The 144,179-nt window shown below is 36.9% G+C and overlaps 1 protein-coding gene and 1 long non-coding RNA gene across 7 annotated transcripts; both read left to right on the top strand.

Moving 5' to 3' along the window:
* The first annotated feature begins 16,056 nt into the window (after positions 1-16,056).
* LOC137464925 (uncharacterized) lies at positions 16,057-45,330 on the top strand. Of its 2 annotated transcripts, none has more exons than XR_010994485.1 (4): positions 16,057-16,289; positions 16,466-16,570; positions 23,825-23,899; positions 45,250-45,330. It is a non-coding gene; the product is annotated as an uncharacterized lncRNA (long non-coding RNA). The 2 variants fall into 2 exon arrangements; XR_010994484.1 differs by lacking the exon at positions 45,250-45,330 and adding an exon at positions 32,789-34,188.
* Positions 45,331-61,718: 16,388 nt separating this feature from the next.
* On the top strand, positions 61,719-130,496 carry KCNN2 (potassium calcium-activated channel subfamily N member 2). 5 transcript variants are annotated; one of them, XM_068175961.1, is made up of 10 exons: positions 61,719-62,377; positions 62,618-63,780; positions 63,963-64,058; positions 83,118-83,536; positions 97,997-98,035; positions 107,959-108,100; positions 120,928-121,038; positions 123,541-123,668; positions 128,260-128,329; positions 128,551-128,946. In XM_068175961.1, exons 1-10 carry the CDS (start codon positions 62,197-62,199, stop codon positions 128,569-128,571), a joined length of 2,370 nt encoding a protein of 789 aa, XP_068032062.1. In that variant the 5' UTR covers positions 61,719-62,196; the 3' UTR covers positions 128,572-128,946. The 5 variants fall into 5 exon arrangements, with proteins under 5 accessions (XP_068032062.1, XP_068032059.1, XP_068032060.1 ...); XM_068175958.1 differs by lacking the exon at positions 128,551-128,946 and adding an exon at positions 130,167-130,496 and having other exon boundaries at positions 61,725-62,377; XM_068175959.1 differs by lacking the exons at positions 97,997-98,035; positions 128,551-128,946 and adding an exon at positions 130,167-130,496 and having other exon boundaries at positions 61,729-62,377.
* The last annotated feature ends 13,683 nt before the right edge of the window (positions 130,497-144,179 follow it).

Raw genomic sequence — 144,179 nt, 5'->3', positions numbered from 1 at the left:
CTCTTTCACTTTTTGTACAGAGATGAAAATATAGTAAAGGGCAAGTTGAATTCTAAATCTTTTTAATTTTCCAAAAGCTTTCCAGAATCAATGAAATGCTAGTCTTACAATTCTTTAGTAATTTTACAATTTTGTGAAGACATTAGGAATTACTTGATAACAGGAAATGCTTACTGGACAGACACACAGGAATATGTATCATGACATATCTAATTCAAAAGATACAGGAGTCAAGGAAGAATTCATAGTGGTGGTAGAGTTAAGCTCACAGACATCTTTTATACACTAGGAAATATATGCAGTGGATTGCATAGATTTTTTTTTTTACTTTTCTTATAAAAACAACTGTATCTCTTCCCTTAACAGCAACCTTTATTCTGTACTGAAATTAAAATATTTCAGAAAACATCGTCAGGAGTTCATACACAGCAAAATGTCATCAATATAGCTCATGAGAAGTTCCAAAATTTCCTCTCTTAAGCTTGAACTTACAGTTTTGAGACTGTAAATTCTGAGAGAGTGCATTCATAGTCTGAGGCTTGTAGGGGTGACAGGCATTAAAACTGAAATTACTGTTTTTTAGGATTGTGAGAATGTTTCATTATGAAATATAATGTAGTACCTAACTGTCTGCCAGTGCAGTATTAAAAAAAATCAGTTGTTACAGAAATTTGCATCTCCATCTTTTGTTATTTCTCTTTACAGGTTAAAATTTAAAATTTACTAGTTTTAAGTGAAACAGAAAGAGAGGGAGAGAAGAAAAGGCTTTTGATAGCCTGAAACAAGGCAAATTAAAACAGGGAGCATAAACAACCTCTTTGAAATGTTTGTTTGATGTTTTACTAATTACATTTTAAGATCTTCTGATCAGAGTTCTTCAATAACCACTGAATTCATTATTATTTTAATAGCACAGGAGAAATATAGATTCTATAGCTTGGGTTCAGGGTGTTCAGGGATCTTTGTGTAGAAAAAATATTATTGATGTCAAGAACATAATATTTGGTCCATCATTTCTATTTTAGATTTGAGGTATGTTTTATTTCAGGAATGAAAGTAGTAAGCTCCAAAGTTCAGACTGAGCATATTGTGATGAACTACCAAATCTTTTCTGTTCTATTTTTGTTCTAAGCAGGCCAGTATATTCCTATTTATTTCTATTTTAGTTGTTGCCAGTTAATTTAAATACTTCTTTTTTTGGATAATGAGCCATTTGGTTGGCTTGCTTGTAAAGCAGGAATGGAAAATTGCATTTTACTTTTATCAGCCAGTTCAGTTCTTTGTCCTTGATTTTCAGCAATAGCTGTGAATCAGTCATGCAGCCTCTTCTAACCTTGTAAGGTTATTGATATGCTGCAGCTGCAAAACTCCCTGAGGCAAATGTACGGAGATGGAGCTCAAAAGACCAAAGGAGGAAAGAGAGAAGAGAGGTGGGAAATGAATGCTGGTTAAAGTGAAAGTCTACATGAAAAAGTAATTCTCCAGCAGCCGGACAAAATATACCTAAGATTCTGAATACTACTTGTGGGTGAAATATTTGGAATAATACATTAGAAACATAAATAAGGTTTTGGGGTGACATGCGTTGTTTAGTTGCATGCATACTTAATGCTTCATGCCTTGAAGTGAATCAGCCAGCTGCAAAGCCCAGGACAGTCTGTTCCAGAGCTGCCTGAGAGCACCCAGTGGCCACAAAACCCCCTCAGGTGTGCAGTTCCTCTTCTGCAGATTTATAAATACTCTCCTGGGCCTTTCACAGGAGACTTATTTTGACATTTTGGTAGTTCTCAAGGATCTGTGAGAAGAGCATGTTACGAGGCTGTTTGGGGGCTGTAGGTTGTGCTGCCAGTGGTGATGGTGTACCAGGTGCTGTGGATCAACCACTTCCACTTGCCTGCATGGCAGGACATGAGCCAGGTGGTGGAGGAGCACTCTGCCTATCCCTTGCAATGAGGGAATATGCTATTGGGAGCCCTGTTCAGGCACAAAGGGGGCAGTGCTGCCCAGCACTACTGTTCTGCTTTGTGGCCTAAGGCCTGTTTATATCCTGCTCTTTTATTTCAGGCATATGAGGGATTTTTAAAATATAATCCTATTAATGTATTATGCAAAATCTATGCATTTGTATGTTTCAGTGCTTGCAATATTGGATGCTTGGCTTGTAAACATGCTGAAAGGTGGATGAATAAATATGATCCATTACACAGATAATATAGTTTAATACAACTCTGAAAGGAATATCACAGTCAAATGGTCTCTAAAAAACGATACCATCACTTACTGCTCTTTTGACTACAATATGGTGTTGCTGCTCACTGAAGTTCCACTCTACTGATCACTGTCTTCTAAGATTAGGAAACCATCAAAATCAATTAACAGTGGAATTTATTAATATCAACTGAACAAGGAAAAATCAATGGCAATAGAAAACAAATACAAATGCTAATCTACAAAATTCTGCGATGTCAAATATATGTCAGTAAAAATTAATATAGGGAGTGTATGCTTTTTTGACACCAAGTAAAGAAAAGTGAATAAGGTCTTTCTTATTATTTCATATTATAAATTATGTATTTTCTTATTATAAAATAATCATAACAGTGACAAGAAAATTGCTTAAAAAATGGATGCTGGTCACTAATTGTCCACTTCATATATACCTCAGGATCTTAAATAAGACATATGAGCTTTTTGATTAATCTAAGTGCATATTTTTAAATCTTCTTGAACTGTCATTACAACAATTATATGATAATTCAAGAAGATTTAAAATATGCACTTAAATTAATCAAAAACACATATGTTATGATTCTTTATTAAAATTTGTATTTTGATTCAGATTCTTTTACCTCTATTCAGTTGCATATATGCAATACATATCATGATTATCCTAGACAAATGACTGAGAATTATTCTTTAAGTTGTATTTACAGAGTGGCCCAAGGCTTGTAAGGCAGAACTTTTGAGCTTCTGTATTTTGAGTTTGGTCACTGTCAAACTTACTAGAAAATTACTTGTGGGATGAGATCTGAGTTCTGCTGAGAGACAGTGAAAACTAAATGTGAATTCTCTTGTTCTGTATTATGCAGATACCAAGACAAGGCTAAAAATATTAAGAAAATACACAAAAGAAAAATACAGTCTGTGTTATAAAAATAAGCCAAGTAATGTTTAAATTATGCTTAACTATCCAGGGACTAATTAAATCCAGAAAACTGGTTGATGGAGTATATCAAATGACAATGATATTCAGGATATTAAATTGTAGCTATGTAATTCTTCAGTTTTAGTAGGACTCACATATAGTAGTTTTGTCTGATCAATCATTTTTCTCCTCTGACAAATCCAATAGAAATATTAACTCCACAGCTTCCTCCAGCTCATCAGAGTTCTAGTTCTACTACTCCATAAGTCTAAGGCATTACAATAAAAGGATGTGTTTCAGTCCTCTTGTAATAGGTCCTACTTTGTCACTTCAAGCACAAGGTTTTTTTTATAATTTTTAACACTTTGAATAGCTCTTGTATTTTTTGTGCTTTTTCTCTTAAACACTAGCAACATGAAGACTTCCTAGAGGAGAAAAACAAAGAAAAGGAATATTAATTTGAATTGATCACAAGATTATTTCTTCTAAGACTATTTAAGTTGTTGCAGACCAAACTTATCTATAATTTCAATAGAAAGTTTGTTTTTTGGGTTTTTGGGGCTTGGGGTTTTTTTGCTTAGATTTTTTTCAGTTCAGAGAAACATTAAAGAAATCTCTATGGCTATAACATGCCCATAGAGAAGACCACAATAAAAAGTATGCAATTGAAAACTCTCATGAGATTAATGCTTATCAGTGGTCTTCAACTTGATGATCACTAAAATGTTTTCCATGGAGTTGCTTCATATAGCAAACTCAAGTCTGTGAAAAATCAATCATCTTTATTCTCATAACTTTCTTCTACCCTCCAAAAGTAGTCCTGGTGGCTTCTTCTCCCTGACTGTCATGCCAGACATAAGTGTATCAGCAGCTTCTCCCGGCTGCTGGAGGTTCAACACCTAGTGAAGGATCCATTTCACACAACAATTGTGCAGCTGTGAGAAACACTGCCCAGGCACCTCACCTTTTCTTCTCTCAGGATCTACTTCTGAGCACAGGCCTTGCCCTTAGTCTCTGCCTGAATTGCGTCACAGGGATGCTGTGTCTAGTCTCACAGAATTCACAGAATTCACAGAATGTCTGGGTTGGAAGAGACCTTCAAGATCATCGAGTCCATTCCATGCCCTAGCACCTCAACTAGATCGTGGCATCAAGTGCCATATCCAGTCTTTTTTTAAACACATCCAGGGACGGTGATTCCACCACTTCCCCAGGAAGTCCATTCCAGTACTTTATCACCCTTACTGTAAAAAACTGTTTCCTAATATCCAACCTATATTTCCCTTGAAGCAGCTTGAGACTGTGTACTCTTGTTCTGTCAGTTGCTGCCTGGTGAAGGAGATCAACCCCCACCTGACTATAACCACCCTTCAGGAAGTTGTAGAGAGCGATAAGATCACCTCTGAGTCTCCTTTTCTCCAGGCTGAACAACCCCAGCTCCCTCAGTCGTTCCTCACAGGGCTTGTGTTCCAAGCCCTTCACCAGCCTCGTTGCTCTCCTTTGGACAGGCTCAAGCATCTCAACGTCCTTCTTAAACTGAGGGGCCAGAACTGGACACAGCACTCAAGGTGCGGCCTCACCAGCGCAGAGTACAGGGGAAGAATGACCTCCCTGCTCCTGCTGGCCACACTATTCCTGATACTGGCCAGGATGCCATTGGTCTTCTTGGCCACCTGGGCACACTGCTGGCTCATATTCAGCCGACTATCTACCAGTACCCCCAGGTCCCTTTCCTCCTGGGCACTGTCCAGACACACCATCCCCAGCCTGTAGCACTGCAGGGGGTTATTGTGGCCAAAATGCAGGACTTGGCACTTGGACTTATTAAACTTCATCCCATTGGACTCTGCCCATTCATCCAACCGATCCAGGTCTCTCTGCAGAGCCCTTCTTCCTTCCGGTAAATCGACACAAGCTCCCAGCTTAGTGTCATCTACAAATTTACTAATGAAAGACTCAATTCCCTCATCCGTGTCATCAATAAAAATATTGAACAGAACTGGTCCCAGCACAGACCCCTGAGGGACACCACTGGTGACTGGCCACCAGCTCATACTGCCTTGACTCTGGCTGACTTGGCTACCTGCATTTATCCTGGACCTGCTTCATGGCCAGGGTGGATGTGGCAGACACAAGTCCCTCAGTCACCCCTGTCATTATCCCAGCCCCACACTGGTCCTCAGTGGCCTGTTGCCTCTGCCACCCCTGGGATGTCAGCACCGGTTTGCTTTCCCTGGCAGAACAGCCTGCCCTTACTGATTCCTGGCACATGTGTAGAAAATTGCTAACAAGAGTAATTTAGTCTAAAGCAGTCAACATTGTCTAGGAGAAGCAGAAGTGCTTTCCAGTGCATTCTGCCCAAGCACGTAATCAGGAAAAGAAAAGGCAGAATTGTGAGATAATTTTTTTTTTTTTTTCTGGTTGTGCTCTGTTGGCACCTGGCAAGTAAAGCCAGAGTTAAATTTCTTTTCTGATATTTTTCATCAAATCAGAATTGTTTTAGGTTTTTTGCATCGCAAAGATAATTTGGTCACCTGGCAATTTTATGAAAAAAGTGAACATTTTTTTCTGTAAATATTATGATTTTCCTCAGTTGAAGTTTCTAGAGGATAAAAACATGAACTACGTCAACAGAAATGTCATCCTTCATTTGAATTTAATCTTTGACATTTCCCATGAAAGAGGCTGTTCTAGGATATTAACATATGTTGGCAGAGGCCTGAAGTAATTAATATGTACAAGGGAAGCTGCTAACAAAACAAAAATGGGATTAGCTTATAAATATTATACTCAAAAACGTCTTTGATACAACTGTTGTTGACAACATCTGCTTTTAGATAGGAAAACAGCATACACACCATTGAAGGAAAGAGTGGGACTAGGTATGTCCTGACTTCCTAATTCAGATGATCTTTAAATATAAGGACATTTGAATTCTACCTATGCTAAATTTTGTGTTTGCTGATCAAAACTAATGCCTACAAGTATCCAGTGTGAGGGCATAGGAAATGTATGGTTTTTTACATATACATAAATCTTCACTTAACCACAACACATTTTGATGCTTTGTGTATCCTCCTGAACTTCAAAATGGGGGATAAGAATCATGTGAACAAAATAAAGTATGCCTTACAAGCATGTAGTCCACTAAACTTGGAGTTCTTTCCTTGATTCTCAGTGGCTCTGGATTTTAATGCTAATTTGAATCTGGTTTAGATCTGAGAAACAAATTAAGAAAGTGAAGCAAAGTACTGAAATGAGCACTGACAATGTGTTGTAAAGAGCTACATGCGACAGCTGAGGATGTCATAGCTGAAGTGTTGAAATTTTCTGTAGTCCATGTATCTTCAGCAGAGCAATAAGGAAAGATTATGTGCTAAAAACAAGTGATCCTCTTCCCCCTTCCACATAGTGTCCTTTCAGTTGGATCTATTTTGATTCTGTAGATTCTTTGAATCTACTTTGATTCTGTACATACTTCTTATGTATGACTGTTATCTTCTTCAGCAGAACTGTGTAAGATAAAATGAGATTTACCCTGTGATTGTGATCCACAACACCCCTGCATGAGATGGCTGCTGTTGGAGTGATCAGGAAACAAACCTAGAAGGTCTTTTCTCATGTTCTCTGAATAAAATAAGTTATGAAGATAGATACTAAAGCAATCTGTGAGTAAAACTGAGGTCAGCTGCAATTTATTGGGACTGTCATGATAATCATGATAACAATTGTTTGGTTGGCTGATTGTATAATTGTTTTTGAGAAAAAGTATTTTTTTTACATTTTTCAAATGCTCTGAAAACAGATTGTATATTGACCTTCAAAAAGTTACAGAATAATTAAAAAAAAGCTATTTAAAATCTTAATAAGTGTTTGCATTATCAGAGCTAATTTGAAATTCAGTTCTAAGCCCTTTATCCATTTTGAAATTTTTAATTATTATGCTTTCTTTAAGTTGATAAGGCTCCTATACTTCTCTGGTTTAGGATTGTTTGGTACTTGGAAAATTTCTGCAATGTACATCTCCTTTCTAATGGGAATAGAAATATAACTGACACATTCATGAATGGATTAAAGTTTCACTGATCAGCTTAACTAGTCCAGTGAGAATCAAGTAAACAGCAGGCAGAGGCTGAGTAGGAAAACTCTTAGGTACCCTAATCTATTCTGAAGTGACTGCGACTGCTGGGGAGACTATTAGAAATACTTAGAAGGTCACAATCTATGTTAGGTATAGTTGAAAGGAGGAAATATGAGTAGTGTTGACCTCCCTAAAGAGAAATCTGGATATTTATACATACAGAACTCCTCACTGCTTAGCACAAAAAATACACGTTGAATCCTGAACTCCAACACACAATTTCATTAACTGGCATCCCTGCCCATGGCACGGGGGATTGGCATTAGATGATCTTTAAGGTTCCCTAAGACCCAAATCATTGTATGATTCTGTTTTATTATGTCTGTAATCATTTTGCTTGCAACTGAACTTTATTAACTAAACTGAATGTTGGTATTCACCTGAAGGAAACAGGTTTTCAGATTGCACTGATCATTTATTAGGGTTATCTTGAGATACTGAAGATCTATTTATTAATATTCTGTTTAGTTTTATTTCTTTCCACTGAAATCACACTCAGATTAGAAACAGAGTTGCATCAAGTGACTTAGACTCTTTGCAAGATCCATAATAACTTTAAATGGTGGAGGAGTGTAAGCATGGGGTTATAGTCTTGAATGTCCTTCTCCTAGTGAAATAACTGCTCAGGGGCACAAGAATAATATCTGCTGTAGAGAAAGGAGATAAACACATTTTTATGCTTCACTGATGGTAGAAATACCTTCTACTTTTACAGCTCTACATCCCTTTTGAAAAATTCTTTCCTTCACCTTTTTTTTTTTTTAGTAGGAACTTCACCTTTACTTTGCTTTCCAGTGCTGGATCAGCTAATATAAGATTATGCAGAGTAATTAAAACAATGACAAATTCAGGATGTATCACTGCAGATTTTTTTTTATTTTTTAAAAGCAAAACAATTTTCAAATTTTTTTTTGGGGCAGGGGGGGTCAGAGATATTTGGAAGTATAAACAAGTACCTTCAGTGAAGCAATGTAACTAAAGCCATATGGAAATATTTCTCCAGCTGAAAAGATATATCAATGTAATGCCTTAGACCCTCATTGAAAATCCATCATCTGTATTTTTTGTACTCCTACTGAAAAGAAAATAGCCATTAATTTTTTGTTCATTTTCTTGGCTTCAAGACCAAAGGCTTCTTTCAGGTGATAAACTTTGACTGATATTCAGAAGCGCTTTTCTTGCACTGCTGTCTATCTTGAACACAGTCATCAGCTCAAGAGATGCAGGAATTTCAGTATGATGTCACAGCAGGTACTAGCTACTTGCCTTTTCAGTTAAAAGTTATGCCTGACCTCCTAAAGTTTTTTTTTTTTTTCCCTGAAAAACAATTTACCCATAATGCTGTTTCTTCAAGAAAGCAATTTGGTATCTACAGTGCAGTTACCAGAGGTTTCATCTTGCATCAGTTATCAATTCTCTGTTGGGAAAACAAAATACATCAGGATATGATACCTGGTGACATGCAGCTTGAAGGTGGGGAGGGGAAGGTGATGGAGTGATGCTGATAGCAAGGTCTGTTTTGCTTTCCTTGATTAACCTCTGGGCAGCAGAATTGCAAGTAACACAAAAAGTGTTTGTTAAATGAATGTGAAAAAAATCCTGCCTGATTGGCATCTTTCTTGGCACAGTGCTTCAAGGCAGCAGTGCTTCAGCAGGGAGAATGGCTGGGCTTTAAAACAGCTGAGCTTTCTAGCCTGTTCTCTCCACCCATCCAGTACTGGTGGGATTGAGCTGGGAGTCTGTGTAGGAGTTAGAACATTTCAGGCTCCTACACTGTCCCCCCTCCTGACAGTTTTCTGACACTGTCTTTCTTGTACTTTTTGTGTCCTTCAAATAAAGCTCAGAGGGAAGGGACTGGCTACAAATGTGTTCTCTTTGCTTTTGCTGCCCTCTTTACTGCAGTGAAAAGGGATTACATCTGTGGAAATCTACAGCAAGTATCATTCACTTTAGGGGATAAAAAAACCTTTCTGATGGAAAAAAAAAGGGAGTGCTAGATAGATAGTGGGCTTGGCCAGAATCTGTATTTTGAGAACCTATAAGAGCATATGAACAAGAACATATAGGTAGACAGTAACAGCCTTGGACCTAAGGAAATCACTCTGTCCTGGCCCATGCTTTTTTTGACAAGGGCCAGCAGGAAGCAGCAGACAAGGAGATAGGGACTGCAGCTTCTTTTCGCAACGTATGAATGATAGTCAGTATTCATTTTAATCATGGACAATGAAACCATATGTTCACACTCTACCTCTGCAGTTAAACACATACATAGAAATTCATAATTTTCCATGTATTTTGAACTTCATAAAATGTTCATAAAATATTGTTTGAATTGGAAGGAACCTTAAAGATCAATTCGTCCCAACCCTCTTGCCATGGGCAAACACCTACTAGAGACCAACATTGTGGCCAATGCAGATAAGGCACATATCAGAGGTGCTGAAGATTTCCCATCCTGACCCACCTTGCAAATTAAGTATATACTGACAGAGAGAAACACCTTCAAAAAGGAATATCAAGGGTTACCTAACTAGCAAAAGTCTAGTGGGGAAAGTATTCCTCCTCCAGGACAGTGTGGGTGACAGAGCAATCAGATGAATCAATGTGAAGGAACATCTGGGGTAAGTGACAATGCTGTTTTTGAATTTTTGTTTCTGTTGGTTTTTATCTGAGAAAAAAACACTGCCATGTCAGAAAAAAAAAAAAAAAATGCAGATACTGAACAGTTTTAAGTATTCTATGACCAGAAAGAAGAATTATCATTCATCTGCTGCCACAATATATAGCCCATATATAGTTTTTTTTCATTTTTGTCTCTGCTTTCATGTTGCCTTATTGTCCTTTGTGGGTGTTTTTTGGGTTTTTTTTCTTCATTGTTTTTTTTAATTGCCAGCTTTAGCACATTTCAACTTTGCAGACAAGCAGTGGACAAAAACACAACCTAGGGCTTTGCTACATTGCTATATCTTTCCAAGTACTTGTTTTAAACAGAGTTGACCAGCTGTTGCTATTTTTTTTTTTCTGGGAAGATGCCACAATACCAAATCCAATTAAAAACAAAAAGGAAGTAATAGAAAAAAATATTTGAGAATGGTGATGTTCATAAAAAAATACAGAGTAGCATGCAACAAACAACAGGACACAAATAAGATTACTCTTACAGTGGAATGCAATTGCCATTCTGGACTAGATGAATAATTTATCCAGTCTAGTCTTTTTTATTATAGTAGCTACTATTAGTGTTTCAGGGAAAATTGCCAGAGATTACTCAATAGGTAATTACTGGAGTAATTATTTTCCTCAAAAAGTTGGAGTTCAAATCTGCCTCTTTTTTTTTTTTTTTTTTTTTTTGTACATTAACCCTATGGATGTTTCATTAGCTACATTACATTGTAAAGCCTGTCTGAGTCTTACCAAGTCTAGGGGGTTTTGGTTTTGTTTTTTTCTTGTTTTGTTTGTGTTTCTCTTGTGGCTTCTTGTCCCAAATGTCTTTCAAGTTGTAAGAAATAAATTATTTTTGTCTGGTTTGTGGTATACATGACTTTGTCCCAGTCATTGACTGCCTTTACATGCATTCTTGCTCCTTTCTTTACTTAAATGGTCCAAATTCATTCCAAATATTCTCACTATGACTGTCTCTCAATAAGTCTTTGTCTGCAGTTAGATGAAGGTAGTTGTGCCTCCTTTGACCTGTGGCTTAGCTGTGCTTTTGTCTCACTGTATCTCCTGGCAGAGGTATTTAGTAGATTTGGACAGTTACATTAGATTGCTTCTTATCTGATTTTAGAGGATTATATTTTCAGAATTTCACTTTTTTTTTTTTTTTAGGTGAATGAGAGGCTTTCTCCTTGACTTAATTTCTTTTTATCACTGAACAGAGGTGTTTTCATTTGTCAATAAACCTTCATGGTTTAGACTCATATGTAAATTTAGAATACAGCAATACATTGAGAACTTGTTATCTTCATCTAAAATAAATTTATTTATGCATTGTCGTAATCTGCTTTCCTAGATTTATTACAAGGCCAGGTTTTGAGCTAGGCTGCTGCTTACTTACTGTTTCCAGGAGCTTCCTTACCAACTCCCCTGATATGTAACACACTGACAGCTGTGGTGTATTCCATGTCCTTGGCTGGATGCTGCAGCTGGTAAAGCCAGAGGCAAACAGAGCAACAGCCACCCCACGGAGTGCCAGAGAGGAAAGGTTGCATGGGGATCCACATGCAAGTCAGAGCAGGCAAGCAGCAGAGCAGCACAGGATCAGAGGTGAAGGTCCTTCCCTAGCACTTATGCAGAAGGCATGAGATTTGTCCACTGTAACTTGCTGAGCAGAAGGTTGAAGAACATGGTTCATCAGTCTGGTCTCTTCTGTTTACTGTCCTGTATGTTTGTGTAGTTAAACATAAATTATGATGAGCTTATTTCCTCTTTTTATGAGTTTAATATACTTTCTAATGTTTATTGGCTATGATAACTCAGATGTACAAAAAATTCCATTTTATAATCATATAAATATATTATCTATTAACAGTAAAATACCTACCATCAACAAAAATTGCAATCCTCCAGCATTTTTTGCTGCTCATTAATGGCAAAAGAAGACCTCTACCTGTGGAAGATCTATTATTTTGTCATTGATTAGGTAACTAAGATTAGTTACCTAATCAGTTTAATGAAAACTGTGACATGGCATTTGTATTTTAGGAGAGATGAACTAGAAAAGTATTGTCTGATCAAACTAACACTGATCCTTGGAAAGATGTGATAATAAAGATAATGTAATTTTTTAAAACCTGGGGTGTAAATCTTGTGATAAATAAATTCAGTCAATTATAAAAGTTAACAAGAGAATGAAACCAGCAGGAATATTTTTAAGATCTGATTGTCAGTTTATTATTAATTTCTTCTTTGTCAAAGCAGCTTGCTTACTGAGGAAGAAGGTGAAGCAAGGTTTGACTTGTGTCGACTTCATAGCAAGACTTAGAGTACACCCTTTACAGTTACTTAAAACATAATGAGTTAGAAATCAGTAATTCTCTCAGTGATGTCTTGAGGTGCTTTTGGTGATCAATCCCAGACATTGAGTAAACAAGATATTGCCAATAGTGATTTCAGTCAATGATCAGAAAATGTTTAACAGACTGTCAAGCATTCAAAAAGATAACATGATGACAGCCTTAAAAAGACAAACACTCTTTTTTGGTACTTTACAGGTGGGGTTATAAAGAATTAGGGGAAATAACGGTGGTCTTTTTTGAGGGGCTAACCTCAAAATGGGGCTGCTGGAGAATGTGCTCCTTTTTGAAGAAAGAACAGTGCAGACAGATACAAGGAGAGCTGCAAGGAGAATGTATTTGGACAATTCTGCCCCAAGCACAAGATGTGTCTTATGAGGGAGCAGTGATGATTTCTTAAGTTCTCCACAGAGAAGGGTGGGAAGAGATCAGCACATTCTGCAAGGAATCAATTATATTTTATAGCAGGAGACACTTTATAATTTTAGGTGCTTTTGACTTTCTATACAGGGGCAGGTTAGACAAACTGCCCTCTGAAAGTGTCTGATAGTGTGGATTTTGCATGGAAAACCAAGTTGTTCTTGAAGCTGTCTTTCTCTGCTGATTTCTCAGTCTCTTTATTAAATTCCCTTTAGTACAGTAGTTATTCCTATGAGCTTACCACTTTTTTCAATTTATTTTCAGTTCTTCTACTTCTATTCATTACTCATCATATAAAAAGAATAAGCAGAATGATATTAATAATTATTTCAAAATTAAGCTTTTTTGCATTGAAAAAATGTGAACTGACATGCATTTACAGGAAATGTGGCATATTATTTGGCAACATAATTTCAAGGAAGCATTGTATGTATTGCATTCTCTTTAAAATAATTTGGGATTCTTCTGTAGGTGCTTGCTCACCATAATTCTTATGTGGATGTCCTGGTTTCAGCTGGGATAGAGTTAATTTTCTTATTAGTAAGTGGCATAGCACAGTGTTTGGGATGTAGTATGAGAATAACATTGCTAACACAGTCATATTTCAGTGGTTGCTGAGCAGTGCTTACACTAAAGCAGGGACTTTCCAGTTCCTCCTGCTTTGCCAGCAGGGAGCCTAGATGTGCCCAAGAATCTGTGAAAGAAACACAGCTGTGACACCTGACCCCAACTGGCCAAAGGGATATTCCGCACCATATGACAAAATGCTGAATAGTTTTACTTTTTTTCCCCCCCAGTTCTCCCCCGTGAGCAAACATTTGTATCATGCTTATCACCCTTCCATGTTAAACCACAGCTCTGACTAACATTTTTATATCATATTACCTTCAGTCCTATCAGAACTAGGGGTCCTGGATTAAGGTCGGAACCCAGAATGTCCCTTGGGCACTCTTGGATGTTCTGGGCCCAGGTCAGAAACATTTGAGACCCTGGAATGCAGCCACAGACCCCTGTGGCTTTGAACCTGATCCGTGGAACAATTTACCAACTTTGCAGGAAGAATAAGAAATCACAAAAGTTTAGATATTATAGTAGAAGTAGTCACAAAGTGAAAGGAAGAATTTTTGAGTGCTGTACAGGGGGGTTTTAGGCCTTGTACAGCGGGGTCTGAGCTTTGTACATGGGGGTCAGAAGTTCTAAGATGGAGGGACTTGGGTGTGCCCTGTCCTCCTTCTTTCTTCTTCCTAACCTCCATGTTCTTGGTGATGTTGGCACTCACAGATTGGTTTAGAGTAGAAAGTCACTATTCAATATAGGTGATGGGCACTGGGGAAAAACCATAAACATTTAACACGTAATGTATGATATAAAAGAGGGCACCAGCGCCCTGGGTGTTGGAGTGTGCCTTTGCCTGACTGCTGAACGGACCGCAGCAGCTCAGAGAGAAAATCTTTTAGATAACACACAATAAACTACCTTGAGACCAGACAACTGAAGACTACTGAGTCTTTCTTTGAAAGCATGGGTTGGAGGAGAGACTTTTCCACCTTTCCTGGCCACCCCAATCAGGGAGTGAGCCCGGACAAGTTGTTCTTTGTTAATATTTGTACCCAAAGAACTCTGTGTTCCAGATGTCTTTTCCAAAGCATTTTTTCAAAGTAATACATAATACTTTACACTATACTTTAAGATACAGACCACATTATTCATTCCTAATTTGCATGTGCAGATTCCATGACCACCTGTGATGTTCATCTCCAAATTATGTTCATCATAGCATTGGTAGGCCACCATCCCACTTGATAACAAAGATGTGTGCTGAGACATGAAACTGTGTGTTCTGAATATCCAGTACTCTTTCAAACAACAGTAACCAGGCAATTAAGAAAAAAGCAAAGCTACATGAAAAGTCAGAAGGGACCAATCTTATAACATGAGTAATTTTTTCTCATGCTGGAAAAACTGTATCCAAAGTGATGAAAAAGATTTGTTTTTTCTGAAAAATTACAGAAAATTGTTTGGAGTCACGGAGAAATGTATTAGTGAATTACTTTGGGAAGTAAAACCTATGATCATTAAAAGTAGGAAAAAAAGCCTGTGTGACTTAATGAGATAGAGTCTCTAAGCACTGTTATGTTAACAGTTTTTTTCCATCATAAAGTTGTCTGCTGTCTCCTTTGAATGCTAATGGTGCTCCACCTTGCTCAATACTGACAGGATTTGACTTCATGCCAAGCACGTTTAAGCGAAGAGAGAAATCACAAAACTCAGTGAAATCCAGAATAACATGAACAAAAGGTTTACTTGTTGAGATAGTCAAGAACTAACCAACTTTTTTGAGACAAAAAAGGTCATTTATTTCACTTGTCACTCTTGATTACTTTTTTGCTAAAGCTGATTAAGTGTTTCTGCTTGATTAGCTCAATTTGGGATGAATGGCAGACTGGCCTCTTGACTTCAAACCAGCACTTAGCTTTAAATAACTGCTCACTGCCAGGCTCTGCATAGCTCGCACTCCCTGCCCACAAAATGGATTTTCATTTATTAAGAAGCTCCACTAAAATCATTGAGGACACTTGACATTAGAAGGGTGATAAAGAAGGACAAAAACTGCCTCTTACTATATAGTGTTGATATTTAGTCAACTACTATGCCTTTCTGATTGACCTTTCTTCAATGAAAGGGACAGAAATGTAGATTTACCAAAAGGCAAGTTAAAGTTTTATTCCAAGGAAAAAGGAAAAGTTTTGAAGTTAAATGATCTGTTCTTTTGTAAACCTGAAATAATTAAAAAACATTTTATGCTTTTGACATGTAAAATACAAAAGCAATATGCAAATACAGAAAAAGGGAGCATAAAAATTTATTCCTGAAGAGCTGTTTTGTAACTGGGTTAAAAGATAAATAGACATCATCTCTTGGGGACATAAAGACAACTAGCTGTACATTATTTTTCTATCCAGGTGCACAGAAGAAAGAAAGGGAATCAAAAGGAAAATGGCACTTCAGGCTGTCTGTCATGCAAATGTTTCTATAGCCAGTGTCCTCTTCAATAAGCTGTTTTCCTGTCAGATACCCATCCTGTAAGCACCATAGTTTCTCTCTGTCTTTTTTTTTTCCAGTTCCTCTTAGTAGCAAGAGTTGACTGACCCTAAAAGTGGTTGGTTTATGCCTTGGAAGACTGTATTAATATTTCCTCTTATGCTCTCAGCCTTGTGCACAAATGATTATTTTCTTCTTCATCTGCTGCTTTACTGACTTTAGATCTGTGCAAGTGGAAGGAGCAGGATAGTGACTCAACTAGAAGTGGAGAGGGAGTGAGTGAGTGAGAGGGAGTGAGTGAAATAAACTCACAGGTCTTGTGCCTCTCACACTCCCTCCCACTCTTGCAGTGACACAAGCACAGGGAAGAAGACCGTGAGTGGTACAGAAGGTCACAATGTGCCGTCAGTCACCACCATCCCAGGAGCAAGAAGGACCCTTTTGAGGGCAGCCTTGCTGATCCCAACAGCTGAAAGAGAAGGTACTAAAAAAGGACTTTGTGACCTGATAAAGCATCATACAACAGGTAAGCTGAGAAATTACTTTGTGCTTAGGGAAACAGTTCACCAGTTTGATGCATTCAACAGCTGGAATAATTTTTTTGAGGCAAAAGCTTCAAACAAGAGACACCAGATTATATAGTACTATTTAATCTCTTTCTTTACCCCCTTTTTAATATTGATCAATTGATCTTTCTTTAAGCTTTTCTAAATCCTCAGATAGCTGATGTTCATTTCATTTGAGCATGCTTTCATTGAGGACACAAGACTTTCCTTTTCCAAATATATGTTTCTACTCCACATTGAGGTGAGCAGGGCTAGCTGGATTGTGGGGTGCTTTTCAATGCAAATAAAACCACTGCTCTATAGCTTTACTGGGTCAGCAGCATCTCTCAAACCTAGATATTGCTTAACTTTCAAATAATAACCAGAGGGCATTTATATTATAGCTGTATTTGGGGATAGAGTCACATCCGAATTCACAGTACAATTTGATAGAAAATGAGTGACTGACTGAAAACCTTGTCCTTTATTTTATGTTCCCCTATTCAATTTATATTTTACTCAAAAGAACAAAGACAAAAATTTTGAAAGCTTTCTCCCCCTCCCTGTCTCTTTTTCACCTGTGAAGAGCAAGGTGAAAACTCACCTTGTAGGAACATCTAATGAAATAGAAAGGGGCAACATCTTTCTTTTTTTTTCTTTTTTTTTTTTTTTTTGGTTTGAGGTGTTCAGGAAATTGATATTGTTTGGTTTAAATTTAAAATCAGATGATATTATCATAACTGGATTACTTACATGGTTCAGTATTAATGGCTCTCCTTACACTTTTACTGTAAAAACTTCATCATTATTTAATTTAGACCTTTTTCAACACATTATCATATACTCCAACATTATTCTTTTATCTAGGTCTTGGCAATGCAATCTCTTTTGTAAACTCAGCTCAGGCTCATCATGGCCATATTTCTTTTGATTTTGTTGCCACTTTTCTATGGCCTCTTCTAATTCATAGCTCTTATATAGAAGTACAAAATCAAAGAATTTCTATAGCCTGAGGATTCTAACAAGATCAAAGCTTTAAGATTACATTTGTTGTTAATCTTAAAATATTTAAATTGTGAGAGAGATTACATGTCCTGATTGCATATCCCAGTATACACCCACAGAATACTCTAATATCTTTTAAGTTTCTGTTGATGTTTCCTCACAGTGTGAAGGAGACCACAGCATACCATTGTTGGTAATAAACTTGCACTGAAGGTGCCTGTTATAGAAACACCTCTCTAAAAAGTTAAGTGGCTGGTTTTATTTGGGGAAAAGAAAATGTGCAAAATTTCTATTTTTTTCTCAAATGTTAGCTCCATTGCAACTCTTTTTTTTTTTTTTTTTTTTATAAACAGCCTGGAAAATTTTGAAATACAGCCAAAGTTGATCACTTTTGCTTTTTGTCATAAATGTGTGGTTTCAGTAGAAAACTGTATTTTTTTTAATATTATTTTCTGCCATGGGATAAGTTGGTACCACCTGTGCACCTTGAAAAGATGTTCAAGCATTTGTGCCTTAATAGTAGGGCACAACATGTGCTAAAACAAACACATCCTGAAATTATGTGGCATTCATAATCAGTGCCTGACAGCTTGCTTAGCGGAGTAACTGGTTTTGTCTCGGCTTGCACAGAAATGTGAAAAAAATTTGCACAATTGATGTGGTCGTTGACCATTTGCATCTGAGTGCCACAGTAGATTCATGCTTGTTTTGTCCTTGTGTGTCACTTTTACAGATCAAAAAAGCCAAAAAATTAACTTAGACTGGAAGACCTGTCCATGCCATTGTGATACTTACAAGCTCCTTTGGAAGCCCTGTGTGTATCCATATATACAGATGGTGATAGGGTATTTTGTGGAGGTTGTTGACAATGTATTGAATCAGAACAGACACAATTAGCATGGCTAACTGCTAGAGAGGAGGAAAAAAAAAAAGTTGTGTTTTCTGCTAGTATGACTGCAACATTTTGAATATAAATTGGAATAGATCTAAAATCCAGTATAAATATGAGGGTTTTTCCCACAGAAATACTTACTGTGGGTATATTGGTGAAATTCCATTACAGTAACTCTAAATTTATCTATATATCTCTATATAAATTTGTATGTAAATATACAAATATATTTTGTGGTTAGTTTTCTCTTCTGATTCAGACTGAATATGTTGTTCAAATTTCTGTCATAAAAATTGAAAATTTCTGTATCTTAAGTCAGAGAATGGCAGTGGTTTAGAAGGCATGTAAAAATTGTAATAGAAAAGAAAAATATTTTCCCCAACTCTGTTGTGTAAGGTTTGCCTTCTACAACAGCTGGGTGTCTAAAGCAAACTGCAGACAGCAAATCCAAAGTGTAAAAATAATGTAATATGATACTGACATGCCTTGCCACTCTGCAGATGCTATGTGCATGAAATGTTACTGGTGTGGCTAGCGCCAAAGTACTTACTGAAATAACTGCAAGGTCTCTTAAGCCCCAGCGGTACTGTGCCAATGCAATGCTTCCTTTGAAGACAGGGATAAGTCACAGCCTCAGTGCTCTCCTTGGCTACTCCATATTGCTATTTCCTGTGGAATTCTGTTATGAGCTGGGCTGTTCTCCTGCAGCTATGAGGGAGGTTGGAGACCTGGCTGACAGTAACATAAACTGGGCTGGGAAACCAGAGAGACAGTTTTTGTTCTTGGCTTTGCTTGTGTGAATTGTTGTGTGACCTTCAGTGAGTCACCGTGATGGGTTAACCTCGGAGTGCAGCCACGCTGCTCTCTCACCGCGGCAGGAGGAGAACAGAGAGTGGGAAAGCTCAAGAGCCAAGTACTGTCTCGATCCAAACATTTTCATCTTGCAGTAAATTAATTTAATTCATTGTCAGTTAAAATTAGGGTAGGATGGCGGGATACAAAGACAAAAATTAAAACAATAGCTTTCCCCAACCCTTTCACCAGGCTCAGCTTCACTCCTCTACCTCTTTTCCCCAGTGCAGGGGGATGGGGAATTAGGGTTGTACTCTGTCTGTAACAGAGCCCCTGCTTCCTTCTGACATCATTCCCCTGCTCCATGGGGAGCATGGGTTCTTCACATAGAATTCAGTCTTTCATGAACATAGCATAGGCTCGTCTCCGTGGGTTGAAGAGTGTACACCTGCTCTGACATGGGACACATCCTCCTGCCCCTTCATCTCCAAGATCAGTGTATATGATCCTGTTTGACAAATCTTCTTTTCCTTTTTCTCTCCCCCTCCCCTTTCTGGTGTTTTTTACTCTTTTTAAAATACTGTAAATGCAGACATTGGACACCTGCACCTGATACAGTCTTTTTCTTCTTTTGCTTTGCTTCACTCTTCCTCACCCATTTATGATTCTGTTATTTTCTAAAAGGTTTGGCAAGTACAGACAGCTCTACACCAGTGTTGTTTTATTTCATGACTATTACAATTGAAATCGAAGGGCTTTTTTTTTTTTTTTTTTTTTTTTTTTTTTTTTTTTTTTTAATTGAGAGACACTGGTACTTCTGTCTTTCTGAAATAGAAATCTTCTTATTTTGGACAGCATTTGATGAAATTTATAAGCTTTCCTTCAATTAGAAATATGCCACAGCTAGAGATTCATAAAAACAGATGTGCTGCACAATGTAATTTGTCAGACACATACTTGCAGTTACAGGTTGCCTTTACTGGAGCAAATTATAATGGTATTTAAGTTCCTTTTCCCCCCAATTTTAGTAACTACTTAGGTGCTTCTCATTATAAAATGGCATCGAAATGGGGTTCAGATCCAGCACCATGGTCTGTTGCATTCCTGCTGAGTAGCCTGCAACAAACTGAGGTCTTGGTAAGTGTCTTTGGGCTTTGGAAATGCAGGAAGATGTCCGTGTGTGATCATAGTCCTGTTCACTCTCTTGCATCCCTGTGTTGTGACCGGGGAGCAGTACTGACCTGTGGGCATCAGCTCATCTTACCTCCAAAGGAGAGAAGTGAACATGGAGCAGACTGAAGCTTGCCTCAAGCTGCAGAACTAGTTTAGTGTAGAAAATATTCACATGTGTAACACTATGGCAATTGTGCAACACTCCTGGGTCATTCTTTAGAAGCACTGGAGGTGTCTGCAACTGAGGTACTTAATGCAGGCATCTAGTGTATCAAACTCCTAATCCAGATATAACCTGTTTTTAAACCTTGCAACCTCTAAGAAGTCTTAGGCACAATGGAATCTTATTTCTGTTTGAATTTGAGTCATGGATAGGATAACCTTTTATCTTGATAGAGACCCTTAAAACTAAAATAATCTGAGACAACAGGAGTATACAAATACTATGAATTTACTCTAAAGTGCTAAAATTCATCCAACACTTATTACAACAACAACTTGAATGTTTCTCCCAGTGGGGAGATAAGAACTTTTTGCAGCAGAAAATGAGTGAGGTGGAAACTAATGAACTTCCTCCTATTGCAGTTCTTGGCAGCTCTTTGCAGTCTTGAAAATGTCCTAACTGGCGCCATACATGATACGCTGGCTCACTGCTGGATATGAATGACCATTGTGTGCCATGGCTGATGTAAATTAAAATTATGGTGGAGTAAAGAGTAAACAACTGCCACTTAAGTATACTTTATATTATATATACAGTATTATATACACTGGAGTAGCATTTCATTTTCACCAGAGATATTCTTGCTGCGGCTGGCTGCAGAAAAATGCAATAGTCTGATCTCTGCTCTAACAATGTAATTTAATTACTGTAAAAACAGGCACTCTTGAGAGGAACTCCAGGCCTCTAGGCATCAAACTTCAGATCCTTCTAAACTCTGTGTCAAAACTTTCACTAATATAAGAAATCCCAAGTGCCCTTGTTGGAACCTATTGAATGTACTACAAATCTCTCTTTGGAGGAATTATTCCCTGTGCTTCTTGTTCAGTGAGTGATCATCATGTTCTGTTTATTTCTTGTTTCCCACCTTTCACATCTGGCAGTTGAATTTCAAACCCCTTATATGTCCTTCTTTTCCTCTGTCTTAGTCAGCTAATAACTTTCCAGACCTCCTTTTTACAAAAAGTTCTGCTTCTACTGTAAACATAATTTCCTCTAACTTTTTATTTAGCTCAGCCTTGACAAAGCTCTCCTATAGGCTCAGTGTGTTATTTTAGCTAGTGTGTTGGCTGAATTTTTGCGTCCGTTCTGGCACAAAAGTTGAAAAATTGCATTTAAAGTTGAGGTGCAGGTGAGGTGCAGTTGGAAGGGAAACAGTCTGAAATAGAGCAAAATACAATGTAGGAGGAAGTAACAAACTTGACTGAGGAACTTGGCAGATCTTTTGACTTTAGGTTTTGGCATGTATAGAGGGCACCGCTGTCACAGTTAAAAAGCCTCAGGTCTTATAAAGTATTTGTATTATTTTATACTGCCATCTTTGAGAGAAACCTAGATAAAAATATGTATTGTCACACTGATGGGCATTGCATGAAGCAATCATTAGTGCAGTTGACAAGTGCTTTTCAGAAAGCAGTATCTACAGCAATTTTCTCATTTCTCTCTGCCTCTCCATAGGGAGTATTTTTAATATCAGTTTTATACACTCATCAGATCAACAGGCTATTGGTTTCACTAAGTCCTCTGCAACAGTTTCCATAACTCCAGCACCCTGTGCCTAGTACTTGACGCAACTGAGCTTATTTCATAAAAGTCTCTTTAGTAGAAAAGTAGGAAGGAAAAAAATTCTCGCTCTGTCCTTAAGCTTGAAAAGTTTTCTTTGAGAGAATGCCATTGGAGATCTAAGTAGTAGCTGAATGGTTAAATTAAAGGTAAGTCTGAAATTATTTTTGTAGTCTTCTTAATAATGATGAATCTGAATATAACTAGGAAGCTTCATCTTTTCATAAAACTGTGTTCTTCAAATACCTGATGTCAAAAATGAAATAAAAGTGTTTATATATACACTTTTTTGTTATTGTGGGTATGGAGGAATTTTCTCTGATAGAGAAAGGATTGCCTCTATGGCAACTCTAAACAGTGTGAGCCTCTTGTAATAGAATCTGTGGGCATTTTGAACCCAAAGTCACTTGGTATTTTTCTGGATTTCTAGTGAGAGATTAAATAAAATCTCCACTGATTTTTGGTTTGCATCTTATCTCCCAGTTTATTTCCAGATGCAAATGATGAATACAGTCCCAGTCTGTAAGCTGGCTTCAATTAAATGGATGGTGTCATTAGCAGAAGTTAGTGTTGGATTTGCTAAAGTCTGAAGAGACATCTTTTCTCCCTTCTCAGACATTTCTCATTTTGTATCCATTTGCAATGAGTGTGCATGTTTGCCAGTAAGAAAGTTTCTGTTAAAGTGCCTGGTGTCTAAATATGAAGTCTGATAGGCATTTCTACAAATGAGTTTTTACTTCTCATCACATTCATATAGTGCTAACAAGTTTTTAATTTACTTTTTTTAAAGAATATTTCCCTTCTTGAAAAAAAGAAAAAAGAAATGTCTTTGAGGCATTTAAAATAAAAGAAACTTGTACTTCAGGATGAATCCAAGTACAAATCAAATGTCTTTGAGGCATTTAAAATAAAAGAAACTTGTACTTCAGGATGAATCCAAGTACAAATCACTTTCATGACCAGAGTTTACAGAACAAAGATTACAGGAATGTACAAGATGATCTCAAACATATTTTATTCAGGAGCCTCTGTCCTGCTTTGTCAAACCTTTTCCCAGTGATGATAAGTTTGCAGCGTTCTGTTTTTTGGACTTAAGGATGGTCCACCTGCCCCACTTGTCCTGCCTGACATGACCCGGAACTATTTCCTACGGAGAGCTAGCCAAGTTGAATGCCTGACATTGCTAAAAAAAAGACCTGCGATAAAGGATTGGTGGTAAGTAATCAGAGAGCATTTTAGATGAACTAAAAAGGAATCAACTGCAGGGAAGTAAAGTATGTGGAAAGCTGTCTACTTGAGGATGACAGTGAGGTTTCTGATGTCATAAGTTTGTTTTGTGACTTTGGACAGGACAGCGTTGGGCCTGGCCATACCCCAGGGAAATGATACTCCTATCTCCAGAGTAGGACACTATGAATTCTGCAATAGGAGTGAAGAAGCATGACCCTCTCACTCATCTCTGCATTTCAAAAAAGGAAATAGTGCAGCCTTTCCCTTTTGTGAAACATTTTTCAGCCCTTTGAATAGAATGGGAAATTGTGAATTTCAAACAGCTACATCTATCTTTGTAAGCCCTCACTATCAGCAGATAAACACATTTCTGGCTGTGTGCACAGCAGTGTTGCTTGCCACATTAAATAGAAGAGTTTTTATGTAAAAATTAGTATCTTATTATACTAAGGTTAATAACGATGTAATCTTCTGTATATATATGCTAAAATAACATGATTTTGGTTACTAATCTTCCACAAAAACTAGACATGCTTTTAACATAAGCATATATTTATGTATTGACAGGTGTTGCAAAGAGCTATGTGAGAAACAGTGGAGACCTATAAGTTTGCTTAGACTGTCTTTTCCTTCCTTTCCAGGCCTCAAAGGAGTCTTTGATGAGAAGGAACTGTGATGATTCTCACCTACTGAGGCAGTGATAACAAAGGATCCAGGTGGGAACAAATCCTTTTCCTTCATGATATTCACAGTGCATCCCTCATAATCCACAGTGCCTCTCTCTCAGGCAAGCTTAGGAGAAAATAAGAGTTAAAGAGTTTTACTGGAACATATAGTCCAATTTGCTGCATTCACAGACAGTTATTTCTGTAATCCCTTTAAAAACATGATCAAGCTCCACATTTAAACTGGCTAGAAATTGTGATAAGAGCAACTTCTGGGATGCTTTCTGTTTCTGACTCCTTTTTGAGTTACATATCTTTTTCATATTTACAATCTAATTATATTCACAGTCAATTTGTTCTGCTTTTCTTCTCTCTCCCCTTGCCTTGTGGTTTAGGCAAAACAATGCTCTTGAGTTGTTCACTGACAATTTCCTGTAATCTTTCCATCTTTCACTGTTATTGCTAACTATGTAACTGCGAGGAGAACTATTCCTTCTGTAAGGAAGCTCTGTTAATGAATTGGGTTTTAAAAGTTCTGAGTACTTCCCAGAGGAGTAGAAAAACTGCTTAGGTTAAGGGAAACATTCCCAGTGCTGCATTTATGCTATTAGAGCTGCAGTGGTTTGTGGTCATGCTACACCTCAGCTCAATCTGTGCTCCTAAGCAGTGTGACTTAGAAGCTAACAAGGTTGTGCAATGGTACTGGTGTTGGCACGCTGACATTTTTTGGAGGCAGTGGCGAAGTTGTCTCAAGGCAGTGCTAGTCTCATCCTCTGACCTGAATGTCTGCTAGTGGCTGGAAGGCACTAGGTCATTCTGTGGAAAATATTTAACTTCCCAGTGTCATCCAGAAGGAATATAGCTGTTCTGGTCTGAGCCTGCTCCTTGGCTTGAATCAGTGTATGTGAAGGCAATTGGTAAATTCTTTTCAGAAACACACTCCCCATTTGACCTACAATGCTAGTATATCCGTTCTCATTCCTCCTCACTGTGGAACACTGATAAGGATGTTCCTAAGACTGGAACTCCTGTGCTGCAGTTTTGAGGTGATGGCACTCTATTTCTGCAAGAGAAACACCCAGGCGTGCAAGGTTCAAATACAATAAATCTAGGGACATATTAGTATTTCTTTCAGCATAAAATGGAACTGTGAAACTGTGCCTGCTGGTTTCTCCCTCAGCTTTGATTTTGTATTTGATATTTTTAATGGGACTATTGATAAAATTAGTTCTCTGTAGATTTTTCCTTATTCATTTTTATTTTTTTTTTTTTTTGGTGGGGGGAGGGCATTCCCCTCAGGCTGTGTTATGACCTACTGAGTTTATAATTAGAGGCAAACTGAAATAGCACCACCAGAGAGTGCAGCAATGATCTCATTAAAAAGTCAACTTTTGCTAATAGAGAAAAACTGATGTTGAAAATGCCTTTAGGTGGAAATTCTTAACAAGCTGGCTTCACTATAATGATCACTTACATACCTATTAAGGTTGCATTTCTTTTTGAGAATTCATCAGTTTATTGTAGAAATGCTGAATAAAGATGCCATTTCTTTTCTAATGTGTCATTTAGAAGTCAGCTAAGATGCCATTATCTGCCATGGAAGCAGCAAAATAAAGGGCTTATAAGTTCTGAACTATTTTTGATACCACAATTACTACTGCTGCAGTTTAACCACCAAGATGCCATAATTTGCTGCTGAAACAGAAAAATGAAGGGCTTGTAAACCTGAACTTTTCTTCATACCACAACTACTATTGCTGCAGATTAACTCTGTAATACCTACTTTAGGTTGGTTATTGGGCATCCTGTTATAAATAAATGAAAAAAAATCACTTAAAATGGGGAAAAATAATCACCTGGGAAGTGAGAAGGTTTAATGTAGACTTACTGCATTTAGAGTATTTACAAAAAAGGAGAAAAGGTTTTTTTTTTTGGCATCATGTTGGGCTGTCGATTTCAAGGCACCTGAAAACCTTTCCGTGAGGATGACAAGCTGTAATATCCAGCCCCCTTAGGTAGCCGGTTCAAGACATTGTTCTTACCCACAAGTCTGTAGGGAGCAGAATGGCTGATTAAGTAACTTTAAAACCAACTCAGAGTTTCAGATTAGGTTTACTTAAAAGTGAAAAAAACTCCTCTGAGCTGTTTGTAGTTTCCATGAAAGATGGGTATAAGTCTTTATGGAACTGACTGTGGCTGCCAAACCAGAAATGAGCATATAAGCAGTGTATATATTCATAGAGGTTGAACTGTACAGAATTTATCATGCCCCAAGCTGTATATCTGAATTGAGCACTTTGTGGGACAGAGATTTAATGGATCAGGGAGAAGTATGGCATGTGGTCAAGGTTGCCAGGAAAAGGCAGTGAACTAAGGGCTGGAATGAAAGATCAGTAAAAGGACAGAATTGCAGAGAAGAATTAACATCTGAGACAGACTTCGAATTAAAGGTCTTTGGACGAGACACAAGAGGACTGGAAGCACCAGGGGACAGGAGGTATAGGCTGCAGAGCAAAAGAATGTGAAATGAGATACACAGACCTGGCTCTTACCTCTTTGATTCCTCATGCAGAGTGGTGTCTGTAGGAAAATCATATCCTATTGTATGATTTAAGTCTATCAGGAAGTTATAGAATCATTCTGCCACAGGCAGGAACACCTACCACTAGACTAGGTTGCTCCACAGCCTGTCCGACCTGGCCTTGAACATTTCCAGGGATGGGACATCCACACATTGTTCTCTGTGCAATCTGTTTCAGTGCCTAAGCATTCCCATAATAAAAAATATATATCCATGTATCCAATCTCAATCTACCCTCTTACAGCTGAAATCATTCCTTGTTGTCCTGTCTCTACAGATCTCAGTAAAAGGTTTATTTTCACCTTTCATTTAAGTCCTCTTTACATACTGAAAGGCAGAAACACAAGGTCTCCCCAGAGCCTTGTCTTGCCTAGGGTGAACAAGTGAGCTTCGCAAGGGAGTTTCACCCTCTGATCATTTTAATGGACCTGACCAAATAGGTCTACTTCTTTTATGTCACTCTTAAATGGATGTCCTCTAGGTATCAAGAGTGAGGCAAGATTTGCCCTGTGGGAAAGAGATCACCAAAACCTTCAGTTACAATAATATTTTACCTGAGTGAGTGGAGAAAAGTGAGGTGAGCTTACAGAAAAGAACCCCAAATTTCTGAAACAGAAATTCTGTGAAAGCATCCATCATATCACAGTAGAAGAAAGCAAGGAAAAAAATATGGTAAAATTTATTTATCCAAAATTAGTTTATTTATTCTTTGTATTGATGAATAGCTTCTATAATTCATTAAATATGAATAATAGAAATTCTAGGCTTTTCTTTCTAATTAAGAAAACCTTTGTGCTATAGTCCATAAATGACTTAAATATATGGGAAGACAGTTTTAAGAATATGAAAAGAGATATTTAGGTGATTGAAGAAGTAACATAGTGACATACAAATAGGAAAAATACTTCCTTTCTTTAATTAATATACACTAAACTCTCCATCTTGAAACTTTCATGGGCTAAGAAGTTCACTGTGGATGCAAACCAATCATCACTCTTTCTAAAAAAATATAGAATCAACATTTAGTCACAAGTTGTCTTAGAAATGTTTGTTTAAGTTTTAGCACTTTTCCCAGTCATTTGAAGTTATTTGAAGTGTCAGGTATATGTAGTATCTATTCAAAGAGTCTGAATTTTGGCATGATTTTTTTTTTAATTTTATGTTAATTTTTGTTGCTTTTTTTTTCTGCAGTTTTTGTTCACTGTGGGGGATATGTAGAAGATTGGGAAGTTTCTGCACTACTTTCAGCTTGTTTTCTGTAACCACTGACTAGCAGTAGCACTTTCCTCTAAGCAGGAGACAGAAGAGGACTGTCTTAAGTGTTAAGCACTTGGTTACATATTCCTTTGATCAAAGGAACCTTGAGGTAAATGCACAATGTGTACCAGAATTCCCTTCACTTTGGGATGGAAATGAATCTGCTTAATCTGTTTCCTACAGGTTCAAACTAGAGAGTTCAGCACTAGAAATACACAGTACAGTAGTGTGGGTAAGAAAATAAGGATTTTTAGGAAGGTAATGCTGTAAAGGCTCACCATGTCTCTAATATCTGTTGTACTTCTGGACCGCAGCAGATTTCATTGAGAAATTTCCAAGTTTTAGATTTTTGCATTAATATGGTTTTACAGTGGTTGTTTTAGCAGATCAATGGAATATGTTGAAGAGGTTATTTCTGTGCAATTTTCTGTCACTAAGAATCCCATGTCTGTTGTGGACCAAGTCAGCTCTACTACCATGGGAAAAGGTAGCTACCTCTCTGTCCACTTTATTTTCTTTCTCAGTTCCCATATCATTCCAATTAGTCCCCTTCCCATATTGTAGCATCTCCCCGTAAGGCAGGAATCCATCTCTGATAGAGCTTCACTTCACGGTCTCTGGTCCAGGACCATGATCTGGGAGCCTGCTGTGCAGCTGATTCTGCTTTGAGCTCCCCTCTCACTTTATCACTGTCTCAGTGTGCCCGAGTCAAGCTATTTCTCTGTCTGCTATTAGTGCCACCAGACCTGACAGAATTAACTAGATGGGGTCTGTTTATCATACATAGGCTCTTCTCTCCCTCTTTCCAAAGACTTTAAATATGAAAACTAGTGTCAGTTTCAGTGCCTCTGAAAAGCCTAGGCACGTTGACTCTCAGTGTCGCAAACCTCCAGTTTGCTGTCCACTCAGAAGGCACATAAAGGGTGCAATCCCAGACGCTTGGGAGGACAACTCATTTTACACTTGCTCCTTAGGTTATTGAAAGGTTACTCTCTTCCTACTTGTATCTTGTATATATTTCTGAGATAAAACTCCACTGAAGCAGACTGCAAGGGCTGATGTGGATGAGAGAAAGGGACATCACCTGTGTCTTGACTTCACAGTGAATGAGTTGGGGCTCTCCATCAGAGTTATTGTGAGGCCCAGAGGGGGTTTGTGACAAGTAGCTGGCTGCACACCTGAGCACCCTGGCTGAGACAGTGAAATGGTCCTGGGTGGTCCACAGGGACCCCCACTTCTCCCACCAGCCCTCCAACCTGTGCCAAGTTGTGATGTTACTGCTCAGTCTCACGCAGATCTGATTTTGTTGTAGCACAATTGGAGAATTGCACTGGGGTAGTTGGAAGAACATATAAAAATTGTCTAGGCAAACACCAAAAATGCACATAATCCCAAAGACAGATGTAACACTGTGTGACTAAACAATGCATATAAATAAGATGACAATCATCTAAAATTTTCAATAACCTGGAAATCAATACTGACTTTTTGTTATTAGGATTTCATCTCTTGCTATCATTGTAAGACACTTTAATAACAAAAACAGGTCATACTTACAACATTTTATATGAACAGTGGTGTTTTTGCAAAGACTAACATTCATCTGAAAACAGTTTCTTACAAGCCATTTCTTTCTTCATTTCCCACTTAATCCACTTTAATTTGTATCTGAAACCCTGCAGTGCTAGAATAATCTGAAATCTCCAAAAATTTAGAGGAACTTTAGAAAGCTTGTATTACTACTTAGAATGTTTACAAATCAAAGTCCAGAGAACAATGTTAGTTTTTTTTACTCTTTACTGCAGAAGCCATGCCTCTCTATCGCCTACATATTCTTTCAGAGTCATTAATTTTTCATACTGAATAAATTTTTGCAAGCACTGAAATACTTGAAAAGTAAAGGGAAGACAAAATCTGTTGCACATGCTATAGAAATAAAAACCTATTTTAGAGGCTTGTGTGCATCAGCATTTCAAAAACCATCTCTATGATGCACCATTACACACTACTAATCAACAGTTATCACTGATAATCTTTCATTAGGCAATTTACATTTCAAAGAGTTGGTGTTAATTTTTCATCTTCTTCTTATGACACCCTTATATCCTTCACAGAAAAAAATTAAAGGACATTTATTTTGAAACAAAAGATAAAGTGACCCAGTTCTACTTTGAATAAAGCACTTCCATATACAAGTAGTCAGATGGATAAAAATTTACAAATGAATAAAAAATATCTCTTCATCTTTTTAAAAAGTAGCTCTATTTTCATACTGTTTAGAGTCCTGGAAGCAACTGAATGTTTTGCTCCAATCTGTTACATAATGTGTCAAAGAACATTCAATCTCCACAAGTATTTCTGGTTGTGGGGCAGATTTTGATCTCATTTATTTTTACATTAAAAAATGTAATAATTGTGGAGTTTTCTCTGGCTTAAATTCTGTACCACATACCAGAAGTAAACTCTAAAACCTTCACAAAATCTGATTATATCCTATAGTGATACCTTTTCTTCACAAGGAGGGCTATGTTTAAAAAAGGAATTATGTGCTTAGCTTTCTTTAGAAGTCTCTAGGCCCAAAATTAGATATTCAAAAGTTTTTTGCTCAGTTTCATCTTAGTCTGCAGGCCCCAAAGCCTTTATCATTCTTCAGCAGCTGAACTTTTCTGCAGACAGCATTAGGCAGCATGTGTCCCTCCTTTGCTTAGATACCTTTGGATGCTTCTTACATCAGTGTCTTCAAAAGCAATCATGAAGGAAGCTAGTAATCTTCTCCCATCAAGCAGCTCAGTGTGAATAGTCTTTTGTTTACCCATGAAGTGATTTGACCCGCACACCTCCTAACATGCTGCTTTGCCTCCTAAATTGCAATGTACTCTGGTACGACTGTTCTGGTTCACTCTTATGAAGCTGTTGCCCTCAATCCCTAGATGCTCCATTTGTTTTAGAGTATCTTGGAGTAACTGTTGTGACAGTAGTCTTGTGTATGTGAGTGCACGAGCACAGACTCATTGGGCTTGGACAGGTGCCTGAGATCCTTCTAAAGGATGTGTTCATATTTCAACTAATTGCTGATATTCCTGCTTGTGCTTTAGTCGATATTCCTTCTGTTTAGATCATTATTATTTTAGCCTTCCTTGCCTGAAGCTTCATTAGTAACTTCTGCTATTATAGTCTTTGGGAGTTTTCACTTAGCAGAGTTACTCAGCAGTAAGAAGGCCCTTTGTCACTCTTCTTGTTGCTGTCAGACATGTCTGCGAGAAACTGAAGATGTGGCTTTGTAATGCTAGCTCTGAACATTAAATAGTCAAAATAAAAATCCCCAAAAGGTGTGGAAAGAGAGACAGCCCACAAGCAGAGTTTTTGTGTTGGTTGCTGACAGCTTGGGTAGCTTTTGCTGTGGTTTCTCTTGGATGGATTTGCCATCCGGCCTGTCCCTCCACTTTTCATCCTCTGAAGCACTGTGGATGCTCGTGCACTTGTGTGAGGTGGCACCATCTTGGCTCTGATTGGGTGGGAGACCTGTGGTGACATTCTCTGGCTTACAGCTGTGACTCTTTACTTTGTTCCTTTTGGGGCAGCTGTTGCTGCTTTAGCTGCTTCTATCATTTCTCAGACACCAGACTGTTGTGCTGCTACTGCAAAACATGATGGACATTTCTCCTTGAAATTGTTCCTCATAAAGGGGCAATGTAGCAACACACTGCCAGGTCGGATATGTGGATGTGACAATCTGTAGGCTGCAGAGCCAGGGAACTGAATATTTTATAGTCCATTCATGGAGTAGTAATGCCACAGCAAGTACCTTGACAGACACAGGACAATTCTATCTGCAGATTCAGCTCATTTCATTCAGTGATTTCAAAAAAAAAAAAAAAAAAAAAAAAGTTTACATTTTTAAATTGTAACTTAGAAGTGTTAATTTTCTTTATTTAGAATGTAACAATGCAACAGCTGATCCCTATGACAGCATTTATCATGATGGTGTTATGTTGTTGATACACAGACCATGCAGCAGAAAATGAGGACCTACACATTGAGGTGTCCAGAGGGAGAGTATAGTGCAAATGCCAATCGAACCTGATTATTTGGGGGGGGAGTTCATTTATTTGTTTGTTTTGTTTATAAGTAAATGACTTGCATTAAGATTAATCAAAAGGAAGCAGCTGTTCTGTGTCTGTGTACCAATTCTAAAATTGTGTTGGAAAGTAACAGGAAAAGAAAGCTGAATGATAAAACAGGGACATTTTAAAAAGTCATTTTTGGTTTCTCAGAAAAAAATTGCTTAGGAAAAGCTGTTTAAACTAGAAATTATGTACTTGCTTCTATGGTTTGGAAGTGGAACTGTTGTGTTATTATTTAGTACTGTCCCCTTATTTTCTCTGAGTGGACCAATTCAAATCACAACAGTCTCTGTAGTCAAAGGCTTGAATTGCTCCAGGATAGGTAGCTGGGATGAGTTTCTCTGTTCATTTGAATCTATTTCTGAGCAAGTAACAGCATTTTCAATAGAACAATAGAGAGGCTAGAGAACAATGAGGCTAGAGGACTTCTGATATCTCTTGGCTTACAGAGAATCAGATACTGAAGAACATGAATGTGGCTCCTCAGTACCACTTCTTCCTTCTTGTACCATTGAGAGGACAGTCAACAGTTTTCATTGCTTTGCCCATGTACTTTCACTTTTTCTTTCCCTGGGGAAGGCTATGTGAACCATCTTTCAGTCTATTCCTGCTCCTCCTTAGGCACCTTCTCCTGAAATCCATCAAGTGATATGAAGTCTGTCTACTGAGTGTCTTCAGTAAAGACAGTAAACTGGAAAATATTACGGTGGTTAAAAAACTTGAAGCTACACCTCAAGTGACTGAAAACAACACATGGCACCAAAAGATTGTTTAGTGTCTAACTTCAGCTTGCACTAGGGGTTCAGCCATCCACTGTTTGACACCACCCACACATAACACAGAAATTTTCCCTACCCTGGAAAATTGCTATAGAATAACCTCAGGAAATGAGCAGATGCAACAAGCAGGAGAAAGGATATAAATCAATAGTGAAATAAAATTGGCTGGTAAAACAAGCAATAGTCATTTTTTTTTTAGAGCCTACAAATCACTAAAGAATGGCTGGACTGAGTTTAAAAGCATTTGAGGGAAAAAATTATGGTCCTGTGCTTTCTGAGCATATGTAAAGGTATGAATTCCAACTGTATCTGCATAGTTTCCAATAATTCACAGGATATTACAATTCAAGACTATCTTATTCAAAAGTATTTCTATTTCTGAATCAAATTTCTGATGGCCAAAGCAGCAGCTATGTTTACAATACAGAGGCACAGCTCTGCTGTCAAAGCTCCAGGAAAAGCATCTGTATTGAAAAACTTTCTATGAGCCAATGACAATTTCTTTCTTTTCTGAAGGACCATAACTCAAAACTGCCATGACTTGTGATTTTACTGTGTTTTCTCAAAACACCTGGAAAATGTGCTACCTTCAAAAAGGTGGTCATATGTTATATCAAAATGTTTGCTGAGAGCCACATCTTTCAAAATTTATCCCCGCAGGAGTAATGTGCCTCTGCTTCTTCTGGCAGCTTCACTGAAAGTAGACTTTGGATTGCATAAAGAATCAGTACTGCCCTTTGCTAAAGAAATATTATCTTTTTTTCCTGTGGCAAGAGATTAGATAAGAGGTACTATGAAACACATCTCAAATATACTAATGGCCCAGGTCTTGCATGCAAAATACAACTCTCTAGTTCCACATCACATACTTCATTGAAATTGTCACTCTCTTTGTTGAGACCTGCCACATTATCTAGAGGACACCAAAATCTACTGCAAACAGTCTCTGTTTTATGTAATCCATTCTCTCGGAACTGTGAGCCTAGTGACAGATACAATTCCTCCTCCCAAACCCCACCTTGCCTTGAAGTTTTACCTTGTGAACATCAGAAAAATGCAGTCTTGCCAAGTTGCTATTGTCACTAAGGGCAAAACAATAGTATTTGTCTTGTATTTTGAAATAGCACTGGTTTTGGTTACTAGTAAACTTCTTTTTTTGTCTATTACACTAAGTTACTAACAAGAGAAACTAGAACCCAAAGTAAGCATGATTTCCTGCTGTTTCCCTCCTGAAACAGGTACCTCTGAGATTAAGCAATTCTGCTCTTCACCTCCACCACTTGTCTCATACTCTATTTCAGGTGTATTTCATAAGATACATGGGAAAAAAAACTCACCTAATTTTCTTACTTTCTAGGTTTTTCTAAATGTAAGATTGTAATAGTCAAAATAGTTGAAAGCTACTATGTATCCCATGGACAACATTGTAACACAGGGAAGCATAAATATGCAGAAATGCTAAAGAGTTGGGGCTTTCAGCCCTGAAGGCCAAGGTGTGTTATTTAAACCCTAAATCTTCAGGCCAGATTATACTACATATTGCAGTTAATAACCATCAAGGGATCAGTTCACAATCTGCCCCACCTGCTTTAGCATGTATGAACAAATAATTGGACATTCAGTAATCTCTTGTGGTTTTTGTTTTTTTTTTTTTTTTTTCTGGTTTGGTAGGTCTCAAGGAATCATCTGCTTATCAGTTTCCAAACAGCGATCAGGTGTAGCCTGTGGATGACCTGTTATTATGCCATGAAGAACCCTGTGTTTTGTTGTTTCTGATGTGGTCTAATGAGACACAAGAGTCTTTTCTGTTACAACTGATCATCATTCATCATAGAGAGTGCAGATAAAACAAATACATATTTTCTGATACTTGCATATCTCACAAGGGCCACAGTCCCACGCTTTTCTATCATGTTTTATTGCAGCATACCTAGATGGTGATTTGAGGCTTTCAGAGGGAGTAAAAAAAGGTCATTTATGTGGAGGGCTTTGCAGATATTATAGCAATGTTGAGGCCATAAAAGGTGAATAAAATTTCCAGTGATTTTTTTCCCCTATGATTCCTAAAATCTAGGACATATGTGAAGTGTAAACATAGTAGTTTTTCTTGGTTGTCTTGTCTTATTTCTTGGTTTCTTGTCAGTCTGAAACACTGATTTATACATACATACATACATACATATATATATATATAAATACTACACACTATGTTATATTATACTACCATGTTAAATATATATATATTTAACATTTATTTATTTTTGCTAATTTTATGAGAGAAGAGAAAATGTTTGTGAAGGGGAATGGCTTCTTTGCAATCTCTTTCTTAATGAATTTGAAAAATCAAGGAAAAAAAAGCTATTTGTGTTCTGGCTTTCTTTTTTCATCCTGAAAATATGTGGGACAATTTGCCCTCTGAGCTCTTTGGAGAAAAAAAACTTATTTGTACATAGAAGTGCACTTGGACTGGGAAGAAATCAAAGCCTTTTCATCACACTCCCCTGTTTCCACCACAGTTGTCTGGAATAGCTCAATAGGGTAGGTAAAGTGAGAGAAAGAAACTAATAATAACTAAACATAACTCTGATTCAAGTGCAGTCTCTACCAGCTACGGTTGAGTTCTGGACAGTTTCCAACATTACAGACAAATGTAAGAACTTCTTCAGATGAATGTATATGTGATATAAAATTAATCCTGGATCTACAGGAGTTTTCACTGTTGCCTGATGCAATCTGTGAGAGGACTTTAACTTACCTTGGAAAGGAAACTGAGAGTTCTTGGTCAGTAAGAAGAGAGAAACTTTGTTCTTTCTATAAGAAATAATTGCCATTGTAAATTTTCCACGTGTTGGCTTGTAAGGCACCAGCCCAAGCACTACAATTTCTGCAATCTTGCAGGGGCTGTCACAATTTGCCAATTTAATTGCTCTGCTACTGTTTAAGGCTGCTGGACTTACAAGTACATTCAACTTTCTTCAGAAAATAATGAAGCCTAATTTAATGTGTCAATATAGACAAAAAGGAAAGGAAAGGAATATGAGGATTTATTTAACTGGATTTTTTTCCCCTCTCTGTCAAGTCATAACTCCCTGTGCTCACTTAGAATGTCTTTCAGCTCCCACTGTGTCTCTGCAAGGGATTTACTTGCAAATTTTATCTCTTTTCCTCTCATCTGTTTGACTACTTAAACTTGGTGACTTCTAAAAGACAAAAAAAACTCCAGAGATTTGTCTTGCAATTATCTTGGGAAAAGGCTTATTTCTACAGGGTGGCTTCAGATATCTTTGTGCTCATCTTTGGTTGCTGACATGCTGTCTGGCAAATTGTGGCAGGCTTTGGGCTGCACCACAGCTTTACCATCCAGGAAATAAAACTCTAGGTAACAAAAAACAACCTGTACAAAATGAATAAACAGGAAACCTACCAGGCCTTTTTGCATAGACTAGACAAATATATTATTTGTTGCCAGGTGTCACATGGTCCTGGATTTCTACCTGCTTACATGAAAAAATCAAAGAAAACTCAGCAGACTTTTGGTAGCTGCTGAATAAACATATTGTCATTATTTTAGCTGTCTAGTGATTACTAGAAGGGGTCTTTAAAGCCACTTCACACCACAGTTAAATAAGTTTATATCTGTAAATGAAAACCATAACAAAAAAACATTGAAATACCAAAAATAAAGTACCTATCACCTACAACAAGAGAATGGATACATATTTTAAATTGCTCAACAGCCATGCAGTTTCCCTCTCACTTTTGATAGTTTTCTCCTTCTTGGGGTTTTCAAAAGAAGGGGCAAGGTTCTTTCCTAAAGGACAGCATAACGTGAAATTTTTGGCTTTGATTAGCTATTTGATTTTGTTTCCAGTGTTGCTGCAATAACTTCATACAGACATTCTTGAGATTTTTTTTTTGTATGTGCATTTATTTTCAATGATCTGACTTTTCATAAAACACAAACTAAACTTGAAGATTTCATTTTACTTTTTCACTTTTGTGGCTGGCCCAGTTTTTATTTCTAGATTTTAAAAGTATAACTTATTTCCCTCACCATTAAGAAACACCTGCATTTTTTCATTACCTTTATTCAATGAAAACCTAGCATTTCTCTATTTCCAAGGATGCAGTTAAACAAACTAGGCATTCAGTGGCCACTGCTCATGTTAAATTAGCCATGGTTTAGAGTTGTGATGTGACAATGTGGCAGGAGTCAAGTTCCTCCACTTCCAGCTGGACATTTAGGTGTAAGGTATGCCCAAAAATGTTTCAGCAGGTGGTTACAGCTCTGGAAGGACATTGGGAAATACCTTATTTTAAGGGTCCATGTACAGTCAGACACTAATATTTTGCTATGTATACATAGTCATACAGCTCCCTTTTCCCCATTTTTGTCTTGTCCTGTTAAGGTTTTTATTCATGCCCAGTTCAATTAAATCAGATACTTAGCAGTAATTAGAAATAAATATATCTTAACATTGGTGTCAAATTAAAATTTATGATTTGGTTTCCTTGTATACAGAGTAGTCTCCATAAACTTTTGGCACTCTACAGGGTGCTCATTGGGGCACTGAAGAAATTGGATGTTTTTACATTGTTCTGCCGTATCACATAAAAGCCATGAGTAAATAAAACCTCCTTGTTCCCATTCTCTACTACACTGATGGAGAGCAGCATCTGAGAGGTGGTTTTGGCTCCCTGGTTCTCTGTTTTTGTAATGTAAAGAAGCACAGGGCTTCTGGTTCTAGCTTAGACTAAAATAAGTAGTGGGATACAAGCTGTGCAGCTCATAGACATGTGTGCCTAAAAATTTTGAAATATCATCTTTCTCTTCAGAAGCAGAAGAGCAACAACCACTGTATGGTTTATTAGCTTCAGTCCAGCATGCACTGCTGCTACTTGTTCAATTGATGTTCAAGTCTAGTCCTCTGGCTGTCTCAAACCCACTGTTTCATGTTCACTAAAGAAAGGAGTTTGTATGCTGCAAAGTTTGGACCAGTAAATCTCAGTTGTTGTTAGTGCAATGTCTTTCAGCATTTCTACTAAGTTAAGCTTTGGTTGAGTTACCAAAGATAAAAGGAACCCATAACCCTGTGTGGACCTGCATTGCTTTGCAACAATCTGTGAGAAAAAAAGAAAAGCAAAAGGATTATTCTGCAACGTTTCACTAGTATGGTGTGAAACTTCTTCTAAGCTGTTGTGTTTTCATGATTAAGGTGGTAGAATTAAAGCAGTAAAAAAATTATCAAGTCTCACTTAGATGTTCACTTCAGAAATGTGGTGGATTAAAAAGCTATTTTCCTTGGATTGTTTGCTACAGCTCTTTGCCAAAATTTAAAGGGATGAAGAGGATCTTTCCAGTGTTCATTATTACTCTCAGGACAATGATAACCACATTGACATTATTATGTTGTAGAGGTCACTCTGAAAAGGAGGCTGAGCATGATCCCCAGTGCTTCTGGATTAGGGGCTGAACTCTCACTTTGGGCAATAAGATTTTAACTGGTGTACCTATTGACTCAATAAGCATCTGTCTCTGTTTATCATCTTGCCTTGATAGAAACATGAGAAAAAGCTGAAAGATATTTTCAACCAGTTATTCAGATATCTTTTTTCATTGACTTAATTTCATAGACTTCATTTTCTCTCTGAATGCAGTAAGAACAGACATACAAAAAAAAATTAAATTTATTTTGCTTGGATTTGGGCTGTGCTAGCAATCTTTTAAAAATTGTGTATTTCCTTTGTTTCACCTTTGAAATTTCAGAGGGAACTTCCTCTTTGAGGGGAACACATGCATTTTGTGATCTGATTTGGAACAGACATTAATTTGAAAATTTCAGTAAGATAGGGTGATTTCTTCCTATTTCTGCTTATTGCAAACTCATTATGAAATCATAGAATGGTTTGGGTTGGAAAGGACCTTAAAGATCACCTAGTTCCAATGCACCTGCCAAGGGTAGGGACGCCTTTCACTAGACCAGGTTGCTCAAAGCTCCATCCAGCCTGGCCTTGAGTACAATCATAGATGGGGCATCCACAGCCTCTCTGAGCAAGCTACTCCAGTGCCTCGCCACCTTCACACTAAAGAAATTTTTCATAATAACTAAACTTTCCCCTGATGTTTTCTTCTCCATTCTTTTGTTTGAATTAGATGCAGTTACAGATGCAGGTCAGATTTGAAACAAAAATATGTGTGATATATAAGTAGATTCTTGCTCATAAGATTCAGATTTGAGTTTGACTCAATAAGAAAATTTTCCTCTTTTAAAAACTGTCAAAAGGAAAAAACAAAATGGAGAGTGCCTAAGTCAATCCTTTTTCTACAGCTCCTAGAAACAAATACCTGTCCCTTGACTTTATTCTTCATCTCATTTAGTTTCTTACATGCATTTTTTTTAAATTGCTTTTATTGCCTTCAATTTGCACTGTCTCTCTCTTGAGTACCTGCAATTCATACATGTGACCATGACATTGTTCAAGGTTCATGTTTTATAATAAATTGCAAGATGGTGAGGAAGTATCATATGACTGTTGCTAATACTGAAGAGATACTGCTTTATAGACAGTTGGATTGAAGGCTAAGCTGGTGCAAACTCTGACATGGATCTGCTCAAATATTCTCCTTACAGTGAACTCCTGTTCAAAGACCAAAAGATTTTTATAATCCAAAAATCCTGTTTTTCATTCAAAACACCAGAAGGGTCATTCCTATGAAATAAAGAAAGCACCAACCAACAAATTAGGAAAGAACAGAAGTAAAAAGTGTCGGTATAACACTTGCAGTCCACTTCCGTCTTGTCAGCCAAATGCTGCTGTAGCTGGCACAGCTTACCCCTGAGATGACACAGGAGGCTGAGAAGGTCCAGGTAGAAGAACAAGGCCCTCTCTTTTCCTACCTCCAGGGAGCTCTGTCTGCCTTAGTCTTCTTAAAAGAGAATATACATCTAAGTCAAGAGCAAAACAGAAACTCTCTGTGATATGCATAATGATCACACAGTTTTCTCGGGCATTGCCTCTAATTTTTGGTATCAAGAGGGCCTGTGGATGGAGGTACTTTTTTCACAACAGTAGGAAAAGATCAAGCACTTAGCTGTCATACCGAAAACCTGCAAATGCTATTTGTTTTTATACAGAATTCCTTTCATAAGAAGTGAAGATATATTGGCATTTTAATCTCTACTTTTATTGCAGGCTGATGCAGGCAAATAAATAATCAAAATATTCTATTTACTGGAATGATAGAATCATAGAATGGTTTGGGTTGGAAGAGACCTCAAAAAACATCTAGTTCCAACCCTTCTGTTGTGGACAGGGACACCTTTCACTAGACAATTTCTCAAAGCTCCAACCAGCCTAGTCTTGAGCACTTTCAGACACGGGCCATCTGCAACTTCTCTGGGCTACCTGATCCAGTCCCTCACCACCCTCATAGTAAATAATTTCTTCCTAGTATCTAGCCTAGACTACTCTCAATTTGGAAACGAGTCCCCTTTTTCCTGTCACTACACGCTCTTATAAAAAGTCTCTATCCATCTTTCTTGTCAGTTTCCTTCAGGTATTTTAATGCTGGCTTGGTAAAAAATAATTAAAAAAAAAAAAAAGAGAGGAATTATGATCTAAAAGAAGTAATGTCTCCTGCTGCAAAGAGGAATTATTTCCAAGGCAGCTAAAATGTCACTCAAGGGTGTAGAAAATTAATGAAAAAATGTTTTGGCAGAAAGATTTCAATTCTTGCTTTAAACTGCTCAAATGAGACATCAGTGTACAGAAACCCCAACTGTGTATAAAATTAATGCTCTGCAGCTATGCAAATTTTTAACATGCATAGGAGGATAATGATATGATAGAATAGTTACTCTGCATTGTAATACTGCCAGTGACTGTTGGATCAAAGACAATGAAAAAATTTGATGATGTGTATCACACTGCGATAAGCATCTATTAATTAGCACACACTTTTGCATGCTATTGTATTCATAGACTATGCAGCTTGCAAGAGAGTAACAATGGGTCAGGAACAATGGTATATGTTCAGGATTTGGTTTTGAATTACTGAATAAATGGTGGCCCAGAGCGTTAATCTGCACTAGAAACTTTCAAAACAATTCTCTCCTAGGCAATACCCTAGCAAACTGGATTTACAAGTCAAGTATGTCTGGTGGATTGCAAGAAACGTAAATGTTTTCTTCCGTGCTTGTACAGAACAACCTGTGTGAGGGAGAGAGTGCATAGCATACATCTATTTCTTTTCCCCTTACGTGGTCATGGTCAGGAGACCTTCTACAGGGAAAATTCTGCAGGATGGCAAGAATGAAATGACATCCAAAAATGCAACCCATGAGGTCCTCAAAGAGAAGTGCTTTTTCTCTCTGCTTCTCACCTGCTTCACTTGTGGGCTTTGCCGCACTCCAGAAGAATGCAGTGGTCTTGATACCAAAAATTGATGAAGTAAAACTCTTTAACATCAATGTAACATTAAGAAGAAGACATTCTTTATTCAGCCAGATGCACAAGGGGATAGATATAGGCACTGAAATTCTATACACACTGAGTACAGAAAAGGCTCCTGTTTAAATACTATATTTCACATATATTTTCATTTGTTTTCCTGGAATGAACATGCATATGATAATAATCTCTTCAAAATCCCTTTCTTCACTCTGTGGACATGTCCTTCTGTCCTGGGCATCTCTTTGGTGGTCCGTTGTGGTTGGTGACCCCAAAGCCATACCTGACAGCCTGATGAACTACTTCTTTCAAAGTTAGGAGGAAAGTTGGCATAAGTGGGCTGGTTACTCTCCCATTCTTCTTCTTGGTTAATGTTTAACCTGGTCCTACAGAATAAGCATTGTGTGATTCCATGGGCCAGTGGTTTTTGAAGAATAAGCATTGTGTTAACCCACCAAGTGCTCAAACAGTTCTTCGTCTGGTAACAGTCTTAGAGGACTCCTGGAGACGGATGTGCCTCTGGAGCATGAAAACCTGCAGTGAAAATAAACTAGAGCCTCACAAGGACAGACTGAAATGGGTTTTGGTGTGTCAAATGGTAACTAAACTATTTGTAAATTTTTATTCATTCATAGATGTGTATGCTTTTCACATACAAGATTTACTACAGTCCTGGATAAAGAAGATATGTAGCAAGATTGGTGCAGACAGGTTGCTCTTTGGCTAGTTGCAATGTCTAGGGATCTGGAGATACAAGAGGCAGTGATTAGTGGCAAGGCACTTGATTTAGTGGTCTGTTCATTCATTTTGGTAATTAAGACAATTTGAGGTGCATATAAAATCATGGTCCACTGAGATTTTTATGTAACTATCCTCTGATATCTATTATTTCACACTTGCCTGGCCTGTCCATGCTGAAGGCTGATTTCAGATATCTCAACTCAGTTTCCTTTAATTTTTTAATGCTTTTCTGAAGATGTAAGATTTTAGATTCAGCAGTAACTAGAGAAAATTCTGTTAGTGAGTATGCTATAAAATTCAGAGAGAATCACAAGCCTGAAATTTGAAAGGAGTTTGCCAGAAGTAAGTAGTGTTATTTCCTCAGCCAAACTATGGATCATTCTTGTAAATGTAATTGTTTCCAACAATGTTATGCAATCTCCAATGGAAGAGTGGGAAAAAATTATAAACAAAGATAATTTTGTGATGATAGTAGGGAGGGAGGAGAGTTTATTGGTTTTAATCAGAGAGATTACCTATACCATATTTGAAGTATTTTCAACTCAAAGCTTTTCCATAGGAATAGAGAAGAAAGGATGAACACACAGCTTTGTTTACTGTGGGTATCAGTCCAAGTCTATTACCAGAACTAATTATAGTTGAAATAAATAAAACCATTTATTACTCCAAATTAGAAGCATCAAAGAGAAAGAAATCTATTGTTCTGAGACATTTAGCTCAAGGGGTCATTGCCATCAGCAGACAAAAGCTGATACATGCTGCATTGTACTGCACTGCACGTTGTGCTCCAATAGGCATGCAAACACAATGTTGTTCACTTTGCAGCATATGCCATTGGTAAAATACCACAGTCCTGAAACATTGACTACGGAGAACTATCTGTCCTTGTGCACCTGTAAATGGAATTTAAAATTGTGTCACATGTGCCATTAAATGGAACTTTCAATTATGTCACCCCTATAGAGCAGCTGAAAAAAAGATTAAAGCAGAACAGTACTGGATTAAAAAAAAAAAAAAAATCTTAATTAAAAGTGAAACAACTATGAGTTTGGAAAAGGAGTCTTCTGTCCAGTAATGTGAAGTCAGGGAGAAAAACACAAGGTAGGTCATGAAACATAGGTTTTTCCAAAAAATCTGTGCTGTGATGGAGAGGCAAGTGAGAGGCAGCAGTACTGACTGTGGTAAGAATGACATGCATTGTGTAGATTAGGCCCACAGCAGAAAATTAATGACCTAAACTTGTGAGCCACTATACACATTGGTCCGAGAAAATGTCATGAACTTTTCTAAAACTAGTTCAGCACAGGAGACAAAGACACAGCTCTCTTAGACCCAGAAACAAAGAATACAGCTAGAAGGGACCTCTTTAGATTATCTAGTTCATTCCCAACTTCAGGAACTGTTCCAGAAATTTTCCTGGTAAAAGGGTTTTTTTCTAGAAGATTCTATATTCTTCTTGCATAATATGTTCTCTCTGTTAACCATCCATACCATCATAGATATCTTACCTATATGCAATTCAGGATTATTGCTCTTGTCCTACATCCAGGAGACACATAAAAATACATATTAATTCTCTGATTGAAATGTAGTGTCTCGACTAAATAAATATCCCAGTCATTCCTGATTCCCCCGACACCCTAAAATTTTGTTACCAGTTGTTGTTGCTCTCCTCTGAAAGCTTTCCCTTAATACAATAGTTCCTAAACTGTGGTGCTTAGAGTGGAGTATTTCCATTAGTAAGGCTTTTACTCGTGTCAGTTGCTAGTCAGTTTGACTGCTGGTAGTCCTGCTAATAACTCAGATGAAGCCATATTGGAAAAGTGTAAGTTGTTAAAGCCTCTTTGATCTATGAGTCATTCTATCCCCAGCTCCTTTCCTGCAAAGCTGCTTCACAGATGTTTTCCAGTTGAACTTGCACAGTTCATTATTCCCAGAGAAACATAGCATTGTGCACAGATTATCTCCTTGACTTATCAAGAAAATTTTGCATGACTTCTTTCTGCCAAAGTTGGTGCAATCTTTTCTACTTCACCCACAAACATATTAAGTGCACAGTCTACTCAAGGGTTCAGAATAATTAATGTAAAAACCCATTTGATAAATTTTTACAGTTTGATGGTGAAGCAATAAGGACTACTCTGACTATTTTTTTTAATCAATTCTATATTTGGTTCATGGTAGCTCCCACCTCAACTGTATTGCTGCAGTAAAATTCTGGAAAGGTCATCAGAGACAGACAAAACCCTCCCTAAATTATGAGATATTGCATCTACTCTCTTTTGCCTATCTACAAAGCTTTCAAAGACTTTTTTTGCCCTTGAGGAGATTATCTTAGAGGGCAATATATTTTCCCTCTACTTGTAGCTTTTAGGTTAGAGAAACTGGTGTCAGGAATGCCAGAAGGGAATTGCCTAAGAGAACTGAATATATGATATCTTGAGGTCTATTTCATCCCAATTTTCTGTGATAGAAAGACATTGCTGGCTAGATTGTTCTTTGGCACTCTGCTAGCTTTATATAAGCTTGATGAATGCAGCCTCCAGAGACTTATCACATAAAATTCAATTATATGTGCTCCAAGAAAGAGCTGGAACAAAGATATACTGGGTTGTTAGGGAAAAATATATTTTGAGAACTGGAGACACGTTATTCAGGTATACATCTCATCCTTAATTAAGGATTGAGCCCCCAGTAAAGTGTTAGTGGAGTCTCTGCTTACATATCTTCTTGTTAGTTGTATATTTTGTGCCTCACAAATAAAAATAACTTTGTGCTGGACTCCTCTCTGCTCTGCTGTCATTTCCTAATTGCAAAGCCACCAAGAAGTTTCAAGCACTTTGACTCTGAAATTTTGAAACCAGTGCAGTTTAAAGCAGAGTCCATTGAATTGCAGGAACCATTGGCACATCCTAGACTCACACCCAAGCTTGTGACCACCTGTCTTTTTGCGGAGTAATGTTGTGACATAACTCTGCACCACCATTTCAGAAACAATGGGTGGAAGGGGAGAATTGTGAGCCATACTTTAAAGAGAAATTCTTCAAGACACATTGAAAAGAGACATAGTAACTGTTTTTCTCTGTGACTGTCAGGGTAAGGAGTATAGAGGGGATAAAAATGTTTTGTTTTCCATTTTAACTGCATATGATTACTTTTTGTTTGTGTCAGAAATGTTTCCAGCTCCAATAATGGTTTGTAGCCACCTAGCCTTGTTGCCATTACAATCCTGGCAGTGCAAGAGCTTAATACGGTTTAATGGACACAGTTTAGAACGTGGACTTTTGTCTACCAAAATTCATTTTTTGATCAAGTAGTAGTTATATAACAATTCACTTTTTGTTTTAATCCAGCTCTTGCATTGTACAGGTAGTGAAGTTGGACACCTTGTTTCCATGTTTTCCACTGCACAAACACTTCAAACAAGTGCACATAGAAACTGCATGACTATTATCTTAATACTCCCAGGAGGCTTAGACAGAAAGACTGGATTGCACAGAAGATAGGCAGAAGAAGAAACTAGTGCAGGGTATGCCACTTCTGAAAGCTGACTATTTTCTAAATCATATCAACCCTGGTTTCTTCTTGTCAACCCTGGTTTCTTCTTTCGGTAAGAAATACAATTTGTCTGTTTCTTCTAGGGGCAAAATGGCAATTTTTATGCCTCAGTAAATGTGAATCATAGAATATGTTATTTCCCGCTGTAACTACCAAATGACATAGTAAGCCATTTTGTTTTGACTTACTGGGTATTCTAGCATTACCTTAAGAAGGTGGGTTTTTTTTCTGCTCTTTCCAGTGTTTTTTCTATGGTCAAAATGGTCTGTTAAGTTTGCCTAACTACCTCAAAGATTGTCCTGTCATAGGAAAAAGGCTGTCTGTTGTACTAAAATAGGTGGAGGTTTCATTTGTAAAACAATTTGTAAGTTCTCATCCTTTCTTCTGTACATGCGAACACATGTACAGAAAATATTTGTGAGCATTTGAATACTTGGGATTATCAGCACAAGTACTGGCAAATAAGTGAACTCATTGTGGATAACCTTATACTGTTTTTTTTATAAAAAGTTGCATATTTCTGCCTTTTTCTCCATTCTTTTATTCTCAAACAAAAGAGTAAGCAAACCCACTTTTTCCAAATATAGAAATGTATTAAATTATTTTTGTAACTAAATTAAAATGTTTGTTTATAGTGTAAGGGATAACATAATCTTATTATTAATTTTTTAATAAATGTATTAGGCTTTTCACCACTCTTGTGCAGACATTTAATCAGGAGCCACATAGGCCTGTTTCGCTGCTGGTAAGATATAAGGCAGTTTACTCCAAAAGTAAGTGACACCTTTCTTACTACTATTGAGAGATGTAGGCTGTTATGCTTCTAGTTTGACCTGTTACCACAAGGAATGTGACTTGCAAGAGCAGCATAACATGTTAAAAATACAATGGGGTATATCCAACCCTATAAAAGTATTCAGGGTTATACCCAGGCCTGAATCTATTCTTATTTATGGCCTTAATCAAATCATAATATAATATGAAATGCTTACATCCATCTAACTGAAACTCTTGCTAACTGAAATATTTCGACTGTGTTCCAGACTTGAGCTAGAGACACAGACTTTTTTCCAGTCTTTTGCTCAGGGTATGCCACACATCATTTGTTCACTGTGTCAAGTAATTGTGAAAGCTAGGATCTGCTGCGAGTTATCACCTCTGGAAAGACTGCATTATCTGCATAAAACTACACCTGTAACTATAGACAAAATGTCCCAGGGCTTTGGTTGGTTTCTAAAACATTTATCAGATACCGCAAAATTCTTAAAATCAAATAACCACCTTCAGGAATCTTGTGTGAAATGAGAACATTTTTCTGCCATTTAACTTATATAAAGTAGGCAGTTTCATTGAAGATGAAGAAACGTTTGAGACTAAATACATCATAGTAGACTCTTTAGCTTACATTTTTGTGAATTCAAAATCAATCCAGGACTACATCAGATCCATTCTAGAAAATAATGCAAGTCTAAGGATATCAGAGCAAGCTTCATGTGTTAATCCCTCTCAAGCTTAGTTCCAACTGGAATTATCTTGTTAAAAAGGAATGGGGGAGTAAAGGGTGTGTGTGTGTGTGTGTGTGTGTGTAGACATAAATATTCAGTCTGGAACAATATTAAATGAAAACTCCAATCCACCCCCACAGTCATAAGGTGGGAGATGTGACAATTCCTCTGGAATCTTACAGTAACAACTGTGTAGTGAGCTGTCCTGTCTGGATGAGGGTTTCCAGAATGATGCACTATGAGAAACTTGACATATAGAAGCTGTGTTTTCGGGGGCTTCTTTTTGTGTTTTTTTTTTTTTTTTTTTTTTTTTTTTTTTTTTTTAATTTGTTTGCTTTGTTTTGTGGGTGTTTTTTTCTCTTTCTTTTCTTTCTTTCTTTCTTTCTTTCTTTCTTTTTCTTTCTTTCTTTCTTCCTTTCTTCCTTTCTTTCTTTCTTCCTTTCTTTCTTTCTTTCTTTCTTTCTTTCTTTCTTTCTTTCTTTCTTTCTTTCTTTCTTTCTTTCTTTCTTTCTTTCTTTCTTTCTTTCTTTTTCTTTCTTTCTTTTCAGATATATTACCAACTATACTTTAAAAAGTGTACCTACATGAAAAAATTCTCAAAATACTATTGAAGGGGAGTACATGTAAAATTATTTGAATCCTCCTTCTAGGATGGCTACATACAATCATATAATAAGGCTGTTGATTATGTTCATAGTTCCATTCCAGGGTAAATACTTACCTCATTTATCTATCAATAGATAATATGAAGACTTTCTTAGCTTCCTTTGGGTGTACCTGCATGTAATGCTTTATATGCCTGAATAGAAGTCTAATGATTGTAGAGTAATAAATAATGAAATCTGAGACCTATATAATATTAATGCAGAAGCAACAGACATCTAAGAAAACAGAAGGCTGTGGCTAAAAAAATGAAGTCTTTAATTGTAAAAAATGCACCCAGCAACTTAGGGATGGTATGAAAACTTTGTATGAGTCCATCTGCTTGCAGAAGGGAGCCTCATCGTAAGGAAGTTCTGACACTTTGCTTCTGATCAGAAACAGTCTGATTATGTTGGAATGATGGTGGTTGAGCCCTGTGTTTATCTGTTTATACAAATATTTATTCTTTATACTATATTATCAAATTAAATCCCAAACTGTTTTAGTTTATTTTCAGTTTAGAAGAATTAACTGAGGGGCAAAAATGTTTCATTTTTATCAAATTGTAATAGCTTAGGGGAATGGTTGAACACAATTGCAATTCATACCTTTAAATATTTATCTATCTTGGGCTCTACAGCTTAGGTGATACTTAGTTTAATCTATTTACATCTGACTTTATTTTTAGGAGCAAATATCTCAGGTCAGCTTTATTCATGAAAGGTACTGAATTCTATCATTTACATCAATGAATACTACAAACACTGATTTTAACAAGATGTAATGAATCATACTTTCAAACGTTCAGCCCGTCTCAAGGTTTAGCTCATAACGTAATTAATCACACAGGCATGACAGGCAGGATTTGAACAATAGCATCCTTGCTAACATAGCAAAATGTGCACTCATGGCAATGAAAAAAATTTCCAGGATCTTTTCAGCCTGAAAAGTGTCTTCCTGACCTCGAACCAGTTTGTTGTTCTAGTGATCATACTGTAGATGAATAAGAGGGAGTGGACTGTTCACATACTGGTGCAGGCAAGTTCTGTTTTCTCATGTGTGAAGACTGTATGTTGCACTAGGGACAAGCTGCTCAGGTCTTGAGACAACAACAATGTAGCTGCACTGCTTTTGGAGTTTACAGACGGTAAACAATAATGTTATGGGAAGGTGAGGTGGGACTGGCTCACAAGCAGAAAAATGTCTGGCTGTGCTAATGCAGTTAAAGCAAAAAAGGAAATTACAACATCCTTGCAGATGATGTAAAAACACTTATATTTTCATGAATTGAGCAGCAACGTGGCTCAGAAGAAAGTTGTATTTCTATGGGAAATACCAGGTGAGCATCACTGGTTAGGGCACACCCAGCATACATCTTGCATTCTGGCTGTGTGCTGAGGCAAGGGTTTCTCTAGGAGACTTGTTACAGAGAGGCGTGCTGAAATATCACAGGATAAAGAAGCATAAATTCATCTCATCAGGTCTCTCCCAAAGGCTACCAAATTTCTCTAACTGAATCACTTCAATGTTTTGCAAATCTCTACTGTAACAACCATTTCCATGCATTCAAATTGTCTACATTTCTAGCCTTTGTTATGCAGCTCTATTTTCAGGTACTGCAATTTGTTTCTTCCAAAGCACCATACAAATAAATTATTCAGATGAATGATGCTTTAACGTTTTAAGTACTTCCCTCTGTTCATATAGTTGCATTAAGTAAACATTTTCTTTGGCTTTCACATATTTATAGTTATTCATATCTGCCTGTAGCAGTGACACACCTGTAGATAAACATCAGAAGACACCAAAGCTTTATAGAAAAGAAAACAGAAAACATACTTTATGAATTTGGTGATAATAATAAGGTTCAATTATTTTACCAAAATGAAAAAGTAATTTCTAGAGCTAATAATATAATGTATATACATAGTCAATTTCAATAATTGCTAATATATGTATTCAAGCTGGTATTATTTATTTACTGAAAATTTCAAATGTATTTGTTGTAATTGTCTATTAAAAAAAGAAAAAAAAACCCAATACCAACACCTCCCCCCTTTCCTCCCCAAATTCTCAATTTATTGTGGGTCCAGTGAATTTTGTTTTCTTTACAAATTGTGGCCTAATTATCATGACTGGGAAACAATGCTTGACTGAGACAGAATCCTTGAAGGGAAGAGAGACTCTGGGCATTTTAGCACCAATGGGGTAAGACAGCCTTGGGTTTGTTTTTTTCTGCCACTCACGTTGAGACCACAAGAAACAAGATCATGGGACATTCCTGAACTGACTGGATAAAAAATTTGTTTTCCCTGGGTCAAAGTAATGTGCTCTCAACAATTTCACTTACTCAATTTGTATCTATCACATTGACAGATACAAAACTCTAGTGAGAAAAAAAAAGGGCTGAATATACTGAAATACATATAAATAATTAAAATTCAACCCAGGGAATATTACATGAACAAAGGCAGAATCATTTTTGCTGTTAGCCATCTCGCCTGAGTCCTATAAACACATTCTACAAAACCCTAAAGCTTTTGTTAATGAATTACAGATAAGAGACCTCAAATGAACCACGGATATTTTGTGTTTTCTTTCTTATTAAGGACCAATCACAAAGGAAATGTAGGCAGACTCTGAATCACTAGAACTACGTGGGCATAACAAAACACAAGACTGCAGCTGTGCTTTGCTGCTGTGTTGATACACAGGATACATAGGTGCACAAGATGAGACAAATTTTTGTATCCCCTCTTCTCCTTGTCCACCTGAAAGCAATAATGGAAGTATGATAGGTATTCATAAACATTCACTTTCATCTGGGAGGCCTTCTGGGATCTCTGCAATTCTAATCTACAGGACCTAATCTATAATTACTTTTGCTTCTTCCTCTAAAATTAGTTTCCTGCACCAGAAAACACTGTCCTACCTTCGTTGTACAGTTAACACATAATCTCATTTTGACACAGAAATTAGACGTTAACACATCAGCCTCTTTGAGGCAAAGATCTGGTAGGGTTTCGTACAGCACACGTTGTACAAAATCTAGAGGACTGCAGTTTTCATTAAATGTAATAACCACAGGCATTGCTGTCTCTTGAGCACAGCTGGAAGAAGTAATGGAGGTGATGCTCTGGACTGGTATGGGACAAATATCAGAGTCTTGGACAGCAGGAATCCCAGTCCCACTGAATACTGAACAGGCTGTATAGTCATGCTCCTTACCTTCTCTTTCTCAAAGACTTTATTCAATGCTTTGGCAGGAGAGACATACAGACAGTAAAATATTATTCTGGGAGGGTTTCCAAAAGGTAGGAGATGAATTTCTAGTTCCAAGACTCCAGCACGAGGGAAGATGCTGTTTCTGTTTCTGGCTATCTTCTATACTGACATGCTCAGGAGAGGTTTTGAGTTCTTAACTGGAGGGAGCTATTTGCCTCTGCTTAGTAACCTGGGGAATAGGATACACATATTGTATATTTTTTACACTTATGTTTACCTATTAGCTCTTAGAGCTCCTCTTTGGAGAACAGTATCTGTGCAGGAAGACTAAGTGCTTAAGACTAATTCCCCTACCTCAAAGCAAAGTTTTTGCAATGCTCAGAACTGTGACACCAGAGTGGCTTCATGACATTGCATGCTAAATATGACAGAGTGGCACACTCTGATGTGGCAGCTAAATGTGGCAGCTGATACCACTCTACACAGAGGTTTGTTTCATCATCTGTTGAAACTAATACCCTTTTACTTACTCTTAGAGGCATTTGAGCCTACTGAATATTTGATTTTTATGTTAGGAATTTGTCTTTTATACTTCAGAAAATAGAGAACTAAAAAGAAGGCTCAAACACAGTTTTGACTGGGATTTTATATGGGTATTTTATACATGGATTTGTACAAGTATTTCTCCTTGCATCAGCAGCAGTTACATAGAACAGGTAAAAGTCCAAGACTTTCACAGGACTGCAATGACTTTGGAAACACTGCTTTTGGTGATTTCAAATATCTTCAAGGTGTGATACTTGAGACTGGATTTTCAGCAACTTCTGAAGACCAAGACGCTGTTTAAAATGTCAAGTATACATATCAAGAATTAATAGATCCAGCTTTTATACTCATGTCTGAAAAAAATAAATTAATTCTTTCAGAAGATATAGAAAAATTAAATTCTTTAGCAAAGCACTTATGAGGAAGCACACTGATGAGCTAAGACAATGAATGTGTGTGCATATAGATATGATGGGATAACCCTCCCCTGACCATGCTGTGTTATCCAGATTTCAATTTAATTTATGAAGAAGAGAGCTAAAAGAATTATTCAGTTCTTGATGTCTCAGTATTTCTCAACCACTTCCTCCTAAGTTAAAATCAAATCCTTTGTAACTCATCTGCAAAGTACAAATATTGTGGGAAGAAATTTTGAAGTAGAAAGACAAACTTTTCACAATACTGTATACTGCAAAAGCTGTAAATAAGTCTAAAATAGATATTTTTTTTCTCTTTGGCGTAGCCATGTGAGGAAGTACAAAAAACCAAAGCGAATAAAAACCAATGTCCTATGTATTTATAGATTGGCTATATATAGTCCAGCTGCAAATGTTGAAGTTCAATTTTTACAGTTCTTCTTTAATTTTCTTACATTTTGAAGGCTATGAGATAAGTAACATTATTTTTATGTAGATTGCTAATGCTAATTCTCTTAGATGGAAGATAGAGAATTCAAAGAAGAAATTAATATACAAAGAAGTTTTGATTTCTTCCATTAACTTAATATCTTCTCTACAAAGGAGCTTCTCTTTTTGTAAGATCAGCATTTATCAATGCTTTTCTTTCTCTTTCAATAATCCTTCTGTATCTTTCCCCTTCATATAACTGAAATCAATATTGTCAGTTAAAACTGCTTCCTAAATTCCGTTCAATGAAGAGGGATGATAGAGTGCAATGGAATAGTAATTAAATCCTAAAATTTGAAATTATTTTTCTTCTCCTGACAAAAAAAAATGTTAGGCATAAGATTCCTTTAGGAAAGGTGAAGAAAAATGTTGCATAAAAATTATTGACCAGCTGTCAGTTAAAAAGTGATTCAAGGACCCTAGTCCCTCCGACTTCCATTATGTTGGGTTTTTTCTTAATTAAATCAGTCTGCAATTGCATATAGTTAGGTATAAAACTCAAGCCACCATTATAGCTTGAATAAAGCTATATAGAGAGGGGGAGAAACCTTTATGTGTCTCACTCTGATGAAAATATCACTTTTGATAAATAGCTTTATATGTTTCACTTGAAAATAGAATTGCTCAATTATCCAGCTAATTCAGTCATGTGAAAAGTCTTCCTCTAAAATCCAAGCAAAAAAAAAAAGCTTTTTCAGTATTTATTTACCTGGATGGTTTGCTAGAGGAGTCTGTCAGTTTGCCCACTGACTAGTAAACTAGCCACTTTAGCAGGGGTATTGCTGCCACATGACTCATAACCTCAAAACAGGAAAAAGAAAAAATATGCTGTATTTTACTGCAATTTTTTTTTCATATTCAGCTGCCATTTTCCTTTGTTTTATTTATTTACAGTAGGGCCTTGAAGGAAGAGCAGTAAGATTTTCTGGAGTGCTATGCATCTTCTTAGTAGTTACAGATAAAATCTGAAAGTGTTTATACAGAGAAAAAAACCCCAGTTGTTGAAATCAATGGGTTTGAAATGCTTTGATAAAATGACTTGGTATTTTGCTTCACTAAATGATTAAGTAAATTTTAATTTTGTGTTCTTGCCACATGGAAGTCTATTTTAACATCAAAGAAAAATTTTGTGATTGGGTAAAAATTAATAATCACCCCAAGACATTACTGAAAAGACAACTTTGTTTCAGAGTCCTCTACAGACTTTGAAAATCCAAATATATTAAACAGTTGTCCCTTGTTAACACCACTGTGCTAACTTCATCAAGAAAATCCATTGAATTTTTAGACAAGACATCTGCTGTGGGGAAGAAGAAAAGATTTGAATCTTTCCCAAACTCATATCAATCCAAATATGTATTACTATTATCTTTTCATATAGTTCTTACTCATTTTTGCAGTTCTAACATCAGATTTACTGGTCTGTAGTGTCACTTATCTTCCCAGGAACCTTCACACTGCATTAGCCATTTGCCAGCTTTCTAGTGTTGATGTAGTCTTTAGCAAGAGGTTGTTATATATTCTGCAGTTAGCAATTCAGCTACTTCATCTTGAAATGCATCTATCAATACTGGCTGATATTTTCCCCCTTTATTTCTTTTTACTATATCCTCTTTCACTGCAAAACCAATATAGGATAGGTATTTAAACCATCCATCTTTTTCTTATTTGTGGGGTACTATGTGAAAGATGTAAGATCAGGACTCAAGGCTTTAAGGTCTTTATTATATCTAGTGCTTGATTACATAGATGTTTTCCCTTCTAGTAGCATAATAGTAATTGGCCTTATTTTTAGAATTCCTAAGCATGTGATATAATTGTCAGTTTGGCAAAATATATCAGTCAAAAAGTTCCAAAAGATCTGTCACACCACCTCCAAGAGTTTGACATAACTTGCAGAGTACTTGAGTCATATTCTTCACAGGTATAACAAAACCAAATCTGTCCCCTTGACTGCAGTGCTCTGTGACAAGTACTTTTTTAAAAACAAGAACATTCACAAGCCTCCTGAAAAGTAAACTGGGTTAATCTTTGCACATGCCTTAACAGGATAGAGGATATTAAGAATGAGCTCATCATTACTAATCCTGTGTTCTTTGCTTGGACTTGGAGATAAACTTGGTTTCAACAAATGATATAAAATTAGAAACCTTAGGAAACAACTAAATGAAGAATTTTTAATGTTCTTTTACAAAGTCACCTGAGTTAAGAATAATAATCCAGATGCTTGAGAAATTATAAAAGATCAGAGAATTTAACATGCAAGAATAACAGTGACTACAGGTCACTACAGGTGACTACAGGCTGGCATGTGTTAAAGTATGAGCAATCTTTGAATGTCAGATTAAACTCCCAGAGACTGTCAGAAATTTCTAGCAAATACTATACAAGCCTCAAAATTTCAGGGCAACTAAAAGTAGCTTTAGGATCTGGGGTCCAAAGTATTGTGTGCATCCCTGAGCATTCAAATGCTGATACTGCACTGAAGCAGACATAGAAGCTTGATCATAAGAAAGTCTGGAAATGACCAATTGGTTCTTTTGGCTCCTCCAAAGGGGACAACACTAGATGTTGCTGCCATTTGGTGACTATATGCACACTGCTTTTGGAAATGTGCCTGATAAAAGGCCTCTCTGCACCTCCCTGTGGGGTGGAGGTGGGGGTGGGGTCCTCTTCCTATTCTGATAAGAATGACTAATTTTTGTCTAGACACATGACTTGTGTACTTTCCTGCTCAGTGACCCGATGAATCATCTCAGATTTCATAAGTAGACAATTGTAAGGGGAGGAGATTGGTTGTTTCTTCCCTCAGTTACAATATAGCTTGATTTTTAGGACTTGCTCTCTGAGATGAAGTTCATCCAAGCCGGCAGAAAAGAAGATAACTTCTTCTTCCCTGCTGTGTTCAAGCAAAGAACACCAAGATACATATACCTTAGATTTAAGAGGTGAACACAACAGTTGATGGTATTTAAAGAAAAATACTATTATTCCACCACATCTGAAGATAGCTCTGAATAGAACCTTAGGTTAAGCGTTGGGTTTGTGATCATGTCCCTGTCCTCTGTTCACACTTTTGACTAGCTGAAGTTCTGCACACTGGCTTGCTAAAGCCTGTAATCCACATCCCCAAACTCCAGAGTGGGGATCAAGGGCCTGGAAACAAGGTACATGGAGGTGCATGTAGATGTTGCCACTCCACTCATCAGAGAACATGCTGAATACTGGAATTTTGTTCTTGAAAAGACTTTTCATTGTCAAATAGTGTGTAACACTTCAATGACTTGTTGTTCTCAACATTGTCACTTGCACTGCTGTTTCCTGAGACAGTGCAGGAAGATGTTTTAACTATGTGCCTTGATCATTCTGCAGTAATGATCACAAAGGGGAAAATGGATTCCTACTATGAAAGGCTTTCTACTCGAGAGGACAGGCTTCTTTGAGACAAAAAAAAGCTAGTTTTATTCGGACCAGCTTGAACATTGATAAGTTTTCAATATTAGTAAAATTTTCTAAGAACTTTCAGGTCATACTTTGTAACAGTAACAGCAGAGATTTTGTAATTAAAACAGGAAGATCTTTTCCACTTTGAACTTGGTTCTGATCTTCTGAAAAGATAAACAATCTAAAATACTAGTCAGGGTGAAGGAACCACACTGTCTATATATTTTGCATGTATGCATCAGACTACTCTAATGTAGAATATATTTTGAATGTGTGAAGAATAATAATTTTTTTAATTCAATAATAATAACTTTTAAAAAGTAGTTTTTCTGTTGAGAAATTGTCTGGTTATCCAAACTCTTTAAAGCAGTCCACTGTGTTATACGTATTTTAAATGTCACTTTGCTAATACAATACCTACTAATCTCATCTATTGGGTTGCAATATATCTTTTTACCCATCTGGAAGGAATTAATTATAATTCCATAGAAATTCTATTTTCTGAATAGGGTAGGATTTAATGTGAAAAGTTGTTGTGGTTTAACCCCAGACAGCGAACAAGGCCCAGACAGCTGCTTGCTCAGTCCTCCATCAGAGAGATAAGGAAGAGATTGGGAAGGGTAAAAGCCAGAATACTCATAAGTTGACATATAGACAGTTTAATTGAGAAAACAAAAGCCATGCACTCAAGTGAAGCAAGACAAGGACTTAATTCACCACTTCCCATGGGCAGGCAGGTGTTCAGCCATCTGCAGAAGAGCAGGGCTCCATCATGCATATTGCTTGCTTGGAAAGACAAATGCCATTACTTCAAATGTTCCCACTTCTTCTTTCTTCCCCCAACTTTATGTCCTGAGCATGATGTCACATGGTCTGGAAATCCCTTTGGTCAGTTGGGGTCACCTGTCCCAGCTGTCTCCTCCCAACCACTCATGCACTCCCAACTTCCTCACCAATGTGGCAGCACACACTGCAGAAAAAGCCTTGCTTCTGTGTAAGCCCTGCTGAGCAATAACAAAACATCTCTGTGTTATCAACCCTGTGTTCAGCACAGGTCCAAAACACAGCCAGTGTGAAGAAAATTAACTCTTCTCCGGCTGAAAACAGCACAAATGTATTAAGCCCTTTCACTTTAAAATCAGTTTTGATAACTAATACTTTCTAGTCTATTCCTCAAAAACACAGCAAACTTTCGGTTGAGTAATATTGAAATAAGGGATAAAGTAGAGAAGTGAGAAGAATTATACTTCAGGGAATACAAATTTTATAAAACTTCCCATCAAGTTCTGGAATATCACTTTAAATAGTTGTTTAGTTGTACAGCTTATCCAGCCAAAGCCAGCTTGAAGGGAGGCTGTTTGAGTAACTCCCTACTTTAACAAATGCTTTCCTGTCTTCTACCACCTCAGAAGTGCTTTCAAGTAATGTAACTGTCCTATTTCCTCTACAGCAGGGAAGGGTGAGAAGGAGGGATAATGTGAAAGGTAGAGGAGAGGAAAAAATAAAGCACTGCAGACATAGCTAGCAAGGAAGGAAGGAGATGCTCTTCCCAAACTCATTTCTCAAACCAGTCATTTCATAAATTAGAAAAACAAGCACATAAATACAATCCAGTGTATATTTAGAAGGAAGTGTAACCGCAGGTAACATAAAATCGAACATTTGCTTTCATATTTTCCCTGCTTCCATTTGTTCTGTAAGTGCATAAGCTTTCCAGACTTGTTAAAGAGATAATTTCTGTGAGCAGGACCACAACGTACATTGATATTTGTGCGTACTATGAGCACATCCATAAAAATTTAGGTGTGATGATGACAGCACTAAATGAACAGACTTCTGTGACAAGAGATTTGAATGTGCTGCGGAAATTGCAGTCTTTCAGGGTATCAGGAATGCAGAAACAAATAAAAAAAATCTCCCAATAAACACAAAGAAGCAAGCTTACAATTTATATATGTTTTGAATTGTGAGGGCTACTGGCTAGAAGAACCTACCACTAAAGATTTGAAAGCACTCATACACACCTGATAAAAGCAACGACCATCTTTCACGTTTTACAGCCTAATAAGGGAACCTGTCATTAAGTAACCTTGAAGGAACTTTCTAAATAGAACAAAGAGAATGCAAATTGTAGCAATTCTGTTCTTAAAGCTAAATGGAGCACTGATGATAAAGTAGCTATGGAAAAAAAAGCCCAACAATCTCATTTTTAAAATATGGACAAATTTAATTATTTAGAACAAATTGCTACATGAATCACAGATGACATATTTTACAGAGAGAAAACGCATGGCTAACATCCACCTCCACAAGGAATAATCTTATATTTAGATGTAAGTGCTGTCTCACTGGATTTGACAGGTCAAAATTCTACAAAAACTACATTCTGCACAGTTAAAAGTAAATTCTTACACTTGATAATCCCATACATGCTAAAAGTCACTCTGTGCTCTTGCACAGGCTGAAATAGAAAAAAAACTGCATTAAGTTAGCATTTCAGTAATTGTACTGAGTTATCTGAGTTCCGTTACAAAACTGCAACAGTTTGTGAGAATAATAAAAGGCAGTCTGATTAAACATAATTTAAGTCACCTGCTGAGCACCTGTATCAGCTGGCTAAAGCAGTATTAATGTTGATTCATTTAGCTAGCTATGAAATTCTTTGAAGGTGGCAGTATCCCTTTATAATGAAAAAAAGCAGAGGAAAGAAAGAAGTCAGTAGGTTTGTGTGACCTTCAAGTACTATTAAAAATCCAAAAAAGATGGAAAGTGAATAAAGTAAAGAAATACTTTTACCAGGTATTTTTGGGCCACGTTCAGTATTTTCTATATATATAATAAAAATAAAAATTGCTTTTTATAAAAAATAAAATTAAACCCCATCCCTTATTCCCCCTTAACTGGAGGAAGGGCATGCAGCAGTTCTAGATATTTCTTAAGCTACATCCCTATGAATGAAGACATCCCCAGTCTTGAAAACATTCATTACTGTTTTAGAGCTGTTGTCAATCCAGTGTCCTTATGTGCCACATCCCGCATATCCCAGATTACAAAAGAAGGTTTTAAACTGGAGTGGACTTGCATTTCCATTGGTGGTGTTGCTGGAGAATCAGAAGAAAGTGCAGAAAACTAGTCTAATTGTATGAAATCAAAAGTAGAAACAGCAAAGCATACATCCTCTTAATATGTAATTGTATTATCTGTATGGAGTCGTAGTATTTTCCCTGTCCCATTAACATGGAACATTATCAAAAGGTTTTTGAAATAAGCATAGTTACAGAGGTGGTATTCCAGTTAGGGTATATAATTACATGACACCAGACATTGCTGGAGTGAAAGTTAGAGGGGTCTGGTGGGTAAAAGCCCTGCCAGATGGTATGGAAAAGGTAATTTACACACATGGTTCATACAGTTAGTTTCCATGCCCATCATCTCAGCAGCTATACTGCAGTCATTTTGTATGGTCTCAAGAGCATTTTTATTGCTGTATAGATAACCTTGAATGATGTAATATTACCCTATATTACCTTGGTGTTACCTCTGTTTTTATTAATGTGACTCTATCTTCACTGAATGACACCCTTCAGTGTAATACTGAGCTCTGCAATGCCTGTTTGTTGAAAAAGGACAAGGCTTTTTCCTTTGCTGCTTTCTTAAAACCTCTAGATGTTGTGGAGAATATGCTTTGAGAATGGAATTTCCTAGGCTTTTTTTTTTTTTTTCTTTTTCCTCTGTTTCGTTTCCTTTTATTTACTGTCTTTCTGTATTTTTGACCTTATTATGAGTGCAGAATTCTCAGTTATTTTAACAGGAGTTTGGCAATAGGAGTAGGGGCAATAGGGTAACAGCCAAAGTAGCTTTTTAATATCTTTTATTGTAGTCTGTAGGTGTTGTATCTCCATTGCATGTTGCTATGTGAGCTTTTCAAATGACCAGCCAATACATGTCACTTCAAATATTTTACAGTGGTTTTTATCTTCCCAAAAATCTAATTTTTCTTGTGTCTGTAGTGTTTCCAGTCATGTTGTTAATACAGTTTAGCTCAATATTGCTCGGCAGTATTTATCTTGTTCTTGCAATTAGCAGGGCTAGGAAAAAAATCTGTTTTTTGAATATCTCCATTAATCATAATAATAAAGTGAGATCTGCAGTAACTGTTTCTCTCTTACTTTATATTAAGGCGTGCATGCACATGCATGTAGACATACTTGTGTAAATTCAACATTTTTGGCACAGCAGATACAGGCCTTATGACAATCAGTAAGAGCTGTTCCACCCAGTATATAATGAAAAGGTAGGAAAAACCCCAAAGCTTTATCCCAAACAGATAATGTTTCTTTCACAGGTGTTTACTGTTACCACATTAGCATGATTGAGCAGTTCTGAGCTGCCACACTAAATAATGTGAGATATGAAAGAATGTAACAATTAATTTTGCATGATTAATAGATTATTTTTTTTGGAAAACAAATACACTTGAAAAGGAACTTCAAAATTGTTTAGCAATGGAAGACAGAACAAATAGCTAATTTCTGTTCTTTCTCATTAATCATGCCACAGAAGAGAAGGTTTATTTAGTACTGAAAATGCAAGCTCTCCACAATTCTTAGTTTATACCTTGAAATTGTTATAAAATATCCCAGACTGCACAATGAGATTAAAGTGAAAACCTGGTTTATCAGTTTTCTAGCATGCTGTGTGATGAGTATGACCTCTTGTGTTAGACATGGGAATATTCATTTTTTTATTCATACAATGAAACAACCAAGAAAGTAGACTAAATATCTAAAAGTTTGTAATAGCACTGTCCTTGCATTTCAACAATAAACAGGACAGCAGAAGCAGAGGTATAACATTTGGGACTTGTGATTTCTGTATATGAATTAGAAAATAAAAGCAATAATTTCCCCACATAGCACAAAGATGTCAGATGTTTTAGTATAACAAGACCTTAAAAAGATTTTTTTTCATTTTCTTCATAATTCTAATATAAGCTTCCATGATCAGAGTAGATGAAGTTGCAGGACAGAGCCTTGGTGACTTCTAAGTAAAACAAGGAGACTTACAAATTTCTTAAAAGGCTTTTCAAGGTTAACTAGGTTGTGAGAATTTATCTCCTGGTAAAATGAAAGCTTAAAAGAAAGTACCTTCAAGCAAAATTAAGGACACAGCATGAACAGAAAAGGAAAGATGAAACCTTGCCTATCTAATTTTAATAGTTGACAAAACATGTATTTTGAAAGCATGTTTCATCAAGACTTTTATTTACAGAATAGCAGAAGCACAGGTTCCCTGTGATTTTAATTTCCAAATATTCCTGAGATTCATGTGTGTTTCAAAACACAGGCAAAATGGGACAAGTAAGACAGAATTACAGCATCGTGTTTTTTCAAAGAAATTGGAATATCTGAAGCTGTGATAAACAGCCTGTTCATTCTTAAGAATAAAAGTACCTTTTATCTTGGCCATTGTTGTTCAGGGAAATTAGTGTAATACTGAGCATCCAGATACACTTCCATGTAACTTATAAACTAAAGTATTTTATCATTCGTGTAATGAAGTGTGTGTGGATTTATATTCAAAACTTTGTTGTAAAACAAATTCTTATTTATCACAAGGCATCATGATTTTGTGTATCATATATATTCCCACTTATGAGTGTTTTTTCAAAATAACATGCTGTGTAAACATAACTAAATTTTGGTCTGTCTCTAAATAATTTATATATATTGTAAGCCATGATATTTACTACATTAGTGAGGGTTGTTTCATTGTGTGGGTGATACGTGTACTTGCTTTAAAAGTTACATCTTGATTAGGAATTAACTTTAAAATTTTATCACAGAGCATATTTTAAAACTGTGTTAATGACACTGCCTCACTGATCTTTCTTACCTACAATTCATCTAAGGGTTTCAAAGGAAATTGAATGTCACAGGAGACACAGAAATTACAAGGATGCAGGCTTTTATCCTAGAAAGACTTGGTGGATTTTGTCTTCAAAATTGCTGAGAAATTAAAGATGTAAGGGAATCTTCCATGCTATCAAATATTGACTGGGGAAAAAAATAAAAATTAAAAAAAAAAAATAAAAAGAGAAGAAACCCCCTCTTACAGTCTTGCCTAGCTGACAGTTGACAGGAATGACACAGATGTAACAAGGTAAATCACTTCTCATTTTCATCATTCTTTCCTTAAATAATCTTTCCTTAAATAAATGCAGAAAGGAGACTTTACCTGGTGCAGACATTGCTCTGCCTAACGGAGCTGCCAGAGCGGATTACTCAGTGGGGGCTTGGGAGGCAAAGGAAGGGGAAAAGGCAAAATGGCAGCAGACAACCAACTTCAGGACTGTGCAGGCAGTGCATGGCAGGGAGCCGGAGGCGGCGGGGAGCTACTCAGTGACACCGGCCCCGTTTCACGGTACAGCTCCTGCCGACTCGGCGGAACAGGTCTCCAGCCCCCGAACCACCCCCGGCTGTCGCTGGCCTCACGCTCCGGCTGCGCCTCTCCCTCCTCCGGCTGAGGGAAGAAGGAGCAGCCGGGAGAAGCCGTGCGGTCCCCCACCCGTCCTTCGTGACAGGCCCGGGATGTGCCGGAGAGGGCTCCCCGCTCCGCGCCGCGGCCGCGGCCCCTTCCAGCTCTCTGCGGCCCGGGGCGGCGGGCGGGGAGTGAGCCCGACGCTGTGTTTTGCAGGGCGGCGGCGGCGGCGGCGCTGCTGGACAGCTCCGGAGCGCGACGCGGCGCCCATGTTCCGGAGACGGCGCAGATGTGAGTAGGGAGCCGGGGAGAGCCGCCGGGGAGAGCCGCGGCGGAGCCCCTCAGCCGACAGGCGGGGGAGATCCCGGGAGGGAGCGCTCCCCGCCCCCGGGAAGCCCCGGGTTTCCGCGGCGCGGGCGGCGCGGGCGGGGGGCGAGGGCAGCCCTCACCTGCGGGGGGCGGGAGGCGGGATCCCCGCGGGCGGGGGCCCCGCGCCCCCCGCTGACGGCGCGGCCGCTCCGCCCCCGCCAGGTGACGTGATGCCCGTTGTTTTGGTGCGCCCGACCAATCGGACGCGGCGGCTGGATTCTACGGGAGCCGGGATGGGCCCGTCGTGGCGGCAGCAGGACGCTCCCCTGCCGACCGTCACGCATTGCGCAGGGTGCACCACCGCCCGGTCCTCCTGCGGCTTTAACGGCCCCGGCATGGACCCGCCGCGCCACTTCCCGGCGGGCTTCGGCCCCGAGCAGCAGCAGCAGCACCAGCAACAGCAGCAGCGCCCGCCGGCGCCGCCGCACTGCCAGCAGCACGGCCAGGACAAGCAGAGCCTCCTCCAGCAGCAGCAGCAGCAGCAGCAGCAGCAGCAGCAGAGCCCGTGCCTCCAGTGCAACAACTGCGCCTACTACGGGGCTGCTGCGGCAGCCGCGGGGGACAACCTGCCCCTGCTGCTCCGCGCCTCCTCGCCGCTTTCGGGCGCCTTTCGGACGCACTCCTCGCCGCTGTCTTCCGCCGCCTCCTCCCGGCACGGCAGCCAGCTGAACGTCAGCGAGTTCACCCCGTCCAGCCATGCTGGCGCGTCCAGACAGCCTCACCAATATTCCCAGTACCACCAGTGCCATAGCCTGCAGCAGCAGCAGCAGGCAGCCAGTCCCAGCAGCAGTGTCAGCAGCAGCAGCACTCACCATCATCATCACCATCACCACCACCATCACCAGCAGCAGCAGCGCCGGGAGAGCAACCCCTTCACCGAAATAGCCATGAGCAGCTGCAGGTACAACGGCGGCGTCATGCGGCCGCTCAGCAACCTGAGCTCGTCCCGCAGGAACCTGCACGATCTGGACTCCGAGTCGCAGCCGCTCCAGGCGCCGCTCGCCAGCCCCGCCGCCGCCGGCTCTGCCCCCGCCGCCGGCAGCCCCGCCGCCCCGGAGATCGTGGTCTCCAAGCCCGAACATAACAACTCCAACAACCTGGCGCTGTACAGCTCCGCCGGCCCCGGCCCCGGCACGGGAAGCTCCAACAACGGCGGGGGCAAGTCCAGCAAGAAGAAGAACCAGAACATCGGCTACAAGCTGGGACACCGACGGGCTCTCTTCGAGAAGCGCAAGCGCCTCAGCGACTACGCGCTCATCTTCGGCATGTTCGGCATCGTCGTCATGGTCATCGAGACCGAACTCTCCTGGGGCGCCTACACCAAGGTACCAGCTCGGGCAGCAACCGCTCCCGCCGCCCGCGGCCCCCGCCCCGTCCCCGTCCCGTGGTGTCCCCGCTGTCCGGTGGCGCGGTGCCGCCGGCCGCCTCCTCGGGCCGGGGTGGTGGTGGGGCGGAGCGGCCCCCGCGCATGGGTTCTCTGAGGAACGGCGGTGTCTCTCTCTTGCAGGAGTCTCTGTATTCCCTCGCTCTGAAATGCCTTATTAGCCTCTCCACGATTATCCTGCTCGGGCTCATCATCGTGTACCATGCAAGAGAAATCCAGGTAATGTTTCCTTCTGTGGGTCAGGGAGCATTGCTGGCTTAGGTGGGGGGTGCGAAGCAGTTTGTCCAGGGGAGATGTGATGGTAAGTACTGGACACATCCTGCCGCTTCAGAAAGCAAACGTGGTCTCTGCAGGCCTGCTGAAGTTGGTGAATGGACCTCAGCCCTGGAAACGGGCACCAAACGTTGGGCAGAGAGCAGCCAGGAAGCTTTGCCTGCTAGGGAATTCTGCCTGCTAGGGAATGTTGTCTGCAGTTGTGCTATAGGATTGCCTAGACTTGAGGCTTTCTAGGTGATGTGCCTGTTGGCTCCTGTAGCAGATGTACAGCAATAGTCTTTTCTTTTTCAATGACTAAATTTAATGCTGTGCATTTTCTCGTGACGGCAATGTTAATGGTCTTCACTGTGCAAGGTATGTAATCCTCAGTGAGGTGTCTGAAATAGGAGTATACTCTAGGAGAGTGTTCAAAAGAAGGAGGGAGATTGATATTTGATGTGTTTTATTTAATGCCGTAGTGTCTAGGAATGTGACCAGAGAAAAGTGTTAGGAAGGATAGGGCTAAAGGGAAGAGGAACATAATGGTCAAACTATAGAATAAATCTCGCAGATACTGTCGCGGCTTCTGTCCAGGTGACTTAGTCCTAATTTCAGTTGCAATTTTTTTGATCAAGAAATTAAAGTGTAGCATTTCAGCTCAACCAGACTGTACAACAGACAGAATTCAAAGTTTTGAAGGGGAGAAAACCTTACTCATAGATATAGTGCTTTTACTTTTTTGCATTAGAGACTCCTTGAGCTGAAGACTGAAATGTCAAGTTTCAAGGGCAATGAAGACTTTTCCACCGGTACCAGTCAGTTAAATTAAAAAAAATAAAATTAAGCATTGTATAGTGCAATTCTTCTTCTGTGCAAATGTATGCATGTAGTTTCACTATGAAATGGTACATAGTCTCCTACTTACAGTAGTGTTTGAAAAGTATTATATCACTGAAGACGTCTTGCCAAATTGAATCCTGTTGTACAGTCTTTGCACATGCAGAACTTTTCCTGGCTCAGAACACAGTTTTTCTGCATTAATGTCAAAGATATAGAAAGCTGTTTAATGATATTGTATTGAATAAACAAGTGTTCTGGAGAGAGAGCAAATTTATGAGAGAGAGCAAACTACATGAGTACTGATGAACATGTTTCTTTATCAGTGTAAAAATAAATAAGTAGCACTCCTGCAGTGTGGGAGCCTTATCTGGTGTATCTTCCCACAAATGTTTCTTCAGGCATGAACAGCAAAGCTTAAAATAAGCCCTCTCTAAATGTTTAAAATATTCTTTGCATTTTTCAGAAACTTTAAGAATTTTATGGAAGATAAATAATTTAATGAAATAGTTGAATGAAAATTAAATAGTTGTAGGTCCGTGCAGGGACCCCAACTTATACTGAGTAGCTACTCCAAGATTCAATTGTTTGTTGGGTTTTTTCAGGTAAAGATTTAAAAATTTTCATTGTCTTAGGAATCAGATCCCTTATGGATCAGAAAAGAAATATTTTTTTAAAATAGTCATTCCATTTTGGTTGTTTTTTTAACTGATTGTTTTAAATAACTTTCTCATATATGCAACTCCATGGCAGGAGTTGTGCAGTCATATGGCTTAATCCCAGTTAATGTAGTTTTCAGTGCTGCCAGACGGAGCACAAGTATACCTGCCTGTAAAACAGCAATACCCCATGTTTCAGAATGAGAGACACCAGAAACTGCAGTAGGCATGACAGTGCCTGGAGGAGCTGCAGCTTCAAGGGGTTCTGTCATTCACATCAAAAATGAAAATAAGTTCTTTGTTTCAAGGAGTTTATTTGAAGGAAAGGATGTAATACTCTCCATAGCTATTAGGTATCTTCTCACTTTTTAATTTAAGCATAGTATGTTTTTCTGCACACACTTGACTTCTAAAAAAATATGATCATAGGAGTGCAGGGCAAAGGCTATGTCAATTTATGGTAATAAAATTTATGTTGCACTAAACACCTCGGGAAAAAGGTATCTTTAAAATCCATTGGCTAAATAGATAATGTACATGATGTTCTCCAGTCAAAAAAAGATACTGTGTAATCCTGATAATGTAGGTTTTTTAAAATAACCTTTAAAGCAGACTGTTTTCTGAAGGCGGACATGTCATTAATTCAAGCAAACGTTCTGCCCTATGCAGAAGAATGAATAAGGTCTGTAGAACAGAGCCCACAAATGGTTGGTTATGTCCTGGAGGACTTTTTGCACCAGCTGTTTGTCTGTCCAGCAACAGAAAAACATTATTTTCTGATTATTATCTGAAACATACTTAAATATTTGTGATAATGTAAATAAGCAGGAATTTATTGAGAGAGGAAATTTGTTCCATAGAGCAGAAGAAGGTGTCTATATTCAGCTTGCAGCTGTGGTGTCTTTCATACTCTAGTGGGAGCAAACCAACCTAAGCATAAGTAGATTTTTCTACAAAGCATGAAGCAAAAAAAAAAGTTGGGAGATAAGGAGCTGACAGCTTAGTAGTTGTTACTGAGTGCAGGATGAATACTGACTCAGAATCTCCTGGGGACCTAGAATGCTGGCAAATGGAAGTCAGCTTTTTCATTATTTTCAGTAGCCTTTGACCTTGATTTATTGATAGGAAGATCAAATAGCATGTTACAAGGATGTCCTTGGGACAGTTCCTAGCAGCACAGCAGGTAGCTTTATTCTTTTCTTGAAGTGATATTGCTTGTATGTTTTGTTTTGGAAAGTCAGCCAGTTAAACCAGTCTCTAGAGTTTGCCTGCCCCAGTCTTGCTGATTATTTTAAGGGAGGGAAGTTTGTAAAGTTTTGCCAAGATTCTTCCCGAGCCGAGAAGTGATACAGCAGCGTCAGACAGCTGAGTTTTCGTCTTCTCCCGCGGTCAGACCGTGGTGGCTGTGCGGTGGGGAGCTGGAGCACTTCGGGTGCTGCTGGGGCGGTGTCGCAGCCGCCTGTTCAGCACCGCAGACAGCTCCGCGCGGGCATCCCGCCGGCGATGGAAGCCGGGCACCTGCGCGACTTCGTCCGCGGCTTCTCAAGAGCTTACACTTAGCTCTGCATCTGGCAGACCAAAGTCTCCAGAAGGGTGCTAACTGCAGTGTTTAGACAAGGCTAACTGTAGGGATGCTGAATAGTCTTTGTGAAATACTGGAATTGTTTAAATGTTTTCTACAAATATGGTGTCAGTGATGGCACTGTGTTAGCCAGACTCCAGGAGCAAAAATGTGATCTGTTATGAATATTAATAAATGTGAGTTAATGTTAAGAATACAGTGAAAGTCCGTTGATAACAGTTGGGTTCAACTGTTAATTCATTGCTTACTTTATAATTTCCAGAAAAGAGGATAAAAATTGTGAGCTAGTTTGCTTCACATCCTTCCCCCTTCTAGAAAAATATCCTAATGAACAAAAGTTACAGAGTTGGAGTTGAGGCTCTTGATAACTCCAAAATGTGTGTTCACCTTTTATTCAATTTTTGTCTTGCCTGTAATGCTGTTAAAAACATTACACTTGGGAGATAATGAAATATGCATTGCTCTCTCTCCAGGTCTGTATGGTTGTTGATTCAGTTCTTCAGAACAAGTGCTTTGTGTTTGAAAGATCAATGGGGAAAATGTAATTTATCATTATCCCAGCCTAGAACAGGTATTTCTCTGTCTGTTACTCCGGCTGAGAATTTGAAGAGGTGAAGGAGGGAAGAGCTAAAAAGACAGCATTACCCAATTATCATAATAATTTTTGATGTATTAATTATCCACTTCATGCATAAACAATTTGTTACTTAATACTATTTTACATAATTAAACCAGAGGCAATATGTAACAAAATTGTATTCTTTAGAACTTACTGTTCCATCCCACATTTCTCTAGTGGAATTTGATCCATAAATATAATAGAATTTAAGAAAGTTTTGAATGGCAGTTTACATGGTAAAGCTGCAGTTTTTCTAATTTTATTTGATAATGGATCTCTCTGTCTATCTCTAGTATGGTTAGAGATAGAAATGCTTTTTAACTATGCACCCCTAGTATTGCATAGTTAAACTAGTACTGATACTTTCTTGTATTGCTAAGAGCAAAGGAATTAAATCAAAAGTCTCTGAGATTGCCATTCAGAGGTCTTTAATGTCTTTTGTTGGGCGTTCCACCACAGCCGAGTATTTCTTGAGAGATGGTGGTCAGCATAAGAATATATCCACTGGAACTGTTCTTTAATGCTGGTCTGCTTAGTGTACCTTCTCTGTAAATAAACATACTACCTGTCCTGAATAATAGTAACCTGAGTATTACTAACCTGTGCTGTCTCAGACAGCATATGGGCTTCTTTTTATTTTCCCTGATACAGAAGCTGTCACTCATGCAGAAACATAACATTTCATGGTATTTGTTAAAGCAAATAGAAATCTTTTGTGTGTGTGTTTGTATCAGCTGAGGTTTCTAACAATTTTTAAAATGTATTGCTAGTTCATACTTTGCTAGAGCACCTGTGGAAAGGCTTGCAAACTCCAAGGTTAAGGTTAAGTTATTGTTTGCATAGCAGAACCTCACAGGGTTTCAGGGAAAAAGCAACGTCAGTCCCAGTGGTCTGAAGTGTTGGGAAAATAACGTGCTACTGACAGATTTGGAGTGGAACATTTTCAGTGGTCATTACTTTTCTATAAAATTACCACAGCTGAGAGCCCAAATGTCTTGCTGAAGAATCAAGAATCTTCTTTTCCCTGTGCCTGAAAACTTGAAAAAATGGAACAACCAGCCTCAGGTAATAGAAAAGAATGGTAATAAATACATTATACCTGTTTATTATGCAAATACATCTCATAATGCATGATGATAATAAACACAGTTTATGGGAGTTTCATTATCTTACTAGAATCAGTGGAAAGTTTTGCAGTAAAAATTGTGCACTTGTGAACAGTTAAGCTCCCTTACAGTTTCTTGTCATAAGAAGTAATGCTTATTCTACAGACCAACTTATTTATTTTTTATTTATCTGTTATTTATTTGTTTCTATCTATGTCACTGTTTTACCTGCAGTGGAGTGGTATGTGTGCATTTCATTGTCTTGCTGGCAATCTTTTGACTTTGTGTGAAGTTTGTCTTTGCTTAGGTGTATTGAAGCATTAGGGATTGCTCACATAGACTGTAAATCTTCAGCTTAAGAAATTAATGAGTTAGACTAAGAGCACAGAGAGCAAGTCTGATGAAAAACTGCTGCAAATCAAGAAATAAATTAGAGTGTTACTTAGCCTGATCTGAGGTCTCTTGAGAATTAGTGATTTTTTTTCTAATTATCCTGATAAATTTTGAGTCAAGCAGCAACAAACTCATTGTGTGGCAGTTGATCAAGGATGCAGTAACTTCATGTGCAGATTCAAAAATTCCCCTTTACCAATTAATATATATTTCACTTCTGTAATGAACAGCAGAAAATAACACAGGAATCCAAGGTCTTTGCCGCTGTTGGAGGAGAGAGAGCATAGAGAACATTTGGAACCAGAGATCAGATTCTGGATTTGTATAAATTGTGTAGCTTAGCTGAAATGAGCAGATACTCTTATCTGCAGTGTTAGAAGCATTCTGCATACCCATCTTAATGTGAAACTATTGTACGTGCCAGATCTTTCAGCTGCGGGACCTTCAGGTTAGGAAATTCTATCAGGTACTTGACTACAGCTCTTTTTTGCTTGACTTTAAATGAAAGTGTGCCAGAACTGACGAGTGTACATAAATGCACTTTTGGTTTTGATTCTGGTTTGTGTGTGATCTACTAAATGTAGTATCTTGGGCTGTGAGTTTGATTTGAGATGTATTTGACGTCTGTTTTGAGTGAAGATCAGAACAGGAATTGCTGCTGTTTAGGACTCTGGGGAATTAAAAGGTTCTCTTTCAATCAGCTGTTTTCACCATTGATGATGAAAGTTGTCACTTTCACTTAGTAGAGGACAAAATATCGCTCTCAGCCTATGAAGCTCCTTTTAAGATGTAAATTACCACTAAGAGAAGAGGCTGTAACTGATCTTGTAACTAGCATTCAGGTAAGCTGGAAATATTGATCACTGTAAGAAATTTAATTTAAAAATTTATAAAGTGTTCAGGAATTTTGTGAGGAAGTTTTCACAGCTTTTTTCTATGGAAAAGAGAAAAGTTGCATATCATAATAACACACTCACATAAATAGAATTGAATTTTTCTCATGCCTTTTTTAAATTTAATAACTTAAATGACATTACATTGAAAAATATGAATGGAAAACTTCTGTTCAATAAAAGTGATATGAAAAATACAGATCAAATCCTTAACACATATTAAGTGCTCTAAATTGAAATGCTCTAAAGATCCAGTTAATTTAGATATTCGCATATATAGATCCCTTAGTGTGATTATTTTTCATAGAGAAATATTACAATGTAGTCTTGATTCAGTTGTGTAAATTGACCTTGTCCCATTGTTTTAATGAAAGCCACATTAAGACATTCCTTCCTGTCTCTCAGATGATCAGAAGAAACTGTCATAAGAACATGCTTTACAGCTTAGAAATAATTATTTTGTAAAAACAGCAGTCAAATATGAACATCTTATATTTTAAACTAGTGTGTCTGAACACAGACTTTTGCAAACAAAAGTCTTTTGTTAATATCATGCATAAATATTTTCATAGTTGCAGAGTATCACACATTTGTGATTCATTGATTCATGTTCACTGATTCATTCACTTCCTCCCATTTGAACAGTCCCTACAATTGTGCCCTTCTTCTGTGTGAAATCAGTTGTTAATAAGCATAGTTTTAAATCGACATTTTATAGAAGGGCATGAGTATTATATATTCCATGAAGGAGTGAGAGAATTGGGTTCTGAAGAGCAATGTCTCTATCTTCCAAGGTGCTTCCTTATCTCTTTCATTTTGTTGGAGACAGCCCGATCTTTTGGAATTAAATTTCTTTTGAGAAAATTCTAAATCTTTTCATGATTGATGGAAGCACTCTTATGTGTTCCCTATAAAGTAAAGCAAAAGGGTAAGCCTCAAATAACTTTATATTTTAAAGTCCTGCTCTTAATCTTTTTAAGAGTTATGTGCTCTGGGTTTGATTTTTTTTTTCCCTACAGAAACAGATTAAATCAAAACCTTGTGTTAAAGTGGCAGCTTCTAAAATTTTATCTATACTAGTATTATAGAGTTATCTTGGTGTGTTCATCTTCAAAACCCCTGCTTGTAAAAGGGTATATTTGAAATTTAAAATAATTGAGAAGTAAATATATGTGGGCTCATATCTACAGATTTTATTTTCACCTGTGTATAAAGAGCTTCGTAACCTTTATCTGTATTCTGTAAAAAATTATGTAACTGTGTGTCTTCCATAAACAGTTATAAATGAAAAGAAGGAAAAGCTTTTCTAACAAGTATTTATATTATAAAAGTATTTAATTGTAAAAAGCAATTACCTGGACAATTCTTCTCATTTTTTTTGTCACATAAAGGATGTTTTTATGAAAGGGACCACTGAGATTAGGAGTTCAAGTGCTGTGGAAAATATCTGGCGATGGCTTCATAGCTAAACTTGAAGCTCAGGCTTGCCTATCTTGTAGTCTTATGCTCAGATCAGTCATTTGTCATGTAAATAAGACATTGTAATTGCCATCCATCTATGCCTATAATTTTCAAGAATTATATGCCTACTTTAGCAGATGTCCCAAAACCTGCAATATGAAATGAATGTGGTGCTCCACAATATGTTCTAATGAGATACTATTCTTTGTGAAGCATTTTATTCCTATTAGAAGTTTATTCCATCTTTCATAGCTCTGCAAGTTCTGTAGCATTACTACAGGTATACACAGTCATTTGCACCTGCCCTATAACTGACCTCTTATGGTCTTTCACTAGAGTAGTGCATTATGAAGCAATGCTTCATTTTCAGTCACTTAGCAAAACAGAAATTCATTCTAATTGGTGAATGGTATTTCTTGTTTTGTGACAGTTGTTAATAGCTGTCAGTAGCTTTTAAGAATACAATCTCTCACAGCCAGAGAATAAGGCACATCTTTAATTAAAAATGAAAATGGCACAGTAACTTTGATTCAGTCTGCACCATTGCATCCACAATATAAATAAATAAATAAATACAAATAAAATCCACATGCTTAAGAAATCTGAATTCAGTTTGGGAACCTAGAGAAAGACTGAATGTCCAGGTGTGACTTGACAGCACAAAATAAATTAGCTCCTACCTAAAGATATTAAAAAAAATATCAGAAATAATGAACCTGAGAATTCACTGATGCCATCTAAATTTAATGACATTTTCATCAAAATTATTCTCACTGTGTTTCTGATACAAGTACTAGTTATCGCTTTTACACCAGTCATGCACAATTGACTTCAGAAGTGGATCTGTATTTGGGAGTATCTAAATTAGGGGGATCTTTAGAGCATTTCAGTTTAGAGCATCCTTATTTTGTGTTAACAATTTGATCCTCAACAGCTTTGTTATCATTAAAATATTTTTTCAGGAGGATTTGAAAACTCTTGAACTGACACTGATTTATGACTAAGCTAAAGTTCTCTTAACCCATTTCGCCTTGGCCATTTCTCTGCAGTAGCAATAAAATTCAGTTTTGACGATGCAGCTACTATAGCCAGATTGTAGTGGGTTCTTTTTTTTTTAAATTCCTTCATAGTTTCCTACCCATGAATTTTTGCTGGGCACTACATAAGAAGTGGACTGCTAGAGCAGAAATTCCTGTCCATCCAAATTCAAGTATAACTGAAAAGGTACCCTATGGCAGCTGCTATGGAATATAATCCATATCTGAAAGGTGTAATGGGTAAAGTAGGTTCACACTAACACCACTCCATTCTTTTGCCCTTATTCAGGATTACGCTTCATGGTAAAAGCCAGTAATTTGCATTCTGTTGTAATTTTTGCAGTATGATAGTTTAGAATAACTTGAACTTCATTTGGTATGATAGACAAGTGCTAGACCTGATGTATTGTCAGTTCAGTTTCAGTATTGTTTTAAGACAGGATGGCACAATGTTTTGAAAAGATACTGATACAAGACTACCCATGGCCAATCTGATTTTCGGATTCATTTTTCAGATAGGAAAATGTTTGGTTCTCTTTATGAGCAGCTGTATATGAATAGACATTTGTCTACCTCCCAGCCACAGAATGGGATGCAATGGAGTCAGATGAGTAATTTAACAGTGTGGCTGTCAGCTGGCAGGCCATTCTTCTCCCCCACCATTTGGCACTGGGAAGGAAAAGAGGTGACAGGGTTTTTTTTTATATACAGCTTGTGATCAGAGATGTCATCTAAACCAAAATTAATAGTCCTTGCATTTCATTGGTGGCTTTTATATGTATCTTGTGGATGGAAACATCCTGTATTAACTGCTGGACACCAGAATTTTTGCTGCTCTAGCATGTCCCATTGAGCAAAGGGCTGTGAAAATAAAGCTTTTTGAAACATTTTGAACAGCAATTTTATTTTTAAACTGTGGATGATAAGGGAGTTGACTGCAATCAGTGCAAACATGTTTGATGTATTTGGTTTTCAGAGATATTAAAAAAGCAAGTTGCTTTGAGAACAGAGCATCTTTTACCTGAGAGCTGTTGTAAACCAGACAGATTTGATGAAGTTGTTACATTCAAATAATTATTGGGCAGCAAAAAGAACTTTGTGTACTAAGAGGTAGGCTGAGAGAATTCTTTTCTCTGAGGAAGCAGGTGCACTCATAATTAGTAGTGATCAAGTAAAATAGTATTTTACCTATTAAGAAATACAAGTAAATGCCTGTAAAGAAACTTGTGCCTATGTTTATTTAACCTGGTGTTGAAAACTGCCCTACATAAAGATATTTTAAGATGATCTTTGAAGCAGTTTGAAGACTTCATCTGCTATATGGTTTAGCCAGAAACCCACTTTAGGCCTTCAGGAGGAAAAGATATCAAGTACATACTTTCTTTATTGCTGCCCCCTCAAAATTTTACTTGCCAGGATATATTACAGAGACATTTGAAAAAGACCAAGTGCCTCTAAACACTTGGAGTTAGCTCATAGCTATGCTTATTAGTATTTTTAAATACGCAAGTACTTTTAACTCCATTCTGCTTTTCCTTCTGCACAATATACTTTCCTTTATTTTAGTAGTCATGCTTGCTTTAGGACAATACTTGGATTTTATATTTCTGTATTTGTAGTTGTTTTTAACATATGCTTGAATGAAATTCTGGTTTAAAATGTATTTCCAAGATAGTAAAAACAGAGAGACTTCATGATTCCTGTGATGCTGATGTGTACTCACCCACTGTCATGTAAATAAAAATGTAATCAGTATTTAAAAAAACCCAGCATTCAAGCTTTCTCACATACCTGAAGTAGTTATGTAATAAGTAAACACTAGAGGAGGAACGGAGAAGACAGATTCTTGTGTATATGATGTATTGGTACCCATCATTTCCTAAAAACAATTTCCTATTTTAGAGTCACTGCTGTGCTCCTTTGGCAGAATGAATGAGTTAGGTCATCATATTTAGCCTCAGATTCAGTGTTTCTTCCTTTAATTCCTGTCTCCTCTGCAAAAATATTGCCAGTTTCTTCAGAAAATATGTCTTTTTTTTAATTGATTCCAATTTTGCTAGTAGTAATGAAGCTGATCACCCCTGAAGAGAGTGAAGCTTCTCTCACAGTGGCAGATGGCAGTTGTTTTGGGAGATGGTGTCTTCTTTGTGCAGTGATCCATAGAACAAATTATTTTTAGTACTGAATAAAGAAAAACAAATCGTAAATGAAGAATTGTAAAATAATTATTTAAAATTAATAACATAAATATATTGAAATGTAGATTTCTTCCCAATGACTTTTGCATCTGCAAGAAGAACGTAGAATTATAATTACTTTATTTCTCAGGTACTCCAAATGGAGAAAAACATCACAAACCACTACGTTTCTTAATAAACATTCTAAGAGTTAGTTCTGCAAAACAGCACAGTTGCTTTGTACAAAGATGTGCTGTGTTCTTCATGTACAAAGTTTTGGAACTGCTGCTCCAGTGCAAAGCTGAAATCATCCCTTACTTTGATATCAATGTTTCCATCCTTGTACTACCAAGTTCATTGTAGTAATTGAAGCAGACCTAAAAGACCAGAAGACATTTTTGAAGAGTTTGGTTTTTTTTGTTTGTTTGTTTTTTTTTTTTCTGTTGTTGTTAGAGATTATTTTATTAGCAAGGTTGTTTGTTCAGTGTGGTAATTTTTTTTAAATTTGTGAAAGTAGACCTAAGCAATCCATTTACTTTGGAACTTTCCCTTTTAAGTGTAATAAAACTGGCACAATTTTTGCGCAGTCTTTTAGCAGGGAGAGTGTGCCAGAGCGGCCAGCCAAAGCACGGGGCAGTGCAGGTTGCCAGCTGATGGAAGCTGAACAAGGTATGGTCTGGCTAGGTTAGGTTACTGGTCGGATTTTAAGGGCTGGTTACATCCAAATAACCTTGCTCAGTCCTTGGAGATGTTACAGACCCCTCAGCTCTTTGTGGCCTCCTCTGGACCTTCTTCAGTAGCTGCTTGTCTCTGTTGTACTGAGTAGCCCAGAACTGGACACAGCACTCCAGGTGTGGTCTCCCTAGGACGAAGTAGAGGGACATACTCCAGTATTTAACCATTTATCACCTCCCTACCCTGCTGGCCACACTCTTCCCAATGTACTCCAGGATGCCACTGGCCCTCCTGGCCACAAGGGCACTGCCAGCTCATGGTCAACTTGTCATCCACAAAGACTTCCAGGTGCTTCTCCACAGAGCTGCTCTCCAGTAGGTCAGCCCCCAACCTGTGCTGGTACTTGGGGTTATTCCTTCTGAGGTGCAACACACCCTACACTTGCCTCATTAAGTTTCCCTAGCCTATCAAGGTCCCACTGAATGGCAGCACAGCCTTCAGGTGTATCAGCCACTCCCCCAGTTTTGTTCCTTCTCTCTTACTGTTCTTGCACTTCAGTGATGTTCAGAGCTTTGATAAATCATGCAGCTTCTGTATCTGCCTGGAGGACATTACTGATTCTCAAAGGCACAAGAGTTTTTGGAAAATTGTGATGCTGGATGGAAGCCTTCTACATGTGGTAACTTAAGGAGCTTGTTTTGGTTGTTTTGTGCAGCACAGGGGGTAGGATCTGAAATGCTGACATAATGAAATAGCTATTAAATTAAGACTATTGTTAAAATGAAGGAATACCTTTCATAGACATGGACAAGTAGAAACTCCTGTTTCAGTCAATTCAATTGAGTCACATAGTGCTTATTCTGCTGAATATCTCAAATGATTATACTCACCTTGAGTGGTGGACTTTTATTTATGGAGCTCTGATTTGTTCAAAGGTTCATAAAAATTGATGTAACTAAATATCTGTTGATTACAGATCTGACGAATTTCAGCTGTGATTGTTCAAGCAAGACTCCAAACAGAATTATACTAGGAAATTCTCTTGTGAAATATCTCTTTAATAATGAAAGTGAAAAAACTCTGGTTTTGTATTAATTTTGTTTACAATCTATTATTAATAGTAAGCTCATTATCTAATTACTTTGATTTTTAATATATTTATGAGCTTTTGATGACTTCTTACCTCAATCCATAATTATGCTTTTCTCAGGAGGTTCTTCTCTGTATCATTGGGAAAGAATCCTGATATCTTGGAATGTCTTCCCTTTTTTTTTTTTTTTGTAGTCCTTGGATTTCTATTCTTAATACTGCATACAAAGTAATGATATTATCAAGAGTGTGTCACCTTCTTTGAGTGACTAGAGCATATGTATGTGTATGGAGAGACCTATATGAAAAGAAATTATGTATGTCCCAGCAATTGCTAGTGCTATAATGGTCTTCTGGCATTGTAGGCTGTTGCGAGGGAGGAGGGGGAGTTAAGCTGTTTCATAGTTTGGGATGAAGAGTACAGCTGAAAATCTGTACAGTGCCATATAAGAATATTGAGGAATGCTTCTGAATATCTTTAGAGAGAAAAGGCTAAAAAGAATACTGTTAGCATGTGAGTTAAACTAGAAGGGAAATATGGGTAGGTGGAATTTAACTTTGTGTGTTCCTGCAGAGTTTAACCCTATGTTATTCATTGATTCTAAATTCCTTTCTTTCTAAAAACTCTCCCTTTTGTTTTAATAATGATCTGAGGGATAGATACGAAAAAAAGACACAGACGAACCTGGTTAAGAGCATTTTTTAACGCACATCTGTTCTTTTGAAATGATTGTGGTTATTTGTGACCTGGCAGAGTAACCAAGATGTACTATTCAGATGCATTTTAATATGAAATTTTTGGTACTGCACCTCTGAAAATATAATTCACAAAGACTATAAATTCTCTGAGCCTCTTTTCCCCATCCCTTCCCAAGATGATTACATTTAAATGCAGTATCTGAGAGAAGTATTTTGGGTATGTTTAGCCATCAGGAATCATTAACATGAAGTTTCCTATACACACATCCTTTATTTATAGCAAAATATTAATCATTGTAAAAAACCAATTTTTCACAGAGATGTAAAATTTAAATATACTACGCAAATTATATTTTTTGGGCTGAAACTAAGTACCAGACTTTTAAAATCTTCTGTTTAAACTGGAATGTTTATAGTTGGGAGGGGAGTATATATGTGCATGCATGTGTACATGTGTAAGTAACAGAGCAGTCTGGCTTCCTCATTTGAATGAACTAAGCACGTTTCATTTGGTAGATAACTAGACCTTGTGGATTAGTTTCTAGTGGCCTACTAGAAAGTTTGTTTTTTATTCTCATATGGAAAACATTCTGGCAAATACGAGATAACCAGTCACTCATGTAATTTTTGAAAAAAAACCGTATTATTTGCCTTCTGTGCTTTGTATGTGCAGAAGGAGTTTGATGCCTCATGACTTTACGTATGTATTAAACCTACTATCTGATAAACCATATGTATTAAACATGTCTGATCTGGGGTATTATACTTAGGATGAGGAGTACAGCAGCTTCCAGGAACTCCTGTAGGCTCTCCAAGGTCAACAGGCATTTGGGTAACTTACAGGCCATTTGATTACATGCCTTCCAATGATGTAAGAAAGTAATTTCCATCTCCTAGTTAGGGGCAACTGTACTAAAGGCTTAAGATGGCGATCTCCTGTCATGACTTGAGAATGGCTTTAAATAATTTTTACTTAATGCTGTGGGAGAGTAAGTTGGCTTTTTGGAGTAGCTAGACAAAAAGAGTATCTTCTTTGTCTACCATAATGTTTTTAATTTTTTGATTGTGTGAATGATATTTTGTGCAATAAACACTATAGAAAAATATTGGTTCAAAATTCTGGTAATTCATCAATCCCGGAGGCTACATTTTGCTACTCTTAGTCATATTCCTATCAGTTCTTTTGTAAGATTTAAGTGACTCCAGTATTTAACAATTTTTAATTTGGGTTCTTAAATTGAACAATTGCAACAATTTGCTTTTAAGTAAAGTTGATTTCCTTTCTCCAAGGAATGCTTTCAGCACTACAGCTGATGCCGCTTTATCACTGTTTATTGCTTCCCTTTTACTCCTGTATTATTGTTATCCCCACAGTATTACAGCAGGGTAGTGATACAGTTCTCAGATTTGTCCTTTTGCCTGTAAAGGCATTTTTAAAACATGACTAGTTTCCTTTTTCTTTGCATTCACTACCATTTTGAAAATTAATTTCTCTCCTTTTGTTTCTCTCATTTAGGGAGTCTCTGATCCAATTTGTCATTGTGTGCAATCTGTCTAGAATGCCTATTTTTTTTCATCTGGTGTTATACGAATGTAACTGTGTAACTCACAAGTGTTATGTAAATATACACATACCTATCTATATAAATATGTCATTTTTATGTTTTTAAAGAGGGGCGTTGATTCTGTGTCTTACAATCACATACAACATGCTAGAAATACATTACATAATTCTAGGTGAAAATAACTTCAGAATTTTTTACACAAAGTGGAGACATAATAAAAGTATATGAGAGTTCTATATTTGAAGAACCTTGCAGGACACTGATGAAGGACTTGCATTAGATTTTAACTCTGAATAATTACAAAAAATTTGAAAACTATGAATAGTAATAACAAATGTGACCTTGACTGAAGTTTGTCCTTCTCTGTGAAGTGCAGTACTCAAATCTACAGGAAGGTTTGATCATTCTCTTATTAAATTCTCTTTTTATTGCTAGATGAGGAGTAGTATCTTGAAATTAATGCATGGTTGTTACAGCCAGATTGTCTGAAATCAGCCAGGAGTGTGCATACTTACCCTTGAATGGTGCTGTTCAGCTGTCCTTCCCCTTCTCCCTTCATTTATGTTCCTCACTTTCTGGAGTGGAAATGTACATAGCTGAGCATACAGGCATGCACAAATACCTCTGTATCTTCCAAATTAGAAGTAAGCTTGCATTAAGTAGATTGCATAATTGCAAGTATATAAAATGTACACATGGAATCCTGTACTACTTTCTGTGCCATTTTATTATGTCTGAACTTAATTGTTATTCACAGCATGTGATTGATGCCTGTTCATGTTCTGCAGTGTTTGATATGCATCATAGTTTGAATTAGGCAAAGAGCTGTAATGAAGTCATCCTCATAAATGCAATTTTGAAATGTTGCATTGTTTTGAAATAGAAAAGTTTTACAGGATCTGTGTCTTTGTGACTTCTGGTGTTTTCTGCCTTTCATGTTTTTACCTCCTAAATCTCATTATAATGACAGCTTAAGATATTATCGCTTTAAAATATTTTTATTAGAATAAATAAATAATGTTTTCTTAGAATACATAATAATGTTTTCTTAGAATAAATTGTCACAGCTAAGGTCATGGGAGGTTGATAAGGACCTTCTGTGTCCATAAGCATAACCCGTTCTACTGAGATCTGCAGAGAAATTTCTCTCTATGTTGCATGTTAAGTTTTCTTCTGCTGACAGGCGACTGTTATGAAGTATGTATTCCATGATGACATCTCAATGTTTTAAAAAAAATTCAGTCATAATATAACATTATCTGCAATAAAAATGGCAAAATCAAATTTTAATGCCCATGTTTAACTCAATGTTTTTCTGTTCTCACCTTTTAAATTGAATCAGTACTTAAGGTATAATTTTTTGTGAATTGCTTTTCTTATAGAATTCTTTTTGAAATCTATGAAAAGTATACATAAAAAGGGAGGAGAAAGACCATTGCTTTTTAAAGCAGATTTTGAAACTTTGTAGCACTGCCACTTTGACATGTATTTTATATGTATCTTACAATTGAAATATTTAAATCCATTGTAAATTTATTCTTTTTTTTTTGTAAACCCACACAGCATTTTTGAGATCTGATATTATCATATTTTTTTCAGTCTTGCTGGTTACTATTAATCTGTATTCTGAGTGTTCTAAGATTTCTTAGAGTGATTTCTTCATGAGTGATTTAACAATTCTAAGATCCAACTTACAGTATTTGCAGGCTAATCACAAGAATCAAATGCACTGGAGCTTTACAGTACTTTGAAATTTTGGCCGTGCATTTTCTAAGTGCAAAATTGCACTGTTTTGGTAAGACAGATATACAGACAGACATCAATTGGCCTTCCAGTATCAATTGACATATCTAGTGTCTGTAGTTTGCAGAGTGACCACAGGTAAAAGAAACAGTATGTGCTCAAGGTGCATACATTGAATTCACAGAGTGTTTCTTTAGCTTAATTCAACAGTATATGACTTTGTCTTCAATCATATTGCAGTGGAGATAAAAACTACCTGTAGATGTGGTGGATTCACCTTGGCCAGCTGTGAGACCCCCACCCAGCTATGCTTTTGTTCTCCCTCTTCAACAGCACAAGGAGAGAAAATAAGAAGAAAAAGTTCAAGAGTTGAAATAAAGATGGGGAGATCCCTTGCCAGTTATTGGCACTGGCAAAATAGGCACAACTTGGGGAATGTTAATTTACTTTATTGACATTTAAAGGCAGATTAAGATGGCAAAAAATAAGCTGCCCCATCCCCCTTTCCTCAGGCTCAACCTGTCTTCAGGCTCAATGTCTTCATTCCCAACTCCTGTATTTTCTCCTCCATGAGTGGTACGGGGGGCATGGGGAATGACAATGTGTCCATGTTGGTTCCCCTCTGCCACTTGTTTCTTTTCACACTTTTTTTACTTTTTTTGTGCTACTGTGTGGGTCCTCTCCATGGTCCGCAGCCCTTCAGAATAAATCTGCTCCAGCATGGGACTTACATAGGCATTAGTTTTTCTTAGGAGAATCTGCTGCTGTGTGAGCTTTCTGCAAGTGAGCGTTTCTTCAACAAATATCCATCTTGCCCTGAAGTGGTTATTTCCACAGGCTTCAGGGAATTGCCTCCTTTATCATGGTCCTTCTTCTCCATGGGTTCCTCTCTGTTCCTGGTGCCTGGAGCACCTCCTCATTCTTCTTTTCTGACCATAGAATTTCTAGTGTTCTTTCTCACATTTTTACTTTTACTACTCACTGCCTGGACCATGTTTTGCCCTTTCTTAACTATGCTTTCACAGGAGCACCACCTGCTTCACTGGTGAACTCAGCTGTGTACTGCAGTGGGTACATTGCAGAGCAGCACTGACCACTTCTTGCTGACATCAGCCCTGCAGCCATCCCCAGAGCCAAAACCTTGTCACCAACACCCGGTGCAATATGGTGGAGAGAAAGAACATAAGGGATGAAAACTAGATCCATAAAGACAGAAATTTATTTTGGTTTGTTGTTTGATCAACTACAATGAAGTTAATTTGTGATTATCGCTTCTCTAAACAGTTTCAATAGAGCACTTTTATGAAAGACAAACTGGAGGTATTGTGAGAAGGATGTAGGGTGGTTTTATGATCAATAAAAAACACAGGGAAATCAAGCTTGTATTTTTATACTTTTGAAAGAAGGAAGTAGGCAAAGAGCAGTGCAGATGAATGGGGTTTTGGTGTGTATATAGGGTTTAGGATGCCAAAAATACCTTTCTTACATTAGGGAAAACATGATGTCCTTTGTCTTCTCACCCATTATTTTTGAATAATCTAATTTTTAAAATTCTGCAAAAGTGTTTTTCCCCTCTTACCTGTGTACTGAACAGCCTTGTTTAGATTCAAACTACAGCTGAAGTGATGGGGAGGTCATCTGTCTGAAATTGTATCTTTTTTGTACATATGGGTTATGTTCCTCTCTAAAAGTCCATTTGCAAGGTCTTGCAAATCTCTGTCTCAGCTAGTGACAAGTACTGCTTGATTAGCTATTTATTTCTTAAATCATCGGGCACATAATTTGCTCAACAGTGTGAAATGTTTTAGCACCTTTGTTCCTGGGTGACAAGTTGAAGGCCTTGATTGTGCAACAACCAACATGTGCATTTAATTTTCAGCTACTGGACATCACCTGGCTACCTGGGATACTCTGATATTTGGTGGATATTTTTTTTCATATTTTCAGCATGAGATTTCTTCTTGAGTCTTTGTGCACTTTCTCATGTAGTTTTGTATCTTACATTGATCATTACTGGTGCCTTGAAGAAAGCTTGGATACTTCTACAGAAGCTATAATATCACCTTGGCTAAAGCTTAACAGGAATCTTAAGAAATATTTTTACTTTGTAATTTAGTTATCTATTCAGAAAACCACTAAATGCTTCTCAGTTTTATGAACTTGGAGTAAACAATTGATTTTGAATGGACAAGGGATCCAGACTTTTTAAAAAATAAAATATTACAATTTTAAAAATACGAGGAATTCTTAGTTAATGTAAATTCAGTTTCATGTGCAGTTTTAAAAATAGTGTATTAATAATTCTTTTTTGTCTTAACCAGAGTTATGTTTCCTTTCATAGTGATGTAATAATGTCACTTCCTGTGATAACTTTTTTTTTTTTTTTTTTAATGGTCTTTGGCAGCATGGAAAACTGTGGTAATTTAAAATGGAATTATAACAGTTTTTAATGATGTACTAAAGTTAACCTTATATTTTATTATTTCAGTTGTTCATGGTGGACAATGGAGCAGATGACTGGAGAATAGCCATGACTTATGAGCGTATTTTCTTTATCTGCTTGGAAATACTGGTGTGTGCTATACATCCCATACCTGGGAATTACACATTCACATGGACAGCCCGGCTCGCCTTTTCTTACGCTCCATCCACAACAACAGCCGATGTGGATATTATTTTATCTATACCAATGTTCTTAAGACTTTATCTTATTGCCAGAGTTATGCTTTTGCATAGCAAACTTTTCACTGATGCCTCATCTAGAAGCATTGGAGCATTAAATAAGATAAACTTCAATACCCGTTTTGTTATGAAGACTCTAATGACAATATGTCCAGGAACTGTACTGTTGGTTTTTAGTATCTCACTATGGATAATTGCTGCATGGACTGTCCGAGCTTGTGAAAGGTAAGGTTGTTTTTCTTGTCCAGTTCATTCTGTTTGTCTTTCTGTTTTTCACTCCTGTTTTGTCTCTTAAATTTTGAATTCAGGAGACCTAAACATTGTTAGAATGGAGCTCCCTAGTCCTTGATAATTTGAGTGTTGGTTGCAGTGTATTCTGTGACAGATATTGTTAGGAGTGATTTGCCTCTTAATCTGAAGGACTTCTGCAAAGAGATCTGCGCCCCACTGTTTACTTGTAGCACTACAATTTCATTTCAGTGTGTTGATATATTTAACACGCTGGACAGAGACCACAAAATGCTTTTAAGAGTAGTTGTTAATATTCTGCATTTATATCAGTTTTCATTTATTTTCTTTGTAAAATAAATGTAGTGAGGATAAGATAGAAAAAATAGCTGGGGAAAATGCTTGGGAGGGATGTGTAATTTGAGTGTTGTTGTGCTGAAAAAACAAATAGAGTGCAAAATGGAGTTGAGTAGTTGGCAAGATCAGTAATGGGGAACAGGCAGAGCACTTATAGTAATATAACTCTTTCTTTCTTTCTTCCAATGAAATTCAGAAGTGCATTTCAGAGTTTGACTTTCAATTTCAGCTAGTTTTTCAACCTCCCTTTACCACAGACTTCAGTGTAGGTGCAGAGTAAATGGATATCAGTGCTGGCAACTTGAAATTGAATTTCTCAAACATGGCTTTAAGAAAAAAAAGAAATGGGCTTCTGATTGGATGGGATTGCTTAGGAATATGAGATAGATTAACTCTAAGAAGACAATTAGAATGATTCTCTAAAAAAGATGTAATGCCTTGGACAGCTCTTAGATCCTGGAATTGATTCCTCCTTCCTTAAGCTGAAAAATCATCAACATATTTAAGGTATTTCTGCTGCTGTTTGTTGACCATTTTGTTTTTCCTTTTCATATCTGTCAATTTTAGAATCAGTTTAGGGGAGTTACTTGTGACAGCTAAATGATTCAAGTCAGCAGTTAAATCAAACACTGTTGTGCATTTTTACGTTAATCCTTGCATTCCTTTTCAAGTTGTTATACGGAAAAATATCTGATCTTATAAAATGACTGTAGGAATCATGTTTTTGTAGTTTTATTGTTAAAATTTCTTTGTATCAATATTGTTTCCTCATATTACAGCTAGACTAATGACATATTACAATTTCAGAATATTCCCTGTAGTGGCAGCAAAGGAGTACCCTAGATTTTGACTCAATCTGTAGTAGCTGTATTTTCATAAGCTTCTTCTTGTTTCAGATGTAACTGACTTCTGCAAAGTCTCTTCTCTTTACCTCATATTCTCCACTTCTCTTCTCACCAGTTTTCTTTCAATACAATTGCTGCTCAGGAATTCTTGAGTGTCCACTCAGGCATTTCCCAAACTGTCAGTTGTGAAGTGGCTCTGAATAACTTCAGCATCCATTGCTATCATCATTATATGTAACTGCTTGATGATGATTGTGATGATGCTAAAAAAGAACTTTTTTATTAACTTTTTAATACACGTGCTTTCAAAATAAGCTAGTACCACTCAGTGAAAATTACTGAAAAATATTTGCTTATGTCTGAAACATGTCCCTAAAACATATTTATTTGTTAGTATACAGATTGCAGGACAAGAATGTATATATAGTATGTAAGTAGTACTAAAAATAAAAGAAACAAAGATCACCTAATTGATTTTCCAGTCAGAGGGAGTGAAGAAAACATTCTCATAAAGTTTTGATTTTCTTAGTTTGCTTATTTAGTTTTAGATAGTGACACACTTCTGCATCACTGTTGTTCTGGGAAAAAGGTTATTTATTTGGTTAGGTACACTGAAGTCAGGGTTGCAAAAAGCTGAATTTTCTTCAACTCTATGCTAAATTGGTAATGGATTTTCCACATTTTAATTTGCAGTTGCTGTCCTTGAATTGACTGTAATAGTTCGGACAGTAGGCTGAATAGCCACAGTCTCCTCTAAAACTAAAACACAACACAACACAACTAAAAGCAAGTCAAATATACAAGTTAGTACTAGGTTAATATATCTCTAGCATAACTGCCTTCTGTCTCTGGATCCCAGTCCAAGACTCATATTTTTAAAAAAGGAAAAAAGTTGATTTTATGTTTCAGAAACATTAAAAGGAACATATTTTGGCTGTCAGAATTATATTCTTATGTCATTCATGCTAGTTGCACAGCCAGTTTTTTGTGTTTTGCTTCCAGTTTTCCCTTGAGGGAATATGTAAATATTTTGCCAGACAAATGATACTGACCCTGGATTCCAGTTACTAGTCAGCCCATCAAAACCATTTAAATCCATAGCCCATATAGAAGTATGTGTAAAAAAACTTCTCAGAAGAAAACCAAAATCCCATACATTGGAATGCTCCTAATATTCTGATATCTGAAGTTAAACATCCCTTTTTTTGTGTGGTTGGAGGCAGATACAATAGCCATTTATCATGAGAAAGGACAGATATGGCCACTGAATAATTTCTGTTCTGTGTAGAAGTCGTAGTCCTCAGAAGATGTCTTCCGAGGTCTTTATGGCTTTGAATTGCTTAGATGTTAAAAGTTTAGTTTCCACAAATGAGGTACACTTTTTCCTAACTACTCTTGGTTTGTTTCTTAGTTTTAACTCAAGGGAACCTCTTTTTTATTTTAAATAGACTGTTTTATGTACACAAAATGATCCTGAAAATAAATTCTATCCTTAGGAGTGTCTTTTTGACACTATATATGACAACATAAAAAATTTTAATACATCTAACAGAAATTAGGATTTAGGCAGCAGCCAGGTAGCTTTGGTTTGATAAAGGATGATTTATATTAATAAAATTTGATGGTGTTAACTGTTTCTTTGCATCACTCTAGCACCATGCTCTAATTTCTGTTATATAGTAGCATTACATGAGTTTGCATTAGCAGTATTTCTTTGATGTATTAAATCATTTAACTGACCATTCAAATTGGAGCAAGATGATGGTGATAAGACATAATAGATTAAAATACTGAGATTTGGGAATGGAGGGGAAAGATTCTCATTCTGTTCCATGTTCTCAATGAGAAGTCACAGTAGGTGGTGTCCTTTATTGTGGAGTTGTGTGTGCCCAGCAAAAACTGTTGCTGCTGAATGACAGCCTAGTATTCAGATTGTTCTTCTATTCAAAGTTAGGTTTTTATTATTGCAGATGATCCTAGGAATAGGAAGGTAGATTGGAAGCCCCACATTTCATGGGAAGGTAACTTGAAAGAGCATCATTATCCATCTCTCAAAAGATAACCTGTGGAGACAGGTCATAGGTTGAGCCAGGCAAGTTGGCTGTCTGAGTAAAGACTTCACTGCATTAATGGTCATCTGACTGATCACTTGATATACACTGAACTGAGACAGGACATGTGTCTTTCTCAGTGCCTTAATGACTGTACAGTTAGCTCCCAGAATGCTAATTATAGCAAGTGACACTTTGGGTTGGTGAGCAAGGTATTTTCCACGATTGGAGTTAAAGGTCATGTATGAGGGCAGAACATGGTACAGATAATGGTGGTGGACAGCCAGCTGAGTATAAATGGGTTGCTAGGGCTGCAGAGTAATCTAGATGAGGGAATTTGGAAGGTGAAGGTGGGGAAAGCATCAAGTGTTGCTGTTTACATAATGTCTGTTTTGAGGGGAAGATTGCATTGCATAGGTTTCATCTGCCTTCTCATTGCCAGTAGCAATATATTGCTGTTTGTCATGTGTAGGCTTCATAAGGAAAATCTAAATTTTTTATTAGGTCTATCTCAAAAGATGTTTGTGTTTATAACATATCTGAGGCACATGATCTAGAAGACTTATGAGTATATTACTTTCACATTTGAATTATGAGCCCTACAAGTGGTTTAATTTTTTTCAGTTTCCCATATTGTTACTGAAACATATGAATTATGAAAATAGATTTGTGCATGGGCATCAGTTGTTTATTTCAGTTAAAATAGAAAAGTTTGGTTTCTCAAGAAAAAGAAAGTTAGTATGCTTAGCATTAAATCATTGAAGAATCTGACAAATTTGCTTTTAGTCTTCTGTAGAATGGTTGTCTCTTCTGTGATAAGTGGGCTGCTTTTCCAGGTTGTGTGGAAGGTAGCCACTCTTTATGATCTGGCTTTTTTTTTATGGAAAGGAATTAAAAATAATGTCTTCTGAATACACACTTGGGTATAATGTGCCCATGTACCCAGCAGTATGGACCACAAATGCCCACATTACACTGTTGTGTATCCAGAGCAGATAATATCACATGTCTGGCATTTCTGTGGATTTGCAGAGGAGAACTGAGAACATAACTGGATTTTCTTCTTCTACAGAGAGCATACTTTTGGCACCATTTGTTGTTCTATTTGTTCATCCCTTTGACTTCTGGCAATGAAGTCAGTTCAGTTTGAGCTGTTTGTTTTGGTCAGCATTTCTCCCTCTTGTCAGCTTCTGCTCTGTATTCTCTCCTTGTTTTAACAAAAGCAAACTCAAACAAAAAACACACACATACGCAAAATCCCATCTGTGTGTGATGGTGAAATCTTTTTCTGCTTTTTGCTCATTCTTGTTTTCTACAAATAAATGTCTGTTTTATTTCTTGGAAATTTGATAGCATTACAAAGTTTCCAGTAAGCAGCTCACACATGACAACTGGGAGGCAAATGTTAAGGATTCATTTGATACAAGCTAGTGGATACACTGATACTTCAGTTGTAATTCATGAAGGAAAAAATGTTTCTTAGATATCTAATTTCCTCTCAGTATGTATTACAGTTCTTTACTTGTCTTGAGGACCTTATCTGACATTGTACATTGCATGCATATTCACAAGGCCACCTTCTAATGGAAATTGGTTTTTTTGTATTCTCTCCAGTGACAGTGTAAAGATTCTTATTCTTGGTTAAAAAAAAAAAATCAACCAAAAAACCCTACAAAAACCCCAAAAAACAAGCTAACAACAAACCCCAAAAAACTCCACCAACAAAAAAGCCAAGCCTGGATATTTAATTTTAAGGCTGTTTTTAGGCTCAGAAGGTCAGAAGCAATGGCATATGATTTTCATTTTTTTCAGTCTCCTGACTGTCAACAGATCAAATAGTGTTTGTGTGTGGATAGTGCTGGCTGTTTATCATGGCTCTTTACATTCCCTTTGCTCACATCTAACTGAAACTAGAATGTGCCACTGGCAGCCAGGTTTTTTCAGTGGTGGCAAACGTTAAAAGTTAAATATTCTAAACAACAATAAGCAATGATGTGCTGTCATCATCCTGATTTGCACCTGTGCTGTGAATGAGTGGTTCTCTGCCTAGTAGTTTTAATTCCTTGTTTTATCATTGAGTGTAGCTTAGCTTTAAATATTAGGTTACTGTTTTATAATATTTGCCTCTCAAAGCAATTATTAACTAAAACCACATGTAACCAATTGCATTTTTGCTGCAAAAGTTACAAATAGACCATCAAATCCATTATTTTATCATACAATGAAGGCAACAAGGGAATCTATTCATAGAACTACATTGATGAATATCTGACATGCATAACCCGGATCCAAAAAAGAGCAATCACTCTAAATAAAACATTCCTTTTCTAGGTATATCCAGAAGGATTAATAGCTAAATAACGTGTTATTTTCCTGCTTGAAAACAAAACAGTTATGTATATTTAAGGGAGGAAGAAGATGCACCTGGTCTAATGAATGTAGAGTTTGCTATGCTTTCAAATTCCTATTTTCCTTCCCTTTGAAAATGCTGTTTGTGTATTCTCAGCAAAAGAACTTGGGGAATATAAGTAAGAATACTCTTCAGTTTGTTTAGGTTATTAGAATTTTTCTTATAAATATGTAAAGTAGCAATAACTGATGAAGTGCCACTGTATATAGTCATTCCTTTGCAAAAATATATCAAGCCAAAGGAGATCAGTGTTTCTGTAATCCATAAATAGCAGACCCAACTTTCAGGAAGGCAGTGCAAAAGAGAAAAAGTTACAAAAAAGGCAAAAAAATTTTCCTTGCTTAATTAAAGAAAAAAATACCTGTTTTTCCAATTAACTAGAGCAAGAAAACTTTTTTTAGGTTAAATTCCCTTTTATTTACAAAGGACTTATATGTATATCAGTTGTACAATAGAATGAAGTGGAAAAGCTCACATGTAGTTCAAAAATCATGAGCAAAGTGAAAGCTATTTCTCTAAAAACTATTTCAGAAGAGTCTGAAAAAATAAAGGTACTTATAGGGCAGTACTTACCTACTTTCAAGGATGATTTTTTTTTTATTATTAATCTTGAATCTGTAAAACAATTAAGAGAACAGTCTTTGTTCTGGTCAGTAAGAATGGTTGTATGCGCTCCAAATTCTTTCAGATAAGAAAGCAATTTATGGATTTTTTTAATCATTATTTAATTACTGGGTCCAAAGTTACATATTCTGATCCTCATACTTTTAGATGTGATAATTTAATTTTTCCTCCATCTTTTGGCCAGCCTTTTAAACTAATCAGAATATTTTCTTTCAAAATGAGTAAAAGCTAATTGCCATAGTACCCTAAAAACAATCCTTATAAGATAGGGTCATACTGAGGCAAAAAGCAATGTCTGGTCACTTCAAAACAGAATTTGTTGCTGCAACAGTTTAATATCTTTGAAAAGTGCACCCTGAAGTGTGAATTTAAGCTTTTCTACTGGTTTTCTTTTGCTTCTTGGGCAAAGTGAGGAGTATAGCCATGGTTATCACTTCACTGTGAATAAGCTGCCAATATGTTGACTGAAATCTAGCCTTAGATATTGAAAAGTGGATTCTAATGGGAATTTACAACTTGGCCCTAAAAATTCAAATTTATGAGGTTAATACAAGGATTTAGTGTTGTGAAATTGTGCAATTCAAGGGAATTAGTGGTTTTATGGCAGGAAACATGCAGAGGTGCTTTTTCAATATTTTGTATGTTCTTTATTTTCCTTTTCTGTGATTTTATCCTTTTAATTTTTTGTCTCAATAGCAGAATTTTCTTCCTTGGGTAGTTTTTTTTTTCTTTAGAAGTTCAAAATCAGCTATAGTTTTTACTACAGCTGATCTTGAGATAGTAAATCATTTGTTACATCACTTAGAAGTAGTAAGTATTGGTGTGTGTCCTCATTTACACTTGTGTTTCCCAAAACAGTGATATTATACTAGTTCAGAGATCAGGCTGATCAATCTAGAACATTTCTGACTGAGACAATAGAACTTGACTCTACTTGCAGTTGTTTTTTCTCTAAACTAGATTGATATCCAATATTTCTTTTTAAGCCTTTTTCTGTGATAAATGAAATCCACTTATGAAATTCCTGTGGCATTCTACAAGAATGGTTCACTGAATTGAAGAATATTAATTGAGTATTGAAGGCATCGGTGCAATGTGAAGTGGACAAATATCTTGGATTATTTAGGTTGGAAGTTTCTGGGTCAGATGTTGTCTTTGAACTGTGTTTGTCCACTGTTCAGCACAGTGGTGTCCAAGAATAGCATATATATGGTACTGCAGTACTAATAAATGTAGTAATTTCTAGTGAGGAAAAAGGGAAGCTAAACTCTTCTGAAGGGTGGTGGTGTTCAGATGAAGATGATGCCTTCATGTGTTGATAGAGCAGTTTAAGCCAAGCTGTTCAGTTTTGATGAATGCTGACTGTGCTGACAGCTTGTGCTAAAAACACTGCCCAGGCTGGAATTATGCCCTGTTAGCTGGCTTAATTTCCCTGTGTACTCCCTGCCTCAAGTGGAGAAGCCTGAGGTAAGAGCCTCTGTGATCTCACTTGCAGAGGGGAGTATGTTCATGTTGGTTTGGTGGTGGGACCTCCAAGTCCTCTGTCTGGTCAGTGAAGCTGTGCTCCTGCCAGGTGTGTGCAGTCTCTGTGCTCAGTGCTGTGGCCTCACCTCAGGCTACACTGGAGCAGCCTGGCACTAAAGAGAAGTCTGTACTGTACTGTACTTTGTATACGGTGCTTGTGACTCAGGGCTTAAGGGTATCTTCTGTTGCCAAGATTGACAGCAAAAGAGACCAGTCCCTAATCACTGGGAAGGTGCAGTGAAGATAAAAAGTACTCCAAATGTTCTAGAGCAGCAGGTACCTGAATAGGATAAGAGCACACAGAAATAGAGGGTGTTAGTGCTGTGGGGCTACAGCCTGGTTTGAAACCTGGTGCAGACTCTGTGGAAGCCAGTGAGGTTGCATTCGCTTAAAATCCTTTCATGATGGGGCTAAAATGATTGCATCTGCCTGGGTAATCCTGCAAATCATGCCAAATTGTTGGCATGAGCCTTGGGTACAAACTTAAGTATCAGTATCAGGAATTGTACACATGCCCGCAAATTGGTTTGCAATGTTTTGGGTTTTTTGTTTGTGGGGGTGGTTGTTTTTAAAAATTTTATTTATTCCATGAATTAACTAAATATTTACTAATAACTTTGACTTGCAAAAGACTACTTAAAATGTGAAAATAGCAGTAAAAACCAGTGTATGCTGTCTTTAAAACAATAAAACCTCTTCTAACACATAAACAAGAATTATTAAATGTATAACTGCAGAACAGAAGACTTCTATTAATACTAGTGTAAATGCGGTCTTCTATGACAAACATGGTCAGCTGAAAGTGTAAAAAAGTATTCAGTTAATATGAAGAGAATAGGATTCATATTTCAGGTATGCCAGACTTCAAGATAGTGTGTCCCAGGCATAGGAGTGCGATGATACCTTGTTCACCAGTGCTTATTTTGTTTGATGACATTATAAAGTAGGCCATTGGTCATGTTAAAGAATATCTTAATATGTTTTAACTTGAGTAGACACAAATGCAGTTCCATAGCATGTTTTGTCTAATTAGACTGGCTGCATTAAAAATATCTTGAGTTGTAGGCGGTTTTGGAGTATGAGGCAGAAGGATTTTAAAAACCTGGGACTTGAAAGTTATGTATAGGACTGGATAAATTACTTAATTTTTCAACGATCAGGATTGTCTATAAGGCTGGAATACTAAAACTCAGCTTTTCCACACAAGCAGTTCTGCAATCCAAGTGCTTTCACTTACACCTGTGCTTCAGTTTCCTTGCCTGTAGTGCTGTCATTCCTCTTTTGCAGCAGATTAGGCATGAACCTTCAATAGGTGCAAAGAGACCCTACAAGCAAGGTACACGCAGCTTGAAACTGTGAAGTAAATTTTACTTATTAGAAGTAGAATATACAAAAGCTTAAGCTGGAATTTAGTGGATTGCTGTACTAAACATTAGGACACTCACTAGCCCAGTAAGACACCAAAAGAGCTTTTGCTGGCCATGCAGAAATGAGATAGGCAGTAAACGTCTGTTCTCCACAGCTCCTGCATACCCACCTCATGCCATGCTGCTGTGGTATTTTGTCAGATATGTTTTCTTCAGATATGAATGGGTAATCTTCCCAGCTTCCAGTGAGACCAACCAGCTTGGCTGGCCCTTTCTTTTTTTTTTTTTTTTTCTTCTTTTCTTCAAACTTTACCTTTCCACCTTGGGAATGACCTTGAATCCTTGAGCTATAGACCATACCTCTCAAGAACAGCTGATCTAGTTCCTTTTAGTTAAAGCAAAAATTAGTGACTATTACCCAAGGCATTGCCAACACATGCACATCCATTTTATAATATGATGAAACACTTATATCTTGCTGCTTGAGCACAGCAGCTGAACTTGGGTTTTATTTCTGTTATCTTTAAATCCTTTTATCTTTGGTTGGGTGCTTCTTTCATAGGAAACATCCAACAGCAGACTAGAAAGGATACAAAGGACATGGTTTTAAAGTAGTGAGCTTCTGGTCATTGCACAGTAGAGCAAAAAGTTAAACTGAAATGTCACTAAAAATCTTTACAAGTTTGGGACTCAGCTGTCAAAACCCATATGGTTCAGCCTGTAACCTGGTGATCTCATAAGCTGTTAGCTTCTGCCATGAAAAAATCCATGTTCTTGAAGGGGTGCTGATTGAATAACTCTTGATAAATTATTTAGGAGTTTACAGTTCTGTGATATGGAAGTGTCATTTTTTTTTAACAAGACTCTAACCAGTGCCTAATTATTATCTGTAAAATCTATTTTCTTTTTAATAAACACAAGAGACACCTAGAAGGAGTACCTTGTCTTAGTTTACAGAAAGAGCTATGAGGCAGTCTGTGTTTTAGCTGTCCCATAAGGTCGGGATATTTTTTTAATGAAACAAAGAATCAAAGAGTCAAAATACATTGTTTCCTCAGCTGCTGTATAAAAGTTAAATTGAAGAATTTTATGTGGAAGCAAGAAACAGTATTTTAGTCTTATTGCAACATAATACTGCTTGAGGAGAGAAGAGGATTTTGCCTGAGCATGTTTTCCTTTTTTTGGCTGTCACCTTCCTAGTACATACAGGGTGGATGTAGGATGTGAGTTCTAAAGAAGAGAAGCTGCTCTCTTGGTCAGCTCTGGCAAAAAATAAAGCAGAGCATGGAAAGTATTTTGGTTATAAGCGGTTGTGCAGCAGGGTCAGTAGCTTTGTTTTGAATTCAGTAGTTGTCTGTAGTACACCTGCAGGAGGAACTTGGCCATGGGTTTGGAACACATGCCTCACCAGCTGCTGGGCTTGCAGCGGGGTAGGAGAATGTGGAGTGTACTCTGGTGCAGGTACTAATTGGAAGTGCAACCATCAAGCTTTTGGCTTACTTTTGTTAGCTACAGAAGGATGACATTAATCTTTGTTCCATGCTCTTCAGTCACTGCATTCTTTGTTTTCATTCAACAACCTGAATTTACCAGTTTGTAGACACTCTAGTTTAATTGGCTTGACTTGAGAATTGTCCAGAGTATATACATGGACCTTAGTGTCAGTTCAGGATCTGGACTATGCATTTTTTGGGCAGGCAGTAGTACATGTGGAAAACAAAATATTGCAAAATATTTACAGTAAGTAATAGCCTTCTAATAAAAAAAATGTATCTTTTCACTGCATTTCAGAAAGAAGATACTTGATGTTTTAATTCCTTGAGTTAAAGGTGACCTCTTATTATTTTGTACTAAAAAGAATGCAGTGGATATAATTGGCAAAGCTTCTCACAGTCTGAAATCAAAGATACAACATTCCCTAAAATTGAACAGAGATTTCGGATCAAGTATTGATGCCCAAATGTCTTTTCTTTTTAACTCTGTTTTTAATCATTCATCTTTTCAGAAAATTGCAATACACCTTCCAACTACTGAGCTTCTAAAATTGTAACCCTGACTGTTTGATGTTAAATTGCAGTCTTTTGCAGTAGATTTTTTCCAAGGTGTTTAAAGGCAAATTATATGTTACATTTAGTTAATTGAACACCTTGATACTTGTCAGCTCTCAGTAATACCTTCTGCATTAATTTTCTTCCTTTCCCAAGCCTACAAGGATTTAACAAAAAATGTGCATGATAATTCTTAATAATACTGCTTTTAGAGTGGTATTTTCTCCTTGCAAGCAGATCTCATCAGTTACCTTCCTTGTTCCTTGTCTGGTGGGAGGCAGAAGACTTGCTGACGCAGTCAGTGTACCTCAGCAGGACACCGTTGTCCTTCAGTGATTGTATTTCTGATGTGGACTATGATTTCTCTTGATTTTTAGAAAATCATGTCTGGCACAGATAATATACCAAGAAGCAGATGCTATGTCCTGAGCTAGTATCTGCAGGGGACACAAAAATCTGTACCAGTAATTACACATTCTATCAGTTTCTTTTCTTTTTTTTTTTTTTTTTTCCTCAAAGGAAAGCAAAAAATTTAGACTACAATAACGTTAGCATGGTTTTAGTAGGATCAACCCTAGCACTTTTCTGTTATTGAGGTACGTAGCAGTAGCATTTTTGGTAGTATAGAACACTGGAGTGAAGGTTTTATTATACCACCAAAAGTATGGTAAATATATACAAATAATTTGTAAAGTCACAAAAGTAATAAATAGTGCAATTTTTTTGGTAACAAACTGCATTATTTACTGACAAAATAGGTGTTCTACTTGTTGAAAATAGCATGAGCTAGAGAATCCAACCTACAATTCTGTTGTGACCTTGACCACAGTCATTTAAACTCTTTGTGATTATGTCATGCATAGCATCAAGTTTACTGCTATTGCTTGCTGTGTTGTCTCTATACTGAATAACAAAATTTCTTTGAACTTAGTGAGCAAAGGATTCTACTAAAGTGTGATTGCAGTGCTGATGTTTTATATTATTTTAAATTATTGTACAAGTAGATATGCAATCTAGATATGCTCGTTCTGAGAAACCATGTGAGAGGTATGAAAACAGAGGAAATGTTGTTAATTGTGCATGCTTACATTTTTCTTTCTCATGTTTTTGGGTAGGATATTCAGAATACGTAAGCCATTCCCTGCTGAAGTCTTTGTGGCTGTACCACTGCTCCACACGTACTTCTCTAGGCAGGACTCCAGAATCTGGAGGATAAATTGACTGAAGCTGTACATCATGGAAAAGGAAGATTATAGATCTCATGTATTTTCCAGGGATCTTTAATCCATATAGTTGGAATTCTTTTTCCTCTCCCCCTTTAAGGGACTCACAACTGAATTTTTGGAACTCAAAGGATGCATCTGGAGAAAATCAAGGGGTTTTTTCTTTTAAACATGAAAGACAATTTTTCTTTAGTCACATCATGGTTTTGAGTTCTCTAAAGGGTAACACTCAAATGTAGTTGAATTCTTACAGAATTTTTTTCTGTGTATACATCTATCTATCTATCTATCTATCTATCTATCTAAGTAAAAGGATATCTGTCTATCTCTCTACATACCTATCTATCTATCTACAACATATGCTGGTTCCTAAATTTTTAAAGTGAAAGTTTTGTAGCTTCAGAGATACAGATTAGGTATAACATGGCCTGTACTCTACTCAAATGAGACAAATATCTACAGTGTCTAGTTTTTCTTTTCCAAACCAAATATGCTGAGATCTCAGACTTGTTTATTCTTTAATGTCATGGACTTTTGCTAATGGAATAAAGTGTCTTTGATCTTCAAGAAAGTTTTCATTACTCATTTAAATAAGGGGGGTAGAAAAGCCCAAATAATTATCTCTTTTTATTACTTTTTGCATTGCTTTCAATTTATAATTTCAGATACTTTTTATGAAGCAGGGCAGCTGAAACAGTTAAAATTCCATAAAAGCTCTCCAGTCACATTTGGAATTCTTAAAAATGCTTGTGATTCCTTTTTTTCAACTGGATTGAGTTTTTTCTTGTATTTGTAAAGTCTTGTAAGTCAAACAGTTGGATGAAGAAGGCTTAATAGCTCCCTAAGAGCACCATTCTTTCTAGAAAAAGACCTGCTTGTGCATATTACACTTCCTCTGTATTTGTCCCATCAGTGAATTGATCTCATCTCTAGGGCTAAGAGAGCACTCCAGGGCTAATCTCTCTTAGATTAGATTAGATTTCAAGTTAGTTTAACATTTCATCTTCCAGTGTATTGTTGTAATTTAATGCTAATTATGTTGAGAGCCTTTATGAAGCATTCAGCACTCTAAAAAATGAATACTTAGTAACAGTTTAAATTAAATCTAGTTGTACTAACAAGCCAGTATAGTTACAGACAGGAGTCCCAAAGTTGAATGTTCCCACTGTGTACATCCTTAGTTAAGCATGACCCCTGATTATGTGCTTGCCTGTCTAAATCTTGATCAAGGAACTGAGTTGAAGCATGAAATTCACATAGATAACTCACATATCTATTGTATGATTGCCATAGAATTTGCCAGTGGTGTAAACAATAGGCATTAGATAACTTCTGGTTTATTAAAAGACTCTTCCAACATGTTTTGCATATAGACTCTAAGACACATTCTTCAAGTGTAGATAATACAAAAGGTAAGTTCTGTTGCCACACCAACCAGAGTACTCCTCTCCATTGAAAACAGAGTGAAAATATGTGGGAATTTTTTTCTGAAAATGTCATCTGCTCAAGTTCCTTCAGAGCACAGAATTTCATTCTTTTGTCAGTGCTTCATTGAAAGCAGTTAAAATGCAGTCAGAAGGTCTTGAATGAAGGCCAAAATATTGGGCAACAAAATGGTTTTTGTAAAAAAAAAATATATCATTAGAAAGTGTTTGTCGTGTTCATAGTCTTCAAAGAAAATAGTACAAGATGCTTTGTTTTTGATAAATGTTTGTCATTAAAATGAAGATGATCACTACAAAAGTTATTGTGTACTGAAAGTAAATGGCAAACAAACTGAAAATGCAAATTGTGCCTGACAAGCGAAATATCAAATTTTTTAATGGCTAAAGAGGGGCAGAAAAGCACGAGGTTCAGACTACATATAATCTCATACTGACAGTAGAACAGAATTTGTTGACAACATGTCAAGGCCTAAAACAAAGCAAAGAAAACCATAATTGCATCTAGCATAGTTAACATATTATGGTGAAGGTCTCTTAAGCCTTTTCTTTTTGGTTGCATTTAGGTGGGCAACACATCTGTCTTCAAATGTGACACTGCAGAGGTCTGTATAAACAAATGATGATGATGATGTTCCTTTGTTACCACGCCAGAGTAAAGTACTACATGTAGCCCTATTACTTTTTTTCTAGCCTATATGAAATTATGGTATTCTCTCAACTTGCATTTCCCTTGAGGACCTTGTGGCAGAAGTCCATCCTATAGCTGGTCTGTGTAAACTCAGCCTGCTGTAAGACATGGTGACATAGTCACAAGAATGTCTTCTGTGTAGATCACCTTTCTCAATTCTTGCAAATGAACATCTTTATGTTAATCACAAAAATTTACTCCAAAGTATTTTCCTAGCCTTCTGATTGGTTTCACAAAGAGAAAAAAATTTCAAAAGGGAGAGCCCTGGGTTTTTTTCCTTAAATATTTACAATCTCATCCTGAAGTTTCATACGTAAAAAAAGTAAGTGGGAAATATTTGTTACAAGTGCTTTCTTTGTTTCTTTTCCCATACAGCAATCCATAGTTATGTTTTTGTACTTTATGCTTCAGAATATTAAATGTGTAGTTCCCAGTACTTCACTAATGAACTGTTAGTGAGATCTGGTACTACTTTCAGCTGACTCTCAAATGTATACAGACTTTGGGTTTGGAATTGTCGTTAGAAATATTCAGTAAAATCTGTTTAGTTTCAAGCAGTGACTTACAGAAGCTAAACTGTAAATACAGTCATTCCTTGTTATAAAACAAATTAAAATATAATCAATGATAAGCTCAACTTGGCGGATTTAAGTTAAGCATATAGCTGCAGCAGTGTTCCTGATACAGAGTGCTAAACTGGTCCCCATTTCTGAGTAACTCAATGAAACTTGCACTGGCTGCAGGCTTCTGCTCTGATCTAAACAAAATAAATTCTGTCTAGATTTTAAAAAATGTTTATTTGTAAGGTGCTGTCCTATTTAAACCAGTTTTATTCTCCAGTTTATCCAGAAGATACATTTTGATGAATCCAGTATTCTGTTTTCAATTCTAAAGGAAAGGGAAATGGCATTTATTTTATTTTATTTTATTTTATTTTATTTTAGTCATCTGTTCCCAATGTCCATTACATTAGAGAGCTTGCCTATGTTAGTAAAATTAGAGAACTTGCATATATTGGTAAAATATGCAAATATGATATCCTAATGAAATTTGGACAGAAAATTCCAAACCAGCAGGCTTTATGACCCTGAGCTTATACTTAATTTCTTTTTATAGAAGGTAATACATCAGATACAGAATTAATAAATTTTGTGACGATAAATTAGTTCCATTAGTGAAAAATGCATTCAGAGTGCTCTGTTTGTCAGAAAATCTTTTTGAAGACTTCAGCATAATCTTTGCTATATAATTTCACCTCCTTCTGTTTTCTCCCTCCATGAAAGGCTAACTTTTACCTAGTTCTGCTGTTTCATGTCAGAAAAAAATGTTTCATTTGAAGTCTGTAGTGATTAATTCTGTTTCTACTTTCTAAAACTTTATTTCTAAAGTTTTTCTTAAAAAAACTAATTCAGGCTCTTTAGATATCAGTTGATTCTGATAATCTCAATTTAAAAAAAAAAAATAAATCTTTCCTCCTTCTGAGAGGGGTTTAGGTAAAAAATAGTAACAGGGTATCTCCAGAAGAAATGCAAAATGCAAGATAAGGGAAAATTTTAGAAGGGTTAGAATTAGTTGCCAGTGACTGTAATAAATGATTCACAGTACAGCTCATTAAGATACTCTTTGATTTTGAATGATTCATATTTCTATCATAACACAGCTTTAGCCGATGTTTTTGCGGACCTTGAAAAATTAAAGCAAACTTTAAAAATAAAATTCTTTCTTATTGTATTAACAAATTTTAGTGATTAGACTTTGTGAAAAATATGGGGGTAAGTAAATATGCAGGTATATCTTTTAAAATAAGATTTAAAAGTACTGAAAAACAGGAGTTTTTACCACATTTTCCTTCAAGCTTGCTTATCTCACTTCAGTTTCCTTATTTAATTTTCATATATTTTAATATCACATTAACTGCATATTTATAGTAGCTTAATTTACAGAACAATTTATGATAAAGATAATATATAGAACTACAGAAGGAGCAGCTCTTGGATATTTCAGATTTTATTTCTAATAGTCAATGTGTTTGCAGTCACTGTCCTTTCTGGATTACTTGTTGAATTTTGCTTTCAAAGCAGAGTTAATGTTTACTCAAAATGTGGCATGTCAAGGATTTTAACATACATATTCCTTTTATCAGCTTCTGTCTCAAGCTTTTCAGACAGTATGTCTCTCCACTGGATTAAAGAATCATTTTATATTTTATTTTAAATTCAAATAGCTTCAAAAACATATTATTAGATACCTTACAGCCTGTATACTAACAGGTAGAACAGTGAGATGAGGATGCTGATGTAAATCAGCTTTGTGCTTAAGAGGAGGCTGACAACAAGTTCACTCCCCATGGTCAGTGCTCTCCTCACTAAGCTGCTAAAGTAAAAAAAGGGTGTCAGCTACTAATTTTTCCTGTGCTTTGTGTAAAGCCTGATGTATTGATTGTTCACTTAGAATTGTTTCATGTTGTTTCATGTATGGATACTGATGCATTTAAGAGGCTATTTTGCTTCTTTGGGATATGCCACTATTTTTGGCAAAATGAAGAATTTCAATGTTATGCAATTTTTTATGTCTAATTTAAGAGAATTATTTTTAAACATGCTTGTCATTATAGAGGACTTTGAGTTCATTGGGTTTTAATCAGAGCTTTGGGCATACAGGCTAATCAAAGTTAGCCTGGGAAGTTGGAAGCTGAGAGCTCGCAAGGTGAAGGGCACCAAAATAATCATCAGCTGTAACAAAAAATCTTAACTTTATCCAAGGAGTGAGTCAGAGAGCTATGAAAAATTAAAATGTGATATTTCATTTCCAAATAAATGAGGCCGAAATGCTATGCCAGTAAGGTATTTTATGCTGTGGCCTGTTGTGCTTTGCATCAGAAAAGCTACTAGTGTGTTTTTTGTGAAGACCAAAAAGTGACATGTGATCATAGAATTGTGAAGCACATTGTAATACATGTGGAAAAGTCCATGAGTAACAATACATATTCATACCATACTCTTTTGGTGTTGATTGCTATTCCTGATCCAGCAACTAACACCAACCATTAGAGCCTGATTTTGCCTCTTAAATGTTGGGTTATGTAATGCATGCTTAATTATTCGGCAGAGTCTGGGTGTGTCTATAGGAACTGGGAAAGGCTAGAGAGTTGAGTTTTTAAAAGCTAAAAGCACTCCTTTGAAATGTGCAAACTCTGTTTATTGGTAACAGAATATTATCAAATGTAAAGAAACAGAGCTGAGAAAAGCTGAATTCCTGAGCCTGCTCTACAACATTAAGATAGATCTTTCTGAAGGAAGACGGTCTGAACATAATAAAATGTGCTAGTCCAAATACTTAAGATTAAGTAGAATTTTGTACAAAGAATAATTAATGTAAGTTTTTTGAAATGAGAAGAATCAGTCACGGAACCTTTGTGACATCTGCTACTGTTAGTCCCAGCTTTCACCTCTGATAGACACAAAGGTATTCCTACATGCCTTACTTTCTGTTCCATTGTGCACATTTAACTTTATTAAAATGAGCTATGTTTAGGCACAGTGAACCTAATTGCTTTTCAAAACGGTCAGATAATATGTTTAAAAAACACATGTGTAGGCAAAGCTCAGGGCTTTTTGTACAGCTTTCCAAAAGCTTTAGGAATATTCTTTATTCTGCTGAGTCACAACAAGTCACAACTTCAGTTATGCCACTGCAGGAACAAAATAGCTTGAAACTGCTGAAAAGAACATAGTGGGAGTAAGAATATGCCTGTACTGGGGGATAAGTACCAAAACTGGGGCTTGAGGAGAGGTGGGTGTGTTTCTTAATTGAGGCAAGAAAAAATTCTCCTTAAACTATCTGGAAGCTTTGATAAGACACATTATTTTTTTCACATAGTCAAGCCTTTCTGAAGCAGTAGTTACCACTTTATTTGCAGGATTACTTTTTGATGCATTAATTCTGAGCTCTATCTTTATTCTTTCTAGTGGATTGCTGTCTGTCACAAATTTAAAGGTTTCCCAATTTCCCAATACTTACAGAATTGATTCAACAGATTCTCCTTAACATTCTTAGCACTATTATTGAAAGCATGTTTTTTTGGGTTTTTTTTTTAAAAGGTACTTTTAAGAAGCTTCAGCAGCTTTTTTGGTAGTAACTGAATGGCTTCTCTTGGAAAGATGGAAAATCTTCCCATCTACTGCAGCTGTAGACAGGTATACTGATTTAGCACAGCATTAGCTCTCTACACACCATTGAAGACAAGGCCTCCACCTGTGGAGGACAAATAAAATCTTGGAACCCTTATTAAATTGGCAATTAATCCTTATTTTTCTACTGATGGGTTATCTGTTGCTCAAGCATTGATGGGTGGGTATCTGACAGAGGCTAGGTGTAATTTGATGTCTTCACACTTATATTTAAACCATAATTTATATTAAAAATAATGGTACAATTTCTTAAAATATACTATCTCATCCATCTGATTTTGTGTTGATTTTTCTCCCCTATATCCTTTTGTTTTCTTTTAGATTGTATCTTTCATTCATCTTAGTAGATAAGATACTAATTACATAGAATACTTCACATTTCTTGATCTTACTATCTTTTTCTGACTCTTACCCATTATTTTTGATTGGGTTCACAGCTATTACTTTTGTGAGTCAGTCTGTTTGAAATGCAGGCATTTGTTGTGGTGTTTTGCACTTTCATTAAGCAGTTATTGTGACAAGAACATTTTTGCTGTTCTTCGTAAATATTTGGGGGACATCAACAGAAGTGTTAGAAAAAAAGCTAAGGAGCAGCATACATTTTTCCAAGCTGCCCTTCTGATCCTAAGCCCATCAAGGCAGGCAAAATTTCTTCCATTGACTTTGTCATATTTGGAGTCAGCCCCACTGTTCCTTCCATGTGCTTTTATGGATTTCTTTTATCCTTTCTTTTAAAGAGGAGGAAGGAGAAGGAGTACAAAGGCATCTCTGTTATCATCAGAGATAAAATGCTGCCAGTACTAACTGTCTAACTAAGACTTAATAGACAGTTAATAACAGAATGGTCAGATACTGTGGGGGAACTCTAATAGGTGGTTAGATCAATCAGTTTCTCAACAGAGCCTTGACAAGTTTTTGATTTACTGGGATAAGCTTGTTTCCAGCTGTTAATAGTCTAAAAGATTTTAATGTTTGGCAAGAAAAAACTCATCCTGAGTTGCCATTGCCAGGGCTTTCTTCTTGATTATAGTAAAAGCATTCCATTTTCTTCCCTACAGAAATAGTCATCTTTTCAATCAGTTGTAGTTCTTTCCTTGACTTGTTCGAGGAGGCAAAACCAAAAATAGCAAAGTTATCAGGAAGCAAGAGTAACTGTTCATGGAAGCTAGAGTAACTGAATTGAAACTGCTGTGTGAATTGATGCACCAGTGGTCAAGCTTAATGTTATACTTGATTACTTCTTATTAATCTCTTTTTAAGATGAATGTGTATTAGATGTCCAGATGCGAATGTGTGATAATTATGTGCAGCTAAAAAGCTAATTAATTCTAATTAATTAATTCTACCAATTAAATGAAACTTCATCACATACAAACAGGGAAGGGAAGCAGTACTGAAAATCATGACATGAATAGTGAAAGTAGAAGGACACTGCTGTTTGATAAAAATTTTGAAATATTTCTTTGACAAACAAGGCCACTGCAGTATTGTCGCCTGAGGAGTATATTTTTATTTTTCTGAGATGAGTTGTAAAACTCCCACTCAGTCTGGCTTGAGAAGGAATTGAGCCATGCTATTTTTTCACAAATATAATGATTCAGTTACTTTTGGTTTAAATAGAGTGTTGTCAAGACTTACATATGCTGATTGGTGAGAACTGGATAGTGGTGTTTCACAGGATGATGATTGCCTGGTGAATAGTGTGTTCCAGCTGCAGTAGTGCCTGCCTGCTGACATATCTCTTATTAGAGAAGAAGTGCGATAAATAATTCTTATGCCTGTGTGACTTCAGCCAGTGATCTTTATACATTGCAGGAATACATAGCTTTTGTAAATGACCCTTTATTCTGCAGCTGTGTGAGGCCAGGTGTAATCAAGAAAATCAAACTGTATATAGAAGCAGTTTTAATACAGTTAAATACTAGTTCTTATCCTCAAGTGATTAATGATCTTTCTTATGCAACTTTTTATTGAATAATGGGCTTTAAATATTTACATGAATATATTTGCCATGATTAATTTTAAAAATAATTTTAAAAACCCTTTATATAAATAAGAATTAATGACAACAAATCTTCCATTTTGGAAATTGGTTGCTAATGACAAGATTCTGCTTTGTGTGAAACTCTTCACTGAAAGGAAATCTTTGTTTCTATTTCTTTAATTCTGAGCTTTCAGGTTTCCTAGCTTTTCATGGTGAAGTGTTTTCCTGTTGGATTTCAGAAGTTTCAGATGTAGAGTGAATGGATACTTTGGGAAAACTACAGTTGAATATTGGAATGTGTTACACCCAAGCTGTCTTTCATAGTCCAGCTGGAATGAGGAGAAGTTTGCAGTAGCTGACAGTGAGCGAGACAGCTCTGCTCCAGTGCTGGTGTGGTTGGCTTTTCTGCTCTCTATAATGTCCACTGGGATTGGCTCTACTAGGGATAATCTCAATGGTGAAGTGAAAGATACAGTTGTGGAAATGGCTTTTTTGAGGACTTCTGGTAACTTGTAGTGCCACACATTAGAGATGCTCTTATAGAAAAACATGAGAATGTTTATGAGAATGTTTAAATTCTGCTGTGATTATTTTGCTATTCCCTGCATAAATGGAGAAGTTCACTTTTTGATGCTGGGTTAACTTTGAAATCATGTCTAAAGGCAGTGGGTTGATTTCTTTCCCCTTCCTCAAAACAAAGTAATTTTAAATAACCCTGGTGTTAATTTTTAGCCATTTCCATGACTGCACAAATAAGATTCAGCAATACTACTTTCTTAAGATATTTATTTTCCTGCTTTGATACAGATATAATAATAATTTTTTACCTGATTGTGGACACAGAGTAGCAGAAGACTGTCCTGGCTTTGCTGGTTGAGGCTTGAGTCCCAAGTGATAGTGGTGACTAGTGACTTAGTAAAGTACTTGGAAATCTCTGCTGACACAGCTGTAATCTTATGAAAATCCAAAGCATGTAGACATGTACCAGAACTGCTAACCACAGAGATTCAAAAATCTGAAGTGAGATAACAAAATATACGAGACAAGATTAAACCACCTTCTTAAAAGTGTGGCAAAGAAATTATAGGATTATCATGAGTGTGGATACCCTTTTATACTGTCTCAATTGTACTTGGAGATTTTTAATCTGAGAAATCAGCCCTTCAACTTTCCATGTACAGTTGTAAAAGAAAAAGTTTTTTTTTTTTTTTTTTAAATATTAAATTAGGCAACTTAGGTAATTTTCATGCTTTACTGTGCTTGAGCAGTTGCAGCAATAGTTAGGACATGAAATAGCCTTTGTTTCTTAATGACAGTAAATTCAATAATAAGTACTACTGATGATTTTTAAATTAAGCATGCAACATTTGATTGCTGAGCTGTAGCCTTACAATCATAACGAGGTGAAATACTCTGAGTAGGAAATTCAGGAGACCTGATCTAACAAGATGGAAACATTTAAACAGGTCCTTGAATTGTGCTAACAAATATTGATGCAGATAACTTTAATGAATAGTTCATCAAGGGAACCATAATTGTCTCCATGTCTCCAATGAAACTTGAAAAACTTCTGCTGTGCCTTTTAAAATTTATGTCAATTTTTTTAAAGAACTTATGTGTAGGTTGGCTTGTATGTTTTCTGACATGGGAAAAGTAAGATAAGCGGATAAAGGCTCCCATTATCCCTTCCCCATGTTGTTCAAGACTTAAGAAAGTAGTTTTGATATTCCTTATGGGTTATTTATTTCTGGAACTTAGTGAGCTGTCTTTGAATGTTCTGTTTTCAGTCATATGAAGCATGGAAATGACCAGGTTCAAAATCCAAAGGGAGACATGAAAGAAATGTATTATAAATATTTATGTGGGTATTTATTAATATTTGCCTGAATTGCTAACATTAGAATGTATTGTAGCTTTAGTACCCTTCTGTGAAGCTCATCCAGACCCTACGGATCATATCTCTTACTTGATACTCTGCAGGGGTTAGCATGATAGGTACACAGGCTTTCTTCTTGCCTCCTGGATGGGACAACTGTGTTTCTCTCTCTGTATCCATATATTTATTTCACAGCTGTTACTTGCCACTTTTGTTAAGTGGTGACTAAAATCCCTATCATTTAGTGTAGTCTAGAAAAATAAACTGTGTCAGATTGTGTTTTGCTATATGCAAAGCTCTGTGGTGGTTTTAACTCGCTTAGCTGTTGTGGTTATCATTGTTTATGTCCTTAGGACCTCCACATGTGGGCTTTTACTACATTTTTCTAGGTTTTGTTCTAGGCAAAACAGAAAAACTTGCATTAAGTATGTGAGAGACAACACTGACACCAGGAAAGAGGAAAATCCAGGTGAAGTGTGGAACAGACTTGATTGGAGTGATTGCTGTGGTCTCTGGTAGTCAAAGAGCTTTTATGTTGTTGTAAGCATCAGAGCATAGTGGGACTTTGAAGATAGTATTTTGCAGAAATTTATGGTGAATATCTTACAAGTGTGAGAACAGGAAATTTCCTGAGAGTGCCTGTGTGCTTGCTCTGCATTCTTGGTTCGTCACAGAGAATGCAGTCTAGAAAGGAAGGAAACAGTAGCAGTTATTTCAGTTGTGAGAAGCAGGTTGTTTACGGATTTGTGAACTCATTAAATAAATGGCCCTCTGTGACCCCCTGTAAGACACAGATTTAGGGACTGGCTAAAAAAATACTCTTGGGGAATCTAACAGCATTTAGTTAACCTGAGGCTTCACAGCAGCTGCAGGGGTGATTGCAAGCTTGAGTCTGCAGTGGCTGCTGCAGATAGTCTCTATGGCAGAGCTGCCCTGTCCAGGAAGCAAAATTCCACCCTACTTTAGGCTATTAGGCATTTTTTTCCCTACCACAGAGTGAGTGGTGACAACAGGTCTTTAAACATAAAATGTATCTTCACCTTCTATTCGGTATATGTGTCGTGTGAAGATAAGATTATTAATCTGAACTTGGCAGTTTTTGGAAGGGAAAAATGAACATATTCTACTACAATACTGAAACTGAGTCAAGAAATGGCACATCATGAAATTTCTCATAATAGCTGACTAAACACTAAAGGGAGTTTCTGCTATATTTAAGGTAAACATCTTTTGATGATGAGAATTACAGTGGCATACTTTATTATTTATCTTGAACTTGTAGAATGTGAGGGAAAACCATAGGTTGTCTAAGTCAGCATGTGTTAGTTTAGGATTGTATTTCTGATCATAGAGTTGCATTCAGGCCAAGGAGATGAAGATGTACTCTGCTGTCTGGTTGTGCACACAACCTGTTCTGACTCTCATATTAGCCTCAGACCACAGCAACTGTGATATTCTGTTGTCTTATGCTACTGCAGAGTATTACCAGGACTTGTACCCCTGGTGAAGAGATTATGTTTAAAACAAAGCTATTTCTGCTACTTTGCAATAATAACCAAATACTGAATTACAAACCATTTCTACTACTGATATTATTTTCATACCTTCTGATTCATTACTGCTCATTTAATTGTATTTCAATTATATTTAATTCCTTACAGCTGCTTTTAAAATGAGATTGTATACAAAAATGGTTGTATGGACCAGTTAATGCATTTTTTTTTCTGAGAGAAAAATAATTTAGCAAATGTTTTCATGGTAAAGAATTGTTTTCTTCTTCTTTTCAGATACCATGACCAACAGGATGTTACTAGCAATTTCCTTGGAGCAATGTGGTTGATTTCAATAACTTTTCTATCCATTGGATATGGGGATATGGTACCAAATACATACTGTGGAAAAGGGGTCTGTTTACTTACTGGAATCATGGTGAGTGAATTTGTTAATTGAATATGAGATTTTGTTTGCTGTTAATTAATTTGAAATTAAGCCCAAAACTTTTGGTAGTCATAATGAAATATTTATCTGCTGTATTGTAGAGTGTATGCTTAATCAGACCATACCCATAGTCTCTCATTCCTAGTAATGAAATGGAGTTTTCTTCTTCTTCTTTAGGCAGAAATTAGTAGCTGTGTAATGAAATATGGAGAAACAACTTGCATCCTGACATAATTCATAGCTTCAGAAATCTCAGTAAAGTTTTTCATTAAATGTTAAGGTATCATATCATCTTGATCATCTTTGGGCATGTGTAATTGGAGCAGTACTAATAACGGATCTTCAGTTATGAATTTTGTTTCTTAAAATGAATCACAAAGGGACATAATGGTGGCTAAACTCTTAAAACTCTTTAGTTGGAGCATAGTTTTCTACTCTATTTCTTACAAGTCTAATAACATATTGTTCATAGTAGTCCATTGCCAGAAGTGGAATTATGTTATGCAATTTGCACAGTAAGACCTTTTGCTACCATTGATACTATGCAGCAATTGTTAGGTCATGCATGCTCAATATATATTTATTAATTGTATTTCATGTCTGGTTTTAATTTTTTGTACTGCACCATTTGGTCAAAGTTGGGCAGGGAGTAAGGCAATGTATTGTAATGTTGGGAAAATTTAGGCATGTCTACGGTAAATTAGATGTAAACAAATTCTGGACTCTGCCATTCTTATTTGTACCAGCTTCTGTGTAAATGTCCCTGTGAATGAGAAAGGCTGAATGAATGTCATCATATATGTACTGTATACAACAATAAGATACATACTTGCTTCTGAATTTTTGCCATTGATTATAGGCAATGCAGTCCCAATATCTGCCTCTGGTAAAACAGCTATATTGAGATTATGGCTGAAAGCAAATGGTATCAAAATGTTGCCCCTTTTGAGCAGATAGGTCAATAGAATATTTGTTTATAATAAGTTTACATTTTATGTCCAGAGGGGAAAAAAGGCTTTTTTTCTTTGTTTTGGTTTTTGGGTTTTTTGGGGTTTTTTTTTTGGTAATGTTTAAGGATTTTATTTACAAATGCTTAATTAAAAAAAAAAGAAAACTGATAGGTTTCAGTTTATTGACCTTTATTGATAAAGATTGATAAAGATTTCCAGTATATTTTGTAAAAGGTGGTAAATGCGTATCTCCTTAAATACAGAGTTTGCAGTGGAGTTGAAAGGTGCAGGCTAAAAGCAGAGGAATGACTGACAGGGCTTTTTTAAAGGCTATTGGCTGAGCTCAAATCTGCCATCTTCTGGGGTATTTGCCTTTACTCCTTTCTGTGTTGGATATTGATACCAGACAAAACAATATGTGGTCATAAATTCACTAGGGAAAGGGACAGAGAAGCTGTATTTATTGCCACCTTGCAGGGCAGGGATTGCAGAATGAGGACAGAGCCCTCATACAAAGTCACTTCCATTGCTTCCATGGAAAACTCAAGTATGGATTTATACATATCGTTTTCACATGTTGGCATCTCTTTTTCACAACTGGTAGACATGTAAAATGTGTGGATGATACCTTCATATCTCTGATAGGGTTTTTTTAATGAATGCAAGATCTGCAGCTGCTTTGGAAGAGCAAAGGCTCCAATCAGGATGTCATGGTAATGAATTTGGGATAAACATCTTCAGAGACAGAAAGCATTCTTAACAGAAAAAAACTAGCCAAGTAGCTGCTGTTATGATAGGTAAAACAATAGAAAGCCCAACCACTAATTACATTAAAGTAATGTTTGAGATAAAAAAACAAAAAAACAGGGAGCAATGGGAAGAAGTCAGATGCTGGAATTACTCTGGGTTTTTTGGGGCTTGTGTTTTGTTTTGTAAAGTTTTGTTTTTATAAAGGACCTGAGGAATATGAAGTATGGCACAGTAAATATAATAATGAACTCTCTTCTAGCCTTACCTGTAATACCAAAAAGCTTACAGGTCTTCAATATCATTCTTTAAAACCAATTACTCTTCTGAAACTTGTACAGTAACTAATTAATATTTGTTGTGGAAAACATAAATTCCTTAAAGAACAGACCTAGTGATTTTTATTTCAATGGGAGCAATCGATGATCTAATTAAAAGACACACAAAGGTAATTGTTGAATGGATGTCGTAAAATAAACCCTTATTTTTGGTTTTAAGAGGTAAATGTAATTCCCTAGCATCCGAAGCAGCAAATGCATCGGATTAGTGCGATCAATGCCAAATACTGCTGAGTGTTTGTTTTTGGGTAAGGTCCCTATTAAAAAGGATGGAAGGGGGGATAAACAGAAATACCTGTGAATACAAGAGCAGTTACACAGCCAACTGAAGAGTTAATATTGGCTTTGTGGAACTGGTAGCCCAAGGAAGCCTACTTTGGTGTCTTGATCCCTATGAAGGAAAAACCCTATCTTCCCACTTCTGCCTCAGGAATTGCTTTCTGTGCAATGAAAATGGGAGTGCTCAGGCTGAGCTCTGCCTTGTACTCCAGCCTGGAAAAAGGACTTTGTGCAGTCTGCTGGTGGTATCAAGTTGTGTTGGTGATTGAAATTTTAACTACTGCTGTCTTGGGTCACTGGTGTAAAGTGGCGTCTTTTAAATTCTACAAATGCACACTGCTGGAAAAGAGGAGAATCTTTACACATATTCAGATTACACCAAAAGGAAAAATGTCTTTAGAATTGTTGAGAGTAAGATAGCAAAGAAATTTGATTAATGTATTAGAGAAATTGGGAAAAAATTAAAAAAAAAAAAAAAACCAAAAAAACAACAAAAAAACCCACAAAACCACCCTGTGAACCAAAAAGGCAAACAATTAAAAACTAAGAACAATTTACATTATGATCTTGCAAAGCACTTAAATATATGAAACTTTCATAAAAATACTGACACGGCATGTTACAGAGAAGGGCAAATGCAGAGATGTTTTCAGTCAAGCAAGTGAAACTGAACTGGATGCCTCAATTCAATTAGCAATCTGTGTTTTTCCAATGAGACTTTACTAGGCAGCAGTAGTAGACTGTGGGCCAGGTGGACTATAAATCCAGAGCAAATGTATCCTCTGGCCCCTGTGTACATTAGGTAGGTCTGCAATAGTGTGTAAGATGGATACATATATAGCTGCTCTGATTGTTCTCAGAATAGGAGAGGAAATAGGGAGACCTATGGCATCTTTGCCATGCCATGCAGCTTGTCGGTGTGCTGTATTTGCATGTGTTTTATGCCTACTGAAGCTGCCATGCCTGGTTGTCAGTGCCCACCCAGGCAGATCTCTCAGATGCCATCAGCGAGGTGATCTCAGCTACAGGTAGAACGCCTTCCTTGTATGGTTTCTTAGTGGAACTGCTTGTGTAGGCAGTACTTCAACTTTCTTAATGGCTTTTTGCATCTAGGGCCTTGGAGTGGTTTGCAAAATTTTCCCTGCTTTATAAGAAGATTAATGAAGTTAGCAATAATTTAAAGAAGGTCAGTAGAATTCATAAGGAGGAGTGTGAGAAGATATGGAAAGATGAATAATTATGGATTGTGAGATGAATAACTTTTGCAGACCCTTGTAAGCTTCTGCAGTTACACAAGATAAAACTATGACAATCAATTCTTCTGACTGCAAATACCTGTCACAATTTTAAGATTTTTTTTTCTTTTAGATCCAGCATTATGTGGTGAGGTGGTGCATTTATTGTATGATGCAAAATTTATGATGCAGAATCTTCCTGCAAAGCCACTCACCAACAGTTAGAAGCAGATATGTGGGCCAAACCTATGTTGCTACAAATAAAATGGATGAATTGCAATTGTCCTGTCACAAGATGCAGTTGGTTGGGTATAGCTTGATGAATTTTGCTTTAAATGAAATTGATGTTATTTCAAGTGTCTGCTTTGTTAATGTGAAAATTTTACTTCTCTTGTTGAAATGAACTTCAAAGAGATTATTAGGCCTGGATAAAAAACAAATAAATAATGAAAGTTTCTTAAGTGTATACAATAGCTGTGGACAAGATTCAAGTTTTCCTTGCAAAAATTTTAAGTGGCATCTTTTAGCTACAGTATTTGAAGATCACTCATGTAGATGAAGTAGTCATATTACAGTAGATGCAATGAAGTCAGTGTGTACAATCTGGATTTAGGGATAATAGTTTTTATTAGTTCCAAATGGTGAATCAAAAATTAATAAGATCTCATTTTAAATCTTCACATGCTGAAGGTTTTAATGTCCTTTGGAAGTCTGCATTTATTTCACAGTTTCTTTGCTATGAACCATGAAAAAAGTGATGAGGATGAGGTGTTTCTGCTATAAGAGCAGAGAACTCTTCATCTAAGGCTTAATTGTGATGTTTGTGCAAATGGTAATTGTGGACTGCCTGGTCTTACCAAAAATACAGAGAACTGTCTAAAATAGCAACATGGCACATAGAGTAGCAGTTTCTAACTGTCTTATTTTTTGTTGGTAGCAAAATCTGAACTGTGTTATTTTTGAAATTTAATAGTTGCTAGATTGTAAGAAAAAAGAGGTGAAAAACAAGTAGATTCTAACTGCACAGTTAACATTGTCTGCATGTCTTCTGCGATGAGTCCTGAAAAAGAGAAAAATAATGTAAACTTATGTAAGTTAAATAAGGTAAAATATGGAAATTATTTTATAGAACTTCATGGGTAATGTACAAAAGGGTCATAAATTATTGTGCATAATAATGCCTAAAATGTGTGATCTTATGAAAACTTCTGTTCACATTGTTTAATTGTGTAGTGTGTCAGAGAAACATAATGATTTAAAAAAATACTGAAATGTATTTTGAATTACACTCTAAAAGCTGAAAAGGTATGATCAATTCAAGTTAAAGCACTGTGGTGCATTGTTCTGTGGATAAGAAGATATCTCAAACATCTAGAACACTGCTCAGTTTTTACTTCTCGGAGAGTACAGAAAATATGAAAAGCTTTTAGTGTGAATTGATAGCATCTTGGGTCCATGTCTCAGATATATGTTAGAATATAATTCGGTAGATTCTGATAATTTAGTAAGAAATATAAGTGACATCAGGATTTAGAACAGACTGTATTTGTTCCTTCTATCACAGTACAACCTAAGAAGACAATGTATTGAGCAGAAATTTTATATGGAGAAGACAGTTAATGATGCCTGCATTCTTAGGGGTAAAGCTATTAAAAGTTGGGCTGCTGAGAAATTTGTCAGCTCCTCTACTATTGTTGTTCCAACACAACAAATTGCAAAAATGGTAACTTTTGTAGGGAATAAAGGTAGTTTGGGATTATTTTATGTCTGTGCCTTGTTGGAATGAAATTTCTAGCTGAAGTAATGAATCATAAATTATCAAAATCAAGTTGAGAGGCTTTAAAACATGATCCCTGAAGTAGTGGTTAAGAGGGAATTAATCTGAAAGGTGAGACAATGACAAAGATTCTACTCCATTTGAGTAAACAACACCTCTTGAAAGGTTTCACCATCTTTCAAAACTAGAAAAATTAAGGGAAAAAAACTTTTCCAGAAGGTCTTTAGTTTGTACCAGTAGAGCAGGGAAGTCTCTGAAGTGTCAAGAGGACACAGGAATTTTTTCTCACTAAGATCTAGTTATGGATGCATTTCAGCAAATTAAAAGGCAATTAGTTCCTGGCTGGAATGAGAAGCAGTTGTCTCATGCTATCGTGGTTTACATAGGTATGACTAGAGCTGATGACTGTTGCAGTGTAACTTATATTATCTGAGAAAATATTATTTCATTTGCAATAACCTTAGATTTAATACAACAGTTTTCATATACTTTTACACATATTCTCTTGAAACTTTTGTATTTACAACACTGGTAAAGAACAAGAACATAACTAGTAGGTTTCATCCTGAATTATTAAAGTGATGTTTCCCATCAGCCTTATAGGCTGTTAAGCCTGGTCATTTAAGGAAATCAACCCTTGCTCAGCAAAAAGTTTTTTATGCATTTTGGGATGAACTGTCCAGGGGTGTTTTAGCTATTATGACCACTGAAGGTTTACCAGAAGCCCAGTCATCAGGGCATATTCAATTGTCAGGGTTCTCTGACAGCCTGCAGTCATTAACACTACATTCATTAAAACTACAGTCATTTATAGGTTCCTCTGTAGAAGAAATGCTGTCTTCATGTTATAAATCATTATGTCCTATGCTGTCCCACATGTCTCTCCTAGTACCCAGCTTTCATTTCTCAAGAAGTTTACTTCACCTTCACTTATGGCTACCCATTCGATGTGTGACATCATTAAATCAATTTCACATTTATATATATACATCATTTTAATGGTCTTCATAGTTTTTATTTTCACAACATTGCTAAAAACCTTATGGACTAGTTAGAGGTAAACAAACCTGCTCATCTACTCTTATATAGATCAGAAATTTAAATGTTGCAATAAAATTCTAGATGTGATGCAAACAAACTCCATTGAAGACAATAGTAGCCAGGCAAATACTGAATACATGAAAGTATAAATAATGCAAAGGTTTTTTAGATCACCCTTTGGCAAGATAGCATAGTTGTTGTCCTATTACTCATTATAAAATAAGTAGTAAAATCAGTCTTGCAAGGTTCTGCATCTCTCCCAGTAAACAGTGACAAATGGAAACCCACAATTATACAGCATCATTTCCCTAGCCTCTGTCTGTATTGTTTTGGAGAGGTTTTTTTTTACTTCAAGCAACATTTTAAATTTTTTTCCCCCCTTCCTTGGTGGTCATGTATGTCCACCTTTGAGAGAGCCAAATGAACAAAATGCCTGTTTAAATTCTTACAGGATTTTCATTTTATGCAGAGCAGCAGGAGGAATGTTGTGCCTTTTCTGGTGCAGAGCTAAATTTCCCACCAAAACCATATGTCTGCAAAGTGCACCTTCTCTCTCCCTCAGTGGATCCCAAGAGAAGTGAGCAAGAAATGTGGCAACTGCCTTCTTTCAGCTACAGGCAAGTATAGCAGGACATTTTTGTGACACCTACACGACTTAAGATTGCACTTCACTTCCAGTCCAGTATCAATCAAAGATGCCAGGTGACTTTCAACAGAGACAGTGATACACAGTGTTGCTTCCCTTCTCACCAACAGCACCTTCCAGGTTGTTGCAGGAGTGACTCAATAGTCTTGTAAAGGTATTTCAAAACCTTATGAAAAAAGTACCAAGTGACAATGCCTGAGGCATTTACTTAGAGCACTACAGGGTTTCTCTACTGACCAAATGCTGCTTTCAGTTCTAACTGAAAATGCAGCCAGTGCTAAGATTTATTTGCCTTAGATAAACCCTTGGTTGAAGAGTTGAAAGCACTTCTCTGGCTGTCAGTAAAACTGAGCCTTGACAAGAATGTTAGATGTGCATGCTAGACTGCACATGAAGTCTGAACCCTGCAGTTTTGCAATCACTGTCTTGTAGCAGTGTGAACCTTCAGTCTTAGCACTTGTGAGAGGTAGTAAAGACATGGTCTTAATCCAGATTCCATACCCACATTTTCGTTGTGTGCTGTGGGAAACACCAGCTTTTCCCTCCAGCTGCCATGTCTGTGTCAGATGTGGTTTACTGTAATGTAAAATCCCCTGTAGTAACTTTTAGTTAGTCAGCTTTGATATGGTGATTCTGCTCATATCAGCAGAAAGCTCAGTGTGGATTGCAAAAGTGAAGAGGATAGAGGATTGTGATTGGACAAAAAGCATGGCATGTAGTCAGCTGGCATGTAGTAAGTATATTAATGAGTAACTTTGGCAAGGAAGAAAAAGGGAAATTCAGGTCTAGTATGATGTATATGCTATAACTGGGTAATACAGACCTGATCCTATTGATACCAGTACTATATAAAGAGAATAGAAATACATGGTCCAAATTACTGATGAGTATAGCATTTCCATAGAGCAAATAGAATGAGAAACAATGAGGAATTATGTAGGATTGGTAAAAGTGATCTTGGCATACCAAAATCTGATGTACCTTCACTGGTTTTGCTAGGCTTTATAGTAAGTAAAATCCTAAACAAAGAAGGGGAAAGTTTTTAAAGAAAACTATATATTAGATTTATATGTCTCTAGGGAGCTTTTACTAAGTAAATAGGTGATGCAAAGAATCTTGTCTGAAAGATCTTGCTAGAGCTGAAATCCATGAGGAGTCATAAAATACTGCAACTGAGGGCAAATGCTCTGTATAAAATGCCACAGAGAAGAGACTACATCAACACAGAGCAGAATAACATTGTAAGAATCACAGGCAAAGAAAATAACCATTGCAGCAATCTCGGATGTGTCTAAGACATAGTTTGCTTTGATAAAGCAGTTGAAAGGAGACTTGCAAGAATTCAGAAGAAAGTGCCAAGAGAGAGACTGTGCGGAAAATATGGAAAGTTGTAATTTATGATGCCTGAAAGTAAAGTGAAAAACAACACCAAGTAATAGTCATGCTTTTTTCTCAGGGTCATGTTTAAGCTAAATTCATGTCATGTTCAGTTGCTAAATTTGAAGTATAACTTAAAATACAATTAATTTCATCTTTCTTCTCTTTTCCTTGTCAAATAGCATGGGCTTGACATTAATGTCTGATGACATTATTTTATCCCCCTCAATTTAATCCATCCTTCCATTCATTTTTTTAAAGTGTCAGTCATCATTTAGGCTCATGTAACAAAGAAAATTATTATCCTGCTAGCGTTTAAAAACTGCCTAACCATATATGAGTAAAATGCCAACATACACTTCCACTTACATTTCTATCAGGGAAACTCAGTTTGTATTCTAGGCATCAAAGAGGGCTAGAAAGGAGAATGGCTTTCACAGACTTGCAACCTGCATGAGCATTTGAACTTCAGGTGTCATTCTTTGTCCTTAACAGGAATAGTATATTAAGAATTAAAGACACAAAGAATGTCTTCGAGTTGCTTGCAGTCACATCAAATTGTTTTCATAAAGGACAACAGCTAAATAGATTGACAATCAAGGCAAGTTCTGTCCTGTGTAAATGGTTGTGAACCGTATGCTAAAGGTTGTACTGCTCATAAATGCAAATTCTTCATCACCATCAGAGATCTGATGCCACTGTAAAGTCCAGAGTTTTTTTACTCAGCTGGAAGATTGTGAATATGTTTATTTTCAGACTTCTTGCTTTTATTGTAGACAAATATGCTACACTTCATATCAAGCAAGAAATATTGTGTGTTCAAGATGAAATTCATGTGCTTCATCTTCTGATCCTTGCAAACAGGAAGTAGGCATTACTCGGCTCATCAGCGGGTGTCCTAATCTTTCCTGTTCTTCAATCTGTGATCTTTAAGAGCTTCTCATGTTTTAGTGGATAATTTCATTCAGTTTGTACATGCTTTCTGGAAAACAGAAGAGTTCAGGTATCAGAATCAGCTTTTAAAATGGGTGGTTGCTGGCAAATACTTGATCACAGAGTACTTGAACACCATCAAATTAATGAATGGTTAATTCTGTTTTTACCTGTTTCCACTAAGTAGGAGCAGATGAACAATGTAGTCAAACCTTAGCCTTGGCTTGATCAATTTGCTTACACTGCACATGTTGTAATAATTTCTGTCCTAGGTGCCCTTAAAATCAGGCTGCTTACCAAGCCAAAATAAACTGTAATAATTCTGTAATGCAGGAGATGGTCAGGCAGCTGATTAAGGAGTGTGAACTCCACATAGAATTGATTAATGCTTTGATACCTGAAAATATATATGGTCCTGCCTTTTTAATTTTCTTCATTTTACATATAATTCTCCTGAACAAGAGCTTGAAGCAATGATTTATTTTATTATTTGCTTCAAAACTGGATAAAAATAATGATGTTGAAAATTAATGCAGTAATCAAATATAAGACTTTGTAGAATTTTATTCCCTAGAAAATCTGTCCTGCAGATGAAATAATTATTGTGCTTTTATTTAGTTTGAGTAATTTTAATAAATAAGTAGCTGATGCATTGCATAGTACTGATACAACAAACTGGGCATATAAGCTGACCTACTGATTTTCCTACGAATCCAGCATATTCAAAAAACGTGGCAAGTATCATGCACACAATGCTACCATTTTTTAAAGTAACTGTATTTCCTCCATTCAATTTCTGCAATTTTGAATAATTATCACTTTATTAATATTTTTAAAGATGCTGAGCTCTTTAGGGGAGCCATGTAATACTGCAGATTGGTGTAACATTAATCAGCATCTTGTAGTTTAAGTGGAATTTTAGTCATTGTTGTAAGCTGCTATGAGTGATTATTTTTCCTTCACAGTACTGTGAAATGTAAACATGCAGGTAGTATAATACTTCCTACTTCTGGAGAAACACTAGAAGAACTCATGTTCATGTCCTGAGATTCCATCATATACCACAAAACCAAGGGGTTTAAACTGAATACCTTGCCATCACAATAAGCTGTTCTGGAGATGAGGAAGATAGCAGTGCACATACACCGTGGAGGTGGTTGTCATTGCTCACCAGTGACAGTATGGTGACACTGCAGGCGGTATGTTTTATGTGAGACATAAAACTCCTATTTTTGGCAGCATTTGGCCCTTACAGCTGCTGTGCCACATTGAAAAGCATGGGACTCAATCACAAAGGCTGGAATGATTTTGCCTCAAACTAAGCTCTTTTGCCTGCCACCACTCCTCTAGCCTTTTTGAGGGGGATTGGGAAAGAACCATCTAGTATTTCTCTGCCCCAGTAAATTGGCTTAAACAGGTGGTTTTTGCCAGTGGGGTCTGTATTAATAAGCTCATTTCCATTCTAGCTTTCTTGGTGTGAGCAGGCAGAACTCCAGTTATGTCATTAAATCAATATCTGGCCCTGGTTTTCCTGATATACTGAATCAAAAGATGTCTCCTTTTCCTTAATTTCCTTGCTATTATATGGGGTAATTTATTAATTTATTTGCCTACAGAGAAGTCTTCTGCATATTAGCATTTCCCTCGACAGGAAGAAGACCTAAAGAGCACTGTCTGTTTTCTCGAGAGGTAGGATGTGTTAGAGCATCTATTGCCTTGTCCTCTTCTCAGTGGAGGCTCAGTGGGCTTTTGGAGTGTTTAGCCTTAAGTTGTATGGGCTGTATTCTTTCTTTTATACTGTTAACGGGGTCTAGAGAAGCAGAAGAACTTTTCGCACCATTTTGACTCAAGGAGAGAGCAAAACTTCAAGTAAATTCTTGTGACGTCTATCGTCACAAGACTGGACAACAGAGAGGTAGAGAAAAAGGCTTAGTATTGAGGACAGGAAAGAAGCAGGAAATGCAGCAAAATTATGATGGACTCATTTGAAGGAATGCTGAGAGCTGTTGAAGATGAAAGATGAGAATTAATTGGAGAAAATGAGAGGAGAATTGGATGGATTTTTTTTGAATAATCTACTAGGGAAATAGAGAAATTATTAATTGAAGGTTTTCACAGAATTCATTGTATGCCTCAGTAAGTAAATGGAGAGACAAATCCAGTTTTTTAAGGACTCTATGTGGAAAAGGGGTTTCCAATGAGTTAATTTATTTTGCACTCTCTGTGTTTTTATTAATGGATTTTGTATTTTGAAAGCTAAATTCTGAGATTTCTTCTGGATTTTCTGGAGAGGGTAAGGCAGTTATAGATGTGGGGAATAGAAAATAAATTTATGGGAGAAATACAGAATGACTGGAAGAAAGCTCTGTGAATCAAAATGTGCTAAGCTTCAGTGAGAAGCAATGAGAGATTGCTTTATATTGAAGAGTAACTGACAGAAGTAAACAAGAGATAGATTGGAATGAACCTGCCAGTTAAATGTAGCCTCGTATATTTAATGAGATATTTATACTTTTTTTAAAAAAGAAGCTGTAAAAATTTGTTTATTAAAACAAAATATTAAGGCAGCAGAATTTACAAATAGTGTAAATGATAACCTCTCGATGTATAAAATTGACACTGTTTATTACCTGGCTCATTTTAGCGTCCTTTCTGTTTCACCTGCCCCATAAAGAAGCGTTTGAATTTGTGATGCTGATAAAGCCACTGTCATTCCAAAGAGACAGGCACCTTCTGGAATTTGCCTGTTGTGCACATGCATGTCCATGTGTATACATGCATGTGCATACATATACACAGCACAAATTAGAAAATTAGTATTTTCTCTGTCCAAGTTTTGAAGATATGGTCCTGTGTATATGTTCTATTTTATATGGTAATGAGATAAGCAGAAATAATATAGGAAAAGATCACTGAAGGATTCAGAACAGCATGAAAATATACTAAAGTGATTAAATACTAATCTTACTATTATTTTTAGGCCCTGCAGAAAATCCTAAGAAACTTTTGTTTTTTTTGTGTGTGTGTGCTAAATACTAATCTAATCTTATTTCCTCTTTAACAGTTGTTGTAACCTTGAGAAAATTTTTAAGAGCAGGGTACTCTGTTACTGGGTTTAAAAAGTTGTTTTTATCACCCCCTTTGTTTATGCATTAGAAATGGGATATGTTCAAATTTTCACCCCCTGCAGGAAAAAAACAAAACAAAAAAACAAACAAACAAACAAAAAAAAAAAAAAAAAAAAACAAAACAAAAAAAAACCCCAGAACTTTCAAGTGATTCTGCTCACTATTTTGGTGCCTTAATAATTTACCAGCCTGTAAATACTAACTTGTTATAGTACTCTGAAATGAAACAGCTGTAGCATGTTCACTGTATTTACCTGGGATGAATCACCTGGTGCCTGCCACACTTCTACAGGAAAGGAGAAACTTCCTCTAAAAACTCTGCAAAATGCAGTAGTAACATCTTGGGGGTTTGTTTTATTGTTTTCAGGGTGCTGGGTGCACTGCACTGGTGGTAGCTGTGGTGGCAAGGAAGTTAGAACTTACCAAAGCTGAAAAACATGTGCATAATTTCATGATGGACACCCAGCTAACTAAAAGAGTAAGTCATACTTTATATTCACAGCTGAAAAGGAATACTGTGTATTAATTTATTTCTGCATTTGTTTTTAACTAGTCTCCTGATTGGTATCCTTGCTGAACTTTATCATGGGTATTGTTTTGAAAGATTAGAAATTGGATGCCTTGAGTTTTTCTTTAAATTGAGGGCAACTGCAAGTTGTCAGCAAATTTTAAGTATTTGTATAGAATATTGTATAGAGGGCCCTTGTATCTGGAAGGTATTTGATGTTAATTAGTTAATTAGCAGTTAAGTGCTGTAAAAGTAAACTATTGTGTTAAACCAAAAGTTTTTGTACGGTATATGAAAATATATTTATTTTTTATAGCTAAAATAGGTGAAATGACAGATAAAAACAAAAATTTCAAGCTATGAGAAATGTTCTTAAGAAAACAGCATATGTTTTCATGTGTTGACAACATATGAACAGCAACAGTGAGGCAGTCTTTCCAACTGCTTTTTGTACACAACGCATGGTTTATTTAGTGGTACACAGTACTGAAGTACTCTGAAAGATATTTGTACATATTATTTTTAGAAGAGACTATTTTTCACAAAATAAGAATTGTTGGTATTTATAGAAATATTTTAAATGAAAGATTTGCAGCAAACAAGGCAATACAAATTCTTTGCTGAAATAAAACAGGTCAGTGATGAGGGAACAAGAAAATGAGTAGTAGCTGTACAGTCCACTCAACTCGTTCAGTCTTGATTACTGAGAAGAGCCAGTATGGAGACAAAGGTCACAATAATCACAACTCAGCAGAGCTCAGCAGAGTTTTTCCTTACTGGTGGGTGCAGAGGGACGTCAATGCTCAAGATGGAGACAGTAGTTCTGCTCCAGACAAGGAGGAGGGTGGCTGCCCCAGCACAGCTCCATGCAGCACTGCAGCACTGCACTGCCACGGGTCTTGTGCTGCAGAGAGCCCTGTCCTATCTCCACATGCTGTGTTTCTCAGAGCGCTGCTCTGGCTGTGCTAACTCTCATTTCTGTGCTGCTCACGACTAACAGCCTGTATCTCCTCTAAGGAGTCACACCAGGGAAAGACTAAGGATGATTGGGAAGACAGTTCTTATATAGGTATAAAGGGTGTCTGACAAGGTATCTTTCTGAGCTTGTTGATTTACATTCCTACTGCAGTCAGTTAAGGTGTTGTTGATAATAGACCACAGAAAACAATTTGTCTCTTCCTAACACAGTTCTTTTTCTAGTGTTATCTGACAGCTGAGCCCAAAATGTGTCTCAGAGATTGGCCAGATTTTGAGTCTTGTCTTTATTTATTTATGCATTTTGAAGTTTATTTTGTTCATCTATTCTTTATATAAATATCAGTCTAATACTTCATCCAGGTGATGCTTTCAGAGCTTTAGCTTGTGAAACTCAAAGCACGTGAAAAGTGAGCCGAGCAAACAAATCTGAGATGCACATCAGATCACAAATCATGCTGATGCTGGGAGCTTTCCTCACAACCTGATGGTAGCCATACCTTGTGGAAGTGCAAGGGCTACTTAGGGATTGTGAGGAGGTCTCTAAACCATGGTTGTGCTTTCAGTGAAGATAGGAGAAGGTTCTCCAACACTTAGAGGTGCAAGGTAGGGGGGCCTGTTGCTGGGCCAAGCTATTGCATGACATTCCTGCAATGTCTAAGCTGTTGACTTAGCTCTGACACTGCAGTTACTGGCATGATGTAAAGCTGGAGGGAGAGAAAATAAAGGTGAATAATTAGGACAATTTTTATTTCCAAGTAACCTAGTCATTCAGCCATTAATCAACATTGCATTCAAATTATTTGTATTTTTTAAGCATTCTTGAAAATTTTGGAGGGCCTAATAAGAGAACTAATAATAGTAGGTACTCTTAACATTTTATGGAAAGCCAAATTAAAAAAAAAAGTCAAAGCACTTTTAAAATAGAATTCTGCCCACATTAATTGACAACATATTTGTTCATCTTCTTGGAGAATGTTAAAAAAGAAACAAGTATAAAAACTAAATGCCACCCAAAAAAAAAAAAAAAAAAGAGACAAAGTGAGTGCTCAAACAGCTCTGGAATTTTTAAAGACCATTAAATTGCTAAGAGAATTAAGAAGTGATAACCATAGAACAAGAAAGAGAGAAATGTTATGGTCCTATTGAATACACTTAATTAAACATACAGATAATGCATTAGTATTTTCTCCTTGTAATTTATATTGCCATAAACACCAAACAGTTCCAACTCTTTGAAGAGGGAAAATTATTCCTGGATGCAAAAATGTTTGATCTGAACATCACATCTATATGAAAAGGAAACTGCTCAGCAGTCCCCTTAATCCAGTTGTTGCTTTCTTCCCTCAGTGCTGCAGCTTCCTGAGGTACCCACTTCCCACAGTTAAGACAGCATTGCAAAAGCTTTAGGAAGAGTTAATAACAGAAAAGTGAAAACATAAGATTATACTACTTTTGTCAGCCTGTTTTTTTTTTTTTTTTCCTTTTATTAAACAGGTGAAAAATGCAGCGGCCAATGTACTCAGGGAAACATGGTTAATTTATAAAAACACAAAGCTGGTTAAAAAAATAGACCATGCAAAAGTAAGGAAACATCAACGCAAATTCTTGCAAGCTATTCATCAGTAAGTACTATTTTGCTTTCTTTTTCCTCCCAAGGTGTTTTCTCTGTTAGTTTCCTTATCTCTCAGTCACTCTTAGTCCCATCCTGACCCCTTTCTCCTCTCCCCTCACCATTCCTTTCCCTTCACAGAAGATTGTTCTGGAGGTTTATTTTCTTTCAGAGTAAGACAAAGATAGCCATTTACTGTATTATCTGTTTACAATAAAATAAAAAGGTACACTGGCAATTTATGTCCATATAAACTGGTCAATGTTTTTTGGACGTTTCCCATGCTTCTTGACTTATCAAAAGTTTTTTTGTTCTATGCCACTGAGACCATCCTTTGTTTTTATGCATTTTCTTCCAGGTAGAAAGATGCGAACTACAATAGAGAGAAGGAAATTTAAAAAAAAATTCTTTATAGTAGATGTTTTAATATTTTAAAATCAGAGTGATGTGATGTGATAGAAGAGAGTATGTATGTAGTGTTTGATGAAAAGAATATTAATCAAGTATCATTTATTGGCCCACCAGCACTTAGTTGCCTCTCTCCACGGTATATTCTCAGTGCATAAGATCAAATGTTGGTATGTCAGCTACAACCCCTGCTATCTGTTCTAGAAAATGGGACTGTATGCCAGTAGGTGAGACCATTGAGCACCTCTGGCATTATTCAAATGAGTGCTTCCCCTCTACTTGAGAGTCTGAAAACAAGCCTGAGACCTAAAACTGGTGGTAGGATTAAGCTGTGCTGTGATATTGCCAAACTACAAGTATTTAGCTAAAATTTGCAGTATGTATTTGTCATAAAGCATATCCAAATGAGCAGAATTGCACAATGGTTACTATTCCTGAACTACATGAGAGGGAAAAAAACTCAGGAACCTTTTGTCCTCAGGAACCAGAATTCTTTTGAGGAATGGTCAGTCAATGTTTGTCTGTTCTATTTGTTATCCCTATTCAGCCTGAGGCAGCCATTTGTATAGCCTATGAAGATAGTTCTCATGAGTTACAGGGTTGAAGTAGATAAGTTTAATTTCAAACTGATGGTTTCATAACTTTTGAGTGTAGGCCTGTGCCTGAGACAACCAGTGAAGAGATGTGAGGGAAGCATCCATGATGAAAAGAACATCTATGTAGCATCTTACAGGAAAGACTGTAAGCAAAGGCCAGGTTTACTCATTTCCTATTAGTAAATTTAGACTAACAATCATTCTCTCTTTCATAGTTTTAGAACAGTAGGTGGCTAAGCTTAAGCTATGAAGTACTCTGTAAACCTTGATTACTGTATTACATTTAGCAAACTTGCAGGTTTAAATGTTACTGTGTCATTGTGGAGATACTTTGAGGAATAAACCGACAACAGAAGTTGAGGCATTTTTATGTGAATATGAAAGTATAAGTACAAAGTATATTTTTACAAAGTATAAAATTATAATGTATACAAAGTATATTTTTATATAGTAGTTTGTCCATCCTGCTTAGCTTAAAGCATTGGGAGGTGGAGGGGAGTGGCAGGGGTTCTGGGAAGAGGATAGCATGTCATGTGCATCCTTGCTGGACTTTAATCCTTGATTGCAAAGGTTGTTCCTTAACATTTTAACTTTACTATTTATTTTATGTGTGTGTGTGTGTGTGTTTGTATGTCTGTGTGTGTATGAGCACATATGTTCAGAAAAGAATCTAAAAAGCACAGCAGGCTCGATCTCCAGCTTTTTTTATCATTCAAACTCAGTAGAACTTTTCAGGATATAAAGTGTGTTCTGCAACTCCCTTAAAATTAAGTATATCAGGTGGAGGGAAGAAGGTGGCATCAGTAATTTTTTCCTAGGTGTGACAGCTAGATTGTGCAACTATCTTAATAATTTCTCTCTATTTTTTACCACTTCGCACTAAAGCTCCAAAACTTTTGTATTCAGGAAAACAAACAAAAGATAATTTTTTCAATATGCTGAAGAATGCACCGTGAATGAAAATATTGCACTAGCAGTTTGCTTTCTTCATGTAGCTGATTAGATGGATGCAAATTAATTTTTCATCCCTTTGCATCTTTGCACTTTTGCTCAAGTGGCTTACATTTTCCATCTTTCCAGAGTCTTAGGTTTTGTTTGATCCCCCTCCTTTACCTTCCAACCATTTCACTGGAGACAAAATAAAAAGAGTGGCATTTCAGGACCAATTTCATAAAAGAAACCAGTCTAGATCATGATAACAGTCATGGTCACAGCTCTGAAATTTGTTCAGCTGGTCTAGGTGTTCTGCTTCTCATGCACATTAGATAAGATGAAGGTAAAACCATAAAAAGGTGTGTTATGTATTGTATATGTAGATATTGTATATATAGATAAGAAAATCTACAGATGATAGTTAATGGGAAGGCTTGAAGATACTGCAGATTCCTTCATCATGAATGCGAGTCAGACTCCTCCTCAGGCAACTACTGATCAAAAGTAGCAACTCCCTAGGACTTTCCTTCTGCTGAATCGAGCCCCCTGTGCTCATTTGGTTGTTTTAGTATATTTTACACTTTGTTTTCTTTTGTTTTGTCTTTTTTTCAACAAAATGAAAATAGAGCTCGGAAGTAAGTTGTATAAGCTGTTCCTTTCTAAACCTGCAGAATTTACCACTGTCTGCATGCAAAAAATAGAGTTTTTATTTGTGATCTTCAGTGGTCTGATTGCTGCCATGGAAATGCGATCCAGAATCATGATCTTTTTCTGTGATAAGTGAAGTTCATAAAATCAAAATTTTATCTTAATGGATTATACTAAGAAAGTCTGTTGGTTTTCTTTAAATCCGGCTGCTGCAGCTAAAGACTTGCCATATCCTTACATTCTTACAGCTTGTGGTAGGTGTTGGGTTGGTTACTATGAAGAATTATCATGTTAGTGTCAACTGGTACTTGTAGTGCTACAATAATAATGCACTTCTTGGAATTTTAAAATTAAAATACTGATTGTCAAACAGATGAGTCAATGAATCTTAAGAAAAGCAGAAAGCACATATTCTGCAAATAATTTGAGAGAATGGTCACCAAAACACTGGGGTTTTCATTCTCCAGTGAAATAATTTCCTTTGAATAATTCTGTTCTGACACTGTGATGATGTAATTCTGTACCTCGGAGACTCCTATATATTTTTTTGCTTTAGAAAAACTCCACCTTGTAGCCTCTGAAAACACCACTCCTACTGTTTGCTTCTATGTTGTGCTCTGAAAGAAGCTTCCAGGGGAAGAAGAGCATATGGCATTCCAGTTACTAGCTCCTGGAATGCCAGTTTTATGTGATCAGTTCATTTCTACCTTAACAGAGTTATTTCCGTTTATATTTTAAAGATATTTTTAAATTATATTTCACTCTCCACAACTTACTTTCTCATACCGGTTAGCCTAAATATGAAAGGAATTGCTTGTAAACCAAAGACATGAAAGAAACTTCCTGGGTTTGGACTACCTTCAAGGTTTTCTTTAAACTAGCTTTCTGGGTAATACCATCACTGAAAAATGGGCAGAGAATGCATTAACAACCCACGTGTCACAAAATGCTGCCAAACTTACTTCCATTTAACAGCTAACCAAATTGTTATTTTGGTTGGCCCTTGGCAGACTAGTAGACTGAAGTGGTATCTTATCACACATTGTTTATAAATTGATATGCTGGTTTTGCAAAACCCTATTTCTTGCTCTGGAACACCCAGAAAAGTCATTGAAAGTCCAGGTATGGGTCTATTATGAGATGTTGAACAAATGAATAATACTTAAGGGAGAAATTGTGTCGATGTGAAAATCAAATCTAAAAACCACTCCTCTAGTAAGCAATCTGGAAAACATGGGGTTCATATCAGAGAATGTATAAGAAGGATCATGTATCTTGCCAAAAATGTGCATAACCAACAATAATGCAGATAGGTACGTATCAAAGAAGAAAATGTACCCTTGCTGCTTCTTTCATAGTTTTTCAATGCTGTAGTTTAAATAGTGCTTTGAAAAAGAATGATGTAAATTTAAAATGTAATCATATTTAGATTCATAAATTATCTGAAAAAAACCAAATGTATTGGCAAGCATGTTGGTTATTTAGCTGCTGGTCTGATGGAAGTTCTGTTTAAAGTAAGGAGAAACTCACTTATCACTGTATGTTCATCAGGTTCCAACACCTGCTAACCCAATCCATTTCCGACAGAACAGGGCTAATACCTGTATCTAGTCATGTAGGCATGGGAAGATTCTTGATTACTACAACAATAATGAGAAAAAAACGTTGTTCTATGTTTCTTCCTATATCTACTTGTCACGATACTGAGGCTTTGAGGAATGTTTTGGCTTTCTTTCATGTAGTCTGGATAAATTGTTATCTTCTTTTTTGAATTCAACTTTGACCATGGCAAATGGTATTCTCAAGGACATCACATTTCCTTGCTCTTTCCTTTTTTGCGGTGTTGAAGAAGCATGCTTCTCATTGTAGCAGGCACATGAAAGATTCTGACTCTACACAAAGTAGTCAAGGCATTGTCCGTGCAGTTCTTTGCTCTTGTAAGTTTTGTGCATGCTCTCTAGAAATCCTAGTATGACCTCATACAAAGAAAAGAATTTGACTTAAAATTCCACTTTTTAGATTAAGAAGTGTAAAAATGGAACAAAGGAAACTGAATGATCAAGCCAACACTTTGGTGGACCTGGCAAAGGTTAGTAGGCAGTTACTGTTGTTTCGACATTCATCCTTTCAAAATGAACAGTTTTTAAGTGAAAATGTTATGCATTATATGGGCAAATATTGTTAACAAGGTGTTATATGTAGCAAATGAAAATTTGTGTGTGTTTTGTGGTAGCACCTACATCCTGAAAAAGAACCCTGATGAAAGTTTGAATGTGCCATTTTTTTTTTTTTTTTGTACATTTGAAAAAGACTTCACAATTGAGAGGCTGATCCTGAGAGCTCCTGAGCTGACTGCAGAGGTCATGGTAAATGCTGAACTGTGAGCAGGCTGTAGTGGTGTAGTGCTGTGAAGTAAGAAGATTTGCCATGTGGTGATAGTGACTGTGCCATGATAAACCATAGTAAATAGCCTCTAGACTGGAGATAGAGGTTCTGGATTCCTGTTCCTGTTGTCTTATGCAGCAGTAACTTTGGACAAGTAAATTCAGATCTGCATTTATTTAAGTTTTTATAATGAATAATAGCTGCCTGTTTTGATAATATATCATAAGGCTTTTAAAATCTTTTTTAAACCATTTGAATTGAAGTAAAAGAGGCTATTCAATTGCGAGCTGCTTGTTTGTTGTTGCTAGTATTTTTTATAAATATTTAGTTATTATAAACTAGAAAGCTAGAGGTCTGAGCTGATAGCATTTTGGATTTCTCATTAAACCTTAATATTTAACAGTTACTGTGAGCTTAATTTGAGGCTACATTAGAAGCATTAGTGGGCTTTTCCTAAGGGTTTCTTGTGCACCTCTTCATTTACCTCAAAATCCTCTCAATTTCAAATACATCAAAGCAAAGATTAAACTCTTAAGTGTTCATTCCCCTCTTGCTTTACAGAACCACTTGACAACTTCAGGTGAAAATACAATTTGGACTAATGCTTTTGGCAGCTAATAAGGACTTTTAATATACTATTTTGTGCAGACTACTTCACTTTCAAGTGTTATGCTAGCATCCTAAAACAGGAGGCAGAGCAATAGGTTATAACACACCTGATACTGAAGTGGTTTGCACTTCAGGCAGTCATTCAGTTAATTTGCCTTTCCTCTGGATTGTTCATAAATTTCAACTGATTTTTCTGCTGAATTACATCCAGTTTTGACTGTAGTTTAAACAATCTGAAGCCTCAGTCTATAAGAGGCAGACATTCAGCCATTATTTTTTAACCAAGTCTCTATGGAACAATACATTTCAGATTACATTTTTACTGACCATTGTGTCATTTTAAAGTACACTATGTATTTGCTGTATTCCAGCAGTGTTTTATAGAGGCCGGATAGATTGGAGAGTGCAAAAGTAGAAAATTATACGATTGAGTTTTGACTCCTTGCACTACTTTTCAAAAACAATCCACTCAACTCCTCTTACTGCCAATTCAAGAAAATCTACTCAGTTTAAGGAGCAGGCCAGTGAACAACATTTGTGCTCTGCTTAGAAGAATGAAAGTATTTAAAACCAGAATCAAGAGCACTTAAGGATGGAGCACATCAGTGGAGCCTTCAGTCCCCTGGTGGCTTACACTGACTGTTCAAAAAGCTTAGCCTGGTACATTCCCAAGCATCCAAATTTCCAACAAGGGTCTGGTCTTTACTTGGTTTCAACTTTGACATCTAAAGTGCTACTAAAAGGCATTATGTTTCTGCTCAAGAAATCTAATAGAAAATTTAGTCTACTGTAATTTAATCTACAGGGAAAATTATTTCACAAAACTAGATATTATAATACTCATATCCTGTTTTACAAACCCTTGTAGAGTTGTTCTTGTTACAATACTTGTGAGGTCTCTCTAAACCTTACTTACATCCTTCTACTTTCAGACTCAAAACATCATGTATGACATGATTTCTGACTTAAATGAAAGAAGTGAAGATTTTGAGAAGAGAATTGTTACTCTGGAAACTAAACTGGAAACTTTAATTGGTAGCATTCAAGCGCTTCCTGGACTGATTAGCCAGACAATCAGCCAGCAACAGAGGGAATTCCTCGAGGCTCAGATACAAAATTACGATAAGCATGTTGCCTACAGTGCTGAACGATCACGATCTTTGTCAAGAAGAAGGAGATCATCCTCCACAGCACCACCAACTTCATCAGAGAGTAGCTAGAAGAGAATAAGTTAACCGCAAAATAAAGACTTTTTGCCATCATATGGTCAATATTTTAGCTTTTATTGTAAAGCCCTATGGTTCTAGCCAGCGTTATCTGGGTTCTGATGTCAGAATCCTGGAAACCTGAACACATTTTAGGCCAAAATGAGTGAAAACTCTCTTTTTTTCCCCCCTCCTCCTCTCAGATGCACAGTGAATGCACCTAGTTTTGCTATATTAGTTTGTTCTTCCTGTAATTTCACTTTTTTTCATGCACTTCAAACAAGCTTTACTACTACAAAACATAATCTAATCTAATAATGTTAATTTCTGCACATAGTTACTTGATTACTTTGTCCTAACAACCAAAAAAAAATCACAATCAAAAGACCTAATTATGAACTTTTAAGAAACTAAATCGAAGCTTAATAATTATTTCTAAGTATGAAAGCTAACTGTCTAAACTTTGCTTGCAATGGAGGGGGAAAAAAACCAATATTAATCTAACAGTATGCTGTATATGTATAGTCATTTAAAGGCCATAAACAGCTTCGATTTCTGAAGTGATTAATTGAAAAGATAGTTTATCCTAGAAAATAAGTCTCAGAGTAAGCTATGGGTTTTAAAAATATTGTTAGGGCTTTTATTTAACAGCAGTTGGTACACACACACACACACACACACGTAGATAATATATATATACATATGTATTTATGTATATAAAATTATTTATGCAATGCCCATAGCAATGGTCTTTTAAACTGACTATTCGTAAAGCTACTGGCATGCAAAAAGCACAGGCAAAGTCCTGTTTACTTATTCAGAGTCTCATAACAATGCCAGGTACGTTTGTCCAGATCAAAAGCATCACTTTCACCTAGAAGTCTCCTAAAAATGCTATTTGGGTTTTGAAAATGTTAGGTTGCTACTTTCTCCACTCCTTTCTTTGTGTTTCTGGAGTGAATGACTGACACACAGACTTACAGTATACACAGTTGTGTGATGGCAGCACAGTGGTCTGTATACATTATGTTTGGGCAGTCCCCATGGTTCCTGCTATGCAGTCAAGCTTAGCAAAACACTTCTAGCAATATTTCCAAAATCTCCTGTAAAAAGCCAGCTGGATACCCTGTAACTGGAGTTACAACAGTAGGGTATCTATAGTACTTTATTTTCATGCATTAAAAAAAAGGTACTTTTGAAGGGAAAAAAAAAAAATCACAAAGCATAGTCACCAGTAGGCACTGGTGAAAAGGTTTTGACTGACATTTCTCCTGGTTTATGTTCCAGAATAGCAAAACTAGGTAAGTTTAAATGCTCAATACATGCAACTTGCATTAACAATTCCTAGTTAGAACCAGGAAATTATTTGACTTTATGAAATATTTTTTAGTACTTGCTATTTATGAAATATGCCAGTCCAGTCTGTCTCTCCCCCACTTTACAGCCAAGGGTGACATCTGTAGCTAAAAAAGTAGACATGGCTGACTTTCTGTCTACCTAGAGGTAACCAGCTTGTTACCTCTTGTTGAAGGAAGTGAGGAAATGCACATTGCTCCATGAAACACTGTGACTTCTGGTCAGCAAGGACAGGCAGGAAAAAGTAATGCAGGAAGTCAGGGTAGAGCCCTTATGGGCAAGAGAGAAGAGCTTTCCAGCAACCAGAATTCCCCTAACCAAATACATAATCTGAAAAATAGCAGACACTTTAGGCCTATTCAAATTAAAGGATCTTCCTTTTCTGGTGTTACGAATGTATAAATGATGAATGTATAAGTGACATCCAGAGGTATTGCATGCTTATTAAAAGGTCAAGAATTTCTCCAACTTTTTATGTCCTCGAGAAAGATGATGACTTCAGTATTTTCCCCCTAGAGCAAGACAGTTGCATGCCTTTGGCATGCCTTATTTACAGACTGTGGTATTTTGTGACTGGAAATAACAAGCAGTATGCATAGTATTTGCAGTTCTGCTTTTGTTTTTATGGAGATCATTTTCAAAGGAAAAGACAGATATTATATAGTCCTAATACTTTTCTAGTGCAGTCCTTAACTAGGTGAGATTGTGAGTGGTCATAAGGCCAGTAGTGATTAATAATATTGGAATTGAATAGTCAAGTTTTAGAAATATTTTTTTCTCCTTTTTTGCATTTAGTTTAGAGTATTTTCTTGACATTGAATGTGAAATACACTTTCTGTAGCTTGAATACATTCCTTTTTCTCCTGTCAGCTTGAACTAGCTCTTTCATTGTTTACATCTTTTTAATATAACACCCATTTTTTTTGCACAACTGGGTTTTTAAACAACTGTAGCTCCACTTTGAAAATTTTTGTCAATCTGTCAATTTTAATTAGGATCCAGCTGCGAGTATTGAGCTGGCTACTTCTGTTGTGAAAGAGCAGCTGTCAATCTTTGACCTCTCAATTTCTTTTACTCACTAGGACTCAGAAGCCTGAACCTAATATTATTGCCACAGCTTTATGCAATGGTGAGATTCATCAGGATTATTTCCATCAGTAGCATTCTGTAACAATTTGCCAAATTATTTTGGATTCCTTTCTTTCTTTTTAAAGCAAAAAACAAATGATGTCACTATGTTATACTCCAGTTCTACATCTTAACTTATCTTCAAGATTGCTACAGATATTTTATCTGCATCTTCAGCATATATTATTTTTTTCTTGCAATATCTGATTTCAGCACTAAGGTGCTGCATGGGGATACAATACATGAAAGGACTGATATAAACTTTTATTCAGGAGAGCACAAAGCACTCTTGGTTTGATTTTCATACTCTTGACACTAAACTCCTTTTAGTCTTCCCTTATCTGACTTTTGTAGTACCACAAATTCCATTACTGAATTATTAGTTCTAAAACTTTAGCTCTATCATTGTCGACATATATAATCACCAAAAGGAAAACATATCATTATGACAAATCGTGGAAACTGTATATTTAAATGTAGACTTTTCTTGTAAAGATTGTTTACAAATGACAAGTCTTTCTCAAAGCATACAGCATATTTACCATATTACAATTGTGAAGCTTCATGCACCTCTTGCCTTAGTTTCACCAGTAGGAAAATTCTGCTTTCAGTTGCTATTAACTCCTTTTCACTACATTCCAGACACTGATTCCATTTATAAGTTTCTTGGGAGTCTTGTTGCTAGTCTGCTTTTGTAAAGACACCGAGCAAAGATAACTTGCTCGGAAGGACAGAAATGTAAGATCACAAATAGACCTGTTCACTATGCTTAAAATTAAATGCATTGATTTAAATAGTACTTTTTACTTACATTTATGTTTTTTGCAGAATCAGAATAATACATTCATATGTTTTATGCTTGCAAATGCTCTGCAATTTTTGATTCTGTAAATCATTATGTATTTTAAGCCTGCAGATTTTTCCAGATAGTCTTGTGCAACTCAGCTTTTCTTTACCTCCTGCTGCTCCATATCTAATATGGAAAGAGATTTACTATCTAAAAGATTGGCATCCAGCTGAGGAGCTCTAAATGCCTTCTGGAGGTTCATACTTTGTGAGATATTTCAAAACTATGGCTACCCAGACTGAATTGGAATCACTGTCATCATTAGAGCAAACACAAGTGATAAGTATACTGTTTTACAAATTGTAAGACTCTTTCCATGTCAGATCATATGTAAGCATTCAAGCTGATATGCCACACATTAAGAACATATCTAAGCATAAAAAATAAAAGGTGTTCAATGTGTCTAAAATTCAGAATAAAATCTGTAACCCTTATCAATACTAAAAATTTAAATTGTTTGTAAACTCTTTTCCCCTAACAGTTATGAAAAATTCTTACTAATCTTTATCCACAGAAGATTTTCTGATTAATGTGTGTTCTCTCCATCTGTCAAACTTTTTGTTCTTATCTATTCTTTTTTTTAAGTCAAAGTCCTTAAAGTCTTTTTATCCTTTTATTAATAATTAAGGGGTGACAAAATAATAATAAAGGGGTTACAGGCTATGAAATAGAGGGGAAGGTAGGAAGGAGCTAACACTTACGTATGCCATTTTCAGAATTCAACCACTGCATCAGCATATCTAAATGCTCAGGTAGAAATGGACATAAATTCCAGCCAGCACTCCTGGCTACCCAGGTCCAAGCCAGCCCTAGCCTGGGAAGAGCACTGCCATATCTGAAAAGTTCTGAGGTGGAGCTTACATGCACTCAAAGCCAACCATTTATGTTTGTGGAAATTAATGTCCAGAGAACCTTATATATGCATAATAAAATTAACCTACAGCTGTCAGTTAAGACTTACGAATGTGGTCCTATATCTGTTGGCACAAATTCAGAGAAAACGAAGCTATAATGTGTATTAGCCTTTTTATTCTGAACCTTTTAAGGGGTATCTGTAAGATCATACCTCTCTCTGTGACTTAGAGAATGCTTTGCAGTCAGATGTGCTTAGGGTTAATTCTGACTTGCCTGAGAGCCTCACTGCACATCAGTTTTTGCCCAGAAACCACAGGGGTTTATTCACTCCAGAAAGAGCAGGTTTCTCTCACTATGGAGGGAGTTAGCACAGCACTGAGCAAATAAGTCCCATCTCTCAAGAGCAGCCTGGTGTGCAAGATGATCATAATAAATAGGAGAGGAGGATTGTGATAATTTATGCAACTCTGCTCAAGACTTACAGCTTAGCACAGCATCAAGCCCAATGCAGACACTTGATTCCCTGCCAAGAATTGCAGCTGGACAGTACAGCACATGGTTGGAGCAGGTGGCAGCATGGTCTGGACTAGGGTATGTAGACATCCTAAAATGGAGGCAGTTACCAGAATTAGCATCACTATACTGCCTTATATTAGATTTTGTTACAGTGATGCAGTTGAAGATCTATTAGGTAAATAAATTTCAGACCTTTATGTGAAGAAGATTCCCTTGCAGAGGATTGCAAAGCTTTTCTGCACATTGAAGGATATGCAACACTGTCAGTGAAAGGAAAACCATAAGCCACAGTCTTGAACCTGTTGTGAGCTAGCATGTTAAGCAACAAAATTAGATGGAGAACTGAAGCTTTGTGCTGACTTCCCTTTCATTCAGATTCACTTAAATCCATTAGTATCTTCAAATATTTAGGAGAACCTATACTGTTTTTAATTATACATGAAGTGAGCTACAAGCTTTTAGTTAGATTAAAAGGTTTTACTTTAAGACCATGCCTATTCTGACCTACTGTTCCCTTTCTAACTTGAATTTCAAAGTACCTTGAGTCTAAAAAGGACATGCATATTCCTCTGTGTGGATTACAGCAAAGTAGGTCTCTGAACAAAAAAGCATCTTCAGTCCAGATAAATGACCAACCATCATATAGCACCAGGAATAATAATGGAGTTAAAATGTTTGATTCAGAGAGAGCTTAGAAAAGGTTTAAGTGAAGCCTCACTCCAGATATGAAGTTCATGGGGATCAATGAAATGTAAGAGACTGTGCAATTATATTTCCTGACGATGAATTATAGGGATACGCTGTATGTGTTCAATACCAGCTTATCACCTTATATGGAGAAGTTCTCCAAATGTGAGTAATATGAAGACTGATCATCATGCAGAAATAAAGCAGGATTTTCTTGACAAAGAACTCCAAACTCTAATAGAAATGTGGAGATCTGAAAGAGATTGTGCTAGACTATTCTCTTAAAAGGCCCCTAGCCTGTGTAGGCTAATATAAATTGCAAGATATGAGGTTTCAAGTGGTTCCGAGCAAAAATTAAACAAAAAATATATCTCAGGAATAGTTTGGGACTTACAAACATCACTGTGTGCTCAGTACCACAAATCTGCACAGAATGAAATGTGGCAGATCAGTTTTCCTGATGGAGGAGTTAGAATGGTAATCACATGAGCATGGCATGCAGGTAAGAAAACAAATCTTTCTTGGAACCACTCTTTAATTTAATCTGCAGTTTCAAATAGTATGGCACCCTAGGTAGTATAATAGTAACAATTATAGCTCCAGTTTGGTTGTTTTTTTTTCCTAACAGCACAAATGAATGCATTTCGGGTAAGAGGCCTCTGAAGGGTGCATGCCACCCCCTCTGTTGTTGCAGCACACCCTCAACCTTTTGCTCTGTGCTTATTCCTCCAGCAGCTGCTAAGTGCTGAGAATTGTGGTTGCCTCTGACAGCATCCCTGGTACAAAGCTGCCGAGACTAATCTGAAAGGAGGTAGTCCTGGGGCAATTGAGAGGCCACTGGCCTAGTGCCTGTTTCTGGAGAGAACAGTTAGCAACACCCAACCTGAAGGTGGCCGTGGCCCCTCAGTGGGGCAGCAGCATGTAACCTCTGTTCTTCCTCCCACACCACTGTATCACTACATTCTTCTGTTTCTTAAATGGTCTAATAGACTTAAAAATGCTTTTCTTGTCACATCTGAAATGTGATGTCACTCATTGGGACAGGCTGTGCTAATACTGTGAAGAAACCACAGGGTCTGCTTCTCCACTGTGGGCAAGGACAATTCTGTGCCACTCAGCAGGACTCTGTATTACAATGACCTGCTTTCAAGATAGGAACAAACAACACTCCACCAGCATCAGTTACCAAGGATTCAAGGGGAGTAAACATTAGAAAAGTGTTCCAGCTTGGCAATGAGATTTGGAATCTTGGCTTCTCAGTATTTAAAATTAAATCTACTTCTAAAAAAAATAGGGAAAAAATGGCAAAAGAAGAGATGTCAGTTAGCCCAGTTTGTGTTGACTGGAGTTCAGTCTCACTTGTGCTGTATGGTTATGAAACAAAAGACCTGTGGATTGACTCCTAACCACACAAGTTCAGAAAACAGTCCCAAGGCTGAAATGTGCTAGCAAACCACCTAGTTTCACTGGCTTTCTTTGAAACAGAGCTTTCAGTCAACTGTGGCTAGTAATGGTGGATCAAACACATCACAATTCTGGTGGTTTCAACATGCTTGAAAGCAATTCCTTCTGCAGAGCTCAGTACCCTTGCACTGACTTGAGGCTGCTTAGCTGGCACTGACTGCCCAGCCAGTTCCACAGACCTGACAGAAAACATCTCTACCCATTGAATTCACCTGGTCAGCCGTACTGTAACACCATTCACTGAGCTCAGGACATCACCCCCAGTCAGGTCTGCAGAGAAGAAGCTCTTTGATGATTTCCTAAGCTACTTTGGAAAATAATGGAAGAACAGCTGGAAGAGTTTCTTTCCTTTCAGACTTTTTAGTTGCAATCTACACACAGAGGCAGCTGTTCAGTTGTCGAAAGCACAGTGGTAGGAATTTAGGTCATATTTTTTTTCAGTTATCAGGTGCATAAAATGAACACAAAAATTGAACATAAGAAATAGATTCCTTTTCCAGAGCTTATATATTCAGGGTTATATTCCTGCCTTTCTACCCTGTTTTATCCAGCCTTTAAAATAAATTTATTAATGCAGTTGTACTTATGTTCAGTTTGAAGCAATTACTGTAATACAGCAGCATGAATATATATGCATTTCCAGAATTGCAGATACTCTTTTCACTTGAAGGGAAACAGAAGCGAGATGGGCAAAAAAGCAGGTAGGATTTTCAAATAATTTTTGCAATTAATTTCAGACAGGCAAAAATAGGACAGAGAGGGTTTGAGCCTTGGCCTCTCTAATAGTGGGCTATGGATACATCTGGGTTGTCCCTTGAAGGCTATGCCTACATCTGCCATGGAGAGAAAATAGGCCATAACTGCAGACAATGCAAGAGTCTGGTGTCTGGTAGCAGCATGAGGGCATCTCTTTGCTGCCCACATTTCCCTCATGAACCTCTACTTCCCCATCAGCTTTCTGCTCACAGATCTGCAGCTGTAGTATACAATATTCATAATGGACTACACCAAAAAAAAAAAATTCTTATGTGTGTATGAAATAGCCAGAGACTTGCTGGTGGTATTTGAATGCACAGTTCGGGGTATGAAGTTCTGCCCTCTGTGACTCATGTGATTTGCTCTGCAAGGGGCTCACACTTCTCAAGTTTCACAGTTTTTTGAACAGTTTTGGCTCAGCTCAGCTGAGTGCATGAGAAATGCAAAAGGCTGAGCAACACGGCTGGGTACAAAGGCGCTGCACAAATGAGCCCAGAAAAGAGTATGGTGATTTGATTTTGTGAATGAAGAAACATTTTCCCACTACTCTGTTTAATTCACTTAAAGAGAGCCAGAAACTTCCCTGCATGTGTATTATTCTTCCAAATAACTTCCAAGATGACTGTCAGAAAATCTTGATAGAAAAAAATTGTTTATGTTGTAAGCCCTGGCATTTCTGCTAGATATCTCTCATATGGAATGGAAGTCTCTGAGAACAATGAAGTTCTTTATCCAAAGTAATTTGTAGAAAATACCATTCTTTTCACTGAGATTTGATTTCTAACCCATCAGGCATGGATGTACATCACCCACACCTGTAAATAGACATTTCCTTTTATTTTCAGGCAGGTGACAGGAGAGGAACATTTGAATTAACGCCAAAGCAGGGTAGCAATGACATTTGTAGGAAAAAGATACTTTTCATTTCTGGAAGGTTTAGCTGCCTAATTTTCTCTGTGTCCTCAGAGGATTGAAATATAAAGACATTTAGAGCAAGCACCAGTAAGCAGATTTCTTCTCCTCCTCCTTTCCATGTACATGCAATAATAGCTACCCCTCCATCAACTTCATTCTTTCAGTTCCAGGATGCTTTCCTTGATAAAGCAGGAAAACTGGGCTCAGATCCCTGTTGGAAGTAGTAAGCACGTACTTTCCTACAGCCTCTTTCTTGTCTTATTACCTGGGAAGAACCCTGGGCAGCTTGGTGCTTAGCTTCTTCCTCTGTGAGTCAGAGACAGTCTGAACTTCTGCTATCAGGCAACACTGTGCAAGTGTAACATTGCCAAGAAAACATGAAGCTGTTTCTGGTGAGGTTTGAAAGTAAATCAGACAGAGAGCAGGTCAATGATGCAAGTGCCAGACAGTGTTTGAGAACTAATGCTTTTGTTAAATACCTCATGTGAAGTTGGTCCTGGGCTCATCCTGTCCCCAATCTGGTTTTGTGGGAAAGAAAGAGGTGTTAAAAAAATAGGCTACAGCATTTTTAAAAGAGGAAAGAAAAAGATAATTACTTTTAAAGTTCTTCTGTAACAGAAAGAATGAACAAAAAAATTTTTTTTCCAGAAAAAACGGAATAATTCTGGCACTTCAGAGACTAATCCCATAAGGAGCCAGAATTATAGATAGGCAGTTTCACCAGTTGCCCTATCAAGTTCTGTGCTTTTGCTTTCTGATATTAAAGTGCAACTTACTTTTTTCCCTTAACATATTTTTTCTTTACTTAATGTAAGGTGTTTATACATTATTAGGTCTTTTCCTTCACTTCAGTAACAGAAGAGTACTTCTCCAGATTTTGTTTGAGGTGTACAAAATCACATTTGTTTACACAAATATGTTCATCTTTGCAGTTGCCTTGGTCACTCTGCTTCCATCACAGAATTAAACAGAAAATGGCATAATAAAGCAACAAGCTCTTGAAATCAATAGGTGCAATACACTCTTCTCTGTTTTCTTTATTACTTTATTTCTTTATTAGGAGTATTGTAGATCTGTAATTACAATAAGATAAGATAAGTTTACTCTGGTTAGAAAAGATTGGGGTTGTCTTGTGTTTAGGGTGTCACTGAACACAGTGAGACAATTCCTACTCTCTCTCAAAGGCATTTCAGATACAAGTTTAAAAGCATGGGGGGAAACTCATCCACGAGAAACTATCATGGAATTTCAAGGTTTCAATCTAGACTGGACCCTTAAGCTCATGGGCCACCTGCTGCCCTACCAGTACTTCTACCAGCAATCTTTTGGCAGCTCTCTGCTAAGCGTGCGGAATCTGCGTATCACATTTCAAAAAGACATAATCTTTCAGATACATTGCCTGCAAATCCGTGACACAGCCTTGGCAGTCAGGGTCACACAGGATAAACAAGGAAGTTCACAAGTCTCATATAACCAAAGCTTTTGTCATGACAGTTCCTGCCTTTCTTTCTTGTTGTTTTTTCAGACTTGGGTTTTTTTTGAGGGGGGAGTTGGGTTGGGTGGGGTATTTTAGTTAAAAAAGGTCGATAGGTCAGTGTATTAGTTTTATTCGCACAATTATTACACTATATTAAGATAGTGCCTTTGGCCCATGATATCTTTTGTCCAAAGTAACCTCTATCAAGTTATCATGCAAAAATTCTGAAAACTTTTATTAAGACTTTTGATTTCTATGCTCCTCATTATGTAGTTTTCCTTTCACTTTCCTTATTATGTTGGTTTGAAGGTTTGAAGTCTCTCTATACATCCAATAGAATTTCCTTGGTCACAGCAACTGACCTGGATGGGTACCAAAGACCATAAAAATTTGAAGGCTGTTCTCTATCTAGCATTAAGAAAGCTAAATGAAAAGCTAATGCTGTAGACAACTTGTTTGCAAGATTTAAGATGAAAATAATGTATTTCTAAAATTAATTTACCTGAATATTTAATCTTTGCTATTTTTATTCTGTTTCTAAATTTCTGAAAGTTTCTGCAATTTCTGTATTTGCTTTGGAACTCTCACCGAAGAACTTCTGTCCTTACTGTCTTGCACAGTTATTTCCCTGAGAGAAGGCAGCCAGAGACCAAACAAGTTACAAACTTCTGTGGAGAATTCCACAGAGGTAAATACAAAAATGCTTGTAGCAACAGATGAAGCTGGAAAAGGATAGAGGGGAGTCCATGTTGATTAAAATTATGTTACCATTTAGACATGAATAATATTGGAAAATCCTTTTGTGATGTCTGGATCTTCCTTACAAATATTTGTAAGTTTTAGTATAGCTGTGAGACAAAAAAAAGAAGGGACCTTCTGGCCATAGATGGGTCTTGCAGATGAATAGATGCTGAATGTCAGCTTAATCAAATGGGAGCTCTCACAGATGCTTCTAAACCTCAGTACTCTTCCAGCTCATGCATAGCTGCATCTGCTCAGCTGGTAACTTTACCAAGCTTCAGAGAGTTGTTTTTAGCTTGGTTGTTACAAACAAAAAAAGTTGTTACAACTTTTGGTCTAAAAGACTAAAATGTGTCTTCTGTTGCATGAAAGTTGGTGCAAATTCCAAAACTCCAAAACAGTCAGGATTATCCTGCTGTCTTCTTAAAAAAAAAAAAAAAAAAAAAAAGAGAGAGAGAGAGAGAGGGGAAAAGATGCCAAACCCTCTACAAAATCAATTAAAAAACCAACAATAAAACCCCAAACTCAAACCCATCCACCTTTCTCCAAACATATCACTCAACACCCTCCACATAATTCACAAATACTGACAGATAAGCAATTCCTTGAGTGGAGGAGCCGTAAAACCGGTTGCCCAACGGAAACTGAGGATCCAGCTCTTTCAAGGGTGTTGCCACTGCAATGGCTTTTCCACAAGCAGTGTAGTAATAGATCCTCTCTTTCTCCGGCTGCTAAGATCCTAGAAGTTTTAAAAAAATATTTCGTTTTAATTTTCTACTACAATGTTAGGGTTTTTTTCTGAAATTACGTAACATTTTTAAGAAGAAAGAAGGGATTGATTAATTTTATAACCCTGCATGCCTCCCTGCTTTAAGAACACAGGTCAAAGCACTTTATATACTGTACACAGTATGTAAGTACTTTGGTAGAGATTGGTAGCAATCTCTACCAAAACTAGCTAGCTAGTTTGCTGTTGCAGTTATTGGTAGCTGCCTGAGTAACAAAATCTGGTTCCCCTATGACTGCAAAGAATCCTAAGAAGGATATCTCCCCAAGGCTCCTTCCACACACAGGCATTTGCTAATTAAATCTCCTGGCTGACCTGTGGTGAAGATGTGCATGCTCATCTTTCAGAGGCAGTTGGTGGGTGCAGGTATAGAAGTTAAAAAAGGAAAATGTTTGCCTATATTTTCTAATATATGCTTTATGCATTAACTACATGACTACTTAGAGAGTACTGACAGCTCCTTGGGAGCTGGAGTCCACAGTATCTGGAATACATTAGACCCTGACTACCTTAAAATACAGCTGTTCAGGCCAGAGTTACATAGCCACATAAATACAGAACCAAACCAACATTTGTTCATGTACACATAAAGAAACATACTTTTCCTCTCAGCCCACATTTACCACTGATGCTTTGATTTCTTCCCCATATAATGTGATATTAGCTATCCATTCTGTTTTTCAGTGTGTGCATGTTCACTGCTATGGTATGACACTTCAGCCCACCCTGCCTAGAGATCACAGAATCACAGAAGACATGAAGACTAGGTAATGAAAGCGATATAAATTCTGCAGTTGTCTTTAGCCTGACAACAACAATGGCAAAGATTTCATTTCTTCCTCCCTAATCTCCACTCTACCAGATACCCCAAAACTGTGCTTTCATAGGAAAAGAAAGCCTACATCACAGTAGTTTTCTCCTAGACACTTATATTAAATAAACATGTATTTAATAACTATGTATTCAGATATTTTATTGCACACATATAACTGAAAAAAAATGTACAGGTATTACTACTAATTCTGAACCTTTTTTGTGCATCTTGGCAGTCATACCCATAACTTACTGTTTTGCTGAGTAAGTCCACAGTTCTTAGTCACTAATCATGTGTTACACCAATCCACAGGATGTACATTACATTCATACATGCAGGAACTAAAACAGAACAAAATTCATCTCCCAAAAAACAGCATTCTTTCTTCACTGGAAATAAAAGCCTTGTTAATATTACTTTGGCACATTAGTTATCAAATTTCCTCTTTAGGGCTTTCTTTCTGCAACAGCTTTTACTAAAAAGTCAGTTCATTAAATTTGAACACCTGTCCAACTTTTATTTGAATGGATTAAAAAAAATTGATTGGATGGTGGTATGTGAAAAATAATTTTAGAGAGGTACCAATATATAAACAAAATTCTTGGTGAATATATAGCACACCTTGATTTTCCTAAATACAGTAAATCAATTTCAAAGTTTTAATGCTGTTAGCAGGACGTAGTATTAGTCTTTGTACACAGTTATGTGGTTACACATTTCTTGGTGTAAGTTTGAAGAGAAATATTGACTTCTTTATGCTGGCCTTAAACGACTCCAGATATAGTTCCTAAATCCATATGCCAGTACAGAAATAACCAGCTGAGTTTTAGAGCTTTGAGAATGCATTAGCTTCAATCAAATTTCCTGATACTTCACATATCGTAATATTTCTAAAGTACTTTGCTTCCCTGAACAACAGCACGCCCCCCTGAATTCTGAACATAATGTCCATTTAAACTAATTATTATATTTGTTTTGGGAACAAGGGAAACTGCTGCCTATTATGTAAACAAAAATGCCATTGTCCAATTAGATCAGCTTCAACATAACTGACTGCACCCTCCAAAAAACTAAAACTGAACTGTAATTGTATCATCTGCTATTGTGTTCGCAGATACTGAATCTCCATTCTCTTAAATATGTTACATTTTGCTTGAGGCACTGTATGCATCTCATTTCATAGAGATGTAGTAAAGAAAATAGGAAAGGATAGGGTGGATGGTGGTTGGTTGGTTTTTTCTCCTCTAAAACATATCAGGACATCCAGCACTGCAAGAGGCAGGGTTGCTTAGTACTACAATTCATAAGGAAGACAAACATTGTCTTGCATGATCTCTTGAAATGGGAGCTTTCTTCAGTCTGCTATCAGGATTAGTTGCAGGAAGAGGAAAGATCAG

The sequence above is a fragment of the Anomalospiza imberbis genome, chromosome Z (genome assembly GCF_031753505.1).
Source record: "Anomalospiza imberbis isolate Cuckoo-Finch-1a 21T00152 chromosome Z, ASM3175350v1, whole genome shotgun sequence".
Taxonomy (NCBI): Eukaryota; Metazoa; Chordata; class Aves; order Passeriformes; family Viduidae; genus Anomalospiza; species Anomalospiza imberbis.
This window is presented reverse-complemented; position numbering and strand designations above follow the sequence as displayed.

Bases quoted from the DNA above. Each gene is read 5' to 3' on its own strand.
- KCNN2 (XM_068175958.1), top strand. From the start codon at position 62,197: ATGTGCCGGAGAGGGCTCCCCGCTCCGCGCCGCGGCCGCGGCCCCTTC. The intron at 108,101-120,927 runs GTGAGTGAATTT...TATTGTTTTCAG, and splicing joins GTTTACTTACTGGAATCATG to GGTGCTGGGTGCACTGCACT. The intron at 123,669-128,259 runs GTAAGTACTATT...TCCACTTTTTAG, and splicing joins TTCTTGCAAGCTATTCATCA to ATTAAGAAGTGTAAAAATGG.